Source organism: Cryptomeria japonica, chromosome 2 (genome assembly GCF_030272615.1).
Source record: "Cryptomeria japonica chromosome 2, Sugi_1.0, whole genome shotgun sequence".
NCBI lineage: Eukaryota > Viridiplantae > Streptophyta > Pinopsida > Cupressales > Cupressaceae > Cryptomeria > Cryptomeria japonica.
Window position 1 is genome coordinate 658337339 of NC_081406.1, and position 144179 is coordinate 658481517.

The following is a 144179-nucleotide window of genomic DNA, read 5'->3' on the forward strand; positions in this document are numbered from 1 at the left end:
AGAGAGAGAGAGAGAGAGAGAGAGAGAGAGAGAGAGAGAGAGAGAGAGAGAGAGAGAGAGAGAGAGAGAGAGAGAGAGAGAGAGAGAGAATCCTTGTCTAAGGATATCTACCTCCATAAAGAAAGGAGAGCCTTACCAAGAATACTCACCTTCCCAAAAGCAAGGAGAGTGGATTTATTATAAAGGATACACACTTTCAACTCCAGAAAGAGATCATCATAAAAGATATACAATTTCAAGCAAGGAAGAGGTCCTAATCAAGGATGCATACCTCCAAGTAAGGAGGAGATCCTCATAAAGGACATAAAATTCTATGCAAGGAAGGAAACTTCCCTATAAAAGATACACCTCCAACAAAGGGGAAATGGATCCTTATTAAGGATGCATGATTATAAATTACTCATGCCCCCCATCACATAGGCAAAATTAATTACACCATAAACTATTATGTCGCTACCCAAGTATGATTGCACATGAATTTGTACCACTGCGAAAAACACTAAAACCCCAAGAGATAAGTTCTTAATGTCACATAGTAAGGAGCAAAAGAATAGATAAAAATGTTATTCGATTACATGAGAGGCTGAATGGAGAAGGCAATCAATATCACGAGTTATATAAATTGTTCCACTGTTAAGGAGTTTTCTAACTTCTCTCTTCATGGCTCTACAATCAGCAGTAGTATGACCATACATGTGATGATATGCACAAAAAACATTGTGTGGTCACCTTGTCAAGATTCATAATCTTTTAGAGGTGGAAGATCAAGAAAGTGGTCTTTTAAAAGTATTAACAAGGTTTATTTTTCTCTAGATAAAGGAAAATGATTAAGCACTATCCCTATCTCATGTGAAGGAAAATGTTTTATATGTTAGGAGGTAATAAAGAGATGGGTGGAGGTAAAGCAGAATTAGGGAACCCTACACCCTCTCTATAATAATGAGGTGTGATATCTATCTAGACCTTGATTTATTGCTCCATGTGTCCAGGACCATGTCCATTATATCCTTGATTAGAGATTACTAAAATGATAAGATTACTTTAGGTATGAAGCCCTCTCATAGAATTTCACAAAAAAGGTGGTGATGTAATTCTCTTTTTGGAAGTCTCGCAAGTGTTAATGTAATAAAATGGCAATAATCAATGATAAACATGAATCCATACTTGAATGTAGAATGCTTGTAGTATGCTACTCAATATGCTGATAACTCAAATTTATTCATGCTTGATCACTTTAGAGAAGCTTAGACCTCTTAGACTTCATGAATGATAGAAGATGTTATTTGTATAGGGATCACAAGGTATTTTTAAATGTATGCAAACAACCAATGATCAAATGCAAATATTGAGACCAAATCATAAATGATGGACGCTGACACTTGCAAATATAAACATTTAGGCCCCTTTGAGAGGGACTAGGGCATTGAGCACCCTGGTCCACTCAAAAGAGAGTCAACAAAAGGCGAAACGATATGTTAGGGTCCAAATAATATGACCTAGTCTCGAAATTAATATATGATGATGAATAACACATGCACTTAACAATAAAGTTATAGGGTAGCATTAGGCATAAATAGACTTAAAATTATCAGGGGAAAGAACACTAAAGTAGATGCCAAAATAGAGTATGAAATTGTTAAGGGTATATGATTTAGAAGACTATAAAACACATACGAGTTTATTTTCATTTTCAATGATGTACTTTTTCCCCATTTTCACACTAAGGGGGGTGTTAGACATTAGTGTTCACATGGGTTTTAAGAATATTACATCATTTGTTAAGTTTGTTAGTATGTTTATTATTCTTAGTTAGAATATAATTAGTAGGTTAATATATGAGTGTTTTTAGGGATTTGAGTTGTTAGTATTTAAAACAACTCATATATATATGGAGTTGTTATAGAAACCCTCTTGTTATATAGAATACGCGATTTCTATAAGTTTGCATATTACTATTGAAGAAAGATATTAGTTTTTCAGGTATAGAATTTTAATTTTGCTCTACCCAAATTCTTAATAATCCCTTGCACTGTGCTAGAAAACAATCAAAAGGTCTCAGGATACTAATAATATGGATCTTTAAGGGAATCTATAAATTGATAGCCTATTTAGATGCATGAGCTTAGGAGGGCCTTGGTAATTGCTTCACCACACTAGTCTTGATGGATTGAGGATCTTGGGGATCTACTAGACATGAGAAATGGATCACTCTTTGATGTACAACTTTCACTCTACCCCTTCTCTATGTTGGAGTAAATAATTCATAAATTAATTATTCACTTAATTGCATTAATTCACTAAATAATTTATTATTTAGTTAATTAATTAATTATGAATAATTAATTAATATTTCTCTTCATGCATAATGCAAACTAGGAAAAACAAACTATGTTTAGATTTTCAAGAGTTTCATGCATTTAATTAGTTTATTATGTTTTTTGTGCAAACATGATTGATTCATGCGTTCTATTTTAATTCTCAGTCTATCTTGTAGACTCCACCATTTAGGGTTTCTATCTTTAGAGTTAGATTTCTTTATAAGGATATCATATCCTTCATTGTAATTAAGCAATTTCAAAGCCATGCATTCAATTATTGTTAATTGTCTTCAATTATTCTTTGCTATTCAATTCCCTCTTTATGTGTGACATGTATTCTTGCATAAGATAACTGGGCTTGTGAGATTCACATTTCACAAATTCTAACATGGTATCAAAGCTCCATATCTGAAGATTCTTGTTCACTTTTTTGGAGATTATTTACATTTACACAAAAAATGTTTACCTTGGCTTAATTTGGAGCTCACCATTAGTTCCAAAAGGCTCGAGAAAGTTAGGATCGCCTTTCGTTTCGTTGAAATATGATATACAGAGTCCATTTTGCAAGGGTTCGAAGTTCGAGGTTTTCTCTGTTCCAGAGAGTACCTGAAAATTTAGAGTGTTTTGAGCCAAAAGGACCTCACGGTTGGATTCAAAAGGCCCGTTCCATGAATTTTGATATGTAATTTGCCTATTTTCGATGAAAGGGGCATCTAGGGCATGATTTTTTATTGACAAATTTTTCGAGGCATGAAAATCCATACGGTCATACTGCCTGCACGCACATCAATACCTACGTTAGAATTTTTTTCAAAAAATCCGATAAATTTTTTTTAAAAAAATCATGCATAAATATTTTTTTTTAAATATTTTGGAGGGTGCAAATTTTTTTTTGAAGGAAAGTTTTTTTTTTTAATTTAAAAAAAAAACAAGTCAAATCTGCACAAAATAGTATGTACCAGACATGCATCAACAAGTACCTTTGTGATGTCATCATCTGCATCAGCAAATTTGGCGGACCCACTAAATTTGGATTTCTTATAAATTTAGTTGATTTTCTCTATTTTTAGCCCTTCAAAGTTCTAAAAAGCAGTGTGTGGTTTTTGCTTATAACTTTGTCATATGAAGTCAAAATTGAACAAACCATATATCATTGGAAATCTCTTTCCTCTCCCAATTCAGATATAGAGGTATATTTTTCTGATTTTTTCATTTCACAATAATTTTTGCCAGTTGAAGTAAGAAGTTGCAGTTTGCACCCTCGGGGGCATATCTTGTGCATCCGGACTCCATTTTTTGCAAACGAGATATTGTCGAAAAGGTGATTTAGAGGTCTATACAAATTTGAGGTCCATTTTTGTAGATAGATTTCCAGCCCACTGTCTCTTTCTTCCGAATTAATCAGTGACTTTTTGGCCCTATTCTGCCCTCGTATGATCCGAGCTCCATCCTTTTGGCACATATCTCTATTTTTTTGCATCATGGAGAATATGATTCAGATTCTCAGTACTTGTCATACTTCTCCCTTGTCAGCATTATGGGTGGGTTTCTACTATTGGTGCTAATGCTTCCTTGGTTTCGTGTTGGAGTGTTTTATGTATTTAGTACTTGTTCCTATGTACTAGGAGATGTAGGCCATTTACCCATGCATTGTCTGTGAGATGGAGCACTTATGTATTTGTTCCTATGTATAATGAGATGTGGCAACCATTTACCCATGCATTGTCAGTGAGATGGAATACTTACCATATCGACACTCTTCCATTCCTATTTCTGGAGGTTAGATTTTCAGCATCATAGCAGTCATTCTACGACAGCATTTGCAGCTTCTTCATGCTTCAATGTTTCTTCATACTTGTCTTTTGTTTCTCTTTTGGAGATGAGTTTTATTCCCATTCAAGGTTTTCTCCTTTACTTCATTTCTGAGAAACTTCCATGTTTGTTCATGGGTACCTCATGAGGCTCCAAGTCGGGATCCATCTTGCATTCATCTTTGCATGTTTATTTCCTATATCTTTGCCTCTCTCCTAGTTGTGCATTTAGGGGGGGTGTTGGAGTAAATAATTTATATATTAATTATTCACTTATTTGTATTAATTCACTAAATAATTTATTATTTAGTTAATTAATTAATTATGAATAATTAATTAATATTTATCTCCATGCATAATGCAAACTAGGAAAAGCAAACTATGTTTAGATTTTCGAGAGTTTCATGCATTTAATTAGTTTATTATGTTTTTTGTGCATACATGATTGATTCATGCATTCTATTTTAACTCTTACTCCACCATTTAGGGTTTCTATCTTTAGAGTTAGATTTCTTTATAAGGATATCATATCCTTCATTGTAATTAAACAATTTCAAAGCAATACATTCAACTATTGTTAATTATCTTCAATTATTCTTTGTTCTTCAATTATCTCTTTATGTGTGACGGGTATTCTTGCAGAAGATAACTGGGCTCGTGGGATTCACATTTCACAAATTCTAACACTCTATACCTCGCTAAAAAATATGGTTGAGATTGTCCTCGAGGGTGATGAAATCCCTAGAAAAAACCCCTAAAGGGAAAGGAATTTTAGTTTGTTTGTTTTTTTAATCTCCAAGATCACCTTGTAGCATGAGGAGAAAGAATACACACATAGACCCTTAGGATAACACAACAAAATAAAACTAAAAGAGTGTTTTTGATCTCCAAGATCGCTTTGCAGTGCAAGAAGAGAGCATACACACTTGAAAAGTCCTCAAACATGAAAACCTAGACCTTAGAATGTAAAATGTCTCTAATTTTAGTGAGTTGTTTTAGTTTTTAACATGCAGTGCTATAGAAAATGAATTAGTAGTTTCCAATGAGCATGGAAGCTATTAAAAACCATTAGTATTATAAAAAAATCTATTAAAAATTAGAAAATGATGCAAGAACACAACAACAACAACAAAAATGCCTATGAATTATTTAGGATTTTCTATGCGATTTTAAAAAAATCACTAAATCCTGACCTCACATGCAAAAGTTACATGTCTTAGAAGTTTATATAGAAAGGCTAAATTTGAATTATTATGACTTGAAATATATGAATAATGTGGAAAGTTGGTTAATGTCATTATGTAGTGCTCTAAGTCTACTTTCCAATGCCTACAAAATTTTAAAAAATCTAGCTAGTGAGGAAAAACGTCATGTGTTTTAGTGATACTGGTTTGTTATGCATTTGGAAAGGTAAAAGGGAGGTTCTTTAACCCCGAAGGGGCTAGAAATTGCCCCCCAAGTGACCAACTATCAAGCCTATTCTATGACAAAGTGCTTAAGTTGAGCAACGCCCTTGGTCTCCCATATGACCAAGGGCTAGTGACCTAAAAAAGATTAAATTTGAAATGAATTTAAAATTTATTAAAAAAAACAATGACATAAAAACACATAATTTTAAATAATTTTGAATGTTTTAGGGTACTTTTAAATATTTTTCAATGATTTTGATGCGTTTTATGGCAATTTTGACAATTTTAGGAAGTGGTATTAACAAATAGGCAACTTGCAACAATAGTTTGATAATTTCTAATACCAATAACAATAGTTTTTCATAAGAAGTAATACATCTTTCACCTTATACAAGGGGTTTTAATAAAAAAACTTTTATGGTTTTGAGGTTTTAAAGTAGGATTTATTAACATAGGTTTTGGGTGGATTCAATAGTTTAAAGAACATTTTGAAACTAAAAACCTATCATTGTTGACTTGGGAGATGGTAGTATAACATGTTTCAATGAATTTAATGTGTTTTTCTTAAAACAATAATGGGGTGTTAACAATAATGTGTGCAATTTTAAACTTATGATACACGATTTGGAATGAAGGGCTCATAGTTTTGAATGTTTTTATATTAAAAAGCAACAAAACAAGGGTGTTGTCCCAATAACAACAACCCAATGTGCATAAGTTAAATAGAGCATTAGTGGCAATTAATAACACAGTAACAAACTAAATAATATCAAAAACTAACTATCAACAGCATATACCAAAGCTAATATCTTTTGAATGTTTTAAAGCCTTTCTGATGTGATTGTAACCTTATCCCTTATGATTTTAGAACAAAACATGTAATATACGCCTAGAATGACGTTTGTTTACCTCACAAAGATTAAATTGTTCATGTCATTGACACCGTGGTTTCAAGATTCGAGGGAGAAAAGCAAGCCAAAATAAGTTGGAAAAAAAAGTGATTTTATCAAATAATATGTATTTTTCAAGAATCAAAAGGGCTTGTTGTTGAGATTTTGTTATTAATTTGTGAAGCATTATTTGAGAAAAATCAAAGGTGAAAGAATCTACTCCTGTTTTATTTCCTATTGGTTCTTTCAAATCATTGGTAGCTATATTGTTTATCAGTAATATAGAATTTGGGTTAGTATATTCTTTCAATGTGTTATTTCAAATAAATATTTTTATTTGATTCCTTAAGTATTCCTAACACTTAAAGGTTTGTGTTAGCAGGATACACATATTCTTTTATGATAGCAAATATTAAAAAGGTAGCTACAAGAATATATGATCATCTAAATGGATACCATTGGTTCAAAAACAACTTGACTATTGATCCATCAAATATTAAAAAGGTAGCTACAAGAATATATGATCATCTAAATGGATACCATTGGTTCAAAAACAACTTGACTATTGATCCATCATCTCGTGCACTCAACCATTTATGGGACTTCTTTGTCTTACAAGGGAGGTTTTTCAAAAATATCTTCAAACCAAAAACAAGAAAGAAAAGAAATAATAAAAATTAGAAAGATTGATTGTTATGCCCCTTTTTCTAACCTTTTAAACTTGAAGACAACAAATAATTAAATGTGTTATTATTAATATAGACCAAAAACTATTCATATATTAATGTAAATCAAGACTTAGACACAAAGTTTGCTCCCTCATCAATTTTACCTAAATTGACCTCTACGATTCCCCAAAAATGTATCAAAAACCTTACAACAACAACACACTGAAAAATACTTGCAAATAATGAATAATAGAGATAAGGTCGTCCCATTGGGTGTGCCAGAGATGTCATCATTAAATATAGATTAAAATAAAATATTTCAAATATAATGTCAAAAACCCTAGAATCTATATCAAACATGACCTTTGATTGAACAAGAAACCAAAACATAAAATAAAATAGTATCTACTCATATTTGATTCTTGTTGCCCGAAATAGAATATTTTCTAACAAATGGATGGAATGTGGTTACTCAAATGGACAACATAATTAGTTAGATGGGTAAGCGATAGATTGCAATTGCTTTGTCCACTACATAAGAAGAGCATATGACAACTGCTCATGCTTGTAAAGAATCCATTTGGCTTAAAAGTGTGTTCAAATATTGGAATAAAACAAGGTGCAGTGACAATTTATTGTGACAATCAAAGTGCAACCTACCTAGCTAAGAACCCGACATTTCATGCTCAGACCAAGCACATTGATGTTCAATATCATTTTGTTAGAGATATGATTGAAGATGGCAGGGTGCAGCTAGTTATGGTAGAGACTTTGGTGAATGTTGAAGATTCTTTAACTAAGGCTATAAGCACATAGAAGTTCAGGTGGTGTTCAGAGTCTATGGGCCTCATACCCCCTAGCAATTAATTTATGGTGTAGATACTCCCTTCGCTCTTGCAAGGTGTTCGAAAAGTGGGAGAATGTGTGGGAAAATAGTGTCTCAACCTTGCATTTACATAAGGTTACTATTTATAATAAGTTTTTGTTCGAGCACACATTGGTTCAAAGTTTTCCCCAAAACTTCAGATTGGCTAGATAAGCATGTCGGTAAATTTTTGTTGCAATATCATAACTAGATTTGAAGATATTAAAGTTCTCATTTTTGAAAGTTGTGATGAAAGTTTCAAATTTGATTTTGAGGGTTTTAGAGGATCTAAAAAAGCTTGAAAAATGCTCGTAACTGGCAAAGTTGATAGAGAACATTGCGAGATTTTTGACGCTTTAAATGGTTTGTCAATCATACACCAAATTCAAAAGTTATGATTTCCAGAAGTTTGGTCTCCTAAAATAGAAAATATAAAAGTGCATTAGACACATAAATGAGCTATAAAGAGAGCTACACGTGTTGATATGTGTGTTTTGACACATCATAGGGTATGTAAGATTGGAGATAAAATTAGTTCCACTTTATTGGGTTGTTTTAGTCCATGGTTTTGTAATACCATTTGATGGTTTCATGTGTTGTATCTCCTATATATGAGGTGCGTGAGATGGAGGTTGTGTCTAAGAGTCTTATAGCTATTAAGTTACCTCTGAATCTCTGGTTGGTGATACTCTTGTAAAAAACTTGCTTTGCAAATATATTGTAATCTGTTATTGATTTTTAAATAATATATTGGGTGGCTTTTGGAGTGTGGGGTTTTTCTCTTGAAAGGGTTTTCCCCATGTAAATCATTGTGTTGTGGTATGCATGCTATTTATACTTATTTCTATTAAGTTTATGTAACTGTTGTAACGATTTGTAAAATCTTTTGCATTAAGTTCCTCTCAAGGTTAGTGTAGTAAGTTGTTTCACTACTTAACTTCCTTGCAAATAGCATACCCATCTTAAAAAAAATCTAAGCAAAAAATATCAAGATATATTATTCTTAAGATACTTGTTTCACTTAAATTTGTAAAACACATCAAGAGATATCAGTGTTGAGGTGGTTTTTTATTAGATTTATGATTTAAGTGGATTGGGTGCACTGAGATTGATATCTCTCAATATTTTTTTATGCATTTTTTTCTAAGTATAAGTATGCTAGTATGTAATGTATTATTTTATTTATACTATGTAGTAAAATATATTAAATATATCAAAAAATTTATTCATTATTTGATTTAATATATCAAGTTTCTTTTCTTCTCACCGATAGTTTCGTATACCTTGACTAATCCTCAACCAATCCTTCCTTGTATACTTGAGAAAAAACCCAAATGACAGTTGTAGTATCAACACATTAAAATAAAATTAAAAAGATAAAAAAATGCATATACATTATAATATTATTGAATCAATGGGAAATATCTTAATTCAAAGTTGAATAAAATATCGTAATTTGTACTTTGGGAAGAACTATCAAGGTATAATAATTTTAAGATATTGCATATTTTTATAGTTATTTAAACAATTCCTCCTCAAATGTTTATTCTTTGATAGGATTTATAATTTTTTTGGGGTTGTTACATTGGAATAAAAAAACATATCCTTTACCTAGAATTGATTATCTTTTTAACTAGATGGAGGGTGTAATGTTATTTTTTGAGATAAACTTGTGATCAAGGTATTATTAGTTAAATCGGGACTTGTATAAGCAAATTTATGAAAAGACCACAATCATTAAAATATTACGACTGTTATTTCAGTTGTTTTAATTACATTTGGTTTTTTTAATATTTGTAAATTTAATTATGATGCCTTTAATTTTAATAAATTCAAAATAATTTAAAGAAAATATATTAATTGTTTGACATGTAAATGACTATCTAATTTATTAATATTTTTTATTTGCGATATATCTATTTACAAAATCATAATATAAGACTCCTTGCTAATATAATTATTAGAAGAACTAAACTTTTTTTATTGGTAGCAATATTGTAACTTTCAAATAAACAAAAAGAGTAAAAAACAAAAAAAAAATTCTTACATTAAGGGTGGGGTCCCATGGATGGGGGCTTCTTAAAAAAATAAATAGTAGGCACTATTGAATATTTTAAGAATATTGGATGGTCCCATTACTTGGAATTGTAGTTGAAGCTCAACAGTTTAAGTTTCAAACAACTTTGCTAGGGTTTTGTCCTTTGTATGAGTAAAGTGGTCTTTCTTTGTGGTCTTTTCTAAAGTCATTATGTATTTATTGCGGGATCATAAGCCTTCTTTTATATGACCTCGATTAGTTTGACCTATCAATTTCCATAGGTGTTGATGTTTGTTGGTTACAAACGATGGCTCCTCCAAGCAAGGGCAATACTCAAAGAAAAGCTTAAGATTCTTTTGTAATGCAATCATAGCCCACCATTTCAAAACCTTCATTGAAGAGGAAAGGTGTTTTGATGGCCTCAACAAAGGTTCTTTCTCATCCAAGTTTTTCTTGAATGCCTCGACCAATGTTGGTGCTTTCTTCCCAAGTAGGATTGCTAAATCACCCTCCCACTTTGCATCATTCTCATAGCCCACTTGAGTTCTTGGAGGATTGAGAGTTTTATTTTAGAGAAGTAGAGAAATGCCACATCCATCCTTCAATTGGGTTCTCTCTTAGTAGGATTCATATTCTCTATAGCATGTCATGTTATTTGGCCAAATGGTATTTTGTTTTCCATCAATCACAAAGTTGGTCATGGAGGGATCATCACTTTTATTGCACGATGTTGGAATTCTTATGTGGTGGATCATGGGTTTGATTTGACTCATCTTCTAGTCTAGATCCACATGAATTTTGATAGTCATTCTTTTGGAATCATTAATGTTTATGCTTCCCACGATGCTATAGAGAGATGTGTATGTGGCAATAAATTGCGAATTTAATGTCCCCTACCACTTGGTTTCTATGTATAAATTTCAATATGGTCAAGTTGGCATATGATAAAGATGAGACTTTACCTTTGCATTGGATAGCTAGTGAGCAGGAGGTGTGGTTTTATATGCATAATAAATTGGGAATTTATGAACCTAACTTGAGTCTTAGCCTATATGGCATACACGAAATAAATTTCAAGCTAGCTCTAATAGAGTCTTTAAGTGGCTTAATTGTGCCATAACATTAGTGCAATCATTCTTCTCTTTTGCCTCTTGCAATGTTTTATCAATCATGCCTCTTTTCAAGGTGACCTTGTCAGAGCACTTCCCCATTAAGTTTTCCATTGAATGGCAAGTAGGTTCGATACATCCTCCTAAGTCCCAATTTTATTTGAACACCTTGTTGCTAATTTATCGAACCATATTGGGCCACATCACTTGGAGGATTTGGAATCTATAATGTCTTCCTACTCAACCAAATAGTTGGATTTCTTGGTGGGTCGTGTTATCCAACACACCTCACATTTCTTTCAAATTTATAATCACCAGCTTGCAATCTTTAAATTGCACCAACACCTTGAATATTTGCCATGTTATTGAGGCACTTGCTAACACCTCATTCTCCCCTACTTCGCACTTGTTAGAGTTGTGGAACTTGGAGAACAAAAGCAAATCATTGACAATCATTTTATGAGAGGTGCTTAAATTAAAGCCAAATTGCACTAACTTAAAGTTGGTGATCGTGACTAAATATTTTTTTCAAGCTCGTTGAGCATGCCATACTTCCTAGTGCATAAAGAGAATCAAGGAAGGTCATCTGGCACTTAGGGATCTCCTAGACATCCTCTATGCCTTCATAAAAAATTATGAGAAGGTGTTCATTGCTCAAGATAACTCCTTAGAGTGACAAAGTTCCCTCTAGCATTGCCTCCAAGTTGTTCCTTATTGGCTCTTTAAATCTCAAAAAACCTTTTGCAAGAAATTTATTTCCTTGGAGGATCTCAAGGAGGTGGTTAGCTCTATGATAGACGATGAAGCTCTATATGTGAAGGGTTTCCTTGTAAATTCTGCAAGGCCCTTTGGAATTGTATAGGGAGTGACCTTCACAAGGTCTATCTTAATTATTTTCATTCTGGTTTCTTAAAAAATCTTATTAACAAAGGTAATATAAAATTCATACCTAAAATTGGTGATACTAAAGACATTTGCAACTGTCAATCAATCAATTTGCTTAATGTGTCTTACAAGATCATTGCCAAAGCTCTTGCCCTCAAAATATAGCATCTTCTTCCTTAGATTGTTCATTTTGAGCAAACATGCTTCATTAGATTCAGATTCATTTTGAACAATATTATTGTCATTTGGGAAGGCATGAGATGGGCTTGGTGCTCTTAATAGAAGGCCCTTTTCTTCAAAATTGATTTCACTAAAGCCCGTGATTGCATTGAATGACCCTTCATCCTTGTCATGCTCCAAGCTTAGGGCTTCATCCCAAGATTCATTCAAATGGTCAATATGCTTTAAATGCATATGCCTTTGCTTGCATCACTATTAATGGTCACTAGTTACATACCTTCGACCTTTTTTGCTCTATCAAATAGGGGTGTCCTCTTGCACCCTCTTTCCATGTTCTTACTACTAGAGGAGTTTGGGTATTCCATGGCCCATCCTATTTCTCATAGGCTCATTCAAGGTATTTCCTTGCATAAGTCATCAAACCAATTGGTCAATGGTCATTTTTTTGACAACTCTTTTCTCACTCTCATTGAATAGGAGAAAAATATCACTTGGAGGTGCTCAAGTGTTTGGATACTTTTTGCCTTGGATTGGGCTTGACCATTCAATGGCACAAAACTTAGTACTATTGGCAATCTACTCTCCTTGCACCACCTTGGCTTCACAACTTTGACTAGAAGTGGATTGATCACGGGGAAATATTCAGGTTTTTAGGCATTCCCTTGTCCTTTCAAGCTTTGTCAATGACTCTTTGAAATGCAGTTCTTGCGAGAATAGAAAAAATGCTTGCCTACTAGGTTACTAAGTCTCTTTCCTTGGCAAACAAATCTCAAGTTTTCTCTAAAATTTTCACGGCCACCCATGTGTATTATTGTTCATGTTGGGCTTCTTCTAAAGTTTCTTACTTGAAGCTTGAGAAGCTCCTTAGATAATTTCGTAGGGATTCCTCCGATGACCACAAGGGTTTTCATTGGGTTGCCTGAGAATTTTGTTGCCTGTCTTGGGAATTTGGCAGGTTAGGATTGCTTTCTACCCAATGCCAAGGACTACTCTTTGTGTCAAGTGGGTCATTAGAGCTCTTTTCAACAATGAAGCTTGGAAGATTCTTCTACGACATTGCATTTCTTTGAGCTTTTCAATCAATCAACCTACTTGGAAGGGGATTGGGTTTGAAGTATTTCTTCTCATGAAGGAAGATGTTCATATTGAAGGGCACTTTTGTCACCAAAAGTATCTAGTGTGCTTGGGAGGTAGTTAAGTTGTGGTTTTGATGGGTTGGCTCTAGTGTTAGGGATGCATTTTCCATCAACCAAAATAATCTTTGGTGGTCTCCACTTCTGTAGAATTGAGGTCTCTCTTTGGCCCCACTATCATGGGTTAAGGCCAAGGATTCCATAAACAAGGCATTCAAATCCCTCGAGATTTGTTTTCTAGAACTACTATGAGCCTCATGTCATGGGATGAGCTCAAGACCCAATCTCATCTCTCTTGACTAGACCAAGTGATGCAGAGGATGGAGGATTTAGTTGCAATCTTGTAAACTAGAATGGAATATGGACCCAAACCCCAACACTCCTATGGTGTTTCAAATGCTCAAAGTGCCTCAATAGGCTCAAAACTTGTCTTCACCTTAATCAGGTGTTTCCTCCACCTCCACATACATCAAATAACTTCAACTAACATGTCTCTAAGGTTTTCAAACCCTCAACTCATCAAACAAGGCATTCAAATCCCTCGAGATTTGTTTTCTAGAACTACTATGAGCCTCATGTCATGGGATGAGCTCAAGACCCAATCTCATCTCTCTTGAATAGACCAAGTGATGCAAAGGATGGAGGATTTAGTTGCAATCTTCTAAACTAGAATGGAATATGGACCCAAACCCCAACACTCCTATGGTGTTTCAAATGCTCAAAGTGCCTCAATAGGCTCAAAACTTGTCTTCACCTTAATCAGGTGTTTCCTCCACCTCCACATACATCAAATAAATTCAACTAACATGTCTCTAAGGTTTTCAAACCCTCAACTCATCAACTGATACAAAAACTCAGTTTTAGCCCTTCACTAGGCCTAGTCTCCTAGTAGCCTGCTGGACTGTTTTTGGCTCTTTTCACACACATTTCCCAAAACACCAACCAATGTTATGACTGATTTAGATACCCAATATCAACCTCTATCAACACCCAAAATATTTCCTATGGTTGTTTTGGAACAAATATTTCAAAAAACTGTTGTCCCTAGTCACCGTGAGGGCTAATTAGGTCACTTTTGTGAAGGAAGTACCCTCCAAACTCACTCTCAGGCTAAAAAATTATGTACAGTCTCTTTTTATGGTCTCAATCCAAGGATTTTCAAGGTTTTAAGTTCTGGTTGCACTCCTAGATACCCAAACTCCAAAAATCTCACTAAATCCACCTTACAACTAGGGCTTCTCAAAATCCCACCTCCAATCACTTCTGAGGCTCAACCAAAGTTCAAACACCTTCACAATGGTGTGTCTAGACCCTTAAATGCATAAAATACCCCCCTTGTTCAATCAGATTCTCTGCTGCTACACCTTAGCCTCCATTTTCACTCATTTTTAGTCACTTTTCATGCAACTTTCATGGTGTACACTTGCACTCTTCATTCCTTCCTATCAATCAAAGGTTATGAAATTATTGTACATGTTATTTGGCATCCACCCTATGAGAATCAGACCTTTACATTCATAGGATGGATCCATACATGCTTGGAAACTCACAAAATTAGTGAGAAATCACTGGTTTTCTTGGGACAGTCGGCAATAAAACAAAAATGATATCTTTTCAGAACTTCAAAACATGTTAGTCATGTAAAGAACAGTCTATGGAGTCCCTAAAACATAATAATGTCAGCCCCTTCACTTAGCAATGCAAGAAATACATGAAAACACAAGATTTTGACAGCAAATAAAGAGGTTTTTTAATTGATTTTTTGGAACAGTCCGTACAAATCCATACCAGCATCATCCAACCACACAAAAATGACATTAAAGACTTTATAAGTCCTTCCCCAACCAACTCCAACTGATCCCCAACTAATTAGAATGATTAAAATGCTTAAACAAGGCTTAATCTAATTTCCCTCCAAAACTGGAACTAACCGTTGGAATTCAAGTTTTTAAATTTAAACTTCATTTCTAATGCTTCAATCAACTAAAACCTATCAAATCAATGGGTTTAATCATGATATGATCATTTAAAGCATATTAGACCCTTATTCAACCTATCTAGACTCCTAGGCATCATTAACCCAATTACATAGCATTTTGGTCCTAGGGCCTTTATCAGGACCTTTAGGACTTTTACACATTACATATGATTTATTGCTTTCAAAAGCCATTATTGGCTCTAAAACTCTCCAATCAACTTGATTTGCTTCATAAAATCTTCCTGGTATCTTTATTGTCTTCTCAGTTTTGTAGGTTTGCCAGGGTGCTCCTGCACCACCAAGAGACATGATATTGTCATATGGACCATTCTTATCGAGATGTTGCAGTTGGGGTGCATCTACCAAACCTTGGTGGAAAGATTGGTGGCAGAGTCTTAATACAACTTTCGACAATTATAATTTATGTCCTGGATATTGTTGGCTCTCTCCTCACCTTTCTATAGTGCCCAGTTTGAAATTGAGATCTGACATTTATAGTCATTGGTCTCTGTTTGACAACACATGTTTGTTGATATTTGGTTGGCTTTTGTTGATCCTAACCTCACCCACTTTGCTTAATGTATTATTTTATAAGGCTTACTTGATCCTCCTTGCTCGTTTTGTGGGTAGGTGGAATCTTTCAAACATATGTTTGGTTCTATTGTAGAGACCAATAGCTTTGTAATTAGATTCATGACTTCATCTACTCTTTTAGGCCATAAATTTTCTTTTGGCACATGGTTATTTTGAGGGATTGGCCCCACATTCTCCACAAATATAACCAAATTTGGCATGTTTTTCAGGTGAAGTTTCTCTTCAATATGTGGAAACATAGAAATTTTACTATTTTCATTCACTGTACTATTGATAACAATATTTCACTTTACTATAAAGCTATCATTTGCTCAAATGTCTTGTTATAGATTTAGGTGCAAGTGAGCAAGGTTGTCTTGGAAGTGACTCACCTCTAGGGACTACTCGAGCATTAGGGGAATGATCCCTTCACTGTTGCTAGAGTCCCTTTGATTCTATCCTCCTCTTGTAGCCATTTTCCTACTCACGATTGACATAAAGAGAGAGCCACTCGACTCACTGTTCCCTGTCTCGTTAGTCCCAAGCTCCTCTTTGCCGCTCTAGCGTTCATAGAAGCTCGTCTCGTCTTGGTTAATGATTTTCTGTTATTATATTTTGTTTTGGACTGTGTCCATGTGACTCTCGAGGTGTGATCTTGCATCCACCCACCATTTTTTTGTGAATATTTGTATGAATCTTTTCTAATTAATATAATCTTGAAGCACTTATTCATCGAAAAACAAAGTTTAAGTTTCAATTGGTTGTCTTATGAATTTTATTATGAGAGTAAATAAATATAAAAAATAAAATAAAATCAACTATTAGATTTTCATAATCCATGATTGTGAAGTAAACAATTTCTGGATTTGATGGATTTGATTATATGCAAGACTTTTAATCATCAATGTTTTAGATCACATTCCGTGATCCATCATAGTATGAATGAAAATTCAAGAAAGATTGATGATAAATTTTTTAATATAATGAAACAATTTCTAGCCCCCGAGTAGGTGCACTGAAATCTTCAAATTAAAATAAAAATATTATTATTGGACTCTAATTAATTTTATTAGATATTTGTTTGTTTATTTGTTAACTTTTTTTTTAAATGACCTTCACCTCCCATGAAACCGCAGCCCCATATCAGGTGATTCACGTTTCCAAATCACCAAACTGTAAGGGATTTTTTTCATCCCATTACGTGCGCTACGGCTAAGTCATACGTTAAAAATTTGGAGAAGGCATGAGAAACCTACAACTTTGCTTGGAACATTCCGAATCTATCTCGATTAAGCTGGTGAATATGCTGAAGCTACTGAAACTTTGATTGATAGATTGGATTAGGTTTGAGTTCAAAGGAATGGCTCTTTCTGTTGTGTTTAGTTGCCACCACGGAGGAATAGGAGGCACCATCTCAAACTCAACATCCCAATCCCATTTCCACTGGAAATACACGACACCCAAACGTCAGAAAATCCAAGGGACACATTGCAGACACACACAACGGAAAAAATTTGTGCCCCAGACACATACAACATTGCTTTGCAGAGCTGAAGCAAATCCCAATCCGAAGGAAGATGTCAAGGACCTGCTTAAAACCCTCGTCATTCCCATTGCCACTTCATTCGCTGTGTTTTCATTAGCATTGGGTGCCAAGGCTTCAACATTTCCTAGGAGGCTCACCACGCCCATGTTTGCCAATGTCTCTTCTATGACAGGGACCAAAACTGTGCATAGTGCGGTCCCTTCTTCCGCCGAGGAAAACTCAAAACCAAAAGAAGACTCGGGGGTTGCTTCATTAGATGAAGCGAGCCCACTAAAGCAAAATGGAGAAAGAGAAGTAAAGCCGATACCAAAAGGTTACATGGGGGGTAAATCATTTGATGCAGAGAGGACAAAGAACAATGGAGAAACGCAAGTAAACACAAATCTAAAAGAAGACTTGGGTGCTAATTCATTTGATGCTGAAAACCCACTAAAGGCCAATGAAGAAATGCAACTAAACCTGATACCAAGGAAAGATTTGGGGGCTAATGCAATTCATGAAGAGGATTCACTAAAGGGCAATGAAGAAATGCAAGTAAATCAGTCGAATGAGGAAGAAGCACAAATAAATTCGGCTTCATCTCTAAGTGGTGAGAAGTGTGATTACTGGAAAAATCAAGCTGGTGAAGATGTAGTACAGGATGCCAGTTCCTCGTCAGGTCAGTATTTCCATCTTATCCTATTAGCTAATTATTTAGGGTTCAGGGTTTAAGTATGTCGTTTGTAATAGTAGTTTTTTTGTTTTCCTTTGTTGGATGCAAATATAAGTGAAATTTGAAATACTGCGTGGTTTCATTAAATCTATGGTTTTAGTGGCTATTCCTACAGCTTTGTGGAGTGAAATACAGCTTTCTGTACTGCAATCAATTCTGTTAACATAGGGGAATACATTCTGTTAGCATAGCTTACGAAGTATGTTGTCATCTCCACATGCTTTCCATAAAAAGAACTACACCCTTCCGCTATGATCTTTGCACGCTACACTGAAACCAGATGGCGCAGGACTGCCCTGCAAGCAGTCACTTTTATCAAAGCTGCGAGAGGGGAATTTCTGCAACAAAATTGAATGTCTTAGTTGGTGGTAACTGAACAATAATTTGATAGACCAAAGATAATGTGAAATTTAAGCTTCATTAAGTGTCTTGTCCGGGTCAGTTGAGTGAGCCACACATGTTTTTCTTATATTGCCAATAATCCATCTCCAAACTCAATACAACTATTCATCATTATTTTTTCTGAAAATTCAGCGATTTCTTTCCTGCCATATTTTCTACCCGATGACCACTGGACTGTAAGTTTAAACATGTTGCAGTACATGAGAGAAAGTCATTATTTGCTGTAGAGAAATTGTGTACGTAATAAAAAAATGATAAAAAATAATACTATTGAATGTCAAGTCGATGTGATGACATTTAGCCAAATTATTTATTTAATATTACTTAGATCTAAAATACCCACAACAGATATTCATGTAGTGTGCTCAGGTCTGAAATATCCACAACATACAGAATAAATTTGCACATATAAAACAGGCTGGAACAGAGTATTTCATTCAATGTTTCCTTCAAATACATTGCTATTTCAAATGATTACACACAAAGATTTGTTGACATATTTGCTGATTACAAAGATCATGCGATTACACATATCTTTTAAAAGTAACCAAAATGCTGAAATTCTTCAATATTGAAGTGTAGATACAACCTCCATATGCAGCTACCTTAGGAAATCAAAGGGTTTTCGTCATCCATTCTTTAGGAAATTATTGGGTTTTCATCCACTGATCTCTAGAACTCAAGGTTTTTGATCCATGCATTACTATTTGAATATAGTCTTTTATGTATCTCTTGTAACATACATTACTTTGCTTCTTCATTACTTCTCCTTATCGATTACTACTGTTACATTGTATTTTATTCTATACATATATATATTCCTAATGGGATGTGTCTCTTACAAAATGTATCTCTTCCTAGGGGTGACTTATCGGCCAGGAGCTCCACAACCCTCTTGTGGTGGTTTGCAGTAGGTTTTCCTGCTATGTGTCTGTATTTCGTTCCTTTCCCTGCTAACAGGTATGTCAGCAAGGAAATGTCTCAAAGTGGAGGTTAGGAATCAAGGATATTCAATACCATGGGGATCAAAGGTACCAATTCCTTCAGATCGAGTACAAGGAGGGAAACAAAATTCCAAAAGCTTATGAGATAGAAGGGAGTAGGGTTGTAGGGGACAAAGGCAAGGCATGTTAGCAAAAGAAAGTCTGAAGGTTTGAAAGACGGGAACAGGGAACAGGGAAATGAAGGGAAAGGGATGCTGACATAGGAAAGTTCAAAATCTTGATAGGTAAGACAAAGCAAGGTTCAGGGAATGGAAAATTGAGGGAAAGGGTGTTGAGATAAGAGAAGTCCTGAAAACCCACAAAAGACAAACAAGTGGGAAAGTGAGGAAGTAGAGAATGAAAGAAAGGTACGATAACATGAGATAGTCCGAACTCCTGCCCAAGGCAGAAAAGTGACACAAATTTTAACTTAAGTAAATTGAAAAGGGGACATTGTAAATAATGAATATCCTGGAAGAAACAAATTCATCGCTTGAAGATCCTTGAAGAAACAAATTTTAAATTTATCACAAATAAATGATGAAATGAAAATGCTATAGAAAGCAATGATATAGCAAGATGTTTGCAAGGCAAATAGCATAGAGTAAGGCGCCCAATAAGAAAAACCTAAGGTATGGCATGCTGATTGCAAGGCAAAGAGGTAGATGGTAAGTTATTCAATTGGCAATAGCAAAGGTATAGCAGGATGTTTGTAAGAAATACAGGCTATGCAATAGCAAATACCAAATATATAGCAGGATGAATACAAGGATGGTTGGAAGAGAGCAAGCTATGCAGGTTTATTAGAGTCTATTGCAAGTGGAACACCTTCCATACCACCTTTATAAATCTTACCAAACACTGTCAAAATAAACAATCAAGTATAAAAGGTAGTTCCAATAGAACTGATGAGCCCAAGAAATGTCTATTTTTTGGCACTGTTCCAAAACACCAAAAAGGATGCTTAATTTTTGTCAGAGATGGAATTATGTGATGATTTATTGTAATTATGATCCAACTTATGGATAAATTTTGAAATATTGTATATTTTGTGGGAATAAACAAAAATAGGGGAGCTTATAGCATTCTCAGGTTATAAGAGTGTTGTCGGATTGTTATATAGAAAGTACCATTGCTTCTGCAGCTCTAGTCTGCAATAATGTTACTCTGCATTATTCTACAACATTGCTACATAACATTTGTAGAGCTGCTACTTATGTGCATGCTGTAAAATTCATCACAATTAACAACTTGAAAAAGTGAACAAATAATGACTGCAATAGTAATAGTCTAACCAACTCCTAAATAATTTGGTTAGATTCTATAAATCAGATTAGTAGGAGTTGGCTGCCAACTAATTTTGTTAAATCCAAATGAGTTGAGATTGTTTGCCAACTAAATTGGTTTTGTTAGATTTTATAGTTAGAATATGTTGGAGTTCTTACAGATCAATTCGGTTTAACTTAAATCCTATCAAGGATACTCTTATCTTCTTATGGGTTGTCATGTAATGTGTTACAAGATGTTAGAATTAGTTTTTCCTTGGCCATTAGAGTCCTATTTGTTAGGTCCTAGAGCCATTAATTAATTATTTATTTTCTATCGAAGATTTCTACTCAAACATTTGTCCTTTTGTGTATGATTTTTTCCTATATTTAAGGAGGTTGTCTCTAGCGAGGTGCCCAGTATTATTGTTATTTTGTACTGATTGATTTAGATTAACCTACATTTCATGTTCTTTTAACCAAGTTTCCTTTAAGCGTAATTCTTTTGTTAGGTGCCACCAAGGAATATGGGAGTGTAACTCTCTTCTTAGATGTCACCATGGTCGAACACTTGAACTACTCACCAAAAGCAAAAACTCGCCAAGGCCCAAAAAAAAACTCGGCAACTTAAATAGTTGCTTAAATTTAATTAGGAATGGATTTTTTTTTCAAAATTCAATGAGGAGATGCATCCAATGAGTCAATAAATGAGTACACAAAATTAACAAGCTGAGTCTAGATATATTTGATTGATTTAAATGCAAATTGGGTACAAAATGGCACCCTCTTGTGTAATGCTGATGGCTGATAGACTGAAACAAAATGAAATAGCAAATTCTTTTAGTAAAACTAAAAGTAAATACTACATCAAAACACTTTACATCTTCCTCTTCCCAGCTCTAGTGAAAACCAGGGGAGAGATAGAACTAGAGGGTCTAGTCCTAGGAGTCTGATGTGGCTCTGCCACCTCACCAAAATGAGGTTGAGGGTAGCACCCCTCGCGGGGGTTTGAGGGTGAGAGAGTGAGGGGTAGAGAGATAGGTTTAGATCTTTGGGGATAGAGGACGGAGTGAGATAGAGAGTGGTAGAGAGAGGGGATAGAGGAAGAGTGATAGGGAGATAGATAGGTCTAAAATTCGGGGCAGATAAAGTTGTAATGTTCCCACTTTGAAATAGAATTTAAGAGTAAATAATAATAATAAAATTAAAATTAAAATATAAAAGAATATAATTAAATATAATTAAGTTTTAATTAAGTTAGTGAATGGTCAAAAGACATGAAATGAAAAGTTATGACTCCCTCGAACATGAGATATAAAAGGGAGAAGAGAACCTCATTTGAGGGGGATAATTTGGGAATTAGAAGTGCAGATCTGATTTAAATAAGAAGTGCAGATCTGATCTTGAAAGGTTGTGTCCCTTTCAAAGGGCAGATATAATGAAGAGTTGCACTCTTTCAAAGGATGCTAATGATGGAAAGGGTGTGTCTCTTGCCAAAAGGGCATACATGATGAAGAGGTGTGACCTCTCTCTCACATTGAGAGATGTAAAGGAAAGGAATAAAAAACATCCAGTGAGATCACCATCGATCAGATCAGATCAGAACTGTTATTTGTTGAAGTTTTATAGCTTCGAGAGAGATTTTTTCATGCTTCGTTCAAGCCTCAATTTCTTCATGCGAATCTTCACATGTCTCCAACCGTTGGCAAGCTTCATTTGCTTATGTGGAGTTATTTTGCGTTGGCAGCTGTTTCTTTTCCGTTGAGGAGTATGTCCATTGTCCTTCCCTCCTGTGTTGGTTGTGTAACCGATCTTCTTCTTCATGTGCGGTGTTTGCTTTTCTCGGGAAGTATTTTAGTCAGTTTGCGGGGTACACGAATAGGTTGATTCTTTTCGTGCTTATTCTATCATCCCGTGTGATGTTTGATCTTTTGTTGGAGATCATATTATGCTGCGATCTTGCATCATTTTCTGTCTTTTCTGTGGTATTTCTTGGAGTGCTGCGAATGTCTTAGATTGAAGACATGAAGTTATTCAGTGAGAACTTTTTGTTCTTTTGTATCTGCAGTCTTTGATACGAGGAGTTTCTCGTAATTTATATGCTATTTGTTTTGTAGTAGATTCAGTCACTCTTGAACAGTCTCAGATTATACTGTGGATTGTTATATGATAACAATCGTGTTTAGTTCTGAGCTTACATAATCTTTGTATCGAATTTGTGATCATAATAAAAGGTTCATTTTGGTGTGGCTGGGTTTTTCACCCTCAGGTGGAGGGTTTTCCCAGGATAATTTTTGTGTATTGTGTATTTGTGAGTTTTCTGAGTTTCAGATTTCTGAATCTTGTCTTTCTCCAGTTAAAACTTTTACATGGTATCAGAGCCAGGTTCCTTCTATATAGCCTAACCGCTTGAAGGTAGATCCTGTGCTTTTGAGGGAGTTCAGTCAACAGGTTGCAGATGTCCAATCAACTGCTTGTCAAAACTTATGCATGCGATTTGAGTCTTTCTAAATGAAAAGAGTTGCTACAATCTTTTGAAGACATTTCATTATTTGTTGAGCGGTTGCTTTAGAAGCTGAGTGTTCCTTCTATTTGTGTATTCCTTTTTCTTCAAGGATTTTGAAATCAGAACAGCTTCGGTGAAGGAATTGGTTTTTAGTGATTTTCCTTAAAGGTGTGCTCTGAGCGATCTTTGCATGTAAATATGATTGTCGTTGAACTGAAGATAGACAGTGAGTGATGACGAGGGCCAAAGGCCACTCAATCATCATCACTAGATGCTTTAGTATGGTTGAAAATTCCATTGCTGAGCGAGATTAGGAAAGAACACTGGTGGAAGACTAACTTATAGAGAGATAAGTATTTTCTTTGTGGTTGAATAATGTTCATGAATTTTTTCATGTTGTTATTAATTCATGCTATATCATTGGGATAGTGAATCATGTATGATTCTAGCATTAATATTTCTCTTCGAGATAGACTTGAATTATTAGTAATCTCTCTTAATGCTTTCAGGATGGACTGGGGAGCATAAGGATGATGAGAGATTGCATTCAAGGAAGGAAGACTTTGATGATGGTTGCCATGAGATTGAGTTGGTGACTGTAGACATTTTCTTGAAGAGGAGGAATTACCATTCAGAGGGAACTTGACACTTCAGCTTGAGAGGGAGCTTGACTTTCAGCTTGAGAGGGAGCCTGATTCTTTCAGCTTCAGAGGAAGCCACATCTTTTGGTTAATGAGTTTTTCTCTGTGAGGGAGAAGTTCGAGGTGCAATCCCTTGTTATTGAGTTCTTCTCTGTGAGGGAGAAGTTCGAGGTGCAATCCCTTGTTATTGAGTTCTTCTCTGTGAGGGAGAAGTTCGAGGTGCAATCCCTTGTTAATGAGTTCTTCTCTGAGAGAGAAGTTCGAGGTGAAATCCCTTGTTCCACCCTCTGGGAGTAGCTATGGTGGATCCACCCTTTGGGAGTAGCCATGGTGGAAGTCATGTGTGTGACTCCATGACTTTATTTTATGTTTTTTTGATTCACCCTCTAGGAGTAGCTGTGGTGAATATTGTTATGCTGAGATAACAATTTTATTTGAGAAAATCTATGATGAGATTTTTTGTTGACATCTCTTTGGTTGCAGTTAGGTGTACTTGTCATGTGATGACATATTTGAAGATCTCTCTCTTGCTAAGAGGGAGTGTTGAAGTTTAATAGCTTCGATAGAGATTTTTTCGTGCTTCGTTCAAGCCTCAATTTCTTCATGCGAATCTTCACATGTCTCCAGCCGTTGGCAAGCTTCGTTTGCTTATGTGGAGTTATTCTGCGTTGGCAGCCGTTTCTTTTCCGTTGTGGAGTTGTTGACGTGTATTTTATACACCATCATACACAGAATAAAATACCAATAGGCATCTTATCCTCTCTTGAGAAAAAGCCTCTAACTGCTGAAGATTCGCATAAAGGATCAGTTAGGAAGACTCCAAGGTTCTGGTTAGTAGGGTCTCTACGTGTGGACAAGCTTCCAGCGGTATGATGTGATTTGCTGTATCCTTCAAGGGGTCTTACGCTTCCGAAAGTTCAAGATTTTACTAAACTAAAGAAACTTTCAAAAAAAATAACAAAAGAGTAGGGTTTTCAAGGGGTATAATCTAGTCTAACCCTAAGAATGACTTCGTGTAGACATGACTTGGCAAGATTCAACCAACTTCAATTTTGCCATAAGATAACAACTCAATTGAAATTGATGCGATCTTCTAAGGTAACAAGATGATATTCAATACATCAAAGATCAAAGATACTACCACGAAGGTACATATCTAAGGTACAATAATGATTGAAGATTAAGGGATTCAAGGTATTCTCCAGTCGACCACGCAAGGCGTTCCCACAATCAGCAAGAAGCTAGTGGTTTGGATTACGAATCCTACCAAAGATCAAGTCTTACACTATGTCCTTCAAATTAACACACTACTTTGATTGAGCATGATTCAAGTAAATTTAACAACCATGAAGATAACCAAGAAAGTTGCAACAAAACACCATAACTTCAATATTTCATTGATTTCCAAGTCATCATATACAACAATTGCTTGAATTCCTCTCCTCAAACTCAATCTTGCTACAAAAGTAAAATTGCTTCTAACTATAATCTCTCTAATCTCTCAACTATCTCTATTCTCTATTACTTTAGTTACAAATGAAATGAAAAATGAGGGTATAAATAGCATCCTCAATTACAATGAATGCTCCAGATTGAAAGTAGATCAACGGTCAAGATCATGACACCTAAACCCTAATTAGGGTTTGTTACAAATGGCCTCCTTTTTACTGAACAATATTAAATACATAGCCAAATATTAAATTTGGCACAAAAACCTAGGAGACATAAACCAATGACAAATAAGATGCCATGTCATCTATAACAACCTCTCATCTAGAATCTTATTCCCTTTCCAATTCTCTTTTTTAGCATATGCAATGAATCTTGATACGATTCCTTCGATCTCTGCAATTGGAATCTCGGGAAGATTCTTCATACTTTCTTCCAAATGGATGACTTGATCGAATGCATCTAGAAGAGCTGCGTCCCATGAAGATTCAAGTTCCTTTGTTCTTTCAATCAGGAGCATGGTGGCAAACATCTGATCATATTGCTCATCTGTAACATTAGCGTCCTTGCAAAAGATGACCTGGATTCTATCCTCTAATTCCTGCATATCCACATCTGTCTCGACCTCGATCCTTCTGCCAAGAATGGTACGAAGTACTTCAAATACTCTGTCCTGGATCGGATTGATCACCTCCTCAACTTGGCTACATTTAGTACTGATGTCCTCGAAGAGAACACTCTTCATATGGAGTAAGGTTGACCACTGAAGCAAACTGTGAGGTCCTCCATCCATGATCTTTTCTTGCTCTAAGACCTTCCTTGATGTGTGTCTAATTACTTTCAAGATAGGAATGATAACATCTTTGGTATGAGCAAATGCGGCTACTGTTATCATCAAATTGTGGATTATCTCAAGAACCTGGATAGCTTGATGAATAATCTTCATCATCCTTGTTACAAATTCTATGGCCATTGTATGAGATCTATCCATCCAAGTACTTGTACGCTGGACCATATTCCTGAATCTTTCTGCCTCATTGATTGATTGAAGTGGAAGTGCCTGCACTAGTGATCTAGCTGGATCCTGACGTCCCAAAGGTTCATTGATGTGACTGAAATATGTCCTCCATGCACCTCTCTCTCTCTCAAGCTTTCTATTCTTCTCCATTTCTTCTCTAAGCTTGTCTTTCAATGCTTCAAATGAATCGGTGGCATCATCCAATGTCTACTCTGCTGTGGATGGTCCTAGCTCAAAAGTCTGTATATCATATTCCTCTGCTAGGATCTCACCTTCATATTTGTCTACTGCCGGTGTAGCTATCTGCAGTTTCCTGGATCCAGTCTCATCTCGAATCATCTTGGACATCTTGGTAGCCTTTCTCTTCTCTGTTACTTCGTGAGAACGTCCAACAAGGCTCTCTAAATTAATTGCATTGTCCTCGTCCTCTACTACGATCACCTTGGTTAATCTTTCCTTCAACCAATCTGGGATAGCCGATCTTGTCTCTTGAACTTGAATTTCCTTATGTACTATTTCTTCTTGTCTGGGAGGAGATGTTATTTCATTGTCTTCTTTATCTTCATCAAACTCATAATCTTGGAGAGATCCATCTGGTGACCCTTGCTGTGCCTGTCCTTCCTCTTGCCTGTCGTTCTGTACCATCGACTCCATGGATTCTTCCACTTGAAGTGTCCTTTTCTCCTGTTGAGAAGATGTGCCGGATGAACGATCTCGGTTGGCCTCTTGTTTCTTCTTGGAAGATTCTTTCTTTCCAGGTCTCTCTTTCCTCTTCGAACCTCTTGGATGGAGATTGCCCTCACTGGCACATCGAAGGTTACCTTCACCTGAATTTCTAGGATTAGGATTGCCTTCACTCACACTAGCTCCACCTTCGGTTGGTTTCTCTTCCAAAGTGAAATTCATAGCTATGCCTTGCTCTCTCAACTTCTGATGCTGTACGTCAACCCATCTGCAAGTACAAGACAAGACTGGAGCCATTAAAGCATCTAAATCCACGACCTCGGGCTCATTCCAATCTAACCTTATTGATTTGCTCTCTCGATCATAGGATGACTGGATATGTCTGCCACTGTCCTGAGCTTGGTCAGCCACTCTGTAAATCCTGCATTTCCTGATAAAATCCAAAGGCAATCTAGAATGCATTTTTCGTTTCACTTCAAGATCATCTAAGAGATTCATCATAAAATCTTCAATTTGGTACTCATGCCTAAATTTCCTTCCGACTGTCTCCTCTAAATGTCCATGTGGATCAAAGCTTTCTCTCAAAGCAAAGGTTGAAAAAGAATACAAGGCTAACTCCTTCTCTGCGTCATCCATAGCTAAAGCATTAGGACATACCTCAACTGAATTACCCAAAATGATAGGTACTGGAACTCCATTCTGATGTCTATGTCTGAATGCCTTCGCATATGCTGCCAACTGTCTTGTTACTTCAAGTAACACAATTCTGTCTGTCGGATATCTTGGCAACATGTATGGAGGTAAAGGACATCCATGCACTCTAATATAAGTGAACTTGGGAAACTGAATAAACCAAGCACCGTACCTCTTGATTAAATCCTGTGCATCTTGAGATAATCTGTTGTGAATCCCACCTTGCAACGTCCTTGTGATGTTCATCGTGAAAGTATCATTAACCAACTTATAGTTGCTCCCTGGTGGATGATGCAAGTAGGCATAGGAATCACAAGCTCTGACCTCGCCGGGTCCTCTTCCAATCACTCCTCTATGAGGTAGTCCTGCGTACTCAAAACTCCTGATCAAGGCATAGATGACGTATGAACTCATGTGGAAGGACTTGGTAGCCTTGAGTCTCCTCAACTGTACGTCTAAGCAATGGCTAATTATCCTAGCCCAATGTATCGTACCCTTTCCCTGAACAATCACCTGGATGAAGTAGAACATCCACTTCTCAAAGTAGAAGGCGTGAGGGGCTCCTGTAACTCGGTTGAGCATTGTAATCAAATCTCTGTACTCCTCCTGGAAATCAATCCTGTGCGGTGTGTTCGGGATCTTGCTCAGACGGGGACGACTCTTAAGTAACTAGTTCTTATTAATTATGCTTAGACAAGCATCTGGATCATCTTCGTACATTGACTTGGCTCCTTCTATGCTTTTATATATCATGTCCCTGTGTTCTGGAAGATGGAAAGCTTCACTTATAGCTTCCTCTGAAAGGTACGCCAAAGTGTTTCCCTCATTGGACACGATCGTTCTGGACTGTGGATCATAGTGACGAGCACACTCGATCATCAACTCATGGCACTGAACAGCTGGAGGAAAGCCGGCCGCCTTAATGATGCCACTCTCGATTATTCTCCGGGCGACAGGTGATGGCTTGCCAATGTAAGGGACCTCTCTAAACTTCTTCGTGCTGAAGTTGCCCAAGTTAGTATCTCCAATGTTGCTCCACTTCGACACGATCTTAATCTCCACTTCTTCGGTCTTCTGATCTTCTTTCATGTGAGCTGAACGACTGGTGGATGCTCCCGCCTTCGGGGTTGCCATACCTACACAACATTTCACAATGAGAAACTAGATCTTGCAATATATAACATAGATTAGAGAATATTTAGGAAACTCCATGATAAGTCTTAGAGTTATCATTTCCTAAAAAACGATTGAGCTAGGAATTCAAAATTCAAAATTCAAAATTTAAGCTATGACGATCAACGTTCAAAATCAAAACAATAAAGCAAAATCGCCATACCTCAATAGAGAGCTAACTCTAGAATGCAAAATGAATAAAATTCGCCTAGGCAAAATCGATATTAGATGGCCTTCTACGTGATCTTCCAAACTAGCAATTTCGCCACCTTTGGTATGTCCTTGACGTAGTCTCCAATATCTTCTTCAAGTTCGCACAATATGAAACTTTAGATTCGCACCACCTTGGATAATCTTGGCGCCACCTTGCTTGAAATGAAATTCGCACTTGAACACAATTTCGCACTTCTCCCTTTGTCTTCCAAATCGCATGTGAAATGGCAAAAAAAATGATAATGTGAAAATGAAGATTTTCACCCTCCTTTTATAGCGCTCACCTCATATTCTCCTTGAGGCCGACTTGTATAAAAATAAGGCAATTTAAATGATTTTTAATAAATAACAAGGCCGACTCTCATAAACCAAGCGCTCCCTTTGATTTTTTAAATTAATAAATAATTAATTAAATGCCTTTATTATTTAAATGAATAAATTTTGATTTTTTACAAGGCAAAATAATTAATTAATACCAAGCGCAATATTTAAATGCCATTTAATTGATTTTTCAAAAACCCTTCGAACTTAGCATTTAAAATAAATTAAAAAATGTTTATTTAGCGCCAAAAATTTTGAAGATGGGAAATACATACCTCATCGCCCTGGTCCCTGACTGAGGGACAGGAGCGATCCATCACTTTGTCTTGATTCTTGCAATTTTTACGTCCAAGGTCTCCATCTCCACGTTGAATTTGCTATTTTGTTGGGTCCTTCGAGCTTGAGTGTCTTGCTTGTGCGAATGAATACCCTTTAAATGTGACATCGCCCTGGTCCCTTGGAGAGGGACAGGAGCGATACTAGTGTTTCTCCCCTTGATCTTGCATCTTCGATCATCAATCTTCCTTGTATGGTGAATAATAACATCGTTTCTTCATTTTGTGCTTGTTCCACTTGATTTTTACAAGGCATTTTTGATGTTTAGAGGATCATCGCCCTTGTCCCTTGGAGAGGGACAGGAGCGATCCTTGTCTTCTAGCTTAAAATACTTCGTTCTTGATTTTAACTCCACGTTCATCACCTTTCAAAAGACGTCTCAAACCCTCTGCAACTTTGCTTTAACGTGATCTTCGAAGGATAACTAGTAACTTAGCAAATATCGCCCTGGTCCCTTGGAGAGGGACAGGAGCGATCCTTATGTCCTGGCTCAAATTGGCAAACTTTTGATCTTTGTTCTTCATTCATTGCTTTCCAAATGGTGTTCTTTACCTCGCCTATCCTTGCATTGTCTTGATTTTGAAGGAGCATGAGTGTTTTAATGAAAATCGCTTTGGTCCTTGTCCAAAGGACAGGAGCGATATAGCTTCCTTGGCTCAATTGATAACATTTTGACGTTCAAAACCCCTGTATATCATCTTCAAAAGACACCTTAGACCTTGTATGACCTTGCAAAACATTGACTTAACGTGATTTTTGCATGAATTGGCCAATCTAATCAATATCGCTCTGGTCCCTTCCTGAGGGACAGGAGCGAACTTCAACATTTTGAGCTTGTCCTTGTTTCGACCAACTTGCAATTACCTTCAACAGGTAAAATGAAGTCCTTTGATCCTTCTTAGTCGCTTGATGTGTGATAAACTTTCAAAATTTATGCCTTTATACAAATTTCGCTCTGGTCCCTTCCTGAGGGACAGGAGCGAACTGGGATATTTTAGTGCAAATCTTTCAATGTTGGCGACCTTTGATGCTTTATGCTTGATTGAAACACCTCGAAGCGTCCTTGCCACCTTGTTCTTTATCTTGGAGTGTCTTGAATTTGGAGGAACGACAATATAATCATCATATCGCCCTGGTCCCTTGGAGAGGGACAGGAGCGATATTGGTCCTGTAGGCTTCATTTCACTTTGTCATCTTCAAAAATTATCTTCAACTGATTCATAATGTTCCTTTTCACTCATCCATGCCTTGGGATTGATTGTAACTTAGCAAGAGATTTGTCTAAAACAAAAATCGCTCTGGTCCTTTGGAGAGGGACAGGAGCGAACTTAGGCATTTAAGTCCCTTGTTGACGTTTCATAATCTTCAATTTATCTTCAACGGGTTCAACTCACCTCCTTTCTTGCCTTCAAACATAAAACTGACTTGATCTTTGCCCAGAACGTACCTTATGAAGAATTTCGCTCTGGTCCCTTGGAGAGGGACGGGAGCTACAAAGAACTTCGCCCTGGTCCCTGACTGAGGGACAGGAGCGATTTTGGCATTTTGGGTCATTCTTCTTCATGACGGCACTTCAAGTTATATTCATTTGGCGAAACACATCTCCTTGGACCTCTTCAAATCGTCAAGTCATAAAAATCCTGCAAGTACAAGGCAAAATTTGATTTGTAGCTCCGGTCCTTCACTGAGGGACAGGAGCGATTTTGCTCCTACAGGCCAAAATGTTAAGATTTTACACATTTAATCACTTCACGAGGCAAAAACAAATCATTTCAAATGCCTAGGATCAAAAATCAAAAAGGTCAAAATTTGGTCAAAATTAGTCAATTGGACAAAAATTCACATTTCATCTTCAACACCTAGACAAATTTAAGCTCTGCACTCAAAATTTCCAATTGAAAATAGACCATTTTGGCGAATTCATTTCATTCAAAATTTGCATCCTACGAAAGGAGGCTCAAAAGCTCTCAAAACTGACTGGATTCTGGCCTGAAAAGACGGCAATTAAAACCCTAAGGCTTGACCCTAAATCCAGACAATTGACTGACTAACAAAACCCTAAAAAACGAAGCGAAAGGCGAGCGAAAAACGAGCAAAAAGAGGGGGTCCCCATTTTAAATGGGGCGATGTGTGAAATGGTCACAACAGGAGTATGTCCGTTGTCCTTCCCTCTTGTGTCGGTTGTGTAACCGATCTTCTTCTTCATGCGCGACGTTTGATTTTCTCGAGAAGTATTTTAGTCAGTTTGCGGGGTACGTGAATAGGTTGATTCTCTTCGTGCTTATTCTATCATCCCGTGTGATGTTCGATCTTTTGTTGGAGATCATATTATGCTGCGATCTTACATCATTTTCTGTCTTTTCTGTGGTGTTTCTTGGAGTGCTGCGAATGTCTTTAGATTGAAGACATGAAGTTATTCAGTGAGAACATTTTGTTCTTTTGTATCTGCAGTCTTTGATACGAGGAGTTTCTTGTAATTTATATGCTATTTGTTTTGCAGTAGATTCAGTCACTCTTGAACAGTCTCAGATTATACTGTAGATTGTTATATGATAACAATCGTGTTTAGTTCTGAGCTTACATAATCTTTGTATCAGATTTGTGATCATAATAAAAGGTTCATTTTGGTGTGGCTGGGTTTTTCACCCTCAGGTGGAGGGTTTTCCCAGGATAATTTTTGTGTATCGTGTATTTGCGAGTTTTCTGAGTTTCAGATTTCTGAATCTTGTCTTTCTCCAGTTAAAACTTCAACATTATTAAGTTACAGGCAGTAACATCCTTGTTCTTGGTGGTATGCATGGGGATGTGCTTAATATGTAAGCTTAATATATGAAGCCTGGTAATGTTCTTATGCAGAATTTAATAGTAATATTAATATAGACTGCACTTATGTATGACAGTGTCATACCCCTGATCGGAATTCCTTCTAGCAAGAAAATTATCTTACAAGTTCGTCCCTCTCCCTCTAGGGACAGTGATATTATGTTTAGTGGAAACAATTAATTAATTAATGCATTATTAATATTATTAGCAAGGAGGATCAGTTAGCACAAATTAAAGAAGCAAGTCATTAGTTATGGTTGGCAGCAATTAAACAAGAAGGGTTGTGTCTCCCAAAACAGTTGTGACCAAATGGAGAGGCATGTCTCCTCACCGCCTATGAAAGATACATAAAGCCATTTCAGGTACAACAACAAGGCATCAAAGGATAGAAGATGGAACAATCTTGGAAGGAGAGAACAGAATAAAGAGATCAAATCTGCAGCTACTGTTAAGTTAGTACGATATTCTGGTATGAGTTCCTGTGCACATACGTTTAGACTCTGCAACAATGTTATCTATTTCTGCATGTAAATACATATATATTTCTGCATATCCATTATACCTATGTTCTGCATATCTATACTGTATACTGTTGAGATTCTGAGATCCTTGATAGATAATACAATATGTTCATATCTGTTATGATAAATCTGAAATATGATATATTTTTGAGGGTTTATTCTAAGTATTACTGAAAATGATAAAAGGAGAGAAGTTACAGTTAGGAAAACAGTGTTGGGGTTATCTTGTAGGCACGCCACCTCATGGTTTAAGACCAGGGAGTCCCATGAGGCCAAGGGGGTAAAAAGATGCTGCCCTTGGGCCTATGAAGAATAAATTTCTTGAAGACCTTATTGTAACAACCCTCGTACCTTCTATCATGCTGAATGAATATGTAAACCATGGGCTATGGGACAGGTATGACAAGTGGAGGAAACCGGTGATAGGACGCCTCACTAGGTAGGCCACCTCATTGATGGCATGGGCCACATGAGGTCAAGGGGGTTAAGCCGCCCTTGAGCCTAGGATAGAGGATTTCTTGGGCACCACACTTGGTCATCCTATATTCCTATCCTATTCCTATTCTATGACTACGTTCTTTTAAAATGAATTCATGCTTTACTCAAAAAAGTTCTTAGGATCTATTATAATCATGCATTTTATGATTTTATATCATCCTAACCTGTTTGCAGGTCTTCATTCAGAATACCGGGTATCTCTAATCTCAATCTACTCTATTTAGGGCATTACATTGTTATATGGAATCATGGAAATCAGGGTTTAATGTTAATATTTATAAGTTCAATGATTATTAATATTAGTAGGACCTAAACCAAGATTACTTTGAAACATGTATTATATTTGATAATTTAAGTTAAAAATAAATTACCCCCTTAAGACTTAAGCTGAAATTGTTATTCTAGGGCTTGGATAAGGGAGATTCCAAAAGGGGACATTACAAAAGTGAGTGAGATAGAGAGAGCCAGAAAATGCTGATAGGAGCCTACTGATTACTGAAATTTGAATAAGTTTGAAAATTTAAAAGATTTTTTAAAAACTAGAATTTGCATTATAACTCCTAGAGATTTGAAACCACTCTCAAACATCTTGCCAATATATACATGAAATATTCTAATGAAGAGAATGAGATTGCCTTGAAAAAACAAATTTAGATAATTTTTCGATGTGTTTGGGCCTCTTTTTTTTATGTAGCCAAGTTTTTGCCAGAGATTCGCCGCGTTTTCGTGAGAAACTCGGGAAAAACTCGCCAGCAAGTTTTTTGTGCGAGTTAATGGCGTAAATACTCGTTGAGTACTTTGCGAGTATTCCATCTATGGGTGTCACTATATTCCTTGCATGGAATATTGGAGTACAACTCCTTTGTTTTGCACATGTGTTTGTACACCTCTTGTCATGGGGAATATGACAAATGGGTGCATGTTAATGATAGGTGGAGGAGTAGGATCATAGTTCCACGGAGTTTCTTGACGGGGGGACGGGTTTCAGGGACTGGGGGACTAAGGGCCTAAATTTGGGGACAGTGAGGGGACAATGGCAGAGCGGTGGTGGTGGGGTGGTGCTAAGGTAAAAATAGAGGTGAATTAAAATCTTCAAGGCAAAATTTGCAATATGACATCTCTGTGAGTGCCCCATGAAAGGGCTACTAGTTTTCACGAAGTTAAAGGTTGCAATAAGTATGTAATGGCATGTAGCATATAGCAAGCAACCTGGCAGCATCCTTGACAAAGGTGGTGTTAGTGGTGGTGCTGTGGGGGGATGTTTCCCCCTAGTCCCTAAGTATTGGAAACGTTCCCCTATAGGGGATTCGAGTTTTTTCAGGGGGGGGATGCATCCCCATGGAATACTGAGTAGGATAGATGGATATTGATGCTAGGTGAAAGTAGGATAGATGGATACTGATGCTAGGTGAAAGTGGGATAGATGGGCACATAGTACATACTAATGCAAGGTGGTGAATATAAGATTTGGACTTTACATAACTCTTCTTTTCATCTTTATAAAACATAGTTTTTCCATGTAATGTCTCTTTTTAGGTTTTTTTGGAAATTTGTAACTTTTTTGTATTTACTGATTGATAAGAAACTTGAAAATTAATCTTAAACTATGGAATTAAAACCCTACACTAATAATAATCAGAAATAGATTTTTTTTTTCGGAATTTAGTTTAAGACAACAACATGCAAATTGGTATTCTCTGGTTTTGTAAACTGAAAATGAAATTAAAAAATCCTAGCTTAGAATTTAATTCAAATCACTATTAATAAAACGAGCAGCAACTAATTGATAATTATTAGCAATCAAAATATGCTGGACAGCATAATTAATACCATAAATAATCAGATATGAATTAATTGAAAATAAATGTACTGCAGAATACACTTTAGCATTATCTTCATCTGGTACCAAATAATATTAAAATAAGTAGCCTTGCTATATGCTGAAATACTCTCTGCAGTTCTTAGTCGCACCTACCAGACATGCCCTTTTTTATGGCAACTCCAAATAATGTTAATGATATTTCAGAATTAATGAAATCCACATAAATTGCAGATCAACAAATTTATTAACTGAAATCAGCCTCGAATCAGTGGTATGGCAGTCTTAATAATGAAACGACTATATTATGATAAAGAAATAATCAGCATTAATTTGTAGGACTGTCAAAGGGTATGGCAGGCTTCTCCCAAATGGTGAGTTTACCATTCAAATGGTACGGCACTCATAAATAATAAGCTGATGATCTCCAAGGTAGGACTGTCTATTCCTTGGTATGTCGATTTCTTACTAATTGTTGCACCTTACTTATTATCATATAGTTTCTGGAAAAACATCAGACAACACCTCATATGAAGTATGTTAGTAAACATCTTAGCATCAAATTAAATTTATTATAATGTTATATCCAGGAAACAATAACATCAAAATTTAATAATAAATAATTGATAATAATAATCTTTCACACAGAATAATATTGAAAACCATAGAAACAGGACTCGGACTTGGCATGGGCCCGACAAGGGTGACCCGACTTGGGACTTGGCAAAAAAACTCAGCGCAGACTCAGTTGGATTCAGCAAAGTGAAAAAACCATGGAATTTAGAGATTTTTAGACTTAAAACTTGTTTCATGCACCCTTTATTAAATAAATCTTAAATGCACAATAACATCATCAAATAGAAGCTAATTTGATCACATACACAAGTATGGATCGATCACATAAGTATAAAAGCAAATTGTAGCTAAAGGAAATAGCAAACTTAGATATATAAATATTGTCAAATGTATACAAAACTCATGGAATATGGAATCCATGACATCAAATGTCCTAAACAAATATTAAAACAATAACTACAAGTCTATGGTTCAGAGGAGCTTGCATCCCTCCTACGAAGGCATCTAAGGTAGCTCCTTGATGATTCAACAACCATAGTCATTGCCTGTTACTCCATGCCACCCTCACCAACATTCGCTTTGTCTATGTCTACTCGTGCTCTATCCTCCTCCTTTGCCATGGCTAGAGCCTCAACCTCTCTATCTGTTTAATTGACCCAATCAAGGTCCTCGTCACTAAAGTTATGTGATCCACTCAGAGTTTGGATCGACCTCCTCTAGTGTGATTGAGGTGGAGTCATGGTCCAAAATTTGTCTTCGTCTAAGACAGAGGTTGTAATGAACAAAGTCTAGATCATTCAATCTCTCCATAGGCAGTCTATTGCGCCTCTTGGAGTGTATGTGCTCAAACATACTCCAATTGTGCTCACAACTGGAAGCACTGCATGGTTGGCTCAAAATGTGAAATGCTATCTGTTGTGCGAATCGCACACCCATCCCCGTCTTGGATAGGGACCCCCCAGTTTGTGCCTTTCTGTCTTTGCGGAAGAGGAAGGGGATATGAAGGGTCAAGTGCCGCTAAAACCAAATTCGGCCTCTAGGGCCATATTGCAAACTTAAAACTCCCCAATTCTTGCAAAATCGCCTAAATGTGAAGAAAGAGTTAAAGCTTGCAATGACGTTGAAATGCCGATTTTCGCCAAGGGATACAAAGGAGATAAAGAATGCAAAGTGCCAAGGTTGACAAACTCGCCCAAGTGCCAAAACTCGCACTTCTTAGTGAAAAGTTGGCAAAAATGCCCCAAATGGCCAAATTCGGACCTTTTAGCCAAAATGTTAAAAAGTGAAAGTTGGCAAAAGTGCCCAAAGGGCCGAATTTGGACCTTTAAGTGAAAATTTGAAAAGTGAAAAGTTGGCAAAAATGCCCCAAATGCCCAAATTCGGACCTTTTAGCCAAAATGTTAAAAAGGGAAAGTTGGCAAAAGTGCCCAAAGGGCCGAATTTGGACCTTTAAGTGAAAATGTCAAAGTTTTTAAAAACTTTTCGAACGCCCCTCTTACCCAAAATTGCCAGGAACAACTAAATTCGCGGAAGGAGTAAAAGTGTTAAAACTTGGGAAATTTTCAAATGACCCTCTAGGCGTTAAATTTTAATATTTGTTAAATTAAATTAATTAATTTTTCAAATTGATTTATTGAAATGAAATTGATCGTTCGCAGGTCGCAGGACGTCATTAGAGAATTAGGAGAAAGACCTGAAACGCAAATCGAAGAAGGATCGCAATCAAGGCCAGGCGTTGAAGATTGGAAAAGAAAAAAGATGTGGGAACGCACTGCTGGAGTGCGAGAGAAACCAAACGTTGGGAATTGTGCCGTTGAACAAAGATGAAGTCCACCACCGGGACCAAAGACCAAAGAACACTCTGAATGCTGCAAGTTTATGCCTTCTCGAGAAAAAGCACACAGCTGGATTTAATTCTAGGAATTCAATTTCTAAAAGGCTAAAATTGTTTTATTGTAAAATTGCTTGTAGGACCCACTCAGATATTTTGAAAGAAAGGGGAAACAAGTCAGTTGTGGGCAGTTATGTCCAACTACCGGATGGACTCAAATTGAAGCCAAATAGTGGCAGGTAGTTGAAATTGTGGTTGAATGGATGAGTGAGAATTTAATGGGCATGGGTTAGGGCTGCTAGTTTCTGGAAGGCAGATTAGGACCCTTGGATGAAGTTAATCCTAGCCTTTGGTTCGTATTGTAAAATCTATAAAAGGAAGAGGCCTTTCTTTTGTAAAGGGTTAGATAGTTAGAGATTTTTGTTGGATAGTTAGACTCTGGTGAGAGAGTTAGATTTTAGAGTTAGAATAGGTTAGATTTTAAGCAGTAGCATAGAGATGCTGCAAAAATTGTTGTAATAGGCAGCTGAAATCAATATATAAACATTGATTTGGTGTTTATTGTCTTGTTTTCATCCTGTTTGCATTGTTTCTTTCAGCATTTTAGATAGATCTTTCTATTTTGGGTGTGCAGGTATTTGATAGATTCAGGCTCATACCATTGAGGATATATTGATTGTGTATCCTTTTGTATGGTTAACCTGAGCCTTTAATTGTGCTTAGTTCAATTGCAGGTGTCCGTCTGAGTTGTGCCGGAATTGGGTGCTTAGCCGTACGTCTCCAGTCTGAAAATCTTCCAAGTCCCTTTGAAGATTGCACCATTCCTGCAAGGTTGTGAGCTATTCTAGCCAAGTAGGAATTGGTTATGTTGAATCTGTCTACCTGCATACCCGTGTTGTTAGTTTTAGATCTCCTAACCCTTTCCTTTTGCTCTTTATTACGTAATTCGAGAATCACAGCAGACCAGCTTGTTGCAAATCATAAGTCCCCTTGTGCTCCGAGCAAATCACATCGATCATTGAGTAATCCCGCAGTCAAGACCTGACAATCAAAACCTTGAGGTCGTACCCTTTGATCAAACAAAAAACAGCATTAGGGATTTCCTTATCTCAAGAGAGGATAGGATACTCAGCGAGTTTATTCTATTTTGTGTTGGCCGGATGAAGTCGCAAGTTCAACGACTTTAGACACGTCAACACTATCCTTTGAAGATTTGGTGTTTTAGGACCAAACATTCACCACCATTAATCTGAGGTGAGAAAAAGAAAAAAAAATCAGTCTCATTTCCAACTTTAAGACTTTAAGTTATAAAATTAAATTATGCCCTTAAAATATATTTTTACCTAGTTGCAATTTTGTCTGACATTAGAAAAGGCTTGTGTCTTGTGGATTATAGTGCTGTTATCACTAGGTGACATCTACTCTATCACTTAGTAGAGCCCATTAAGAACCTCCTCATCCGCCTTGAAATTTGGATGGAAATGGAATGCCAGATTGAGGTAATAAGCGGTTGGGTTGCATGGAGGGGCTTGTGAAGCTGCAAGTGCCATCTCCTATCAATGATCTCCCAAATGGGACGATACTTACTCTTATCTGCTGCATAGATGGATCTAATGACCTCCTTGGCCCTGTCCATGCCCTCATATATGTAGCCCATTGCGGGCTTCTCCCCATCAACAACTCGTAGGAGACCTACCAAGGGCTCAATGAATTGCAAATATCGTGAAACATTAACCGTTAACTTAAGATTGAATGAAAATAAGCAAATTAAAGAAAAATACGAATAAAAATTGAAACATAATGTAGAATTTATAAAAATTTTACCTTCACAATCTTTGCACAAGGGGCTCAAAAGTCTAGCTCATCAAATATGCAATTTGTAACATCAATCCTTGCAGTGGTCATAGCATAGGATGAGGAAGTCCACTCCTCACCAACTAACAAATGCCTCAAACCTACCTTTGACCAAATCAAGGATTGTAATGTGATGAAATTGGTGGCAAATCTAGTGATTCCAGGACAAGCCAACTCTTTTTGCCCTATGTATTGCCTCATTAGGCTAAGGACTCATGCATGATTGTAATAAATTTGCAAATATTTTTTCCCTTATCTACACATGTCCTAATCCATGGAAGCTTGCATATATCCTCCAATATGAGGTCAAGGCAATGGGCAGCATATGGAGACCAAAATACAGTTGGGTGTCTCTCCATCAACAGTCTACCTGCAACAACATAATTTGCTGCATTATTGGTCACCACTTGAACTACATTCTCCTCACCCACCTCAAGTATGACTTCCTTTATAGCCTCACATAGGAATATGGCATTTTTTGAATGTGTGGAAGCATCAATGGACTTGAGGAACATGGTGCCACTTGAAATTTGAAAATAAAGCAAAATCAATGATCATCAATAAATCATAAACTAAAAATATTAATCACTAAATCAAATTCAAATTATTCAATGCATTGAGGGAAGTAGAGTGATCAATCACTTAGGAAGAAACAAGAAAATTTAGGAGTGTTCTATTTCTCCTATTGGTCCAACCGTTGGTCATGATGGTGCAACCCTTCGTATTCCATATCTCACGCTGGTCCTCTAATGTGGCTTTTATATCAGCCACCGTTTTTGTCAAAATTGGGCTACTTAAGTTAGACTCAGAAGGGGCTTTTAACCTCACCCCACAAATAGTTATGGCATCAACCATGTTTAGCCAATAAGGAGACTTGTCATAAAAAAATTAAATAAGATAAGTATGTTCAATAAAAATTCATTAGACAAAACAAACTATAAATTTTAAAACGATCAAATAAAAAAGAATTACTTGGTTGCAAAGAATGGATTGGTGCAATAGTACCAAAATTGGCCAATTGCACGTCTAGTTGTACCATGTACCTCCTTGTTCCAACCCATGCTCTCAAGCAACAGTTGGACACCAAGAGTAGTGCGTGGCTCAAAATATGAATCAATCTTGATTTGCAAACTCTAGGACCAATGCTAATACTCCCACTACCATTGGTAGAAGCACTAGCAGAAGTAGTAGCACTAGCACTAGGACAATATGGAAGCATGGAAGAAGCCTCTCCAACACAACCAATGCTTGCCAACTCCTCCCTTTGCCTCTTCTTCATTCTTTTTGTGCTTCAAATGTTTCTAGTTGCACTTGGCACTCACGAGTAGCCTCAATAGGTGCTTCCTTGCATGGTTCAACATCATGGCCGCATATGTGGGCAAGATGGCATTTCAATCTTTTATGCCTCTATGAAAAATTATTTTGCAATATTTATATTTGGCCTCTCCGTTTTTTTGTTTGGAAAAACTTTCAGTATGTTTCCAAGCTGAATCCTTTTTATGTGGGATTGTTCTAGGACTAGACATTGTAAATAATATGATTTTCAAAAGCTCAAGGATGCTGCAATAAGACATAATTACAAAAAAAAAACATTTATGCATTGTCATTTATAAATTAATTCAAAAAAAATTGTACGTTTTCTTCCAAAAAATAAGGTAGGGTTTTCTCTTTCTCTGAAAGGAAATGAATAGAAATGTAATGTTTAGTTACAAAACTCAAAAAAACCAAAAAAATTATATCTTACCTCTTATAACAAACTTCAAATGAAATGCAAACCTCTTTCCAAACCTTTGTATGGAGCTCTTGATGCACCAAATGTGAGTATTACGCTGCTCCAATGCGATTTGTTGACAAATTTTTGGTCTTCCTCCTTATTGGTTGCCCTACAATGCACTCTTGTTTTTCCTCACAACTCACTCTTCTCCTCCTATTTTGTCAATACAATGAAATGAGCTCACTTTTAGGGTTGGGGAGGCAATATAAGTAAAAAAAAAGCAACTTAAAACACTTTATTTTGTGTTTTTTTATTACCATTTTCCCTGCTGCCCATTGGTCGAGTCCGGGCATTGGGACTCGCCGGGTTTGGGCCGAGTTCCCGAGTCTTGGGACTTGCCAGAACTCACCAGATTTCGCCCAAGACTTGGACAAGCCCGAGTCTAGATCCTTGGGACTTGCCCAAGGTCACTCGACTTGGTACTCACTGAGTCTTGGCGAGTTCTGGTGAGTCCCAGAACTTTGGTTTCATTTGGTTTCAAATCACTCAAGTGGCTTATCATCAAGATGGATTGATATGATAGGAAATGAACTAAAGCTTCTTTTATAGATAATTCTAATTAGGTAAATGATGGCATGAGGTGGCTCAGCAAAGAAATATATAGACTGCAATCAGCCATTTTAACTACAAAAATATGGTGTTATAATAACTAATTTACAATAAAGGATCAACTTATCAAGGTAATAGAAGTATTTTCGTTTTGTTTATAATGGGCCTCAAAGAAAGACTTGATCTGATACCATTGTCTCCATTGCTTACATTTGATGATCTCTGTTGCTTCACTTAGTTGTCTATTTAGATAATGATCATCAACCACAATTATGTTTGTGTCCCCAATTTTGCTGTTGTGTTTGGTTGCACAATAATGCTCTGCCAAATATTCCCTCAAATATTTTGATTCTTGCTCCAAACGTTCTTTGTATGATAATCTAAAATTCGTATGGTAAGGTTTTTTTAGAATACTAGCTTTCCAATCCAGTGGTGAGAGCTTGCATGTTGCAAGTGGCTCTCAGTGTGGACACGCTTCCCATACAACTAGTGTGGTGTTCTGTATAATGGGGAGATGGGAATATCGATTAACACAAGGTCCAGAGAACACTGTAAAGACATACATTATGAGGTGGAGTATGGAATGGATTTGGTGGAGCATAATTATGCAACCAAAGTCAACATCAGAATTGAAGACACTAAAGTCATTGTGGTTAATGATCATGATCTAATCATTTAACTATGGGAAACGGTGGATATCAGAAAATGTGAGTGAAACTGTTATAGAGAGGATGTTCTTGACTTAGTCTTCCTTGGGGGCCAATTATGAAGAAAATTAAAAATACTGTTACCTAGTTAATAAATTGATCCTGATTATATTAAATAGTTGTTACAAGTATTTTTTTTCTAATTGTAATGGCTAATTGCATTTTATATATTTATTTGGTGACTGCAATGGGGAAGGCCACTATAAAGCCAGCCGGGTGGAGGGGAATTGTATTTTTGTACATAATTTTATCTAGAAAATCAATATCTCACAATTAATCTAAGTACCAGCTTCATGCCAAAATTCTATAACATTTGCATCATGCTTACTTTGCTAGAATGACATAGTTGAATAATGAATGCTAATCATGACAGTAGGGTTGTCTTGTTTTACTGAAGGAATTGGTTTGGCAAATTTTGGGTATGATTTGGGGCCTGAAATTCACCTCTAGAGTGTTTTGGTTTGAAAAAGCAATATTGAAGACTGAAATTTGAATGGAACTACATGCATATTCGATTGGAAATGATATGCAAGATAAAAAGGGACATTAAAATTCTTCTATATGCAGGACATTTTTAGTTCTTTGTTTTGGATATGGCAAGTGAATATTGGATAGATGTTATTGTTGTGCTGATTGTGGTTTGGCTCATTGGGAAGGAAATCAGATTGGAGAAATGGCTGAACAGTTAAAGTTATCTGAGGATGAGGAGATAAAGAAGGCATATGAACAATGGAGGTCTAAACCATATGCTTTGACTGTACCTCTGAGAATAGCAGCTCTTCGTGGCTCAGTGCCCCCAGCTTGGCTTAAGGTAATTTCTTCGATTTAATATTCCTTGTTAAAATGATATACTGTTACCAAAAAAATATATGTCTTATTTTGTTATTAAAATATTAGATTCAATTAATGAAGTGCATAAACATAAAACCCAACCAGGTTGGAGGCTGTAAGACTGAATCTTAAATACTTAGTATATTTAAGTTTTTAATTCCTAAAAACTAGAGAACATTCATTTTTAAATCAAAAGGGCAGGGGGTATCTATTACCACAATTGCTAACATTGGCTGCATCTTACATGCAAACTGAAGAAGTGTCATTCTGTGGGGGTATCTCCATTCTATTGTTCAGGTCTCTTTTAAGCTTGATTGGAGTTTTCACAAGTTGTTGGAAGGGAAATGGTGATCTCCATCTTTAAGGCCTGTCCTTGCTAGAAGAAACACCATGCAACATCTTCAGATCCTGCAATTGTTTTTGTTCCTCATTTAACTGCACTTCTGATTCCTTTACCATCTACGTGAGGGCATTATGTGCTTTCCACAATTCATTAAGTTGATGCTCATCTAATGCATTTCCCTTGTAAGATTCTTAGTATGCATTTCATTTTTGCGTAGATATCCTTATACACATCCTGTGTTTCATGTCTACTTTTCACTGCCAACATGAATGCTGTCTATTACGTCTGCAGGATTGCTAGTGAAAAATAGAGCAAACTATTTGAAATAGATTAAGCCACTTTGAGGGGTCATCCTCCAGAAGTCTCTGACAAGATTTTCTTTTATAAAATTATGTCCTCCACAACTACTTACTACCTCCTATATATAAACCTCCTAATTATAACATAATGGACAGTTAAACATGTATCCCAATATAGCCCTATCAGGTCTATAATTAGTATACATAGGAACTATCACAGTAGTAAATTTAGTGAGTGGGTGAGGAGCTTTAGTTTGGAAGACGAGAGTCATCCTCCATTGCTCTCCTCCTTGCTCTTTCTTCTTGGGTCTTTGTTCCATTTGTATGATTGGTGTGATTTATGTCTAGTTTTTGGATTTTGTATTGGTTGTGAGAAGGCTTTGTTCTGTTTTTAGTTGATGTTTTATTTCTTTTTGTGTTGTCCTCTTTCTATTTAGTGTTTTTCCCTCTTGGGTCCTGGGTTAGTACGTCTCGCATAAAGTGTTGAGGTGGTTAGTGGCAGTGGTGTGGAGTTATGATATCTCTATAACCTCGCTTGTGGTTTCAGTATGTTAAGATGGAAGATTTTGATGAAGGCAGGAAAGATAAGCCACTGAGAGGAGGAGGTCAAACAAAATCCATCAAACAAGTATTGGTGAATGATTTTAGGGTTGATGTTGTGGCTGGAGAAGAATTTAGTCTGAGTAGGAGGTGACACTAAACCCTTCAAACAAGCATTAGTGAATGATTGTGGGTTTGGGGTTGTGGCTGGAGCAGAATTTGTCATCTTTGGCGACAATGTATGAACCCCACAAACATGAAAGGAAAGAATAGGTAAGCAATTTGAGTTTCCTCTAGTAAAGTTTTTTGATGATTGGATAGTAGTAGTGTAGGGAAAAAAATAGGTATTTATGTTTCATTTTTCATTTTGCAGGATGCTTAAAAAGGGTTTATTTTTCTTTTGCATAAAAAACAATAATATGCAAAAATGGGTGGTTTCAAGAAATTTCTGGAAAGTGGGATGTTCCATGTTTAGTGCCTAGGATCTAGTTCTTATACTTGGAGATGCCACTCTTCAATCCTCACCAAGATGAGTTAAGGCTTGTGATGTACCCCCACATATTTGCTTTCTTCTGCCTCATGTTTTGAAATCCTTGGGTGTTATCAAAATGGAGGAAACAAGGTCTTTTTTTCACATATGGATGCAAGGGTTTTGATGTTCTTGAAGCCTGTTGTTTGCTTTCTCAAAAGGATTTCTTTCCCCTTAACGATTATGTGGTCAATTGCAAGATAAAGGGTTTGGGGGGTTTAAATTTTTTTTTGCTTTGCGAAAATGATGGTCATATTAGAAATAACTGTTTAATTAAAAAAAAGACTCCAATATTCTCTGGTCTAAATTTTTTTTTTTGCGAGGGGGGGGGGGGGTGGGGGTGGGTGAATCATCCCAGTCAATCATCCCTGAGTCCTTGAAGAAGCTTGACTGAATCCTGGCTCTCAGATTCTCTACCTGCAAATGCTTCTCCCTTATACTCTCTTTCTTCCAGATCTCAGAAGCTACATGAAACACCTTGCTCAAGATCTCCCTGACACTCTCCTCTGTCTCGAAGCACTTAGTTTGGGATTTCTTCAAAACTTCAATCCGGGTGATCAAGGCATAATACCAGGTGTTGAAGTCATACCTATCTTCGGCCTGTATGACACCTGCATCCACTAGACTTCTCTTCGACAAGCCTTGGATAACCTTCAGATGCGGAAGTATCTCATCTTGAATTTCCTCCACGTCCTCCCAATTGGTAGCTAGATCCTGAATAAGGCTGACCAATGAAGAGGTCGACTCATGTGCTGACACTAAATTTTCTACTAGTATATCAGCACATGCTGAAGGGTCTGAAATCCACTCCTTGGCCTGTGTGAACATGCCTTTCATATCCTCATAATTCATCATCGATTCTTGTTGAAGAGGTTGTGGAGGGGTAACCGGGATCTCATGGTTAAGTGGCCTGGTAAGATGGAGAACATACTTTCTCCATTGTTGGTTTTCTTCTTCAACCTTCTTTCTCTTCTCTCTCTCCTGAGCTAAACTTGCCTTCAGGGCATTACAAGAGTCATCAAAATACTGGACCTCTTGGTCTTGGGTGGGCTTACCTAGCTTATAGTGGTGATCTTGTAATCATTTGCGCCGACATTGTCCCTAGTTTTTCCTTCTTTAGGCACCGCTATCTGGACTGCCCTGAATCCTGCACTGTCTCTATGAATCAAAGAAAACTTTTTGGCGGGCTTGGGTGTTTTAGCTATAGCTGGCTCATTTACCTTCTCCAGAAATGCTGCTGTGATTTCTTCATAACAGGCCTCCTTGGGGACCTTAGCCTTTATTCTTTCCCTTAGCCAATCAGGGATAGTTGATTGCTTTGTAGTAATCTGGTCAAATCCTTCATCTGTACCTCTTGGGTTTGCAACTATGCCATCCAAGAAGACTATGGGAGATGTAGGTGTTTCAATTTGGTCTCTATTCGAACTTTGGACAACTTCTTTCATTACTTCCTCAATCGAAGGAGAAGGCACTCCAACTTCATCATTAACCATGCATATGTCCATCTCCTGCTCCTCAACTGCATTCTGATTAGGCACGATAGAAGTGACACTCAGGATGGACTGGCCTTCGCTGGACTCCCTTCTTTCCCCTACAATCTTCTTTCCTGTGACCTTTACGGAGCTTCCAACTAACTCCTTCCTCTTCCGAGACCCAACACTTTCTGGATTTCGAGCATTACCTGCAGAGGTACAAGGATTGGAGGACAAAGAGTCATCCACTCCCATTAATTCATAGGTCAAGGCCACACCTTTGGATTTTAATTGCCTTGTCCTTTCAGATGTCCACCACCTAGAATACTCAACCACCGTCCTCATGAGGTTTGCTAGATCTGATTTCTCTCCCTCTGCCCAATCTATCAAAACTAGTGGTTCATTCTTCATCTTTTCAAAGCCCAACTGCTGAAGCTCAAGGCTATCCTCTACTTGGTCAGCAACTCTGAATACCTCTGTTGCTCTTACCATGCTCAAAGAAATCCTCGACCAAAATCTCTTCTTGATCTCGAAACTATCGGCTGCGTTAGTCTTCTAGATCAGCCCTGTGTTCAAATGTCTTTCCTTCGACCCTCTTTATTCTGTGGAATGGATCGAAATTCCTTCTTGCCTTGTACTGATAAAAGGGATACCAGGCCAGCTCCTTCTTAGCAGTCGCAGCAGCTTGTGACGATGGACATGTTTCTAGCCCATTACCAATTGTAAGAGAGGAAGTTCCTGCCTTCTTCTGTTTATCCCTTTGAATCGGCATATACCCCTCCAATTGCCTCACAACCTCGAGTAACACAACTCGTTTGGTAGGGTAAGTTGGAAGCTTATAGGGAGACCCAAAGAACCCCTGAATTCTAAGGTAAGTGAACTTTGGATATTGGATATACCAATACCTGAATTGACTGATGAAGTCCACCTTGCAACGTCCGCGTGATGTGCATGAGGAAGGTATCATTCCTTCTTTTAAAATGGAACTTTTCTTCCATGTGGAGCTGGGGATAGCAATCATAGACTGGAAAATGGTTCTCTTTGTTCCCTTCTTCTCCTTTGCAAGTGAGACCTCTGTATCTGTAAGTTCTGGCCAAGGAATAAAACAGGTATGAGCTCATTAAGAAGGTCCTATTCGCTTCTAGGTTCCTTAGCTGACTGTCCAGGTTGTCACTTATCATCCGGGCCCAGTCTATCATCTTTACTCCACTCATTAATACATCCAGGGCTCGAATGGAGCACCTTGAGGATTTTCCATTATCCTGTTCAGCAAAACTATCATGTCTCCAATGTCTTCCTTGAAGTATGCTCTCACTATGCTCTTCCTTTGAAGTTTGGAGGTGCCTTTTGTTGGCTTGTCCAGCCAGGAATGGTTGACGATGGCGTCATATTCCTCCAAGTGGTCCTGATACATGCTATCAACTTCATCCTTTGTCACATACACCGTGTTATGATACTTTGAGATCCTGAAGGCCTCTCTTATGACCTCATCATTGATGTTCGCCAGCACTCTTCCATCAGGTGCAACAATGTCCTTACTAGTGGGGTTGTAATGCCTAGCACATTCAACTACTAATTCGGTGCATTGCATGGTGGGGAGAAAACCAGCAGCATGCACGATGCCACTCTTCATCATCTTTCGTGCGGTTGTGGTAGGCACAAGGTAGTCCAGACCAAACATTTGCTTCTTAAATTCCCTCAGATTGATGTGTCCGAGGTTGGTGTCGCTAACATTCTTCCACTTCGAAGTCATCCTTGACTCTAGAGGAGCGTCTTTATCCACTTGAAATTTCATATTGCCTAGGATCTGCAAACAGACAATGAAACTTTAAGTTAGAAATTAATTCGTAAATCGAAAAAAATAGGGGATGCGAATGGCTAAGTGTTTGAAGATTTCATTCTTTTTTTTTCTTATACTTAGCCAAAATAATGGATTCTTGTATATAAATTCTTCAATCTCAAGGATGGTTGTGAGCACAATACCACACTACGTGCTATAACTCCAAAAGTCTCTTATACTTGGTCAAAAAAAATGATTTTCCTTCACTAGAAATTCAAATAGATCCACTAAAAATCATTTTCTATCACTCTGAAAATACTCAGAAAATACACAAATCTGCATCATAAATTCAATTTCACCTTCAAATAGATTGAAGTAAGGCTGGAAATTTTTTCAAAAACTCAAAGAATTAATAATTCTTCCTTATACCAGCTGACTTCACTCAAAAATCTGTGAATCCTTTGTCAAAAAGCTTGCCAAACTGCAAGCAAAAATTCTTTAGATGGACTCCAATCTGCAAACACTTTACTCCTCAAGAACTTCGAACTTCTTAGTGTAAAAATGAAGTTACAAATGAAGCATTTGTAAATGAAGTTGAATTCCCAATTAGAAACACGCAAAATCCTCCAACTCATGTTTCTAAATCTAACTCGTGTTTTGGGAAAGTGTTGTCATCTTCTTTAGTTCGAAAATCCTTCACTTGTGTAAGTTTCTTATTTGTTTTTAGTTGATTAATTCGAACTAGGGTCATAAAAGAATATCTTTGTTGATTTTATGGTAGTGCTTGTTAACCACAGGCAAACATCAGATCTATTGCCTTCCCAACCATAGACGATAAGCTCTTATCGTCACCCCCGAGCACACTACATGACCTTCATGTTATTGAATTCATATCTATTGATGCAATCGTGACCTTGCATAAATATGAATCAATACCTCCTAATAGACCTCAAGTCAGCCATATACTTTTGGCACCAAGGATAGGGTCAGACCTATATATTACAAGCTACATATGAGTCTCGCTTAGTTGCAAGTTACATTTAACTTAATCACAAGTTACACATGAGTGGTTCGCCCAAATAGGGCCTACCCCAAATTAGACTCATACAACTGAGATATCCAAATGCCAAGGCCGATAGACCACTTGGCATTTTGTGCACTAGGTCGGCCCTAGAAGGGATCCGACCTAGCTACACAACAACACTCCCTCTTAGCTAGGGAGGATTCCTTCTGAATATCCAAGTCACATAGTGACTACCACCATGGCTACTCCCATGAATAATACGTTCACCATAGCTACTCCCAGAGGGTGAACAAGCACATCATAGCACATCATGCAATTTCTTCCATGATACCCACCATACCTACTCGCAGAGGGTGTGCTCACCATGCCTACTCGCAGATGGTGGACGAGGGCTTTCACCTCAACATTCTCCCAGAGAAGGGTGCATTACCACCATGCCTATTCCCAGAGGGTGGCTCCACCATGCCTACTCGCAGAGGGTGGAACGAGGGCTCTAACCTCAGACTTCTCCCAGAGAAGAATGCATCTTCACCATGCCTACTTGCAAAGGGTGGATCCACCATACCTACTCGCAGAGGGTGGAATGAGGGCTTTAACCTCAGACTTCTCCCACAGAAGAATGCATCTCTGCCATGCCTACTCGCAGAGGGTGGAACGAGGGCTTTAACCTTAGACTTCTCCCACAGAAGAATGCATCGACAAGGGATTGCAACTTGAACTTCTCCCTCATAGAGTTAACCTCAAACTTCTCCCAGAGAAGAATGCATCAACAAGGGATTGCACCTCAAACTTCTCCCTCACAGAGAAGAACTCAGTAACAAGGGATTGCACCTCGATCTTCTCCCTCACAGAGAAGAACTCATTAACAAGGGATTTCACCTCAAATTTCTCCATCATAGAGAAAAATGCATTAACCAAATCTTCATGATGATGTGACACCCTCTGAAGTTGGAATGTTAGGCTTCCACTAAAACTGAAATGTCAAGCTCCCTCTGAAGCTAAAATGTCAAGCTCCCTCTAAAGCTGAAATGTCATGCTTCCTCTGAAGCTGAAATGTCAATCTCCCTTTGAAGCAGATATCAACCTTCTAATCTCTTCGTCCAAGGTTACTTTTGACGATACATCAGACTCCCTCTGAATGCTGATTCTTCCTCTGCGAAGAAATGCAAGCAATCTTCCTTGAATGCTCTCTGATTCATCCTGGAAGCATTTCAGAGAGAGATAATGATAGTCAGGGGAAATGTCAATACATGATTCACTATTCAATGATGTAGCATTATTCAAACATAAAGAGTACTTATCTTTTATATTTTTTCTCAGCAATGGAATTTCCATTCACTTGGATTGATCACACCGAAGCACCTAGTGATGATTTGATGGCTGCGTGGCCTTTGGCCCTTGCCATCAGTCATCATATGTCCACAATATCTGCTCCGAGCATAGCTTAAGCATCATTTGAAGAACTGCCATTAATACCATCCACAACAAAGTGATGGACCAACCACATAAATGTGACAGAAATCCACTTGTAGTAGGGTGTGCCAGAATGCTAAGCTGTAGTGCCCATCCTAGGACAAACTTCAAATGATCTTCAAGAGCGACATAAGTAAGAACTCGCATAACTGGACCTTCAGTTGCAATATCATCTGATGCCTATGGAGGCTTCAACGAAACGAATGCTTCATGTGACTCTTGAAGCTTCTAGGATGATGCGAGAGCTATTGCAAGGCGTTATTGCACGAAGGCCTTCTCCGCCATTCTTGATCGTTAGGTGCCTCCATTCGCTTTCGTCCCCATACGCACACATTTCACATTTGTGTACGACTTAATGTGATCATCACAAAACTCCCCACTATGCTGCTGCTCGATCTCAACCTTCCATTATACTGAGCAGTCGATAGCAAGCGTATTGACTCACGTCGCTTCGTTGAATCCTCAGAATGCTTGCTGCCACCTTGTCGATGTCTCTAGCCACGAGCGCTATGAAGCGAGCGAACTCTGTCACTTTCATTTGCTAGTAAAATGTTACGATCGCCGGAGAGAATCCTCCACAACATGTTCTCCTCCCCGAATGAAGAATTCAAATATAGAATGTTAAAACGGACAGAGATGTCCATAGTGACTCCACTTATTGTCAGCATTTCGATACCAGGCTTGGTGAATTTTAATGCCAAGGCATTGGACTGAATTTGTCATCGAGCACTAACGACAGATCTATGGCGATCGTTGGCACCTCAACGGTCATTACTCTCCGCAGAGCATATGCGATACTCACGACTGAGTTGAGAGGTTCGGTAATCGACTTTTGCCTGCACTTAGATTTCTCAGTCTGCAAATTACTTTGATTGAACTCCCTCAAAAGCATAGATCTACCTTCAAGCGGTTAGGCTCTATAGAAGGAACCCGCTCTGATACCATGTTGATTTTATGGTAGTGCTCGTTAACCACAGACAAAAATCAAATCTGTTGCCTTCCCAACCATAGACGATAAGCTCTTATCGTCACCCCCGAGCACACTTCATGACCTTCATGTTATTGAATTCATATCTATTGATGCAATCGTGACCTTGCATATATATGAATCGATACCTCCTAATAGACCTCAAGTCGGCCATATACTTTTGGCACCAAGGATAGGGTCAGACCTATATATTACAAGTTACATATGAGTCTCCCTTAGTTGCAAGTTACATTTAACTTAATCACAAGTTACACATAAGTGGTTCGCCCAAATAGGGCTTGCCCCAAATTAGACTCTCATACAACTGAGATATCCAAATGCCAAGGCCGACAGACCACTTGGCATTTTGTGCACTAGGTTGGCCCTAGAAGGGATCCGACCTAGCTAAACAACAACAATCTTCCAAAAGTTTCTAATTTGGGACTCAGTTTGAAAATTATAAATATCTCTTTTCCCATTTTAATTCTGAGTTTCTATTTTGATTTTCCAGTTCGTTGATCTTCAAAAATCTTAATTTCCAACTTTCTAATTTGATTAGGAGTTCAATTTCCTTGGAAGATTTGATGACATCACTCACATTTTATTGACTTTGTTTGACTTCCAAGAGTAGGGCGGAGTTTTGAGGCTTCAACTTCATGGTTGGGCGGAGTTTTCATCTTCTAAGATGATGCTTGTCTTTTATCTCACTCTTGGGCGGACTTTTATGACTCCACCATCTCCTTTGACATCACACTTGGGCGGACTTTTGGTCTACCTCCTCAAGGCATGGGGCGGACTTTTTGAATACCTCCAACATTACATCTTGGGCGGAGTTTAGGAAGGACACCAAGGAGGGTGGAGTTTTGAGCTCCCTCTTCTTGGCCTCTCTAACACATGGCGGACTTTGATGACTTCAACTTCATGGGGTGGAGTTTGGGAAGACCTCTACCAAGGCGGACTTTTAGACTAGCTCCTCAAAGCATGGGGTGGGCTTTGACATGGTTACCAAGGGCGGAGTTTGAAGGCATCTCCTTCAACATGTATGGCGAACTTTTGAAGTGACCCCAAGACATGGCGAAGCTTAGAGTATTCCCTAGGGCGGACTTTAGAAGGCATGACTACCAAGACGGAGTTTTAGGCATCTCCTTCAAAGCATGGGGTGGACTTTGATGGCCCCTCCATCTTGGGCGGAGTTTTATGAAGGCTCCCATATGGAGGGTGGACTTTGATGCCCCTTCCATCTTGGACGGACTTTGATGGCCTACCTCCTCAAGCATGGCGGACTTTGATGACTCCTTCAACATGGCTAACTTTGAGCCTTCCCCATGATAGGGCGGACTTTTGAATACCTGCCATAACACTCAACATCATCCATTAGCCAGACAGAGAAAAGTTTTATAAAAATTCAAAATTTCACAATTCAACCAAATTTAACCAGATTAATTTGAAATTTGAAATCCATACTCAGGTAGATCATCTGAAGCATTATGATCCCTAAAATGTAGTGAACTGGCTTTTTAGGTCAAAACTTGGAAATTTTGGATCCCAGTCGAAGTAAGTCAGTGGTATCAGTGCAAACCCTAGATTCCCATTCTGAAAAAGCAAAAAGCAGACATCCCTATAAAATAGGAAAAACTTTCTAAAAATAGCCATACCGGGGATCGAGCTAAAAATGCCAAAAACGAAACTTCCTAAAAAATAGGAAAAAAGCAAAAAAGCAGGCTTTCTAAAAATAAAAAGTTGTTCAAATTTGTCCAAATCAATTGTGATCTTCGTCCTTTGGCCTTTCTAGGCACTTTGGTGATGTTCATACTCTAGAATCACATGGTTTGCTAAAACTAACTTTCAATTCTTAGGACTTGAACTGCTCAAAATTGGGCAAGGCTTGGCAAAATTGAAGCGGAAGGCCACGAGATACTAACAAAAACCCTAGAAAGCAAAAAAAGAGAGGGTCCCCATTTGCTATGGGGTGATGTGTGAAAAAGGTCACAACACACATGAACACCAAGATTTATATGTGGAAAACCCAAACAGGGAATAACCAGAGTGGGAATTAACCCACAAGAATATATCCACTATATATAAAATGATTACAAAGATAGAGTTCATTGCTTTAGACTTGTACACCAAGGCTAACTGCTCATGGGACAAGATACAAAGAGGACTTGCAAAACCTGAAGCTAACTGCACTCAGGGCAAGATACAAAAAACAATCTGAAAAGAAGGATCTCCTGATCACGAAGCTGTCCTTGAACTCTGCATCAAGCAACCAACATCTACACACAATTCTGATCTCAATTACGAACACTCTGTCTCAACTCTTTGTCACAGTCACATCACAACTTACATATCATTCAAACACAACTCTTCTTCGTTGGTCACACTTCCTTTGATCTTCACCTCATCATCTACACTCTCTCTTATTCCAATTGCCACTGACTCAAACATTCAAATGCCTTATATACAAGATAGATCATCAAAGCATAAAACAAGTCGGCCTGAACCAAAAATATACTTTCCGAACCAAAAACACACATGCTGATCCACTCTAGGAGAAAGAGAGGACCAAAACACATCTTCCAAATATTAATTCACCGATCCACAATCACTGGAACCTAACCAATAGCATATCCAAACGCTACACAACCATATAAGCAATTACCGGTCAAAACGTACTCTCCAAAGCAAATAACTCAAATCCGGATCTCCACATGCTATGGTGAGACGCATAAAACATCAAACATGCTTCCACAAATCATATCCGAACCTAAGGATAGGTCAAGCATAGAATCTCACAACCAACAACGAACAATACCACAACACCCGGAGAACACAAAGATGTTTCCGAACCTCAGCTTCAATATATCCATTGTACTGAAACTATATCCAATGAAGATAACAATAATATTCAACACCAACAACAGATTCCTGACTCAAGCACTTCCGGAACAACCAACATAGCAATTGCACCAACAACACAACAAGATAACTTTGCACCACAGACGTTTCAGACCAAACCGGAACAACAAGTTTGACATCAATGACAACCACAACAACACATCAACTCATATTTCCAACAATCTCTCCCTTTGTCATTAATGGCAATACTTGATAACCAAAACTCAAAGAAGAATAATATTGCTCAATATCTCTGAAACTCTTCCAAACTAACAACTCTATCTCTCCCAATCAACAACTCAATCTCTTAACAATCAAACAACTCAATCTCTCCCCCTTTGCCATCAAGGACAAAGGTCACAACAACACTACATACCACTGCACACCATTGCTCCCTCAGAGAGCAGCCACAAATTGATCCAGGAAAAGAAATAGGCATGAAAGCTCCCCTTGGAAAGATGCATCCCCATAATGCACCTAGCTAGAAGGAGGGGCAATGACCCCAAACTTCTCCCGAAGAAACTCAAATGAATCCTTCGCCAATGCCTTAGTGAAAATATCTGCTACCTGCTCCTTTGTAGAAATTTATTACAACTGAACTTCCTTCTTAGCCACTTTCTCCCTTAAATAATGATATTTGATTGAAATATGCTTTGTTCTTGAATGCATAACAGGATTCTTCGAAATGTTTATTGCACTTGTATTGTCACACAAAATAGGAATTGCTTCATCATATATTACCTTGATATCTTGAAGAGCCTGTCTCATCCACATCACGTGAGTACAACAAAATGTCACCTTCATATACTCTGCTTTAGCAATAGATAAATTGAATCTTGTTTCTTATTGAACCAAGAAACCAATTTGTCACCTAAAAAGAATGCACCACCACTAGTACTCTTCTGGTCATCAATACTTTTGGCCCAATATGCATCAGTATGGGCTTTCAACATGAAATATCCTTTCTTGTACCAAAATCCAAAGTACACTGTTCCTTTCAGGTATCTGAAAATTCTTTTCATTGCTTGCTCATGTGTCACCTTCGGATTCGCCTGAAATCTCGCTACCAGACAGACAACCTGCATGATATTTTGTCTAGACGCAGTCAAATACAACAATCCTCTAATCATCGACTTGTACTTCTTTTGTTCAACTTTTGGAGACTCATCATCTTTGCTCAACTTGCACCCAATGGATAAAGGAGTAGTAACCAGTTTGCAATCATCAAAACCAAACTTCTTCAACATTTCCTTCACATACTTGCTCTAAGAAATAAAGATTCCATCTTCTGGTTGACTAACTTGCAACCCAAGAAAGAAAGATAATTTACCAATCATTGACATCTCAAATTCATTCTGCATCTCCTTAGCAAATTCTGTACATAGATCATCATTTCCTCCAAAAATAATATCATCAACATAAACTATAACAATCAACAATTTATCTCCATCAATCTTGAAATAAAGATTACTGTCTCCTGAACCTTTCCTGAAATTCTATTGAAGTAAATACTTGTCCAATTTTGCATACCAGGCTCTAGGTGCTTGTTTAAGTCCATACAAAGCTTTCTTTAGTCTGCACACCATATACCGATCCTTTGTTAATCTAAATCCATCCGATTGCTCAATGTAAACTTCTTCTAGATTTCCATTCAAAAATGTTGATTTGACATCCATCTGATAAACCTTAAAGTTCTTGTAAGCAGAAAATGCAAGAAATATACGTATGGCTTCCATCCTTGCTACAAGAGTAAAAGTTTCTTCAAAGTCTATACCTTCTACTTGAGAATATCTTTTACATACTAGTCTCGCTTTATTCCTTGTCACTTGTCCTTTCTCATTCAACTTATTTCTGAATACCCACTTAGTTCCAATTACATTCTTGTCCACCAGTCTAGGTACCAACTCCCAAGTCTTGTTCTTTTGAATCTGATTTAGTTCTTCCATTGCCTTTACCCAACTTTCATCTTTGCTTGCTTCCTCATAAGTCTTTAATTAGCTTGATCGTGAGCTTCTGCAATCTTCCTTGTCTGATCACCTTTTGCTTTATCTCCAATTGTTTGATTCTTTGAATGATGTTTCTGAACATACTTAGTAGGAACTTTCACTGAATCTTCGTCTTCCTTTTCTTCTTCTTCATTTTCATTCGGTTCCTTCTCTTTGCTTTCTTCTGACTCACTTGTCTTCTCTGGAACTGCAGGAACAATCTCAATCTTCTACACTAGACAACATTTATTCTCCTCTTTATCTTTAATGTAGCCAACAATTCCACCTCTTCTAATTCCTTCTACAACTCTTATACTAGTCTTCTCCTTTCTAATCACACATCCGGTACTGCTAAACAAACTTCATACCCTTTTCTTCACATTTGACTAACACTTAACAGACTGTCTCAATCCTTCAACATAATAAACATCAACAATCTTATGCTTACCATCAATTGAAATGCTTCCAATACCTCGAATAGTGTAATGTCCCCACTTTGAATAAGAATTTAATAGTAAATAATAATAATAAAATTCAAAATTCAAAAGAATAAAAATAAAAATAAAATAAAATAAAATAAAATAAAATAAAATAAAATAAAATATAAAAAATTTAGTTAAGTTAATGAATGGTCAAAGACTCAAAAGATACAGGACGAAAAGTTGTGACTGCCTCAAATGTGAGATATAAAAGGGTGAAGAGAACCTCATTTGGGATGGGGATGATTTGGGAATCGGAAGTGCAGATCTGATTTAAATAAGAAGTGCAGGTCTGACTGTGAAAGGTTGTGTCCCTTTCAAAGGGCAGAAATAATGAAGAATTGCACTCTTTCAAAGGGTGCTAATGGTGAAAGGGTATGTCTCTTGCCAAAGGGCATACATGATGAAGAGGTGTAACCTCTCCCTCTCATTGAGAGATATAAAGGAACAAAATCAGATGGATGAGTAATAGATATTGGACATATATACGGAAAGATAATTGTAATTATTGGAAGTAATTAATCACAGAAACACCCATCGCGGAAGTTCCCAGACCTCCGTAGAAGTGGTAAGTTGCATTTAGGCCATAAGGAAGGGTCACAGGTATGAGCCATGACACTGAATATTCACAGCATTAACAATAAGATATTAAAGTAATTAAATTCACAGTATTACTGTATGATTGCATGTTTACAGCATTATGATGATATCTTTAATCACATTTACAGTATCACTGTATGTTCACAGCATTAGAATAATAACTCTAGTCTGTAACATAAATTGAATATATGTATATATTGCTGTTTGCTTACAACTATGGAATAAATGTATAATACATTAGATGTATATTTCTGAGTACCAGTAAGAAATGTGAGGATAGTGTTTCAACTCTATCTCGGGGAGAGCACTGGAGAAGGTAACCAGTGGCAATGAGGGGCTGTCATGTGGTCAGAGACCCATGGAGTCAAGGAGCCAGTTACAATCTCCCTGCCAGTCTTCCCAAAACAGAGAAGATATTTGAGTGTTTGAAAGTATTAAGGTTTAGAGGGGAAGCATAGGGAGACTACCCATCTAGCAAGGGGGTTAAAAGCAACCAGCCCTTGGATTTGGTAGACCAACAGTCCCTTGCTCTCCCTTTTTGCCTATGATACTTTTTCTCTATCTGCATGTTAGTACTGATAGTTTAGGCCAACCTATAATATGTATATGCTTGTAGGTATTGTGTGTACATCCTTGTGATTGCAGGGTTATCCATAATCAAGCTATCAGTTGCAGGCTTAAGGTATGATCTGACTTATGTTATGAGTCTTCCCTTTATTGTAAATCATGCATAATAATCCATTAATGCTAGTCAATGATCAATACGGAATTATATTCTCAGATTTAATCAGAAATGTCTCCTTAAAATAGAATTGATAGATACTATAAACATATTAAATAGAATTATTACTGTTAATCTCTGATTGGGGACATTACAAATAGTTGCATCATTTTTTCTAGCAAACTTCATAGATCCTCCATCATATTTCTTCAAATTAATAAACTTGTCTTTGTCACTGGTCATATGATTTGAACATCCAGAGTCTATAATCCATGTATTCAGTTCTATCTTAGCATGCAACACAGTCTTAATAGTCTTCTCATTTTCCAGTTTCTCCAAAGCATTCTCCTTATCCTCAATTGCTAAAAACAAAGATTCGTCATTCGAGTCATCATCAACTTGATCTTCAGATGTATGTTCTTCAATAGAGCACAATCCCTTCTTCTTTTTTCTGTTGAAATTGCGTCTTCTAAAGTTTTTCTTCTTCTCATATTCATCTGATTTCTTATAATCTTCATTGTACTTGCAATTAGAAGCATAATGTCCAATTCACCACAAGAAAAGCATTTCAAAGGTAACTTACCTTTATATTCCCCAGTGCTTCGCTGCAATCTTCTCACAAAATTTGCTTCAACTTCATCTAGGTCTCCACTACTTTCCAGATCATCAAATCTTGAAATATTAAATGCTGCTTCTCTCTTTTCTCTTTTCTCTTCCTCCATTTCTAAAATCTCATAGGATACTAAGGTACCAATAAGCTGATCAATAGAATATTTGCTCAAATCATTACTCTCTGTATAGAACATCTCTGCAGCTTGTAGGATTTAGGCAAAGTCAACAAGATCTTATGCACAACATCATATTCCTCCAAATGTCCTTTGGCAGCTCTAATGCCATTAGCAAGATCAGTAACTCTGTGAATATAATTCTCAACTCCTTCATCTTCAAACATTCTTAGGTACTCATACTTCTGCTTCAAATTCATCAGCCTAGCTTGCTTTGTCTTTGCATCACCTTCATATGCCAAACACAACTTGTTCCACACAGCTTTAACTTCCTTCAATTTTTTTACTCTTCCAAACACTGAATCACTTATGCAGCTCAGAATTATAGCTCTAGCTTTTGCATTAGCTTCCTTCGATTTTATCTCATTCGGGGTCTTAGCACCACCCTGTGGCTCAGTATATCCAGTCTTAATGATCTCCCAAATTCCATTTTGCAATGTCTCCAAATGTGACTCCATGCTCTCCTAGTACAAAATTTTTGTACCATTAAAGATAGGAACTTTGTAATGAATGTCCTACACCATATCGGATCTGTCTCAAGCGGTTAAGCTTACTCAAGAGGAACTACACTTTGGTACCAATTGTTGAACCCAAGGCAGGTCTGAAAGGGGGGGTGAATTAGTCCAAACAAACAATTACAACAACACATAAACAATTAATGAACAACCCATATCCAACACATGAACACCAAGATTTATACGTGGAAAACCCAAATAGGGAAAAACCACGGTGGGAGTTAACCCACAAGAATATATCCACTATATATAAAATATTATAAAGATAGAGCTCACTGCTCCGAACTTGTACACCAAGGCTAACTGCTCATGGGACAAGATATAAAGAGGACTTGCGAAACCTGAAGCTAATTGCACTTAGGGCAAGATACAAAAAAACAATCTGAAAAGAAGGATCTCTTGATCATGAAGCTGTCCTTGAACTTTACATCAAGCGACCAACATCAACACACACAACTCTGATCTCAATTGCCAACACTCTGTCTCAACTCTCTGTCATAGTCACAACACAACTTACATATCATTCAAACACAACTCTTCTTCGCTGCTCACACTTCCTCTGATCTTCACCACATCATCTATACTCTCTCTCATTCCAATTGCCATTGACTCAAACATTCAAATGCCTTATATACAAGATATCTCATCAAAGCATAAAACAAGTTGGCTTGAAACAAAATATACTTTCCGAACCAAAAACACACACGCTGATCCATGTTCAGTTCAGTTCGCCACTTATAGACCTTGCCAAAGTTTGTTCAAAGTTGATTCCAGATCAAGTGTTGGCAATCCCCTTCAATAATCTGCTACTACAGGTCTGTTAAGAATATATATCGCTTCATATTCAAGGTATTGCATTTCATGATATTATGTTTGCTAGGAAAGATCGAAAACTTCATTAGCATTGTGACGCATGTGTTCTAACTTATAAATATTGAGAGATTTAAATCTGAGTTTCCTGCTACTAAACTTTCTATTTCCATTGGTTATGTTATCATTTCTATTGGCAAAGATTTCCAATAAAACAATCAGGGGTGTATGTTACACTATATAAAAATATGCTCTGATAATATAATGGAGGGGTAAACAACTAATAACAAGGTAGGCTGACAAGGCCTATAATTATTATACCGATGGACTATCATAATATTTATCTTTATGCAGGCTCTAGTTAGCCATTGCATGCTGCTACATTAGATGGGTTAAGGGCCTAACACATTCTTTCAAGTTCTGGTTGCAACTAGACCTTCAGATTCTTCCGTTACTTTCTTGAGCAGTCTACCTGCCCTTTTCTTGTTATCCTCCTGCTCTGAAATGTGCTTCCTTCTTATTTGGAGCTCTAGTTCCATTAACCACACAATCAAAAGTCTTCAAAACATCTAACTGACACTTTTTCTTAACATTTTGAGAGCGGGACTGCAGATGCTGCTGTTCCCACTCACTCGTTTGTTAGTTTTAAGGATGATCAAGTGAAGTGTTAACTTCATAGACTTGAGTTCTATATGGGCATCCCATATGATAGATGACAGCCATGGCTTCTAATCATTAAGATTGGTGGCTTTGGAGTATTCTCAGATCCCATTTTTGAATCTGCCTGTTGGATTGAGATTGGCATCTCCATTGCTAGAAGGTTTTCTAAGCTTTTTAATTTACTAGGGCCATGATTAAGTTGGGTTTCATTTATTGCAACTATTATTTGCATTTTACCGTTATGTCCTTTAAATTTCTAAGTTTGACTATTTCTTAGTCTTCTTTAATTGCTGCATGGATAACTGTCCTTCCTTTAGGTTTAAATCCACGGTCTTGGGTAACTGTCTGTCGAATTCCACTAGGGAATTGGACCTGTTTTTTTTCTTTTATATATGTCAGACAGTGTTCCACCAGCGTTGGGATGGGGGGACGTGTGGATGGGTTTTGGAGACAGGGGACAAAGGGCCTAAGTTTGGCGATGGCGGCGACGGGGTGGTGCTGATATACATATAGTACTTGAAAAACTAGTGGTGAAAAGATGTATAAGAATTACATTTCAAATGAAACTTTGGCAAATTGGTAAAATTATAAAATAGTAAAATTGCAAATACTAAATACTAAGATTTCTTGAATACTAAATAAAATTTGACAAATGAATTTGTCAAATTGGAGTTTTCTATTATATCAAAAATATCATAAAGATGATTACATCATTACAATGAGTAGCATTACAATTACTTGCATGATATCAAAATAAGTACAAATGTCAAAATGTCAAAATGTAGTGAATGGAGGTCTTTAATCATCCGCAAATTCCTCATCACTAGAACTACTGGACTCCTCATGGTCAAGATCCCCCAAACTAACACCAACCAACCGTGCATCTGAAGTGTTAGTGTCCTCATCAACCTGTGATGGCTCCTCTGGCTCTACATCCCATTGTGCTGATGGACTTTCTTTGTACACAAGTGTCTTGCGGTCAATGAGACACAAAACACTATGTACAGCCACAAGCTTCTTTGCTCTCTCAGAGGTAAGTCTGTTCCTCTTAAGAGAGTGGATGAAGCTATATGTAGATCAGTTCCTCTCAATGGCTGAAGAATTAGAAACCTGAGATAGCAAATGAATTGCTAGAGTGATAGTCAAAGATTTTTGACCATGGAAATTCCAACACAAAAGTGGGCCCTCCTGTGCCATAGTTGCTAATCCATCTTAGTCATGTCTGAATAACTCCTAAGAGTGGCAAATTTGGTCCACCTAGTGCGAATTGTGCCAACATTTCTAGCACCATACATCTTATCAATGCACCTAAAGAACCCTACCTTCACCTCATTATCTTGAATGGGTGTAACTCTACCAGGCCTAGCCTTGTACCACTTAGGATTAAGGCATAGGCAGCCATATGCAAGGGAGTGTTGAGCTTGTCCCATCTACGTTGAATGATTGGCTGAATTTTCTCATTGTAGAATGCTAAAGTGGGGTCCTTCATTCACACAACAACCCTCATGTGGTCAAGCATAGAATCGATGCACTCATACACCTCTCCAAGGGGAGGTGTATCCCCATCCCCATATTTGATGACCTGGAAAACTGGAGCAATGATGGAGATTGTATTTTGCATCACTCCAAAACACGTCACTCTTCTTTATCTCCTTCACCCTCCTCCCCTGCTCTGTCTTTGGCCTCAACCCACCTCTTCCACTTTGCTGTCATAACCATGAGTTGTAGTACCTCTTGCAACTCAATCAGTCTCTCCAAGAGAATGAAATAGGATGCATATCTGGTCTCAAGTGGTTTCAAGAACTCCTCCTTCGAGAAAGTCTTGAAGAGTGCATGTGAAGTGCGGTGGTTGCAGATAAACATCTGCACATCTCTCACATTGCTGACCACTCCTCTAATCTAGTGAATCTTCCTCATGTCCTTGAGTGCATTGTTCATGACATGCACACAACATGGAGTCCACCAAATATGACTATAGGCTGCCTCAATAAGCTTCCTTGTAGCTCTACACACGTGTTGCATCCTGTTGACTTGTTTTTTAGGATTACGCCGAACACAGAATAAAGTTTCCAACGGTCACTTCACTCTCTCTTGTTTAAAATCAGACCGTATGCTGAGATTGCAAAGAAAGATCAAACGGCTAATCTCAAGGTTCCTTTTGTGCGTGGACGTGACTTAGTTAGTTGATGGGTTTGCTGTTAACCCAAGGGGCCTTATGTATGTTCACAGAAGATTTTAACCAACTTGCAGGTTCAAGGACTTCTACGCGAATGATTTGCAATGAAAGCTCTATTTTTTGAATTATTTGAATTTTTGGGTTTGAAATATGTGGAAAACAAATGAGTGAAAGGTTTAGAAAACTAAGCTAAGACTAATCTAATCCTACAATCAAGGAGACGAGATTGCTTATGCAAAATCCAACTACGCTTCGCTTCGCCAACAGAGCACAACTACACAAAGGCGGTGCAATCTTCAGAGGGTGTGTTAAAGATTTTGAAATCACCAAAACCATCAAATCAAACAATCTCCACTAATAATTGAAGTTAAGCATACACATATAGCGGAGGCTCAGGCTAACTTTGCACAGTATGCAACAATTAGTTGCACACCAAAAGTATGAGCACGAACTTTGCAACAAGCAACCCTATCAAATCCAGTTCATCTACCAACATGAAAGCAAATCTAATCTATACGAAGAGAGTGAGACCATGCGAGCTTCAAAACAACACAAGAATACACCAACAATAGAACAATGTATTAAGTGTTTGCTTCAAAAGCTCTTAGCAACAATCTTTGATAACAATCTCTCTTCCCTTTTAGCGCCCTAACTCATCCTTGGGCAGAATTTTACACTAAGCAAGGAATTTGACTCTTTCACATTTTCCATGACATGGGCATTTTAGCGCCCTACTCTATCCTTGGGTGGAATTTTGCATGTGTCAAGGAATTCACAAATCTTTGACTTTCCATGAGCATGTGATTTTAGTGCCAGACTTCCTTCTAGGGCGCTATTTGCATGTGATCAAGGAATTCATCATTTTTCATGCTTTCCATGCTGACTTCATTTTAGCGCCCTTTCAGTCACTTGGGGGCATTTTCAATCTGGAGGAAGAATTTCATGATTTTCACCTTGAACATAACCAATTTTAAATATTACCAGACTTAGGATGCCATTCTAGGGATAAAGGTGGATTTCCAGACTTAGATGATTTTCAAGCTTTCCATTCTCGGACTGATTCCCACACACAGCCAAATTTTGATCACTCTGCCTACTCTTTGACTTTTCCAGATTTAGAAATGATCGCACATATCTGGTCTTCAGTGTCAACCTACAAGGACTTGTCACAAATAGACTTTCCAAAAATAGAATTTTTTTCAAAATGTCAGAGTTAGAGCCAAAATAGGACACAGGGTGACTTACTATAAATAGAAATTACTAAAAATAGTAAGTTTGATTTTTGGCAAAATGAAGACATTCCAGGAGGCAGTGAAATCCCTAAAAAATAGGAACTTTCTAAAAATAGAAAGTTGCTCAGAATTCGCACAAATTTCACGTGTCGGATCCTTAGAGGGTCCTGACTTCATTGCAACTTTCAGCTTTCGAAAACCTAAAAGGAAACCCCTAAAATCTAGGACTAAAGGCAAAAACCCTAAAACTGACAAAACGAGCCCTAGACTTAGCCAAATTTTCTCAAACAAGCTGCAAACTGACCCCCAAACATTTGGAAACCAAAACGACTGATGAGATTGCTGCGAAAAGACCCAAAAACCAAAACCAAAAGACCTAGAGGGCCTAAAAAGTAGGGGGTCCCCATTTGCAATGGGGCGATGTGTGAAAATGTCACAACACGTCTATCACTACTTCGACCACATTTGGTGGTCCAACCTCCTCAATCACCTCCCTCAGGACTTCTGACTGAAAATCATCATCTTTGTGATGCTCTGTACAATCAACTGCTTTTAGAAAGTATGGGTCCTCTGTACATGTAACCATGATGTTGATGAGTGGACAATGGCTATGTCCGTCCACCCATCCATAACTATGTTGCATCCAAAATCCACCCAACATGTCTTCATCTTCTCCATCAAAACATTGATCTTGGAATAGTTCTTATCCAAGATTGTGGTTTTCAATTTGGTCTCACCTGGTGGCACATATGATGGTCCTCCCCTCACCACCATCGATGTCATCTCCTTATGATAAGGAGATTGAGCTACATGACTGAGCTACGTGAAATGGGATGAAAGAAGAACTTGCCAATGGCATCATCTATCTCATCCTTTAGCTACACATTGAATAATTCAGCTATGGGGTTATTTGCAACTTGCGTTTCGCGGTCCTCTTACCCTCTCGTGATTGGGCCACAACACTGGAAGTGGACAAAGGTCTTGACATCACTCCTCTTGTTTGCACAATTTATGAGTAGAAGTATGTAACTGGCCCTATTGAAGGTGTGCCCTACTAGACAAAGTAGTAGGCATTGCAACTGCATTGTCATCAGGAATGCCCCAAAGTTTGTTGATCTCAATTCTATATTCAATGTTTTTAGGATCTTCCAAAAAATGACATGGGTCCACAATTTTTCTCTAATATGCTGCCATACTGTGCAAGACCACAAATGTTGCATTGCCACTTCGTTGTGCCACCATCTGTCCTCGATGTGACTGATATTTTTGATTCAAACTGTTTGAGAGGAGATCTAGGATCATAAGGACCCTTAGCATACTATGTTAATAATTCAGAAGGGCAGTTTGTACTAACTGCTGCACTTGCCATGGAACTAGATTGGGCTCCAGGATCAGCCCCATGGTCACCCCCCTCAGCCTCAACATCATATTCTGAATCATTTCCACTATGAGAATGAATTTCTATCTCATCCTCACTCATATCATGAGAGCTCATTGTGATGGTGACACTGCATTTCACAAAATCAAAATGAAAATAAATTCAATAAGCGCCTAGTTTCAGCCTAGTTTAACAAATTTCAAATTTGAAAACAAAATTTAAAATTTGATGTTGAATCTTGAGTGCAATCATTTTGCCCTCAAGATTCAACATCAAATCTGATTTTGAAAATGAAACAAAGAAATACACAACAAAAAAAATGGAAAATCAAAAAATGAAACAAACAAAAAACAAGAAATAACCTACCTTGTGCTTGAAAAATCTCTTCAAAATGCTTCAGAATCCTCCTCCTCCTCTTCTTGCTCCCTGTCACTCCTCTTACACTTGCACCCATTCAACCTTTTTGTTTTCACTCCTTCAATCACTCTTTTTTGAGTTTTCTCTCTTCACCTAGCTGGTAAAAAAAATCAGAAAAACAAATGTGACTAAAATCAGTGATTTTAGGGGGGTTTGTAATGCATAGGGGGCATGGATGGGGCCCACATCTAATTCGGGTTTGACCCTAACCTGAAAATTGCATTAAAAAATAAGAGATTTTAAATTTTTTTGCACTTTTTAAAGAGTGGCGAGGGAAACGCCCAGGCGTCTCCAAGACACTTGAGGGATGCTTGTGCGTCCCTGAGACGTCCCAGAGACACTTGGGCATTTCAGGCAGGACGACGGGATACACCCTGTCCCCATCCCAGAAATGCGGGGCTCGGGGGCAATGCATCTCTGTGGTTTACTGATGCCAGATCTAGTATTCAACTGGAATGGAAATTGATGGACTGTATAACATTCAATGCGGCCATGATTGAGAAATTTAAAAGAATTTATTGATAAAGTATTCGAACCCCTCATTGAGAGGCCTAAACGTCAGCTTCATGGTGAGAAGCTGTACTATAGCTCTTGCAATTAGTAAAAGAAACTTTTTTGTTTGTAATAGATCACACCTCCAGCTCCTTCCTGTCCTTTTTTGCCTTATGAGGTAACAGCGAAGCTGTGGAGATGGTAGCAAGAATTTTCATTTCTGTGACTCTGTTTTTGCAGATGACTTGTTAGTTATATTAAATGCCATGGTCTATCTGTTATCTAAACATCATTAAGTTTTAGACACACACAACACACACTTGATTCTGAACACAAACACAGACAGACAGAGATATGCAGACACAAATACACACACAGAGAGACACAGGCACAGACGCAGACAGACAGAGACACGCAGACACAGATACATAAAGAGAGAAAGAGACAGAGACAGAGATGTAGGCACATGGATACAGAGACACAGGCACACTCACTCACACACACATGTACATATATGTGCACAGAGACATGAATATACACATGCACAGGAACACACACACAGACACAAATGTTCATTTACATGCACATGTCATGCATACATACCCACACAATTACATGCACACATACTCACTTATATATAAAGACCTCAAGGGCTTATTGAGTATTCTGAATATATTGGTTATGGATTTGATAAAGAATTGGCTGGGTGGATGTTCTGGTTTGTAGCTTTCAAAGCACTTTCTACTATAGTTAGCTGGTCTGGCTGAAAATGGGCACGGTTTGTTCCTGAACCAAACTGATGTAGACCTTTATTTTTTCTTTTATATTAATATTGTGTGGAGACCATTAAAATGAAGTCGAGAAATGAAAGTCAAAAACATCTAAAAATAATTAGAAGCAAAAAGCTAATTAATGTATATCAAGTCTAACAATGGAATATCAAAACCTATGCATGTATTTTCACATTTTTTTTGTTTTGCATAGTTAATGTTCTTATGTTTTTAATTTTCTTGAGAAATATGTATAGTTTTAAATAGAATCTGAAGTATTTATGTTTTCCCGAACTGGATGTATCTTAATTACCAAGTTTTTGAAAGTTTCCTTCCTCCTGAATGAATCTAAATGTTTGAAGATTGTAACTATGATTTTTGTTAACTATAAGGGGCTCCAGTATATAATATTACTACATGTTTCTGTTGGTCCTTAGTTCTCAAAGCACCTTTGTAGTAAATGCAGTGGGCTCTAGCACAATATTATTTCAAGTGTGTTGTCCTTTTAACCTTTAAGCTTTTCGTCTTAAATCAAAGTTGCATATGGTTTTTGTTCTTCCAACTTCGAAAGAATGGGTTGAAAAAATGTTGTGCAAATCATAGGATCTCCTATGCAAGTAATAGAAATTCCTATGCAGATCACAGAAATTCTTACCATGAGTTCAAAACTGTAATGCCCCCTTGTTGGAATGCGTTCAATCTCCCATATATATATGATGGGAAGGTTGCTTTCTAGATATACATCTCTTCATAATGATACCTCCTCAAGCAAATTGCTTCCTCCAAAATAATTGATTAGTTTAATATGGCAATGGCTTTATTAACTAATGTTTGTCGAGTAATTGATGGCCATATCATGCTCTTTACTTGTAAGATGGTGTTGACTTGTTCTAATATCGATTTTAATATTGACCAGAAGCACCTCCCGCAATATATATAGATCTCCTTCCACATAATCATTTACGCACAGTGGTCAACATCACGTTAATACCAAATATGATAATTAGATCATGGGTAAGATACCAACCACGTCGGAGTGTCTCTTCAGTGTATTAATAAACATATCGGCTTCCTCATGAATGAATGATCAGATCAAGGCATCCAGAAGATATTTATGATCTTAAGTTGATTGTTATTGTCTTATGCAGTGGCTCATGATGCCTTTGTTTCTGATATTCGTATCATGATGGTCAATCTCCTCTGATGATCGATTCCATGTTCTTTCCGTCAGATGTGTGTGACTGTTGGTGAATCGTCCATCCTCCTATGCCCCCCAATTCGATGTGTTTGGACTTGCTCTTATACCTCCCAACTCGAAAGGATGGCATCCCTTGGACTTGATGAGTCACATCGCTTCTTGATCAAACCCTTCAAAACAACGATCAGTCTTTCCACTATAGTCGCAGTCGTTAGTAGATCTAATTATAGCTGCCTTCGTGCCTCTTCAGAACCGATATTGATTGGTTTAGCCTTCTTGTCTTAACCGACATTATTAACTGGTATTAGTAAGGTGGCTAGTTGTCTTGAAGACTCTTATCAACTACCTACCACTATCTTCCTTGCCATTGCTTGGCCTTATACAAATCGTTGTTTCTAATTCTTACTGCTATCAAGACATCTATCAATAGCTGTTAACACAATTGTTATTCCCCGCTATTTATCATTGTTGTTATGAGTTTCTTTCTGCTTCTATGCTATCATTCCCTTCTTTATGTCACCGTATGTTGCCCCTCACCAGATGGTCTATGTATTATTTCTCAATTCCCCCCCCACAGCACCATAGTTTCAATTTATTTTTATTTGAATATTTCAAGAATATAATTAGTAATAAATATTAATTAAATAATAATATCTAATAAATAAAGAAATTTCAAATAATCATTCATTAATAATTATTATATTCAATAATAATAATAAGTGTTTCGTTATGTTATATTTAATGATCAAGGAGGGGACATGATAGTCCGCCCTTCCCGAAATTGCTTGTCCTCAAGCAATTGATAATTTTTCTCAAACTGAGTAATCTCCTAATATAATAGAAGACACAAAGCATACATGAAGTATAAACACAATACATGTAAGGCCATGAGGCATGAAACCCTAAGTACATGTAATACGCATGAATACATAAGACATGATACATACAAATACACATAAGGTGTGAATCCAGTGTATATAAGGTAAGAAGCATCTACGTAAAGCTTGGAGTATACTCATGAATATACACAAGGCATGAAGCATATGTGTAATATAAGCAAATATAATTAAGGCATGCAACATACATGTGAAACGCATGCAGTACTTAAAGTATGGAGTATACACTTGAATTCATTTAAGTTAAGTAACGTGAAGTTCACACATGAATTCACTTAAGTCATAGAGCATACGAAGCATGAATTACATACATAAGCACACATATGAATCATATATGGAAATATATGTGAATCATCCACAAGAAGACACTTAAGGCATGAATCATTCATAAGGCATGCGGACATATAAATGCACGCAAGGCATGAAGTGTACATGTCAGGTATGAAGCAATACACTTAAATACATATTAGACATGTAATGCAAGACAAACATGAAGTATACACAAAGTGTGAAGTAGTACACATGTAAACATGAAGTAGTATGCATAAGGCATTGGAGCATAGAGGGAGCATTCATGTAAAGCACAATGTAATATACCAATACATCGAGGCATGAAGTATGCACGTAGGACATGTAAGGCCTGAAGCAATACACAGATATATGTAGGGTACTAAGCGTATATAAGGAAGGTACTCATGGAGTGAACATGCTAAATGTTGTCCTCATTTTTGTTTTCAAAAATGAAGGACCACTACGGTAAAATTTTTATGAAAAAATTGAAACTTTTACTCTATGGCATGCTTCCCGAGGCAGAATTTCAACTAATCCTTGGACTGGCTTGATCCTCAGTCCATTCTCGAACTACGTTTCGAATTTCGTCCAATTCTGGGTTCGTTTGCTATGCCTTTCCTTCAATTTCGGGTTTTAAAACCCAGACTGCAGGTGGAGAATTTTCTTCAAACTGCAAGTTTTAATGATATTCATTGTTATGGTCTTTGTAGGGGAATTTTTGATCAATTACATGTGCACTTTTATTTTAAATATGTCACTTGTAATTTATTTTAAGTTTCCCCTTTAATGTTTTTATCTTTTTATTGTTTTTTGGTCATTTTTAGTTAAAATAGGGATTTTTTGGCTCAACTGCAAGTAAACTTGCAGTTTGTTCAAAAAACCCCTACTTTAATGGTTTTTACATGTAATAGGGATTTTAAATCCCCATTACATATGTGCAAGTGTTTTAAACTTGTTGTAGGGATTTTATTTCCCTTTTACAAGTATTTTTAAACTTGCAGTTTGTCTTCTAAAACCCGATTTTGACATAAAAGTGCATTTTTGACAATTTTTAAACTTGTCATTTGTCTTTTAAAACCCGATTTTGGCTTGGTGATTGAAAAAGTGAAAAATTAAACTTGCAGTTTGTCTTTTAAAACCCGATTTTAGCTTGTAAGTTGAAAAAGTGAAAATAAAACTTGTTATTTTCTCCCCAAAACCTGATTTGCATGATTTTGGGTAATTCGAACTTCTTGTTTGTCTCCCAAAATCCGATTTGCATGAAAAATGGATTTGTTGAAGATGTCAAAGCGATTTTTTGGGAAGATTTGCTAGAGATGCAAGGCGTTTAGGATTCTATCCTATTCTCATGCATTTACAAACACATTTTTCGCCATTTAGAGTTTATTATTACTGGTTTTTGGAGCTAAATCAGCAAAAACGTGGTTCTTTCAATCCACATTTTGGGCGTTTTTTACTCCATAAACCTGCAATCTCCTAAAACGTTTTGTCTTCTTCTACCTAGGCGTGGAGGGTGAGAGGGTTTTCGCACCTTTTAATGATGCCCTCCAATATGCAACAAGTGCCACGTTTTTTTTTTTCAACGTGAGTCATTATGGCTGCGTTTTAGAAGTCTTGAATGCCACGCATCTTCAAGAACATGGATCGTTTTACCTTGAAGTACCAAGGCGTTGAGGTTTAAGAAGCATTCAAGAATTTTCCATGACATTTTGCTCTTGCTTGGTGCCATGTTTTTCCATATAAGACATTTTTGCAAAAAACGTGATAAGGGTTTGGTATTCCGGATTGCTCCTTTTCACCGGTTTAGCTTCTTCATTTCAAGAATTGATGCATTGTTGGAGAAGCATTTTGCATTTTTAAGAAAGGTATGTTCTTCCTTTCTTCTCTTCATTTTATTATTTTCTTATTTTCTTTATTTTTCGTTATTAGTTTCATTTTTGGCATGTGTTGTTCTTCCCCTAAAAATTGTTTTTTTTTTGTGTGAAAGAAATCTTCCCCTTGAAATGCAATTGTTGAATTGCATTGTTCTTCCCAAAATTCCCTCTTAAACTTGTATTCGGGATTTTTAATCTCGATTACAAGTTCGCTGGAAATTCTTGTTCTGCCCCTACGGTTAAGGAATTTAACCATTTTTGGTTAAAATTCCAAGCTTGAAAAGTGTGAAATACCCCTCCCTTGCAAATTCGGGTTTTAAAAACCGGATTACATGTTGAAAAGTTCTTCCCATTTTCATGAAAATGACTTTCCCGAATATTCCCATTTCTACTCATTCACATTCCCCATATCCGTACTTTCCATTTCCATCATTTCCCGCAAGTCAAAATCCCATTTTTCGTCCATTTCTCCATTTTCGAATTTACAAGTGCACTTGTATTCGGGTTTTAAAACCCCGATTGCATGTATGTCCTTTCCAACTTGTATACTTGCGAAAATTCTCCCAAGATCCGAAATTGGTCAAATTCAAGATTTTCCCATTTCTACATATCTCCCCTCTTCCTCTCACAAAACCGTGAAATTCAGAGATCAAAGTTTTACCCATTTGAAGAAGAAAGAATGATATTTGCAGCTGATTATGATGTTGCCTTAACTCTTTTAAGTCTTCATCACGGCATTCCAGGTTCACAATCAATGTCAGATTTGCCGGCATCGCCAACTCCAAAGAAAATGAAATACAAGTATGACAAATACTAGAATGAGGTTGCACCTTCCCAGGTTTCTTCTCCATTGGATCGCATCAGGGACACAGAAATAGGGCACGTTGATATGGCAGAATTCATTCACAGGGTAGAAGATCCACAGGATAACAACTTGCAGCGGCTGTTGGACAGCCATATCCATCATGCATCTTCTTTCCTAGTGGCTGCCCTAAAACCTGAGTTTGTTCTTGCATGCGCCCATCATTTTGACAAAGAGTCAAGAATCATCAAAAATGATGATGGTGAAGCTATAATTCGTCTTGATGCGGATACAATCGAGAAGGTCTTCAAGATACCTCCTGCAGCTGTTTATATGGAAATCAGCAAAGAAAGTGCAAAAGAGTATTATGTGAAAAGGGAAAAAGATTGCAAGCGACACATCAATAGGTGGATCCAAGAGCCACGTCCTTCCTTCTCAAGATGGGCAAAGTTGTACCGTTGTGATTTCAAGTGGGAGATAGGAGACACCATCACTCTTCTCAGCAGGATGATGGGCCTTGAGCACTCTAATGTCTTTGAGCCATGGATGTATCAATTCATCATGTTCATACGGTAGTCGCATCATATTTCATGGGGTGAAATCATCAGCGATGCTTTGTGCGAACAACTTGCAGCAGTTCCTACCACTATGACCTTCTTCATGAATTCTTACCTGGTATATTTAGCAGCGTCACTTAGACACTTTCCAGGTCTTTCTACCAAGGGTGATCGCTCGCTTATACCAGTTTGGGAATATTATGACCAGTTGCCATTGAAACCTAGCAGACTGCATTTCAGAAGAGTCCAAGATGCATTCTTTGGATATTTCATGTGTCAGTTTGACGTGGATCTCAGAAACAAAAGAGTATCAGATGAGGCATGGGCCAAGGTGTCTGAGTATGGGTGTTTATTCCTGCAATTTCCCACCTTCACCTATATGAGGATTGGATGCTATGATGGACAGCCATACATGTTTCCAAGATACCCAACCAATAAGATAATTCTTATGGAGTTGGGAAGACAGATCATGGCTGTTCATACTTTTCAGTCGGCTAGACACAAGGTTGGAATGGGGATCTCTAGCACAAACCCATTGAAAATTGGTCGATACTCCCTTGTCACATCTGTGAAGGCTAAGGCCATGGAGGTTGAATTGCAGGAAATCAAGCTTAAGAGGTTCAAACCTAGAGCTGATTTTGATTATAGAGGTATGAAGGAGAAGATCAAGAAATCCTTTGTGCCTGTTCATTGCATTGAGGACATCTGGGTAGATCTCCGCACGGAAGTCGAAGTTCTGAAGATGGATTACTGCAGGCTCACTGTTGAGCAAATTGTTGACTTGAACTTGACGGATATCCCACAAGGGATGATCGATGACGGGCATATACTTGATCCTGAATACATTTCACGAAGGGTTGAGGAAGCTCCACTTCCTTTGATCCAATGGTCACACAAGGAGTGCGTCTCCATCCTTGACAGATTTCAGCCTATCTTGGCCAACACTAACACATGGCTGAAAAGTAATGCTGTTAGACTTATCAAAATCAAGGTTGGTAAAGAAGATGATTCTACAGGGCCTCTTGGACGGAAGTCTGAGATTCAGATTGATAACAAGGAGGGCACTTCATCTTCAGGCACAAGGATCAAGTTACGAGTTAGTCGTGCAGTAGTGCTTCCTCCTGAGGAGACGACTACCCGTGGGAAGGAGAAATCACGGTTCCATGTTCGGGTGATCGATCTGGATAATCCAGAAGAGGGGCAGCAATCTGACGATGCGCCCAGGTCTCCAGTTTCAGACTCGCCTCATGAGGTCATTCCTCTAGTTTCCATTGAGACGCCTCTTTCTCCCCCTGATTTGCTCATAGATGAGTCTCCTCAGAATGCAGTTCCCATTTCAGCATACGAGCCTTCTCTTGATCAACAACGAGAAAGTGTGTTGAAAGTTCCTGAAGATAATCCCACTTGCATTCAGTTATCAGAAATCGATGCTTCCACTTCTGGTTTTGAAGAATTCATGAGGCAATCTTCATGTCCATTGTTAACTGAGCAAACCGTGGTCGCTATTCAAACAGATATTCCTCCCAGGGTGACCATGGTAATTCAAACAGAAACTGCTTCTCCTTTGCCTACAGTTGCTACTGGAAGTGAGTTGATGACTTTGCCTCCATGGCTTAGTTCTTTCACCCCGAAAAGAAAGAAGCAAGAGATCTCACCTGATGCCTTTGACTACCAGCAACTCAAATAGTCTAGATCCAAAGTTGCTAAGAAGGCGAAGACTATCTCTAGGGTAACTGTTGATAGCAACAAGATGAAAGTAGCTGAAATTGTGGAACCTATTGCAGATAAACCACTTGATGAAATGTCAGCTGCTGATTATAAGGTTACAAGGGTAGAATTGGGCAAGCAAACACATGAGGTCATTAAACATGATGCTCAGTTTTCTGTTGCTTCACTAGTGCAAAGGTGCGACGATCTTCTTGCAAAGAAAGACAAGCTAGAAGAAGAAAACCGACAGCTCATGGCAGCCATTCATAAAATCACAAAACCTGCTGCTGAAGGGAGTAACTTCATAGGTTCTTCTGGTTCCCAAGAATCGATTCGTGGAGTGGAAAGGGCTGCTCAGAAAGTACAAGCACTGGATTCCTGGGTTGATCAGCTTCATGATCAATGTGTACAAGTGGTAAAAGACATTTTTCAAATAATGTCTAAGTTGGAAACCATTGAGGAGAAACTGGATCAGACTTCTAACACTTTCAAAAAAATCTGGAAAGTGTTGAGAAAAGTCTGGCAATCTGGCGTACTATGCCCCAACAACAGTTGAGTATTTTGCAGGAGCACGCCATCATCTCTTCCAGGGTCATGTACTTGGAATTTGAGGAACTCATGGAAAACAAGACCCTTGTTCTTAAATCCCTCATTGAGGAGATCAGTGATGCAAGAAGATTCCGGGATGAAGTCAATCGAGGTATTGTCTCACATTGTGAAAGGGCCTCTTGCAATATAGTAAGTCAGGATGGAGAGCCAATTCTAGAAGAAGAGGTTCTTGCTGATTTACAGATGAGGATTCATAATGAATGGAGGAGCGAACAATTCTCAGCAGCTTCAATTCAAGCATTGATGAAACACCAAACCTTTTTGCATGAGATCCAGTCTATCCTGGATAAAGACAATTCCGCGCTCCTCCGTTGTCACGACACTATTGTGAAGACTATGGTTGTTGCTAAGAACACCCATGAACCGAATCCCGAGGAACTACAAGTGAGCATCCGAAAATTTCAAAGATTCGTGTCTTCACAAAATGCAACTTAAGTGTTTTTCAATACTTAGTTGAATTTTCCCTCTTTTGTAATTTTTAGTTGTAATTTTGTTTTGACAAGTTACATGTAAAAGTATTTTTGTAAAATGCAAGTTACACATTACTTGCACTTTTGTAATTACATGTAAGGCAACTACAAGTTGTGTCCAATTAGGACTGTAGTTGGAATAAGTCTTAGTTAGTTAGAGTAACTCTTAGTTAATTAATGAAGTCTCAGTTATTTATTGAATGAGTCTTGGTGGTTGAGAGAATCTCTCAAGTTAGTTAGGATCCTCCCACCTTTTTCTCAAGGCTCCTCTTCTATAAATACTTGAGAGGTCCATTGTAAATATATCTTTTGGAAAGCAAACAAAAACTCTGCCAAATTTACAGCAAGAAGTCTTTGAGCTTATGTATGTGAATTGAAGGTTTTGAAGAATAAGAAAGAAGAATTACTCAAGTTTTGAGTCTTTGAGCTACATGTTTGAGTTTGAATCTTTTTATTTCTTCTATGCAAAGTGTTTCTAAAGTAGCTTAGTCCAATCTGATTTGAAGTTTTTGAGCTGCAAGTAGAGAAGATTAATTAAAATAGGAAAAATCTCTAGAAGGAGTAGCAAGTCTTTGAGCTTGCGTCTATTCTTGAGGAAAAATTACTGTTTGATAAGAAATAGCAGCAAGTCTTTGAGCTTGCATTAGTTCTTGTCTTTGTGTTAAAAGAATAGATTATTCCAGTCTTTGAGCTGTTATCTTTTATTCGTTGTAAAATTTAGTATAGCAAAGGGTAGATAGGACTTCTAATAGTCAAGTCTTTGAGCTTGATATTGCTGTCCCGTCCCGAAGGAAGTGACGGAAGTCTTTGCGCTTTCAGGAAACTTCATTTCCTTTCTCTCATTTCACTTGAAAGTAGTTACTGCTGTTCATTTTCAATCGCTATCCTTTTCTGTGAAGAGAAAAGGATATTGTCTTTCTTGAAGAAAGAAGGAAGACTGCTGTGCCACCCTGTTTTTATTTCAGTCTTAGTTAGATAGGGGGAGCCTTCCCTTAATTAGGAGAGTTTTTACTCGTGTGCTGTGGTTGAAACCACAATTTTGTATATTTCCCCCAAGTGTACAAAATTTTCAACCAACACTAAAGACACATCATTTATGAGGCACACATAAAGACACAAGGCTTACATGCTGAAAGCATATCAGGCATGAAGTAATCACACAAATACACGTAGTATATAAGCAAAGAGTACATGAAGCATAGATTAGGAAGGTGCAAGATGTAATTATGCCGAAAAAGCAAGCATGAAGCAATACACTTAAATACATATTAGACATGTAATGCAAGACAAACATGAAGTATACACAAAGTGTGAAGTAGTACACATGTAAACATGAAGTAGTATAAATAAGGCATTGAAGCATAGAGGGAGCATTCATGTAAAGCACAATGTAATACACCAATACATCGAGGCATGAAGTATGCACATTGGACATGTAAGGCCTGAAGCAATACACAGATATATGTAGGTACAAAGCTTGTATAAGGAAGGTACTCATGGAGTGAACTGTTGAAATTCGGGCTGTGCTTGTTCACCGCAGGCAACCATCAAATTGTTACCTTCCCAACCATAGACGATAAGGTCTTATCATCGCCCCCAAGCACAAGTTCGCTTATTGCAAATTGCATGTATTCATTGTATGTGAAAGACTACAAGACAATTGAATATATATGAGGTAAGGCTACTACCTAAAAGACATCAAGTCGGCCTTACTGATTTGACACCAAGAATAGGATCAGTCCTATTTAATTACAAGTTACTTATTTAGGGCCAGACCAATACCTTTATATTAAACATATAAGTTGCGCATTTTATGGAGAATTGCTAAGCCCGGAAGGCCAATTAGCAATTCCAAGACTAGGTCAGCCCTCGCTAGGGATCCGACCTAGCTACATGTCAACATGAACATGCTAAAGACACATCAGTTATGAGGCACACATAAAGACACAAGGCATACATGCTGAAAGCATATCAGACATGAAGTAATCACACAAATACACGTAGTATATAAGGAAAGAGTACATGAAGCATACATTAGGAAGGTGCAAGATGTAATTATGCCGAAAACATGGCAGCATTAAACAGCCTCATAATCATTAAGACATACATGTACTTGATGGAGAAATCAGGTTGGAGATACATCAGGCATATAGTAAACACATAGATATCTGCAAACCATGAGTATACACTTGAGATAAGTATACATAAGGCACATGAATACACTTAAAGCATGAAGTATACACTTAAGGCAATAAGTACACACGTAAAACATAAAGTATACACATAGGACATAGAGGATACATGAATATACTTAAGGCAAGAAGCATTCTCATGAACACACATGAAGTATACCTTAGACATGTAAGGAAATGAGCAAAGCATTAGGCATATACGTAAGCATCCATACACATGTAGAATATGAAACATATACATTGCAAGGCTTGAAAAATAAATTGATTGAATGATTCAATAATCGGATAATCTATTCAACAATATACAAACATATATAAAGAGATTACAAGGACGACGTTCTAAATTAAGAACAAGTCGTTTATAGTGAACTACTAAAAAGCTAAACGCTAAATAAAGCTCAAAAGCTAATTAACTAAAAGAAAAAGCTAAATGCTAAATAAAGCTTAAAAGCTAATTAACTAAAAAGCTAAATGACCATTAAACAAGGAACTAAATATAGGTGGCTAAAATATAATTAAATATTCTAATAAGGCTTGAATATACATATGGCCTGAGTCATACACATGAAAACACTTACGACATAATCATGAATACGCATAAGGTGTGAAACACCCATAAAGCATATAGGACATGGAGCATACATACAAATATATGACCATTCATTCAAGGCATACATATATATTTTTAAAGCATATGAAACAAATGCTCATTGAATAGCTGCAAGTCATGAATTATAAATGCACGCAAGGCATGAAGTACATATGTCAGACATAAGGAAATGAATACACATCAAACACGTACCTTAATAAAATGACCTTAAAGTATCCTAGTTATGATGTTTCAGATCTCAGTGTAGGGATTAAGAGAAAGTACCTCAATTTCTGCTATAGTCAATCCTGCAAAATAGAGTCAGAAAATACTACAATTTACACTAAGGAATGATTATATAAGCAACTATAAAATAGACTCCTGTAGCAATATTTTAAACAGAAACATAAATTATGTTAATGGATAAAATAATCATGTAGGGTGTCTTGTTCAACAGTTCCCCCTACTCAATATTATCATGTAGGGTGCCTTAAATAACAGTTCCCCCTACTAATGTAGTCTTGTAGGGTGCCTTAACAGCGGTTCTCCCTAAACAAGCCATTTTATGAGGGTGCCTTAACACCGGTTCTCCCTAAACAAGCCATTTTATGAGGGTGCCTTAACAACGGTTCTCCCTCAGCCTGTGAGGGTGCATAACAACGGTTCTCCCTCTACAGACCATGTTCAGCAGTGTCAAAGATCAGACACATAAGCGCAGATTAATCAAACCGACAGGAGGGAGTTATCAATATTGAATCATGAATACAATGTATTAACATTACAAGTATATAGATATTATCGCCCAAAGAATATCATATATTGCATCTATATTCGACTATATGCAAGTCATAGAATTTCTTACAGATTCAATCGCTAGCTGAGTGTGTCCGTGGCAGGGTGCAGCTCCTCTAATTATTTTCCCCCGGGTGTGTAGGAACATGCTCTGATACCACTTTTAATGCCCTCTTGTTGGAATGCGTTCAATCTCCCATATATATATGACGGGAAGGTTGCTTTTTAGATATACATCTCTTCATAATGATACCTCAAGCAAATTGCTTCCTCCAAAATAATTGATTAGTTTAATATGGCAATGGCTTTATTAACTGATGTTTGTCGAGTAATCGATGGCCATATCATGCTCCTTACTCGTAAAATGGTGTTGACTTGTTCTAATATCGATTTTAATATTGACTAGAAGCACCTCCCGCAATATATATAGATCTCCTTCCACATAATCATTTACGCATAGTGGTCAACCTCACGTTAACACCAAATATGATAATTAGATCATGGGTAAGATATCAACCATGTCGGAGTGTCTCTTCAGTGTATTAATAAACATATCGGCTACCTCATGAATGAATGATCAGATCAAGGCATCTGGAAGATATTTATGATCTTAAGTTGATTGTTATTGTCTTATGCAGAGGCTCATGATGCCTTTGTTTCTGATATTCATATCATGATGGCCAATCTCCTTTGATGATCGATTCCATGTTCTTTCCGTCAGATGTGTGTGACTGTTGGTGAATTGTCCATCCTCTGCTATGCCCCCCAATTCGATGTGTTTGGACTTGCTCTTATACCTCCCAACTCGAAAGGACGACATCCCTTGGACTTGATGAGTCACATTGCTTCTTGATCAAACCCTTAAAAACAGCGATCAGTCTTTCCACTATAGTCGCAGTTGTTAGTAGATCTAATAATAGCTGCCTTCGTGCCTCTTCATAACCAATATCGATTAGTTCATCCTTCTTGTCTTAACTGACATTATTAACTGGTATTAGTAAGGTGGCTAGTTGGCTTGAAGACTCTTATCGACTACCTAACACTATATTCCTTGCCATTGCTTAGCCTTATACAAATCGTTGTTTACTAATTCTTACTGCTATCAAGACATATATCAATAGCTGTTAACACAATTGTTATTCCCAGCTATTTATCGTTGTTGTTATGAGTTTCTTTTTGCTTCCATGCTATCATTCCCTTCTTTATGTCACCGTATGTTGCCCCTCACCAGATGGTCTATGTATTATTTCTCAATTCTTCCCCCACAACACCATAGTTACAATTTATTTTTATTTGAATATTTCAAGAATATTATTAGTAATAAATATTAATTAAATAATATTATCTAATAAATAAATAAATTTCAAATAATCATTCGTTAATAATTATTATGTTCAATAATAATAATAAGTGTTTCGTTATGTTATATATAATGATCAAGGAGGGGACATGACAAAAACTCAGCAATCATGTAAAGCAGCTTCTATGAGCAGGTCACTAAAATGTATTATTGATGACATCGTAACATGAAATTGTTCCATAGAAGGCGAAAGAATCCAGCCCATAAGGGGGACTGTGGGGAGAGAGAGAGAGGGAGAGGGAGAGAGAACATCCGTTAAAAGTACAAAAAGGTGTTCTGGGAAACATATGTTTTCTAAATATTGTTTCAGAAAGCACACAGATGTGCCTAAGGGTTGTGTAAATCAGTGAAGCAATAGTCGTGAAAAAATCGTGACTGATCGTGATTAATCGGCAATCGTGAGTGGTGCCGATTTTTTCCCCCCAAAAATTGTGGAAAAATCTGTCAACGCTTTTCCACGATTTTTAGCAGTTGAATCGCGATTAAATCGCACGGTTAATCGTCCAAAAACACGCCAAAAAGTCAACACTCAAAAAACTATGGCGAAAACCCTAAATCTGCAAAATCCGGAAAGAAAAAGCTGCGAATACATTGTAGATCAGGTCGTGCGAGGGTTATAACTCATTTTCGTGGTCGAGAGGTATGAGGGTCGCTGCTTAGTAGAAATTTCAATGTTGTCTGAGCTGCGTGCCAACACAATTCTGCGATGGTCATGGCAGGAAAAAGTAGGGTTTGTGGGCATCCACGTTTTCTGCTATTCAAAAATCCTATAAAGTATGAAATTAATATTTAACACAATATAATTTTATTGTTTTACTTTGCACGATATTCAATACTATAATTTTATAATACATGTATTATTTTAGTTTACTATATACGCTGCCTAATTTGCACCATATTTAATAAAATATAATTTTATTTTGTTGTTTTTCTTTTTTTTAAATATTAACATTCAATAATTTAAAATTTTAATATTTTAGAATATTTAATTTAAAATTTTAATTATTAATATTAATAAATTTAAATATTTAAAATAAATTAAACAAAATTAATATTATTTATTTTAATAAATTTTTCTTTAATATTATTTATTTTAATAAATTTTTGGATATATTATTTATATGTTTTAAAAATCAAATTTATCGAAAAAATTAATTATTTGAATGGAAAAATTTTATCAGATGAAAATTTATTTATTTATTTAATAATTTATTTATAAATAAATATTTATTTAGGAAAATTATTTAAAATATATTTTTAAATGCAAAAAATAAAAATTCTATTTAATTTTATATTATGTTATTAAACCCTACAATCTAATTTAAAGCTATACAGTCTTGAACAAAATTAGAATATAAACTGATGTAAATTTAATTTTTTAATAAAAATTAAAATATATAAACATTTAAAATACTTAAATGTTATTTCTTATAAATATGTAATTAAATTAATTTTTTAAGTCTAAATTAATAAAATAAATAAATAAAGTAACTAAATATAAAAAATTATATATGTATAATCAATTACTACATATTGTTGACGATTTAATAATTAATACTTATTGAAAACTCAAAACCAGGCCCAATATTTTATATTTTGTAGTTTAAATGAATAAAGTAAATACGTAAAGCCACCAACCTACTAACTTCAGTCTCTATAGTTTCCAATCAAATTTTAATTTTAAAAAAAAAGACACATTGAATAATAATCTAAAATTAGGACTTTGGCAAACATTAGTACAACCGAAAAAATTGTTTGTGCAACACAAGCTCCAATTTGTTGAACGAGCTAGGACAAGCTCTCACCCAAGAGCTTCGTTATCATGGCCTCCTACCTCTGGCATGTCATTAGCTACAATTGATTTTTGGCACTTTGTACTTAGCCTATAGGTTGACTTTGTACAAAATCACAAACTATATTGGAATTGACATTTTGACAATTGTCACAATCTAGTTATTATTTTTGTTGTTGTATGTTTTGTGCAATATAATCGGCAATATGAATATAAACAACGAAACTCTATTTTCTACAATTTATGGGTTGAACTCTCTGTATTTTATCTGCTCTCAATATCTCTATGCTATGGAAATGCCCTTAAATATAAAAAAAAGTAGTTTTTGATTGTTTTTCTTCAAATTTTTACATTTTTTTTAAATCCGATTTTTTCCCGATTCTTTCAAAAAATCTTATACTTTTGGTTTGCCGATTAATTCCCCAAACGATTAATGCTTCTTTGGTGTAAATATTGGAAGTTCAGTTTGCTGTTATTGCAGTATGCTTTTAATTTGTCTGCTATATCTTCTATGGCTAAATGAAACTTTAATATTGAATATTTATCTGTTTTCTTGGAGCTCAGATAAACTATATTATGATATGAAATGCCCTATGAGTTTGTGTGTGATTTTTAAATTGATGTATCATGACTGTCATTTCTTGTTTCACAGTCAATTGTTGAAAATAATTGCAGATAATATTTCAATGATAATATTTTATTACTGCTTTCTGTGATGAATTATGAGTTTGTCAGCTTAAGGCTTTTGTAAAAAGGCAATTCTTTATTCTTGTGATTTAAGTCATTGTTGGATTCTTCTTTTCAACATATGCTAAGACTTCCAAGATTTTTGTCCTACATTCTGTTTTTCTATTTAAAGCAATTGATATTGACTTCTTAATGATCCTTTTGTCTTTCTGGTACCTCATAGACTGTTGCTCAATTCTCCATATTGTCTACTTCAAGGAGAAAATGAATGCTCTCTCTGTTGTTGAGGAAATGATTCCAAAGTCTTCTGTTGTTACAAATATGTCATTGATATTAGGTATTTAAATTTTAAACTGTTATGTATTTTCAAACCTTGTGTCTGGGAATCTGTTTACTGGATATTAGTGTTATGTTATAGAATTTCAAAGTGTCATATAAAATCAAGATTACAGAGGTCACCGTCATACAATTTAATGTACATTATTGCCTGATGACTGGTAATTGCAGGACTTTGTACAAGCTCAAGGTAGAAGATTGAAGTTACAAGTTGAGTTCCGAGGAAGCCTTAGTGGAATCATTTCTGAACTTGCTTCAGATTTCAGAAAAGGTCATTTGACACCTCGGTCTATCTTTGCAGCTGATCTTGTAACAGTTGGGGACTCCTGGCTAGAGATGGCCATTTGTGACAGAGTGATTGAACCAATAAAGAATGCTGATCAACAAGATTGGTTCATTCGTCTAGGTGATAGATGGAAGGTATCTCTTTGAGTCTTTATATCGTCATTTCAAATAGAATGAATACTCTGGAGAAATTAAATGGAATATAGTTCTTCCCTTAAAAGTTAGGAGCATTTTTTAAAGGCAAACTCAATTATATCTATAATCTGTTTTTTAGAAAGCTTTAGTTTCAAATTTCAAAGAAGAAAAAATCTCAATACACTGTTGCAGATAAAAAAACTTGTGACCTGTAATCGATATGCTATCTTACAGATATTATCTATGACATTTATTGCATCTGAATTAATTTAAGGGAATACCATGAAAATTATTTGCCTCTTTAGAATGATAAAGATCAACAGACTATAATTTACAACTTTCACAATACAACTGCTCTGGCCACGTGAATCACTAACATAAGCCATTGCATATACCATAAGGGGGCTCTTAGATTAAGGACTTCGTTTCTAAGATAGTGGAAATATGGCATCTATCTCCATTAATGAGGTTTAGACCCTGCTGCTACCATATAAATTGTCATCCACACAAATTCTTGACTAAATTACTTGTTGCACCCTTTCTATTATCATTTTTTTATTATAGATGCAACATTGTAGAATAATTACAGTGAAGGGGTCAAATTTTATAATCTGACCATCCCTAAGAGTACTTTCTATCCTCTTTTCATTTTTATTCATTTTTTGTATTAATTCCATCATCATTACTATGTTTTTCTTTCCTTTTACTTGCAACTTGTGTTCTCTTTGTAATCTCTACCTTTTTTGACTTGTTTTCACCCTATCCGCTGATCTTTTCATCATTTGCAGTAGTATTTTTTTATTTTACTATTATGATTACGATCATTATCATTATTATTACTATGTTAATTTATTATTATTTTTGCCCTCTTCTGCTTTCATCACTTCCCCCTTTATCAAGAATTTTCTTATATCTAAATTTTGTTATGTTGTTTCCGCTCCCCTTATTATCTCATGTTTTTTATTGAGCAATGTCAGCAATCCACCATCTTGTTTCTTCATCAGGATGATAGATCATGGAATGTGATCCGAAATATTGATTGCAAACTAAACTCACACAGATTTCTCCAGAAGTGTCTCACCGAGGATTGCCTTGAGTTATATTTGGTCATGATGGTTTATGGTTTGTTTTCTTGAAGAAAACATTAAGGTTTGGGAGATGCTATTGACAATTTTGCATGGATGGCATGGTGTTGGCCTTTCGCTTCACATTTTGTTTCTTTTGCAGCAAATGCACATTGAATTTTCCATCAGTTATTGCTGTTTTGTCCAGTATTTTGATTTCTTTGGATGACCAATTTTCAGTAATTTGCCTCATATATTTTGGTATGTTGTTGTGCCCTTGCAAGATATTGAGCATGTCAAATAATTTTTTTTCTACTTTTGGTATTTGATAGGAGTTAAATAGGATTCAAGGCATCCTTTGTGATTAGATTTCGGTTTCTATTCGATGCCCTAAGTGTTTTATTTTTGAGCATCAAAAAATGATACGTATCATATTTATGGATCACAAGAAATTTTAATTATTTTTTAAGATTATATCCATAAAAGGTATTCTTTTTTATATTGTCAAATATACATTCTTAAAATGAAAATGCAATAAGAGGAGCTAAACAGATTGACTAGCATGAATTATTGATTATCTTGGATGGATCAAATATTTTTTAATCTAGACAGTTTGCCATGATAGTAATAGTAAAAGATTTATTCTCCAAAATGACTTGTAATCTTTAAGTGATTTTGTGCTTCAACATAATTGCTTAGAACAAGTGTTTTGATAGATGTTCTATGGATAAGATTAAATTTATATGCAAATCCCTACCTTTATTCCATACCTTGAACTGTAGTTACCAATAGTTGGAGGTGTGTGTGGCATGGGGTCAAATTTTTAACATGTTTGGAACTTCCTTTCTTTGCATTCGTTATTGGTCAACCATCTTGGAATTTTTGTGTCTTCACTTAAAATTTAATAAGTTCTTGTTGGTAAATGCTAGTGACATTTCAATGAATTTATTAGTATATTGATCTGTGGTGCTTTCACGTATACTAATGATAACTTACTTTTATAGAGTTTGAAAGATTTTATGGCTGAGTGGAGCCATAAATTTTACCCTAATCTTTTATCATTGGAGGCTTAGATGGAGCCTTCTTTCAGGCATGGATGTAGCTTAGGGCTGTTTCATTTGCTAGGTTTGAAACCACTCTTGTGGTCAGGTATCTCTTTTACTAAAATATTGCATGTTCACTCCACTTGAACTTTTAATGTATCTGGATCCATCTGGGTACTCTATGCTAGATTTAGTGGCTTGACATTATTAGAAGGGAACAACTAATTTGTGATTAGTGCTCATCACTGAAAACCCTACATAAGCTGATTGGGATTTCAACTGCCAATCACATAAGCTTTATTGGATTTCTGTAATGGTGCGATTACGACATTCTACAACGCCGTTCTGTTGAGGGGTGTATTGGTGTGGTTAATTGACGTTTTATGCCATGTGTATCACAGAAAGTGGAGAAAGTAGTAGAACAAACTCCCCCCCATTATCAGACCTAAGAGTAATAATAGAACAACCAGACTCTTTTTCTACCAAGGCCTTAAATTTTTGAAATACAGGAAACACATCTGATTTCTGTCTAAGAAAGTACACCCACATCTTACGATTGTAATCATCAACAAAAAGTAAGAAATACCTGCACCCAGTAACAAAAGTGGTATTCATTGGACCACATACATCAGCGTGGACCAATTGTAGTACCTTAGATGCTCGCCATGAGTCACCATCCTTGAATGGTGTCCTGTGCTGCTTCCCAGCGTGACAAGATTCACAAACTCGCTGATTCTGAGTTTGAATTTCAGGTAGGCCATGTACTAAGTCTTCCCGAACAAGCTGAGAAAGATAGTGAATGTTCAGGTGACCATATCGTTGATGCCATAGACGGGTGATAGAGGAGGATTTTGCTGCAAGTCTGTAAAGACCATGATCGTCAATTCCAACAACAATTGTAGTGCGTGTCGCATGATCAATAATAGAACACTTATGTGCACTGAAGATGACATCAAGCTAAGGAGAATGCCACATAATCTAACTCACAGAGAGAAGGTTCAGTTCCATGCCAGGAACGTAGTACATATTGAGGAATATGAGATTCCTCCCACCAGACTGTATCTGAACGTTGCCCTTGCTAACAACTGTATACTCCTCACCTCCTCCAAAAATAACTAAATTAGTATAGGGAGTGAATTTTATAAACCAATCACGCCTATGAGTGAAATGCCGAGAAGCACTAGAATCATTGTACCAAGCAGAAGATTTCACATGGTTTGCAGGTCTTTTAGCCATGAAGGCATAAAAGGCAAACTCTTTCTGCTCTGTGAGCTCAGCGACATTGGCCTTAGGCTGAGACCCTCCCTGCTTTCATTGTTCAGAAGCTATCCGATTGCGACAATCCTTAATCAGATGGCCATATTTGTGACAATAATTGCATTGAACCTTTTTCTTTTTCAAGCCTTCCTGTGACTGACTAAAGCCCTTCTGCTAAGAGGACTGAGATGACTGAGATTTGCCTTTATCTTTGTGAAAGGATTTGGCTGCAAAGGCTTGCTCAGAGGAGGATGAAGTGGCACTGCTACCAAACTGTTGTTTCTAGCGATCCTGTTGCAGAAGTTTGGTGCATAACTTTGGAAATTTCAGATCAACATTCGTAGACGTAATATTGAGAGTCTCTATGAAGTGTTCATAGGATTTTGGTAGGCTTTTCAGGGTTATGACTACCATATCCTCTTCCTCCATTTTCCGACCAATAGCTTTGAGCTGATCTCGAATGTCCTTTACCTTTGTGAGATGCTCCTGTAAGGACATGCGTTCATCCATCATGATGGAGAACAACTGGTTCTTTAGAAAGAACGCTCGACTTTTGTCGGATGTCTCATGCAACTCCTTTAGACGCTTCCAAATTTCTGAGGCTGACTTGCCGGAAGGAATCTGAGGTAACTGGTCATCTGTGACAGAGAGCTTGAGAAGCATAACAGCCTCTCGATTCCGGTCATCAAACTTGTCTAGATCTGATCCGACTGTGGTAGGATGAGATTTTGTTCCCAAGACAAGATCAAGGCGACAATATTCAAAATAGTCAGCATGCGCTGCTTTCAGGTGTTATAATTCTTGCCATTAAATCACTGATTGCCTTCCAACATCAAGTTGGTCAATGACGCCATCTTGCACGTTTCCCAATGCACGGAAAACAAAAATCAGAGAAGAGGCAATAGCACGGAATACAAAGCACAAATCCCAATGCAGAAAACAGAGGCAGATACAGGTACAGACTTCAAAAAAATTATGAAGTACGGCTGACACAGATTTCAACAAAAAATTTCGACTGACACAGAAAAATCCGAAGAAAACCCAAAAAGAATTTGAAATTAGAATTGAAATCCACTGGCACGAAATTTGAGGCACGGAAAACGATGCATCCACAAAATTCTGAAAACAACCTAGTTGAGCTCTCGAAAAACCCACCAAGAATCTGCAATCAGAAAAAACATTCGACTTGATCTGAAGGGTAAAAACCCTAATAAAATATGCAGATTTCCGTCCAAAAATGGCAGAAAAAAAATTTGTAGGTGGAAAAAACGCATCACGCGCAGAGGATTAATGGCATCGCGGGACAAAGGTCTGGTTAAAAAGAAATCCACCATAGAAAACGCGAAGAACAGTAGAAAAAATCGCTTGGAAGAAAACCCTTTAGAAAAAAAAAAATTGAATTTCGAATTCTGAAAAAATCGCAGGGCCTAGATTTGTTTTTTCACTGATGAAAAATTTCATTCGAAAATTTTTAGAAAAAACAAATTTTTTCTTTCTACTCTGATACCATAATACAGATGCAAAAGCATATGGATTTCAAAGAATCGATGTCGTTCAATTAATCAAGGAGACAAAGCTCCTTTAAATAGAGTTACAAAGACGATGTTTCTAAAAGAAACAATCGTTAACTAGAGGCGAAATTAGAAACAACTTAAATGACCATTAATAACACAGAGAAAGATATTATTCTAATAGCTATTAGTCTTCATCCAACATAGTTTGTTGCTCGTTTATATAGAAGACCCTTAATCCTTACCTTAATTGCTGTATAATAGTTTTGAATATGTGCTTGAATGGGTATTGCATGAAAATGCATTGTAAAAGTTGGAGGCGGTTATATTAGAAAACATTTGAATACATGGTGAAATGCTAATGAGAAATTTGCTAAAAGCCTTAATTCAATGGGATTTTTGTATGTGTGAGAGCATTAACAAAGTTTAGATAATTTTGGATAAACTAACTTAAGAAGATTTGCTTAGTTTAATTGAAATCACTACTGTTATATGCTTCATGGAATCCTTAGAACTAGAGGATTTTGCTGTCTTGTCGAACTTCAATCATACACGCGTTTGTCTTCACTGTTGTCAGGGAATTTCTACTCTATGCATATATAGGAAATATTGTTTTTCTGCTAGATTCAAAGCATTTTGATTTTGTACATGCTAACTATGCTCCCATGCAGCTTGATCTATTATGCTGTATCATGAAAGGATATTAATCTCTTGTCAATTCGTCTCAAATAAGCTCAATTCCTCACATTACCTCCATAGTGAAAAGCTAAGAGTCACAAAAATTTACAAGTTGGATTCTTATGTGAGACCTTTCCTCTTACAAAGATACTTTTCAGCTCCTTGTTCAGATATATTAAAGTTTAGAGCAATGTACTTCTTAGATTTGAAGATGTAGATAGCAGTTCCTATGATGATAATTAGCTGCATATGTTGTCCTACGCTTTAAGTCAACGCGCATAAGAATTGCAACTCAAAGGAAATACATGTTAACTTCTTACTAATATCTTCTGCAGGCTTATTTACGCAGGAATCATGATGGTCAAATAGATCCCAAGGGAGAAATCTGGGGAGCTCCATATCGCTGGGGCTGCATGGTAGTGGCATACAGAAAAGATAAATTTGTGAAACACAATATACCTCCAATTAAGGTGAGTGGTTTAATCTAGCATTTTGAATGCAAAATGCCATATAGCAGCATAGCAGTACTCAGTATTTATTCAATTTTAAACTTTTGATCTCTTTGTTTCTTACTTTGTTAGTGTTAGCATTATCATCTAAAATAGCATTGATACAAATAGTATTTTTCTCACTTGCAAAACTCAATGGGTGTTTACAATTTACATCTCTTGAGCTTATGCAGATGCATAGGTTGACTGTAGAACTCTATTAGCAAAATACTGCTTTCGTTTACCAGAGTATACTGTGAAGCAAAATTAGAAGCTAGTAACTGATACTGAATTTCCATATATACTATCCAAGATATCTTGTCCCTTTAACTCTTTAAGGTTTGGTGTTATTCTCATATAAGGAGTCTTGTAGGACTGGGACGATCTGTGGAGGCCAGAGCTTGAGGGTAAAATTTCAATGGTGGATGCTCCCAGGGAGGTAGTTGGTGCAGTCTTAAAATTTCTGGGGAAATCCTATAATTCAAGTTTTGAATCTGATATTCGTGATGAGAGACAGGTAGTGAGGGCAACATTCAATATTTTACAAAAACAGGTGAAGGGTTTTTTCCTTTTGTGCTGTTAGTCCTGGTTGGAAAACATGTCAAAAGAAATGTGTCAAATTAATTTTAGGAAAAAATAGTATTAATTTTGTAACTACATTAGCTCAGAAAGTTGATACTCAATTTCTTATTGTTTTCTTTCATTTCGATATTTCATGCTTGATCACATTTAAACTTAACAAATTTTTTGACTTGAATCATGCAGGTTCGGTTATTTGATAGTGCACATTATCTGAGAGCTTTTGGAACTGGGGATGTTTGGGTTGCAGTAGGATGGAGTAGTGATGTGCTTCCAGCAGCTAAACGCATATCAAATGCTGTTGTGGTTGTCCCAAAGTCTGGTACCAGCTTATGGGCAGATATTTGGGTACTTAACTGTTACTTATCCTTATGCAACATACGCACATAGAGGCACATCTTACATGCCTTCATTTTCACCCATACACACATATACACATGCATGCACACAAGCAAACACACACACAAAAGAACACATATGCACACACACATGTAGAAGCGTGGATAAACACAAGCACTTATGTTCTCACCACATGCACTAATGTATGCACAAACACATGCAAGAAAAACAGCTGCATGTACCCTCTTGAACATACTTTCATTTGTAAAAGGTATGTTGGTGCTGCCTGTGATGCATATATCAGATCTTTGGCATTGATGTATTACTCCATTCAATTTGAACACATGAGAAATAAAAAAGGATCATTCAGTTTCTGGCTTGTGTCTTAGCATTTGTCATTGCTAAACTTAGTGCAAGAAGGTACTTCATATGGGCAGTTACAACTATGGCTCTTAATAAGCTCTGCATATGCTACAGACCTCTTCAAACCTTTTTGGCAAGGTTGTCTAATGAATTCCATGATAACCTACAAGGTTTTGGATGTCAAGGATAACCTGCAGGTTATTTATACTCATAGTTGAAAAACTCAGGCTCGGCAGGCCCAAATTTTTTAAAAACTATGGACTTGGCAAAACCTTGGCAAATTTATCATACATTTGAAAATACATAATTTTTAAAAAATATTCTTCAAAAACACATATTACTGATTTTCATTATATATAAATCAAAATTAGAGTATAATACATGTCATAGACCAAAAAACGAGTTACAACAGCTAAATACATATGAACTTCAAGTTTCAATATCAATAAAAAATATAAATTATAAATTTTATCTATGACTAAAGCTCAAAAAAGTCTGTTGCCATTGTGTGGGTGTTGTAGAAGTGGATGGCATGGCTGCAATATTCTCAATAGGTGCCTCATCCATTGTTATAGGATCAAGCTGTGTATGCAAGGGACCTGCACCTAATGGCTCACCAACATCACCTTTTACTTCTTTAGATGCCGTCACATTCACTTCCCATTCAGCTGCCTCCTCCACATTAGCTAACTCATCAGCAGTTAAGAATGGTTCCATGTTAACATCTTTAAGCTCAACAATCCCATTTGAATATGGATCAATGTTATCAAGGTCAAGTGCTTCATGTGTATCCTGCCCTTGTACCTTCTTTTCATGCAATTGAAGGCTGTACCACACATAGACAAGATAATTCAAGCATTTTTGAGCTAATCTATTGCACTTCTTTGTGTGAATGGCGTAAAATCACTCTAGTTCACTCACAATTAGAAGAACTCCAAGGCTGAGATAAAATCCAGATGGCAAGCTTTTGAAGATTAGGTGTTGTGGCACCACAATCTTCTGGCTACAAATTTGCAAGAATAACATTTTTCATTTATGAATTTGTAAGGGTTTTAGTAAACTTAAAAATTAAAGCAAATAGTAAACTAAGATTAAACATGTATGTTTTCTTTTACTTGGCTGCAGAATTGCTCTTCTATGAATGCAAAAATTTGAAGAAAATAATGCTCCCTTGGTTTTCTTATAACTCTGTATGTCATCAAGTATGAGGTCTTCAAGTTTCTCATCATCAACTAATTTCTCAATGCATGTGTTGAGGCCAAGGATAACCTTTGCATTTGCTTTGAAAGAAGGGGAAGAAAAAAACTTGGGGTTCAAATAGTGGACAACAACATGAATATGTTGGTGGAGTTGTTGGATCCACCTTTGATCAACAATGAGCCATATGGGTTTGTATTTGGTCTTATTCAACCCATACAAATGCTAAATCACCTCTTTGGCTTTATCCACGGTCTTGTATAGATACTGCACTGTGTTTTGTTTTTTATCCACCAATTGTAGAACCCTAACCAACAGTTTTGAGACCTTAATATCAAAATTTTACAAAATCAGCAAATTGTGACGTTAGGGAAAAAAAAAAAGAAATTGGAGTTTGAAAATTTACATTGATGATCTCCTCCACGACTTTGACAAATCTATTATGAAAAATGGTCTTTACAATTGTTTTATCTTCAACCTTCTTGTAATAAGGACTTTCTAATTAGCTTTTGCTCACAACATTCACTTAAGATTGGGTGTTGTAGCTAACATAATCTAGAAGGTGAGGAAATTAGTGACAAAGTGTGACTCTTGATTGCATGAGATCCTTGCCATCATTGTGCTCTTTCATAAGATTTAGGTTCCATGTGTGGGTGTACATGTGTTTCGTAATATTGCTTGCATCTTCAACCACATTCTTCACCCAACTTAGTTTCCTTATGTCCTCAAGTAGTAGGTCAAGACAATGGGTAGCGCAAGAGCTCCAAAACAAATTTGAGTGCCTCGCCTCTAGAAGTCTTCTTACTGCCACATATGTAGTTGCACTGTCGGTCACTATTTGAATGACATTTTCCACTCCCACTTCCATCATTACCTCGTCCAGCATGTTGCACAAGGTCTCTACATTTTTTTATTTTCTTGGAGGCATCAATGGATTTTAAAGAGACTTGCTGCCTCCTTGAAGTCACTAAAAAGTTGACAAGTTTCCTATTCTTGCCATCCATACACCCATAAGATAAAATGGTGCAATCTTTCTTTTCCCAAATTTTCTCATCTTTATACTAGTAAGAATGTGTTTTGGACCACATCTTGCAATAATGACCCACTGAACTAACAAGAACTTGGAGCCTTGAACCTCTTACCTGCTAAGATCAATGCATTGACTAACTGCACCCACTAAGGACTTGCAGCAAAATCTTAAATAAAGTTTGATTTCTACTTTGAAGGAATGGGAGTTTCTCACCAACAAATTGCATATCCATTCAACTAATAAACTTGAAATTATTTACCCAATGAATCAAATAACAGTTTGTATGATTGAGTAGACCACCTCAAAACAAAATACATATGTTTTGATCAGAAAATCAGATTTGACTCACTAATCTTGTATTAGGGTTATTCTCACGACAAAATCACATATCTGTTCAATAGCTGTTGCTGATCTGTTATTAGGGCTTTCCCTGTTTCAGCTATAGCTACAAACCTGGGCACAAAAAATAGGTTGTCCTTGACTCCTACAAAATGTTGTCACACTGTTATCTGCCCTTGCCAACATAGAGTGATGATTCAGGTCTGAAAAGGGGTGGTGTCCTGACTATTGCATTTGTGTGGCATCCTAATGATGCTGTTTCCCTTGCAGTTGTTCAAACCCTAGGTCTGCACTCTTCAGATCTGCCTATAATACACCTGTTGAAGACCTGGCAGCACTGTTTATAGGTGCTGATAATGATCTCTTGGGGCAATCATGTGCAGATTGGATAATTTAGTAGGTTGTTGGTCACTGTCAGCTGGTTCCACTCTTCTTGTTTTCAGATCTGGGGTGTTTGGCCTACAAAACCACTGTTGAAATCTGCCCAAAACTTTGCTATAAACCCTTAGAACTGCCCAACTGGGTGAAGTAGATGTCTGGCAGCCTACAGTGCCTTAAAAATCCTTCACAAGCTCCCAGTATGGTGATCAGCTTTTGTAATGGCCCTCAAAGTGGTGGCCATTTGTAGATTAGTATTTACCAAGGTTAAATTGCTGAAGGTAGGGTTTGAAGAGAACTTTAAATGAAAAAAATGATCAGAAAAGGCTAGGGTTTGCGTCCCAACCATAGCTGAACTACTCGCCACTCGACAAAACTCGCCAAGGCCTGAAAAAAAAACTCGGGAAAAACTTGGCAACTTAAAAAATTGCTTAAATTTAATTAGAAATGCATTTTTTTTGCAAAATTCAATGAGAAGATGCATCCCATGAGTCAATAAATGAGAACTCAAAAGAAACAAGCTGAGTCTAGATATATTTAAACGCAAAGTGAGTACAAATCGCATCTTCGTGAGGAATGCTGATGGCTGGAAGCAAAATAGTAAATAGTTTTTGTAGAACTAAAAGTAAATAAATCAATACAATTACATCTTCCTCTTCCCAACTCTAGTAAAAACTAAGGGAGAGGTAGAACTAGAGGGTCTAGTCCTAGATGTCTGTTGTGGGTGTGATTGTACCTCCTCGCTTGGTATGACTGGCTCAAGCTGTGGCTCATCCTCCATCCTAGATGTAGCTCTGCCTCTAGCTGCACCTGGCACTGGCAATGACTCCTCATCCTCTTCAATGTCATCTAGTGTGAAACCAAATCCACCCCCCTCATCCTCCGTAGCCTACCTCTCCAAATCATTGATGTCATCCTCTATAAACAATGGAGGCTACTCCTGTGATATCCAGTCACTGTAAGGATCTATATCATCCAAGTCGATTGGACCAGCCGGTGCTTCCTTATGCGCAATCGAAGATTATATTGCACAAAGACAAGTTCATTGAGGTGTTTTTGAGCTAACTTGCTCCTCTTCTTCGTGTCGATGGCCTCAAACAGGCTCCAATTGTGCTCACAACTGGATGAACTACAAGGTTAACATAAGATTTTGAGGGCAATTTTTTTGAGATTTGGGGTATTTCCACCTCGACTTTGCCACCAAGCATCGACAAATTAAAATTAGGTTGAGGGTAGCACCCCTCGCCGAGGTTTGAGGATGAGAAAGAGAGGGGTAGAGAGATAGGTCTAGATCTTGGGGGAGAGAAGAGAGAGTGAGATGGAGAGTGGTAGAGAGAGGGATAGAGGAAGAGTGATAGGGAGATAGATAGGTCTAAAATTTGGGGCAGATAAAGTGAGTGAGATAGAGAGAGTGAGAGAATGTTGATAGGAGCATACTGATTACTGAAATTTGACTAAGTCTGAAAAATTAAAAGATCTTCTAAAACCTACAATTTGCATTATAACTCCTAGAGATCTGAAACCACTCTCAAACATCCTGCCAATATATACATGAAATATAACTTAAAGTATAATTCTTATACTTAAATGTTATATTTCATGTATATATTTTGATGAAGAGAATGAAATTGACCTGAAAAAACAAAAATAGATAATTTTTTGACATGTTTGGGCCTCTTTTTTTAGTGTTGTCGAGTTTTTATAGAAACTCGCTGAGTTTTTGTGAAAAACTCGCTGAGTTTTTGTGAAAAACTCGCTGAGTTTTCGGCGAGTAAAAGTCGTAAAAACTCGCCTTGAAGAAAAACTCGTGAGTTTTTAACTACTCGCTGAGTAGTCCAACTATGGTCCCAACCTTGCAAAGCTACTGAGGTTTTTGTCTCAGCACACTCACTCAGGATTTCTCCCAAATTCTCACCAAATTGTCCATCCCTTTTTAGAAAACAAATATAATCGCTAGGGCCTAGAATAGGCCGACATGCACATTGAACTTAGTTTTTTTTCATTTTATTTTATTTATTTAAATATAGGTTGGCCCAAAACTGAGCCCTAAATTTAAATTTCAAATATTTTATTTTATTATTATTTTTTAAAAATATAGATTAAATTGGTGTTAAAAAACATATTTTTCTTTCTGCTGGCCAACCAATTAGAGATTTTAGAAATGGAATGTTCAATCTGGGTATGAATTGACTAGCATACTGAGAAACAATCTAAGATTCTTGCAGATCTGTTCTTTTTCTCAAGTTACTCTAAAGCTACTCTTGGAGTAACGTTTGAATAATCTGGCTAGTTGTCTAGTTCAAGATTTAGATAATACAATCAGGTGTGTCTGACCAAAATTGTAGTTCAAATTTGTAGGGTGGAGCATACATTTACCCATTTCATCTATAGTTTAACTTTTCTTCTCAACTAACCATTTCGATGAGATGTTTACAAAAAATATGCACTCACCTTTGATGCTAGCTTTGCATTCAAAAGTTCTAGAAGGCATTGGTCTTTAATTTTGTTCCATTACTGGTTTGAAGTATTCCAATTGATGTTTTATTTTTCAACAAAAAGCTTTAAAATCATGGAACTTCTCAAGCTCGTGCTTTAGACTTAAGGAAATAAACTCAAATGGATCTTGAAAACTCATTAAGAAAAGAGAGCATAAATTTTTAACAGGAAAAGAGAACATAAGAGATGCTTTATCCATCAGTCCCAATAGGTCACTATTCACAAGGTGAAAAGGTGCTTGTGCCCTTTAGTCATTTCCAATATTGAAGTTCTCCTTTTAGCATACGCAACAACAGAATCTTTGCATTCACAATACTTAGAAGAAATAGCGGCAAACCATGGACCTTGCCCAAATTGACTATCTACTGGATACTTTTATAATTAAGATGATCACATCTCTTATGCCATAATTTTCTGCCCTCATTAAGATGAGAAGCATAAGCACCGGAACTAGAAGGGAAAGAAAACTTGTCAGATTTGTGTGAATTGATATCAGGGCCCATAGAACAAGAAGCTACAATTGCAATTTGTTTTCTTAATATTGTTGGCCAAACATTTGTTATGACAAGATTTATCTCTTCCCTATTTGAGTTATGTGGTGCACTGAAATCAAATTCACAGCAAGAGTAGCCATATGATAAAAAAAATGATTATTGTCTACGTGATATTAGTTAGTTGCAGTCACGTCTAATGCATTTGAATTGCAATAGAGTGCACATCTAAAGAATGTATTAAGCATATTAAGTGGTCGTGAAATGATAATCCAGAAAATTTGAATGAACATCATAAACCCTAGAGAATAAATGACTTTAAATATTAAAACTGAATTACCTACTGTTAAAGCTATCCTTTAAGAAGTCTGTCCACTGGACTGCAAAGTACAAGTGTGTCTGCAAACATTGAATCAAAATAAACAACATAGACCAAACATTTTTGATTCTAGCCAGAAACACAAAGGCCATGTTATTGGAGACTGACGAAAGTGCCATGAGTTTTTGTCCAAGGTACTCATTGATGATGCTATGCTTGGTAGCCTTCGGAGTGCTAGACAAGTAATGGAGTTGCACCTTGAAGTCAATTGTTGTTGAGGGAGGATGTCGAGGCCTCTTTTGGGAGTTTTGGGTCCATTTTCCTTTTCCAAGGTCATATTCATCAATAAGTTTGGACAACTGCCTTTTGTTTTATGGGCTTTTTCAGTTTTTCTCTAAAAGTGCAGGCCTCATCACCTTCAAGCTGTCATAAACTCATCTCTTCAGCATGCTCTTCTCTCACAAGCTTAATATTGCAGTGCTTGAGCATGTTGTAGGTCCTCCTGATCTCAAATATATCTATCACCATGTCTTGTAACCTTTCATTAGCGTCTGCATAATGGCAAAAACATGAACATGGGGATGATGGCAAGGGATGGTGAGGTGGAAGATCTGCAATGCTGCATTCTTCATTGGTTGACATGTCTGTGTATGGCCTCTGAGAAGTTTAAACATTAGACAAAACCTTGTACAGACAGAATCTTAGTGGGCCTGAAAGGCTAGCCAGATTCAGTACAAGTCATGAGTCAGTTTTCTCATCTAGGTGCATTGTTATTACCCACACTAAATTTTTCTGCACGATTTTGTTAGCAAGCTTTTAAAATAATGATTCTGGTTTATGTGGTGGATGCACTAGAATCAAGAATTTACTCTCTTTGTGGCACCTTGAATAGTTAGACGGATAAAAGTACCAGAGTAGGCATTAGCTGATTACCCTTGCAAGAAATCTTGTTTTGATTGTTGAGGTCATTCCTCTTTGTGAACAGTGTTCTTATCATGACCAGGTTTTCCACAGTAGTTGCAATCACTCTTAATGACTTATTAGAGTCCGACAGATTAGAATCATAAGGTAGGGAATTCCTTTTTGGTAATCCCACTGACCTCTGTTGGGAGTGCTTGCTTTGGTTACATGTGCATGAGAACTAGAACCAAGCTTATTCAGATGGATTATTGTTAATAAGCTATGTTACCGGGTTCTTCTAAACCCCCCTTTGTACCTGTGTAAATACTTTTCTGGTTCTGATCCTTTACTGGTTCCCCACTGGGATCTCCTAGGATCCCTCCTGGGCACCCCGAGTTACTTGTGGGTCCTGTTGATGTGTTTTTTATGACACCTCAAACTCAGAATAAAATACTAAGTATCTTATCCTCTCTTGAACAAGGTAACCTTATATGCTAAATAATGTGATCAAGGCTATCCCAACGTTTCTTTTAGTCAGGTCTTGACATTGCAATGGATATACTCAGTTGTAATGATGTGATAATCAATTTTCTAACTTTGCTTAATTCTTCTGAAACTATCTCAATGTCGATCACATTTCACTTTACATTTGAGAATCCTCCTTGTTGAACATTTCTTGATCTTGTTATTCCTTCATTTGTTCGCCGTCTTCATGATATGAATCTTAATGTGTTCGATCTTCTTGTTGTAGTTGTAAAGTCATTCATGTTGTAATGTATTTCATCCCCATAGAGCAATCCTTTGCTCAAACTCTTCCTAGGTGGGATTTCACCCAGCTCATGTATTACTTGGCAGATTTCTAACTTGTTATGTAATACATGGCGGAGATATGAGGTAGCTGCGTATTACATGGTGAGATTTGCACCTATGCATGCATTCAAAGACAAGAATGCAAGGAAATCTTGGAGCTTGTGGCAGAGATATGATGTGTCCATGTAATGCAAAAGGGAAATTCACCTTTCCTTGCATTGTTGTCTTGCATTGATCATCTTCATTCCTCTTATGTCTTGAGTTCTTTGTAGTCTTGATGAAGTGTGGATCTTGATGTTGTCTTGAAAGGTTTTTCATCCTTTGGAATTCATGTGAAATCTTCTTCATGTTTGAGCTAGTCCTCTTCTTCACCTTTTGAAACTCGTTGCTTCCACTTTCTTGAACTTGAACACCTTGTCTTCTCCATATGGTTGAGTCCTCATTCCATGCTCCAAGCACTTCCTTGCACAAAACCTGAAAAAACCAAACAAATTTTACATTAAATACCATGGAACAAGTGAAATTACATTGTTATCTCACTAAGCAAGCATCCTTAAAACCCTCTAAGTCTGGAAATAACCATTAGAACCTTTGGAAATGCACCACCGAGTGTTAGAAAATTGCTCCCCTAGGTCTTTTCTCACTCCTTGACAACATTTTGCATCTTGACAAGTGTATTGACAATTGACATTTTTACCCTTCAATCCTAAGTCTTGACACTTAATCATGATTTCAGACTTGAAACAAGACCTCCTGACCTGATCCCACCTATTTGACTCGAAACTTATATTTGACTCGAAACTTACCCTATCTCCGACTGACAGGAATCATCCTTCTCACAAGCAAAGGACTAAAACTATGAAACTATTGCCAAGCTTGACAACTACCTAAAACACTAAGCTAGGAAAGCAAAAGAGGGGGTCCCCATTTGCAATGGGGCGATGTGTGAAAATGTCACAACAGGTCCTTCTATGAAGTTCCCATAGGGAACCCGAGGTTCCTAGGAGGGACCCTGGGCTGAACCTAATCGAACCTGCTCAATGGCTGCCCCAAAAAGATAAGAAAAAAGTTATTTTTTAAAAACAATTTAATAAACAAAAACTGCCCGCATACACAATTTTGCTCTTAGTGATAAAATTGTGAAAATGTCACGTGTCATGAAGGTTCATCACATAAGAAACTTGAATAAAATGAGGTGTTGATGAGGAATTGGGATCTAACTCATGAGTGTGTTGACTTGGACATTATTCTTGCACATCTTGCTAGAAAATATCTTTAGATGAGGCAGCTTGTATAGTACATGGCTAGCGAAAGTGGTATTGTAACTCATTGTGGTTCTTGTGAAATTGAGCCAAATGTTAGACTTTGATGCTTTTGATGAAGAGCAATATGAAGATTATTAAATATGGATTGAAGTTTCCATTGTGTATTGATATTTGACAAATCATTGAATAATGAATTTATGAGTATTTTCATTTTTTCAAATTAAGAGGTATTCAAATATTTTTTTTAATTGGCAATTATGAGTATCATTGTTTTATATTTATCTAATTTTAAATTCTTTAATACATATATGCATACACAACACATGTGTGCACGTGTGCATACAAATGTGTACAGACACATACACAGAGACAGACAGACACATTGACACAAACACACAGACGCACACACACATGCGTGCACGTGCACACATACACATGCACACAAGCACACGCACACGCACATGTGCACATACACATTCACACACACATTTGGACACACACACACACACACTTGGACATGGACACACACATATTCCCATACCTGTACCCAAGGAAATTCCAATACCCACAACCATACTGGAACTGGTAACTTAGTTAATAAGACTTGACATAGTTTTGAGTAAAGCTTTATTGAACTGCAATTTCAATTCCTTAAATTTTCATGGTTTTCTTTAATCTGGTCAAAATCAGTGGGTTATATTTTACTTATGACACAATTGATTTGGATAATGCAGTGTGATTGGCCTGAGTAAAAACTTTGTTTATGCTTCTAAGCTTCTATGAAGCCTTCCTCATCATGAATGTTATTTTAAAAGTTAAATTCTTTCGTCATAGCAAAAATCACTTAGGCTCTCATTCAACCTTCTTGATAATGTCGAAGAGGCTTTTGCAACAAGATAGAACATCTGTTTATTGCTTCCAAAAAAGTCAAGGCCCTTAAATGTGGAAGTGGGTGTGAGCCTACTCTTGACGGAAACAAAAAAATGTATTAATTGGTAGAATGACCAGAAATGAAAGCTACACCATAAAGCTCCCAAGGTAAAATTTGGTGGGTGAACTTAGAACAATTCAAAAGTGGTAATGAATCAAGCTTAGTATTAGCAGACAACTCAAAACTAATTAGAAATGCAAAATATACCTCAGTGCAAAATTTCAACTCAACCTAGAAAAGTCTAGTCTTGAGAACAGATGACAAGTTCCTCCTAAAACAATCTACAAATGCCTGATTAGAACCTGAAGAAGAAAAATTTGATGTATAGGCTGATGTTTGTTCTTTGGTAAAACTTTAGCTGAATGGAGAAGTTGATTCTGGCACAAAGTGGCCCGAAAAGGTCACACGGCAGCTGAACCTGAAATGTGTGTAGAACTACGAATTGATTTACATTTTATAAAATTCTTAAAATTCAGTGTCAAAAGGAGAGTAGCTATCTAATGACAAGCCCCAATTGCAGCTTCAAGCATGTAGTAAATTATATTTCTAAAGGAAAACTCCCTTTTCAGATAAGCTCACTCCAAGCTTAGAAGCCATAAATTCATGGCACTGATTGCAAGTAAGAAAAATGAAAGATAACTGAGATGGATGTGACACTAGTTACAATTAAGCACAAGTCATAAAAAAAGTGGAGATGGATACCACTAGTATCCATATAGCCAGATAATAATGCGCAAGTCCATGTTCCCCACAGTGAGGGCAACTGCTCAAAATATGAAGTGGTACGTAAGGTATGCACAAGTACATGTGCAGGAATCAATAAATATGTATTGTTACAAGTTGAATATTCCCCACATGGAGAGATGCTTATGCATGGACACCCACATGGACACGTACAAGCATACAAAGATGCAGAACATTTCCCATATGGGAAAAACACAAGATGATTTCTCCAGCAAAAATAAGATATAGGGAGCTACATGTTGGCTGCTAATGCACTACCTTTGTAAATATTATCACAAACAGTTTTCTTCTTTAAGTACATTTAGACTATAGGCCATTGATTTGTCTGATATTTACATATGCAAATTGCCAAAATATTTCGTATGTGTTGTATCCCAGTAAAATTACCTATGTTCCTTGTCTTGATTCCTGGAAGGTTAAAGAATCCTTCAAATCTTTTTTCTGTGGGGTTTAACTTATTGATAACCCTCATCACAGTAGAATGCTTTGCAGCTCTAGCATGATTTTGAATCATTGTTCTTGACATGGCCTTCTTGTGTTTCTTTTTGACAGGCAATACCAGCAACCTCTAGTATTGCTACCGATAAAGTTGGAGGACGTATACGGGGTCCATCGCCAATTATCAATCAGTGGTTTGATTTCTGCCTTCGGCCTGCAAGGGCTACGCCCTTTCAACAGAATGTCTTTCCTGGGTCTTCTCCATTGTTTTTAATCGACAAATCTGTTGATGTAAAAAATGAAGATGACCTTTTACCAAAAGGACCCACAAATGCGATGCAAACTGCAGTTGTAGAGAAAGGTGAATCAGAGTTTGATACAAATCTTGTTGCAGGCATGCCACCTGCCGACATTCTCCAGAAGTGTGAATTTTTAGAGCCCCTATCAGCAAAAGCAAAGTTGGATTATGAGTGGTTGTTGACTCAGAGACGAGAGGAGGAAGGACAAGGCTTGGCAAGTTCTTTTTGGCAGTACTTGAAAGGAATGCGAGGAAATTTTAAAAGTGCACCTCCACGCAACATTTGATGAGAATAAAGATTTGTAACTGTGTCAAAGACAGTCAATGGCCAGCATGTATATAAGGAGTTTACATATTTTTCTTTTTGATGGAGTTTTAAGGAGATCAAGTTTCTGAATTTGTTGTCATATTATCCAGCTCCATTCTGAATTTACATGGCCTAATCTGATTTTGTAAGAACAATTGAGCAGCTAGGCTTTTGGAAAATTACTCTCTTCTGATAGGTCTAGAAAGATTCATATAGTTTTTCTTTTCAAAAGAGCATTTCTTCTATTTGGTTGCCTTCTTTCCTCATTTGCGTGGGTGTATTTCATCTGAAGTTATTCTATATAATTTTGATTCCATATATAACTGATTGTGGAATTATTATAGGCTTCTACGAATGGAATATGTTTGAGTGAATGTAAATATTTATTTTTTAGAGCAGCAATCTGTGGGAAAAAAAACTGTGCATTACATTTTTTCAACTTTTCAGAGTACACTGTGATCCATCATAATTGCTGATTATTATCTCATTATCCTGATGATGGATCATGGAGTGTGATGCAAAACACTGATGGAAAAAGGAATGTTCACAGTTTTCCCCAAAAGCTCACTGTTCTATCTCATGGACTGCGAGAACCTCACGTTCATCAGTCATTTTTTGATTTTTCAATTGTTAGTCTGTAAATTTATTACTGACTTGAAGGAATTATGAAATAAGATGTTGGCTGTGTTTTAAATACTAAATTAACTCTTTTTTGGAATTATTTCCCTGACATATTCTTTGAATAACCCTTCTGTTCTCAAGGTGCTAGTTTTCTCGAATAGCAAAACAACCAAGGAAAGAAAATCAAGATTATTTTACTCCAAAACTAATTTCATTGAGAAATGAACGTAGAGATAGTGGTACTTGTCATTGTTACTGGGAGATGTGTTCCCTTCTCTTTATGTGAGTTCCATCCCCATAGTGTTTCTAGTGATCAGGGATGGCAAGGAAAGGTTCCTTGGCAATCCCTTGCCTTAAATAATTTGGGTTGCATCCCTGAAACAGGTTTTTACTGTGCCGTGTCCCTAGAATGGCCTAGAACTACTGAGACATCCTTTGATTGTCACAGGGATGACTTGATGTCCCCACATCTTTTTTTGTTCTATTTAATAAACAATCATAGTAGCATAAATTGCAATTTCTCGCAGCTTGGTCTGCTTATTGAATTTAACTTGGTAATGGACAATATAATTGTGATTACAATCACTAAATTATGACTTTTTGCAATTAACTCGTCAAAAATTACATATTCCCAATTTGTGGCAATATGTCTGCAAAATGCCAAAAAGTCATGATTTCTTGCCTGCTGCCTGATTTTTTATTTGAAAACCCGAACCATAACCCTTATTTTTCTCCAGTCTTTTAAAAACCCTGAACTTAACCCCAACTGTAACCCTTTTTTTCCATTTCTTGGAAACCCTAAACCTCACTCTATACCTCTTTTATATCAATCTTTATCTTTTGGTTTGCCTATTTATTCCCAATAATGATTATTACTACCATGAGTTACAAATTCATGAAGCACACCATAACAGCTTTCAGATCAATTTTATAGAATCAGATATTAGACAAGACATCTGCAAATGGCTTTATTTGTTCTCTTTAAAGAACATCCATGACATACACCACCTTAAGAATGTATGGCAAAATGAAAAATGGGAAACACAAGAGATCTCTTAATGGTCAATAAGATATGAACATACAAATTCAGCCATGAAAGGTACATCAGTTGGAAAAACTGCCCAAACATAACATGTGCAACCACCAATCATAATTTAAAAATGGAGGTGTTAAAATTTCCTTAAAATCTAGTTTTAGTATTGAGATTATGGTGACGTATGTCTTATTTGTGTTTGTTTATTAAGGCCATAATAAAATGTCTTAATTCTTGCCTACAATAATAATCACCGATACTTAATCAATCCAATTCCATCATTATTATCTTGTGGGGTATATCTTGTTGTAGTTTATTGCTCTGCTATACTTCAATCAAAACACATCTGGACATTGTATCATGAATTTGCTGCATTATGTGAATTTCTGAACTTGAATCTTTATGTCATGCACAGCTAGACTTGTGTTTGTGTGTATGTGTGCCATGAAAATGATGTTCACTAAAAGAGCTCAAATAACTGGACTCTGTAAGGTGTCAAATCATTCTAGAGAGCTTGGAGTGCCACCGGTTCACACAGCAGTTATTTGATCTTTTTTTAAGGGAATTTCCATAAAAAGGCCTCTCAAGCCGCTGCCCCTGTTCCCCAATGTCTTTAGCCTTATTGACCTTTCCATCATCACTTTCAACATAATTTTTTCAGATGATCTGCTTTTTAAGGATTTCATCTGCATGATTCTCCGCTATAGCCATAGGGGAATCAGATGTGACACAACCACCTGTCATATAATTTGAACTTGTCAGACCTATTCTGACATTTCTCGGATAGCACAGAGGTAATTGGTGTTTCTTGTACAACATTTTCTGCTATCTGTCACTGGAACCTGTTTAGTGCATCGATTTTGGCAGGCTTAGTTCAATGCATCAAGTGGCATTTTATGTTAAGGATTTTACAATCCTAATGTTGTTCTAAGAATCATTCTCTTTCAGAAGCATCACTTATGAGGAGGCAGTTAAACAATAATTGTTTTCTTCATATGTCACTGTCCATTTTCTACAGAATTTTTCTCAAGTTCGCGTATGACATATTTATTGAATTGAATTATGCGATAAAGTTCTTGAATTCTCACTCGTTGATTTTTCAGTTGCTCTTTTGCATCTCTTGCAGCTATTACTGGGCCTCTCTAGTTCTTACCAGAACAGGACGAGTGTTTTTGTCATCATTTTCATCATTTGATAATCGGAGATTTCATTTACTCACTATGATTTAGATCTGATTGGTTGTTCAAGCTTGATGACTAGAAAAGATGTTTCTAGTCCCATCCTAGCAAGTATTGTCATGAGAAGGATCCTAGCCATCTATGGATGATATGCACTTTCTGCATATAAATCAAACTTTCTTGAAGATGAATGCCCACTCCGCTACTTTTCATGGTTTTAATAACCTTACATTAAAAATTACTAAACATATTTCCCGATATTATTACAAAGTTTGTTTTGGATCATTTCGTTTGTAACTTAACGGGATATAAATGCTGGTAGTAAGATAGAAAACAAAGTAGTACATTAATCAGGCCAAATTCAGTTGTGGCCAGATTCTCTTAGTTGTGATTCTTCTCTTTACATAAATCTTGAACCACCAACAGAACTTGAAATCATCGTCTATGAAATTAAGTTTACAATCTTCCAAAGTCCCTGCAAGGCCAATTTTGGAAGAAATTGCAGGACTATAATGGGTTGCGCAAAAATGGGAAAGCACGTGAGTTTGGATTGTCTTGTGATCAATGGGCCGAGTATAGTCACTTCAATTTTCATTACTGAGAATGAACCCAAAATTTTGAAATAAATTTGTTAATGGATTTCACTGTCAATATTACCACTGAAAATAGCCCCTTCTCGAGGAATTAAGGCCCCTGCATGGATAAGACAATCAACATATCCGTCAGCTTTCCACTAGCAATATAAGAAGCTTATATTTCCCTTGGGCGTTAGTCTTCTTTCTTCTTAAAAATAAGAAAGGATTTTTGCTTTGCATGTTTTCCTTGATGATTCTACCCTTTTGTCATTGTGTTGTTTGGTTTAGAAATTTTTTTTTTCCACAGCATTTGTCTCCCCAATTCAAACATATTTTTAATCTCAACACACTATGATTATAACTGCATTTGCTACTATTAAGAGCAATAATATTAAAGAAGACTAGAATTAAATGTATATCATAAAGTTTTTAAACTATCGTTTCAATTCTTTTGATGTATATTTACAATCAGGTGACTGTGACACAGGTTGTCATTTGTATCAAACATTCCTTGGGAAGATACTTCTTGGTGGAATCGGCTATCACGTTGATGTTAGGTCATGGACCTAGGATGTATTCATGGAACCTTATGGTAGAAATTCACTCTTTTTTATGATAAAATCTTACTCTAGTTTCTTTTCCAATTCAAATAACTTAATTACCATAAAACAAGAAGATTGGTTGCTTTGAATTTCATTTTTATTAGTGTTGGTTAACAGATTTGACTCCATGAAGATATTATTATTTGATTCAATTATGTCAGATTTGAAGACAAAATTGTAACAAACAGTTGCGTAAGTTATTAATTTACTTCCCTCTGAATTTTGATTATGGTACAACTCCCATGTATGATGAAATTTTGATTTTTGAATGTTTAAAAGAGGAGTATACTTTAATCAGAAAGTGGTAAAGGAAAACAAACATTTGTTCATAACTACGATACAAATCAGATGAAAGGAAAGGCAAATTTGAAAAAATCAATTTTGATGCACATGCTAATTAGAGTAAAGATTTCTAGAAAATAATGTCATTAACATCTCAATGCAAAGACTAAAATACCAATGAATGAATAAACAACTTTACATTTTAAAACTTACTAATCCTAGAAGCATATGAATGCCACTCAGATGAATATTACTTTTACAACGGAAAATACATATTCAAAATATCCATTTAATCTCATAGACTTAAAATAAATATCTGTGCTACACATTCCATTTCATATGCACAAAGACAAATGAATTCTTTTATGAATCATTAAAATTTTATTAATCATTTTTCTAATCGTGTTTCACTCTTGCACTAAAATGCAATGGTGCAATGGGGATCAAAATTTTTGACCCTTCAATAGTCTTTTCATTACATATTTATAAAGTCTCAAATGTAATTGCCCAATAGTCTTTAAAATTGATTCTTTAAAAGAATCATTAAAATAAAGTTTTAATACCTATGACTTTTTTATAAAAATATCAAAATTTTAAAATGACAAAGATGACTAAGGCTAAGGTGGCTACTATTATGGGCCCACGTTGATCCCATCAATTTGAACTTCTTGTTATGTTGCTACTCATGCCTTATAGTTTTTCAAACCGTGAATCATTGTTGAGATCTTTGCATGCTGAGAAATAAACATGTTTTGAGTCCTAAGCCTCCACAAAGTTTTATTTTTGAACAACATCCATTCTAGCAATAAAATTGTTAGGATGCCCATTATACCAAGACAGAGCGAAATCAATTCTCACCATCCTCTTCAAAGTTTATTTGTTGAAAGCCTTTGCATTTGAGAAAGCATAGATCACCTTTTGAATTTTTTCTTTCAACTCCTCCACAATAGCATCTCCTGAATTATCATTCCTATTAAGCTGACAACCGATGTATATGAATTCTTTGGTGATATCTACTAGCATCTTGTTGCAATCTCTTAGTACATTCTTTGTTCCTTGATTATTTGGTTAAGGAAGGAATCCTTCCATTTGATACTCTCTCTCCACATGACACATCTAGTGTCATTCACATCTTGAAGAATACTCTTAGCTATAGGCTTATCCATATCCATGTCTACAATTTCTTTGAGTTGCTAATCTGTTTGCAACCACGTTGTCTCATCTTGCTTGGTATTGGCTATTTTTGTGTTCACACCATTTCTTACAAATTTTCAATAAAAAGGGGCCCTTTGGCCTTCAAATCCTTAATCTATTCTTGAGTGGTCCTCCCAAAGTAGCTATCCTTTTGTACTTTGCCCACCATCTCCTTTCCAGCTTCAAAATTGGGATCAAAAGAGGCCTCTAATGAATTGATAGGCTGTGTTGATGGGTCAACAATTTATCTCAAGCAACTTGTAAGCAACTCTATTGCCCTCTTCAATTCATCTTTATCTTGCTTGTCTCTTTCTATACTCATCAACTCAGTGGTAGTCACGTGAAAATTATGGACATCTCCATCTCTTCTTGGAGGTCTTAGATCCACTTTAGTCAAATTAAAGTCAACTGTAGTAGCCTAACTAGGATCCTTTTGTACTGAGGGGTGTGCAATCTCCACAAACATGTTTTCATTATCACCTTCAACTAGCCTAGAGACGGTCTTAAGCTTTTTAAGCTTAGGGGACTTTTGAAGTAGCTATTCACTATGTTGTCCTCTGACAAGATAAGTGGTACAATTTTTCTCTTGTTAGTCAATGTAATCTCCAACCAAGATGGAGAAGAAGTTCCCAAAGCTTGGCATGCCCCTTTCAAGAGGGAAGTCTTTGTTACATTTGCAAATTAAAAGGAAAAGGAGTCTTATCTTTTTGAGGAGTTTGTTCAGACACATTCTTGGGAAGAATCTTGCAAAGAGATGGAGGTATATACTTCCCTTACCTTTATCTCTTATTCTTGTTCATTTTCCTTCTCTTTCTCCTTATGCTTCTCAGTCTCCATTTCTTTTTCTTTCTTCAATTTGCTATGTATGCTCATCTGCCCCTATGATCTTTTGGTGGACCATCCCACAAGTCTTCTTAGAAGTCTTTCTTTTCTTAGGAGGCTCATCTCCACCTCCACTTTCTCTAGGTGCAACAGTCTATTGTGTAGGGGTAGGTACTATAGATGAAAAAGTTCCCACTTGAATGAGATTGGTTTAGCTTCCAACCTTTTGTCCTCCTTTGGTGTCAACCTTAGGGGCTTATGATTTCTTCTTAGCCAACCAAATCCCAATTCTTTTTGATACAACAACAGTCTTGGATTTGATGCATTTATGCTCTTTGAGATTCCAATCAATTGGGACTATTGGTTGCATCTAAATGTAAGAAATATAGACGAGGTTGATTAAATCAAATTCATCATCTTCAACTCCTTCAATGGCCCACCCCATTTTAAATGTTACAATCTTTTTTAGAGACATCCTCATCCAACTTCTCTTTCTCACGTAATCATTTGAGTAATGTTCTCATTAATCCTCCAAATGTGGGAGATGGTGAAACACAGGACCAAGTTGTAAATTGTTCAAGTCACAAAATCTTTGCTAGTAAAGGGGAATCTCATGTCTTAAGTGGAAGTAGCACGCATTTGATAAGATCCCTCCCAATGTTGAGGTCACTTGACTAAGACTTACATGAGTAATATCCAAGCCCAATAGGGAATTGCAAACTTGCTTTCTTCCTCTCCACACATCTCTTATTTACTTCAAAGAATTGTCTGCATATTTCAATCAGAATGAATTTATCTTCTGCATACTTGGGCAACTTGTGCTCGACAACCCATCAAAACCTCCTACTTTGATGTAGGTGAACCTTTGAAACTGAATGAAATGGCTTCCAAGTTGTTTACTAGTTGAATGACCTCAGGAGAAATCATTTGGCCCAAATGCCCTTGTAGCTCTCGAACTAGTCTCATGGTGAATACATCATTCGCCCTATTGTACTGATGATAGCTCTTCTCCAATTGAAGGTTAGGGCAGTAGTTGACAATTTGAATATGGTCATCAAATTCCTCAACATATTTGAGTCAGACCATGGGCTTGTGCAGGCCAATGTATAAAATAGATAAGATGACATATAGAAAAATCTATTAATAGAAAAATTTAAAATCATATGATGGAGCATGTCACTAATCAGACTAGCTCAATCCAAATATTGTTGCCTAGCACATATAATTTGTACAAATAAAAACATCCATTCTTCAAAATCATGGGCATTCATGTTTCCCTTAAAAATATGCAACAATATTATGATATTTGCAATTTCTCCTTTGAAATGAGACTTGTACAAGCTTGTAAGTAGCTGATATTTTCCTTTCATAGGAACTACAAACCACTCTTTGGTAATTACATTCTTATACTGCCCTTTCTTTTCACTAAAATGCCCATGTGATGCGGTGAAGTCAAAGTTAGCATATTATGCTCTCAAGCAACATGAAACACTTGCTTATTGTAGCTCTATCAAGAGTTATGAGCAAATTCTCATCACTAATTTTGATCTCTTTGGTGTTTAGGTTGTATTGGTTAATGCATTCCAATACCAAATCAATGCATTGCATGGAATTGAGAAAGCAACTGCTTCAAGGAGACCACTCTCTGCCAATCTCTGGGTGATTGGGTGTTTGTTTGGGCTATTTACTCTGTCGCAAAAATCTCCAAGATTGATGTGCTCTAGCCTCATATCTCCTATTTTGGGAAATGTACTATCTAACCTATACAAATGCTCATAGCCTAGATGCTTATACTTTATTTTTTCTGTTCTTTAGCTCAAAACCACTACCTTCCAATTCTGGGAAAAATCTAGTAGAGTGATGCCTAGATTTCTTCAAAGACGCTTGAAATGAGTGGCATAAACTATTACCAGGGAACTAAGAAAGTGCACTTACCGATTGAGATACTTCTAAGACAATTTGATGGAGAAATTTGTCTTTGGCTTGCCCAAAAATTTTCTACTTCAATTTTACCCTTAGCACTTTCCAAACTCATGATATCCATTTGCAAATGCTTTTGGAGTGACCAAATTAGATTGTTTCCCCCTTAAAATACCTTAGTACATCAAGGACAGAGGTGTTAAATGTTTTGATTAGATAAGCACGAGAAGGTCCCAGACTTAATACATGTCAGCCATCAAGACAAAATGAGTGAATCTCACAAGACACGAGATTGAAAAAAAGAAGAACATAGAGAGAGCTTTTGACCAGAGTTGGAAATCGGTGTGAGACAAGGGTCATACCCCTGTACAATAGAATTCTCTTTCACCACTCCTAAAAGAATAAGGGGAGAAGGAGAAGGACTTTTCCTCCTACGAACTATTGTCCAAACAATGATGTCATCTAGCACCCTGTTATAAAGAGAATCAAGAGGTGATCCCCCATCTAGATGATCAACAATAATAGGAGGATGGGTTCAATATTTTAAAGCATATCATTGAGCACTAGACAAGACTATAACTATGGGGGAGCAACATGTGCAACTAGAGATAGACTAGGAACAAAAGGAGTCATGGAAGGAACATCAAGGCCCAATAGGGTCACACCCAGATTATGAAGCTTAGTAGAATCCTACTTAGAGTCCATCTCAAAGAGAACCTCAATGATTAAGTAATCTTCCTAAGCATCCTTCCACCAAGTAGAAGCACCTTTTGATGCAATAAAGAGAAATCTAAAGCCAGGTGATTGGTAGCAAAGGAATGTCTAATATGAAAGGGGAGGCCCTCATAATCCATTGGTTACTTTTAGGGCTTATCCTAGATAATCAAAACCACATTCTTCTAAAGAAGTTTGGAGATGTCGATGTCAAATAGAATGCAAGAAAAGGTGGAGTGACCCATTTAGGAAGTGGAATCATCAACCTTCAAGAAACAACCAATTGAGTTGTTAATGCCCTCATAATTGGTTTCCTCCTAAAACATAACGGGAAGATTAGGTAGTCTGATCCAAATTGAACACAAAAAGAGTGGTTCAGTGAGGGGATTCAAAGAGGGAGTCCAAGGTTTGATGGAAAGTGAGTGCTCTCCCTAAGCCCAAGGTTGTCTCAACACTATATTTTGGTCATCAAAGAAAGAAAAAGCAACTATGAAAAAATCTTGAGCACAAAGAAAGAGTTTGATATTACCAATCACCAAAGATTTCCAAGAAGTCTAGACCTAGTTCTGCAGGTTAGGAAGAGTAGGCCATAGGGTGCAGAACTGACACATCGAACCACGTCTCTAGTAGAAATCCTCATTATCTATAATGTTCTTGTCACAAATAATGACCAAAGAGGATTTAGCACAAGAAAGAGGCCAAAATACACATTGGGGGCAAGTAGGACCAAACCTAGCAGCATGGGCATAACTTTAGGTCTTAGCAGTAGATGCGAAAAGAGGGTATGGGTGAGTCGTAGGATCAAGTTTTACAACATCCACATTCTACCCTAACTCACAATAGACAACATCCATAGACACAAGGCTATAAGTGGGAGCCTGCTCTCTAGGAAGGGCTAGTGCAACACTTGGTGCAACAAAACCAAACACATTCACTGAGTGAGCCATAAAAGGGGTATCACTAGGGGGAACAAGACTAGCCCCTACAAGTGAGGAATCTTAGACTTAGAACACGAAGCAAGTGAGAAGGGCATCTTTGAATTCTCTTGCATTATTGATAACAAAGGTGTTACATGTTATTAAGGATAGAAATAAACAAATATTTTATAAAATGATAAGATAATCTAGAGTGAGAGAGTTGGATAGAATATAAATCACCATCTATACCCAAACCTAAGAAAAATATATAATCATGTAAAGATAAAACCCAAAAAATGAAAATACATGATAGATCAAAACACTATCAAATTAAAAAAATAGTGATTTAAACCATAAAGACAAGAAAAGGTTATGCAAGATTGATTAGGATAACCAAAAATATAAATGAAAGTAAACCTTTCCTTATGTATAGTCTAGGTTAATTGAATGGAATGCATAGACATAAACACAAGTAATTTAGATAAGTTAATTATTTAGATGGTTGTGATTAATATTTTGATAATTTACAATGGCTATGAAATCTGGGAAACAAATGAAACAATACTACTTAGCTCTATAATTGAAGGTGGAAGGGTCCAATTGCATGCTTTAAAATTAGTGATGCCTTGGGATTTTAAACAACCGATGATAATTAATTATTCACAATGAGAATCAAAATATTCCATTGAATAGATACACAATGATTCTTAGGTTAGAGACAAGCCATAATAACAAATTTCTCTTATGCCTACAAATTTGTATTATGGAATTTACAAAGTTATGTTCCTTAATTTGTTTGATGTACCTCCATGTCTTCTATGGATGTTGATATTAAAGGACTAACACTATTTATGTTTTTTTTATGAATATATCTTATTTGACTATGCATTCATATATAGAAAATAGTACAATATTCACAAAAAAAGTGGAGTGGTAAAATGACACACCCACACGAGTCTCAAAATAAGGGCTAATCCCTAAGAACATTAAAATAAAATAAAAAGCCAATCCCGAAGAAAATTTAAGAAACTAAAGCCACACCAAGTAAAGGAGGATCATTATCATTCAATTTCCCCACACATTCCTGGGGACAAAGTCATCAATAGGCTCCCAACCTGTGAGAGCATTATCTTTAACATTTTCTTCTACTGGTAGATAGTTGCAAACTAGAGAGATAGCAAGTGGCATGATTAAACTTGTTGGTGTCTAGCCAACCAGTGTCCTACTACGAAGATGACATATGTGATATTAGAGATAATCATGCATGAGCACCAAAGTCCCAAGGGTTTTGAGGAGGAAGACCATGAGAATTGTGATCTCCATAGATATCCTATTTGAAAGAGAAACTATAACAATGTTGATTCAAATGAGGAGAAGTGGGGTCAGGTGAACCCAGGTAAGAGTCTTGGGAGAGTTTCCCTTCTGGTCCAAGAGCTACTATAAATAAGCCACTTGAAGTGCAACTTTTTTTATCTTGCACTTGTATCTGCATGAACACATTAGAAAAAATAATCGCTTTAGAATATAAATAAAAGCTTGCTTGAAGAAGTGTTATGGAATAAAGTCGCATTTTTGTCTTTTCAATTGCTAAAAGAATCTCCACATTGAAAATGTGTCATATTCAAGCGAACTTGTGAGGGAGGCAAGGTCATTCTCCAAGTAAAACTATGTTTCATAAAAAGGAATTATGTTTGGAAGGCTTGAAAAAGTCACGAGTCCAGTTCCAAGCTTGTTGAACCCTTGGATAAAAACAGAAAAAAGTTTCAAGGATTTAATTTGCCCACAAAAAGTGCAATTAGGAGGAGGAATGTCAATATGAATTAACTTGGTTCCTATAGGGAAGCCTTGGTCTATGAGACACCAAGACAAATGGTACAACTTAGGCTCTAGAATTGCGTCCCATATTTCCTGATTCTTTTTCTTCCATAACCTACAGGAAGATTGTAATTGCTAGTGGGAATTAAGCTAGTATATCATAGGCAAGTAAGCAGAAAGCCAAGAGTAAGCCTTACTTGCACTACAATTTTGTTGAAAAGGAGTATCAAGATACCATTTCCAATATTTTCACCATGGTTTTGACACATTGAACTCTTAGTTTGTGATAGTTTGAGGGAGGGATAGAATCAAGAATCAATTGATTATTTGCCTGATAATGATTAGAGAGCTTGAATTTCACCTTGAAATCCCACCATGAGATGAAATTATTAGTGGTAGGATGCATAAGATATGGAAGATGCTTAATGTCATTTTTAAACAAGCACAACGCCTTACTCAAGGGAGAAAGAGCCAAAGGCCTCCCTTGTGTGCTAAAAAGAAGGAACCACCAAAGAGAGTATTGGTTGATGGCCATCAGACTTTTAAAGTAATCTACATACCAAATTAGCCAAGTTTTGAGAGCCTCCTAGGATGTCAAAATTCTTTTGATGACAAAGGTGCCATGGATTTGAACAAGTAACTTCATGGTGATGATCATTCTAAAGTTAAATTTGTATCAGGCCGAATAGTCATGAGGAAAGCCAAAGGAAATGTAATGGTGAAACAAATTTTTCTAGGCCTCATTTTCATTGAGCACTTTGATAATCCACTTTACACATAGAGACAAACCTTTCTAGTAAATTGAAAGCAAATCCAGACTGCTAGACTCATGTGATAAATAGAAAAAAATCATTGCCACATGCTAGAAGCCATGATGGTCTTCACTACAAACTGTTGGCAATTGATACTCATCTTGGCTTATGGTGTTGTCATTCATGGCAACACACATCATTTTGGGTTGGATACTTATCCAGTATCCTCTAGTATTCAAGGTTTAACATCTGACATTCAGGGAAACCGACAAGCAAGGGAAAATGGCTAACTAGGAACCGGTATTTGGAGGGCGACATAGAAGATTGATCCGACAAAGGTTTTAGCGGCAACGGTCACAAAGATTAATGTTTATATTTTTATCTAGGCTGACATGTATTTATCTTTTTTAATGTGATTGTAAGCCGACATAAGGCATTCATGTTTATGTATATAAAGGGTATATAAGTCAGTTCGGCTAAGTCATTTTGAGATATAGATGTGATAGGTTATGTGATATTATGTGAGCGAGATATTGGTCGACAAAATGCGAATGTAATGATCTATTGTTGGTCTTGGTTATTTGTGGAAAGGATTGGAAAGCGAACAAAGTTATCGGTAAGGAAGGAGACAGTGATAACTGATGCACTGCTAAATGGACAAGGTTAGCAAATGACAAACAACACAAGACACAAGAAAATCGTTAGTGTTAGTCAATCAAAAACTAATCTAAACAGGCATATCAAAAGAGATACTAAAATCATGCTAATATATCTAACAAATGAAACAAAGATAATAAGGCATCTCCAAATGCCTCTTAGCATGCTCTTAGCTCCTTCTCCCTTGTTCCTCTCCTCTCCAAGTTCCAAAATAGTGTAGCTCTCAACAACTTTTTGCACTATGGATGCTTATGGAGGATTGAGATTTTAGTATTGTGCTCCAAATGTAAAATGAAAAGCTAAAATACTAGATGCTATTAAAATGATTGATTTTAACCAAAAATAACAAGATTTTAGTTTGCTATGCTAAATGCTCTCTAAAATGCCTATAGGTTAAATGCATACAAGTTTTCAAGATCTGGATTATGAAGAAATGGGCTCTATTTATAGGGAAAATGGAGCAATGGATGGTTGAGATTGAGCAATCTCAACAAGGGTCAGGATTGAATGATTTCAAATCCATGTGAGGGCTTTCAACCCAATCCTAGGATGACAAGTGTCAATGTGAGATAGGTTGAGAGGAGAGGGAATAAGCATTAAATGTTTGATATGACCTTGGGAGTTAAAGTCAAGGTTAGTTGAATGAATAAACTCTTTATTCAAAGAATAAAGCTTTTATCCAATGGATAAACTCTTGTGCAAATGTAAAAAGGGATAAATATGGTCAAAACAATAAATCTTTGGGGAGACAAGTTTGAAATAACCATAAATGGTTATGTAAGAGCCATAAATGGTCATGTAAGAGCCATTAGTGGTCTTGGAAGACTTTGGGGGTTAATTTGTTGAATGCACAAAGCATTAAATGCTTTTCAAAGACTTTTGAAGTCTTTGAGAAGTGACTTCATTTTTCTTAGGAATGTGACAATAATTAGGGGATGGATTAGGCTAATTAGGAAGGGTTTAGAAGAATCTAGAAGGGGATTTAGGAATGCAATTGGATTTGGTGGGTGAGGGAAAATAGGATTTTATTAAGATAAAAATTCTTTTATTTCAATAAATGTGCGCAAGTTGCATTTGTAGGAAAATGCAAGTGGGGGGGGGGGGGGGGGGATAATGATTTAAATAAATGTTTTTACTTAATTTATTTAAAAGAGGAAAAGGGGATTTAATTAAATAAATAGATTTTATTCATTTAATTGATTGGAATTTGGTTTAATGAATTATTTAAAATAAATTGAATAATTTATTTAATTAATAGGAGAATGTTTGGAGATGAATTAATTAAATATTTATTTAATTAACTGATGGCTAGTGGATTTTTAATCAAATAAATAGCGAATATTTATTTAATTAAGCTGGACAGATTTGTGTGACTACAATAACTGATACGGTCTGTACTTAAACCGAAACTCATCCAGCATATCTGATGCACACTTAGAGTTTAGAATTTTGTTTGTAATTCAATACTTTATAGCTGTAGTCAGTGAGGCTTCTTTGTGATGAGCAGGGCGCTCTAGGCAGTGTGCCTTCCTGCATGTGCAGGCCCCATTCTTATGTAATATTTATTCAAGTGGCTAGTGGATAGATATTGTGGGTCACAAATCCCATCGTGGTTTTTCCACATATAAATCAATGGTGTTATGGTGTTGATCTTTGTGGTTGCTTTGTTCTTCATTATATTTTGTTTATATGCATACCGACTGTTAATAGGTAAAGTATCTAAAGGAATTAAATTTTACTTAACCAGAACATTGATTCACCCCCCCTCTCAGTGTTCTTGGATTCCAACAATTGGTATTAGAGCCTAGTGCCTCAGAATAAGTCTAACAGCTTGAGGAAGATCCTGTATCCAGAATCCTTGGAGATGAGTTTGGCGAAAGAGCTTGAAGTAGCACTTTAAGACTATGACTCTGAAAGATTGAAGAACTTGAAGATGAAAGATGAGATGAATTCTACAAAATAATTTATCCTTACCCTATAGGAGAGGTTATCATCTGCTCAAGCTAAAAGCAAGGAACTCTTACAAAATCAGGATGATGAAGAAAAGAATGTCCTTAAGGAACCATGTCAGAAGTTGAGTTAGGAGAATAATGTCATGAAGAATGAGATGCAAGCTATAATAATGAGGATGTCGAAGGAGATTGAAGATCAGAAGAAGAATGAAGAAAATATTTCCATATCTCTGAAAGACATATTTGAGGAATGCATTAGGTTGGCACATGAGAATGATGTGTTGAGAATTGAATTGGTGCAATCGTAGAACAATGAACAAGAGTTGGAAATAATGCTGACAATCCTAAGAAGTGATCTGAATGTTGCAAATGAATGCAAATAAAAGTTCAGGGCTAGTTCTGCAAAGCTTGATGAATTATTGAAGGATTAAAGAGACTTTGGAGACACTAGAGGTCTTGGATTTGAGCAAGGAGAAAGCTCTGGTATTGCATGTCAGGAGAATCCACCAAACAATCGGAATCAGAAATCACCGGTAAGACAACCCAATGCACATAAATTTAATGGTAGATGTTTTGTTTGCAATAAGTTCGGTCATAGAGAAAGTTAATGTAGAAATAGAGCAAATTAGAATAATAATTCAATTCCCGATCAATGTTCAAATTGTAAAAAGTATGGTCATAGGACAACAGATTGTAGAATGAATGTGATATGTCATGCATGTGGAAAGTTTGGGCATAAGTCTAATCAATGTAGGTCAAGAAACGATCAAGGTTACAACAAGGCAATTTAGAAAAAACAATGTTACTTGTTATGCATGCAACAAAATAGGGCATATTGCTAAATTTTGCAGAAGCAAGAACCCACCGACAAGAAATTATGAGAAGGGAAAACAAAAGGTTGATGATATCCAGAAAGAGCATGAGAAGAAGTGGATCAAAAATTCTGAGGATCAATCGACTGAAGCAAATACCTCAGTTACTCAATCAACAAAGCAAAATATTCCCGCACTGGTAGGAAACTCATCTGATAACTAAGGCATTAGCCTTAGGGGGAGGCAATTGATGACAAACCTTGCATTCCCCCCGATAGTGGTCTGAAAGCTTGTTTCAGACTTTGGAGAAGTCTGTCTGGAGATTCACCCGTGCAGATTTGATGGATCCAGGATCCGGTATGATATACCGGCATGCATTTATGTCAATGAGGAATTAGAGTTCCGCAGGTTAAAAGGCTAAAGTGATTCATTTTTCCATTACCAAGCACTCAGTGTGAGTTTAAGGCGACCTAAGGTGATTAAGAGGATTTTCAAGCAAATTCCAGTACATTCAAAGCAGATTTTCAAAGGTTTTCACTAGCGAAGTCTGTGAGATATTTTCACGGTTTTTAAGCTATCTTTTCAAATCACAATGGCTTCTGGATCTGCTCCTGCTCTGATAGATGTGCCAACCCCTGTTGTGGTTGACATTAAGGATCGTCCACACCCAGTTTTCAAGAAGTATCCCTAAATTGCAAAGGTTGATGATTCGGTAGGTGTGCTTTCAAGGGTTCTCGACAACGTACTCTATGTCGAGGATGTCAGGGAAAATATTCATTGCACCTTGGAGGAACTAGGAACTTCAGAGATTAAGACCATGTATATGATAACATTATTGGACAAGAATGGCATGATCAAACTGAAATTCGAAAATATGAAGGATTAGGGTTTCACTAATATTTTGGAGATGCCTGAGTTTGAAGATGAAATAATCCGGTATGTGTTGAGCCGTGTCCATGTCGAATTCATATGGCTAGACCAGCCTTACAAGGTCACTAAGGAGGCTATTCGTGCAATCAACGGTTTGCTCCAGGATGGACAAACACCGAGAAAGAAGAAAATTTTGAACAATGAAGTCAATAAGTTAACTGGTGCCACTTTCAACAATTAGTCAATGAGGATAAGCACTATCAGGGACAAGGTCGTTTAATTTGCCAGTATGATCATTAGATATAAGGTAACTCAATCTAATCGGTTGAACTCTGTCTCTAGTTCTTGTATCTACTGTGCACATAAGATGGTTAAGGAGAATGAGAAATATGATCTATGTCAATGAATGTGTGATGAGTTAATTTTGAACCTAGGGAAGATTAAGGGAGAAAAGAAAGGTGTATTCCAGTATGTTAATCTTGTTGTTTGTTTGATGCTTTTCCTTCTTAATGAGACCCCAAGATCCGGTAAAAGGCAATGTGCCTTTGACATTTCGGTAGGAAAGAAAATCAAGGATGCCTTAAGAAGAATAAGTCAGGAAAGAGACAACATCTTGTGGGGTTATTTTAAGGCTTTTCAGAAGACAATGAAACAAAGGGAAAGAGTGCCTAAGCACATTGTTGATAAGTACTCTACTGAGATCTTCCTTATGGTTAAGAAAGATGAAAATTTAATGGAAGTAGTGCATCCTAGAAAGGTATGGATAACTGAGATGGGCTATGAAGTTGATGTAGAGATCTTGGATCTATATGCCAAGATGCTTATAGATGCCTCGATAGATGAGTTAGAGAAGACTTTTGGGACAACTAAATAGAAGGAATTGGAGGTACAAATTGGATTCAGTAAGGAGAAGAGGGAAGGTCAAATAAAGAAGGTAGGACAAGTTGTTGAGAAGATGTCTACTTAGATCAAACAAATTATTGGACTAGCAAAGTCATCTCCTCCGACAACAGTTCGGGCCTCACTGGTAGAAGCAAATGACAAAGGTGTGATGAAAAGGAAGAAACCAGAAACCTTTATTGCACCTGTTGCTTCTGGATCTGAGATTGAAGATGAACTTCCTAAGATACCCAAGATTTACATGAGAATTCAGAGGAAGAAGCCTGAGGAAGGAAAACAACAAAAAACCAAGGTCAGCCCTCCGATAGCTCACAAGCAATCGTTGAAGGAGAGGAAGCCTACATAAAAGAGGAAACCAGTAAAAGAGACAACTCCCACTCCCGGTAAGAAGAAGAAATCCGAATTGGATTTGGCTCTTGAATCTGGTAAAAGTGTTAAAGTTATTCCTCTTTTATCTGTAGATGAATTGGTAGAACAAATTACTAAGGATGAAATTTTGACTAATTTACAATACTACTATGAGAATATGGACAATGTTGAGCAAAAGGAAATTGAGGAAGCAGTTTTGTTATACTTAGATATATATAAGAAGGCCTTACTTGAGATAGAGAAGCAAATTCCAACAGAGTTGTATAATAAACTAGATGCTAGGAGATTATCTGCACTTGAGGAAGATAAACATATAAAGATTTAGGAATTGTTGATTGTTTGTGGTGCCATAACTGGAGAAGGGTAAAATTACAAAGTTGTGTCACACTTTTATAAAGGAAATGGTCAATGCTGATTCAAATTTTTAAATTAAATCAATAGAAAGTGAAATATATGTTTTGAATTTTGAAATGATGTAAACTAATAAAATTTATATTCTTATGTCTATTTTATGTTTGTAATTTTAATAAAAAATTAAAATATTATTTGAATATAGTTTTTTATAAAGTAAATACTATAATTTAGTTGTTGAAAAAATGTTGAAATTGAAGTTACAGAAGCCACCACACTTTATTTAGTAAATTTTACATTTTTTTCTTGATTTTTTCTTTTTATATTTATAACTTGAAACTTTAGTGCATGGATATATTTTTAACTATTTTTTATAAATATATATTTTTCAATAAATTTGAAAAGTTGCGTGTGCTGAAATATAACTCTTTCCAATTCCCACCACCTTTTTTCTTAATTATTTATCCAAATTAGAAAAGAATTATATCATCTTGACATAGATTCTTTTCTCTACTGCATCATATTTTTTTCAATTTTAAAAAAATAAATTTTAGTATTTTTCCTTGACAAGATAATCAACCTTGTATTTTAGTGTTGATGACTTGGTTTGAATAAAAAATAAATAAAAAATATAAAAAATAACTAAAATATTAAAAGATATATTTTTTGGAAAATTCACTTATAGATCTATAAAAGGGTTTTTTTACATTTCAATTTTTTTTTTTTTTTAATAGAAGTAGGAGTTGTTGAAATATCGAGTTTTATTTATTTTTGTAATTAGACCAAAAGTAGTATAAAATATACATTAAGTAGACACTTCCAATTGGAAAAGTTGTGGACCATATATAACTTAGCTATAATGAATCTATATAGATCATAAGTTTGACTAAAATTAATTTTTAGTTAGAATTACTTAAATTCACTTGTGCTGATAAGTTAGCCTAAAACGTGACATAGTTTTGTGCTTTTACCTAGAAGAGATGCAATAGTGTCTTGGATTTGCAAATAAAATAATTTTCCGGAGTAAGCATAGGCATATCACCTTAATGGTAGGAAGAGTGAATGAAATAGTTAAGGAGACACATGAGGCATGGGTACAATTCTTTGTTGATAATCCAAGATTCTTTACATCACCGGAAGTTCATCCTAAGTCTGACGTTCCAGACATCTTGGTCAATGCTAGAGGGAAAGGTATATTAGGTGAAGATCCATCGGTTTTGGATAAATAAACAACTGAGGATATTCCTCCAGTAGTCACAGATGTACAGGATATAGAGGAAAATAAACTGGTAGACAATATTGAGGACAATTCTCCTTTGGTTATTGATGTAATGGCAAGAGATATATTTGCACCAAGTAGCAAAGCCACCGGTGCTAAGGAGAAGGTAGAGGAGAAGAAGAAAGGACAAGAACAAACTGAAGTCAGGGTACTGACACCCTCACCGGTTGTTGGTCCCTCATTGTCGACACTTGACACATCTGGTCAAGTAGATTTTAGGCATTTTGGAGAGAAGAACATAGATCAGTTGAGCAGTTTTGAGTTAATGTTTGTTGCATCTCAAAAGTTAATGAAGGAAGGATCTAAGGACAAACAGGTGATTGAGCAAGTCATTCCAGTTTCTGTAGTAGCTTGCACCGGAACACGAGGTTAATTAGGAAGCTCGTCCCTCTGGTAAGCTTAAAGGTTTGACTAAGCACATTGCAAAAGAGTACAAAACTCTTCAACACGTGTCAAACTGACAGTTGGTGGAAAGATACAATGCAGCTAGGAAGGTCACTTATGATAATATGATCACATCATGTGAGATTTTGCCAAGATCAAGAGCTCAATGAAAAGTACAAAATAGAGAGACAAAATATAGAACAAGAATAAACTGTATTCTCATCAATAGATAAATGATCAATAGATCAATAGTTACATACAATGAATATGAGTTTGCATATATAGGCAAGGCTGTATGGATATGTGAGCACACAAACATGACATGTGACTCAATAAGAAACAAGGGTAGGGAGGAAATAGGTGTGGTAAGTAGGAGAAGCAATAAAATATTCTGGCATGAAGTGGATCACCCACTGAAGGTGGAATTATCACTCCACAATAAGTGGATATGATAGAGTAGTAACAAATTCACAACATAAAAGGTGGAAATTCTCCTACACACACTATCCCAATGTGGCACAAACACCCAAGTGTCTCATACCCAAACTACTATGAAATGCATTATCCTTAGTAAACTTAAGTAAGGTGTAATAATATCCAACATGGATAATTAATTACACCAACACATCAGACAAAGCTAAGCTAACAGAAGAAATAACAAGGATTGATGAAGGACTTCACCAATGTAGTTGTATATACTGGTCTTGCATTAACACAACAAAACTAACAACAGACCTGGACAATAAAATTAAGGAGGATAAGGACAAGATAGAACAACTTGCAGTCAGTTTTGATGGTACTGAGTCATTGACCAGCAATGTTGATGGTCAAATTTTGCTTTTAGAGTCAGAAATTTAATCTTTGGAGAGGGACAAGGAAAAGTTAATCCGGCGAGCTAGAGAATTGAGAGGATTAGTAAGCCCCCGACTTAATACTTTGTTACTTGATAAGAGGGAAAGTATGGAACATATGAATATGCCCACACCGACAACATTAACAGAAGAAGAATTGCATGCTTACATTTTGAATGGGTTTGTATCAATTTTGGGAACTTTAAAATCTGGTTGGGACACTTATTTGGTATTTTTGAAGGGTGCTTACCCAGATATATTCAAGTACATCTAGATCCAATAAACACAATTTTGATTCTTTCATTTATTTGCCCCGACTTTGGCATTGTTGTCAGAGGGGGAGAGGTTGGATGTGAAAAATGTTAAGGGACATAATAAGTAATGTATAGCTCAAGGGGATCAACTTTCTGAGATCAATTTTGGGAAGTTTGTGGACAAGAATTGGAACAACACTTCATTGATCTATTTTTCACATAAGTGTTGCCATCAATGCCAAAGGGGGAGATTGTTGAAAATTGACACTCATTCGGGCTTATGGTGTTGTCATTGATGGCAACACATCATTTTGGGTTGGATACTTATCCGGTATCCTTCGTTATTCAAGGGTTAACATCTGACATTCAAGGAAACCTGCGAGCAAGGGAAACCGACTAACTAGGAACCTATATTTGGAGGCTAACATAGAAGATTGATTCGGCAACTTGGTTTTAGCGGAAATGGTCACGAAGATTAATGTTTATATTTTTGTCTAGGCCAACATGTATTTATCTTTTGTAATATGATTGTAAGCCGACATAAGGCATTCATGTTTATGTATGTAAAGGGTATATAAGTTAGTCCGACTAGGTCATTTTGAGATATAGATGTGATAGGTTATGTGATATAATGCGAGCGAGATATTGATCGACATAATGTGAATGTAATGATCTGTTGTCGGTCTTGGTTATTTGTGGAAATGATTGGAAAGCGAACAAGGTTATCGATAAGGAAGGAGATAGTGATAACTGGTACAGTCTGTACTTAAACTGGAACTCATCTTGCATATCTTATGCACACTCAGAGTTCAAAATTTTGTTTGTAATTCAATACTTTATATCTGTAGTCAGTGAGGCTTCTTTGTGATGAGCAGCGCGCTCTAGGCAGTGTGTCTTCCTGCATGTGTAGGCCCCCTTCTTATGTAATATTTATTCAACTGGCCAATGGATAGATATTGTGGGTCACAAATCCCATTGTTCTTTTTCCTCTTTGATGTTTTCTACGTATAAATCTGTGGTGTTATGGTGTTGATCTATGTGGTTGCTTTGTTCTTCATTATATTTTGTTTATATGCATACCGACTGTTAATAGGTAAAGTATCTAAAGGAATTAAATTTTACTTAACCGGTAGAACACTGATTCACCCCCCCCCCCTCTCAGTGTTTGTGGATTCCAACACAAACTTAGAGATAGTCTCTAATGATTTTTTCCACTTTCAAATAAGATTTTTAGAAGGCACCCAACACGAGTGGTCGCCACAATTTTGGAAAAGACCTGGAATTTTATAAGCAAAGGAAGGGGCTTGGCTATCGAATATTGGAGCTTTTTCTTTGTCCTTGTCAAAATAACTAGCTAGAGATAAACAAGATTGTCATGAAAGGAAAATAAAATGCCCAAGAATCTAAATATCTTGATGGTCAACCCACTTCTATTTATATGAAGCCAACCTTGCAATTTTGGAAGAAAATATTACCTGTAACAAAGGGTCTTATGCCACTAGAAACTGGAATTGAATGCTTCGCAACAAGTATCCAAGAATAGGAGGGTCTGGTTGATATTCTCCTCATATTCTCGAAGGGTGAGGAAGGAATCATTGACAAAATGACCATTGACCGCCTGTTGAGTCATGTGAGGTAGATAAATCCTCTTATATGAAACTATGATACAACTTGTGCAAGAATATAGCCAAAACCTTTCACAACCAAAACATAAAGAGCTAAAGCAAGTGGACATCCTTGATGAATGGACCAAAAAATTCTAAAAGAGAAAGATTGTTGACCTGCAATGAAGATGCAAATTTAGGCTCAACAAAGAGCATCCACACAAATTGAAGGAATCATGACCCAAGTGCAAGGGCTTGAAGTGTGACAAGAATGAAAGGCCATTCAATATGGTCATAGGGTTTAGCAAAGTTTGTTTTGACCAAAAATGATGGTTGGTGAGATTTATGAGACCATTCCATTCCTTCCCAAATAGGTATAATATTGTCCAATATATCCTTGGACTTAATGAAGCCTATTGTTTAGGTTTAACAATAAGTGGCAACATGAAGCATAATTTGAGGGAAAACACTTTGGTAATGATTTTATAAGAAAGATTCAATAATGTGATGGGGTGCCAATTATTGATATCCTTTGACTCTCCAATTTTAGGTATGAATTTAATATTTCCTTTGTTAATCAAATTTCCCAAGGATTTTTTGCGAAGAGCTTCTAGGTAGACCATATGAAGGTATTTGCCTATAGTTTCCTAGAATGTCTTGTATAATTCACAAGGGAAGCCATCCAAACCAGGGGATTTATCATTAACGATGGAAAATGTCACTTCCTTGAGAATCCTCTTGAGAAAGGAGTAGATCACAAAAGGTGTGTTGAGAGTGTTGTAAAGGTGGTAAGGTACTCTGTTGATGGATTTTTGCAAGACAGACTGCCTTGCAAGGCTATTATTCTAAGAAACAAAGACTTTTTCATAATGATAAACAAAATCTTATAAAATATCAAGTGATTCCAAGAGGACTTGATTATCTTCATGGATTGCCTTGATAGTGTGGTGGGTACGATAGGCCTACAAATATTGGAAATTTTTCTTAGAGGATTTTTCTCCAATTTTGAGCCAATGCAATTTGGTCACGATTTGAGTGTTACAAACAACATATGCATCCACAATCTACTTTCGCTGACATAGTCGAGCAAGTCAAAATTAGTGGGATGGACCAAACAATTGAGCTCTCAAGGTAGCGAGAACCTAATGAAGCTCTTGGGTGGTAGTCTCAGAAGAGAAATGACAAAAGTAGGTCAGATGATGCCTAAAAATTAGAAGAAACCTAGTAGTACAAGTTATGACATCATCCCACCACTATATCCAACCAGTATCATGAACCTAGAAATGGATCAAGGTTCTATACATGCTAGATATGAGTAGATGTGTCCTTGTGATTGAGAAGAGTTGAGTTGAGTAAGAATTGTTCGAAACGATGAAAAATATCATACACAATCTAATCCAGAAATACTCTAGATTAATATCTCATGGATTGTGGAAACTTGATGTCTACTAAGAATTGTCCCTTCGTTGATTTGGGAGTTGCAACTTTCCATTCAATGCAAAATTGTATGGGGAAGTGTTCTAACAAGACAACATCCACCAATGACTCACTTGGTAAAGAATAACATTTGACAAAATAAAAAAGGATTACGTGCATGATCAAGACTTTTTAAGGCTCTATTAGGATCAACCCGCAAGTTGGTCTACATGTACCAATGTGATTGATCTAGAGGACTATTGGAGTTAGCGTAAAAGAGAACCAATTTATTGTGCATATAGAACCATGCCTCCCTTTCACTTGTTGTCCATCACATAGCTTAAGTAGCACATTTTTCATGTGGCGATTCAATCATACTAGAACCCCCACACAAAATCCAAGTGGTGGCTACCATTGAATCGACTATTCAACACTAGAAGAAAGATATTCCAATCACATCATTAGAGGCATAATAATTAAATACTCCAAAACAATTATTGTACAAGTGGGAAAGTGTGTAGGTGACTTAGTTAGTAGGGTTACATCCATGATCAACCATAAAATGATGCCATGTAGATGAGAGAAAGGTGACAACTTCACCACAACCAACTTCATGGTTTGAACATAGAACAAAAATAGTCAGCCATATGACATGGACACAATGAGAGAAAAAAACCAAACACTTTGATCTCTTAAAGAGAAAAAATGTCTAAATCTAAAAACTAAGAATGCAAATCATGAATAAAATATTTTTGGGGGAGGTCTGTAAGACCTCTCACATTCCAAAAAATACAGTTCATTGAAAATTAAGGGGTATTTACTTGCTATCCAACCCATTGAGAGAGAAATAACTATTTTGAACAAGCATGTCTTGAATTGCATAGCTACCAATTTAGACATTTATCTGGCATGAGTATCTATGTCAAGGGCCATATTCACCATCATCCAACCATCCCGATGAGCTACATGATTCCTCTAACCCACCAAAGGTGGTGAGGAATGACAAGCATGGCCAGATTGGGGTTAGGAAGCAACCACACCAAGATATGTTTTTGCAACTATTATTGTCAACCTAGGAGGGCTAATAGATTTTGAAACTAGGAAGCTTGAAGCTCCTTGCCCATAGGCCTTAAAATGCAATTTGGGCTCATTGGTATTCTTGGCCATGTGGTTTACCAATGTAGACTAGCCAACCTCATCCTTGGAAGGGGATGGCAAGCTTGTAGAGGCATGTGGAGATGGTTTAGGGCACTTGATAGCCAACGACAAATCCCCAGTCTTGTGTTTAGATGCTTGACATTGATAACAATTATTTGGGAGGTTATGATCCTTTTAGAGTAGAAAGACTCTCCAATTTGAATATCCATGGTTTTCTTGAGGTTTTTTGAGAGGTCAACCTTGACACACCTGATGATTAGGGTTGAAATTTCTTATGCTCAACACAAACTACTATACACATTGAGGTTGCTATGTGGGATAGGAAATGTTGAAAAGTCATAAGTAAGCCAAGGAATTCAACCAAAATTGAGACACAAAGGGACTTTCCAGCCATGATAGAAAATTCATGAGTCCAGGGTTTGAAAACAAGCAACGAAGAATAAACAAGCCAAGGGCCTCAAGTGAGAACAAATTGGATAGGATTGACATCAACAAAATATATAAAAGAAAAAAATCCTTGGAAAGGTTTTGCATGTCAACTAGTCGAATTCCATGTGGGGTCCAAGATTTGGACACCTAGTCATGTAGCACACTTTCAATCCACGAGAGAAATTTTTTCAATCCATTTACAAGCTTCAAATTTTGGAAGTGAAATGGCAATATTTGGAGGTGGTTCAAAAGACATACCTCATGAAATACCTTCAAGACAAATTTCCAAGGTTGTTTGAGTGAGGGAGTCATGGGATGTCACTGCCAAGCTTTCAACTCCACTAGTAGCAATTGGGGAGGAATGAAATGTTAAGGCAATATTAAAGGGAAGAGAAAAGGCCCTCAGGGTTGATTGATACAACGGGCCCACAATAAATGCACAAAAAAGCTAGAAGGTTCCTACAAATGGTTGTAGTATGATATACTGAAAAAGACAAAGAAACCTCATTTAAATTGTTTTTGATAGGTATAATGGAACATGTTCTCTTTGGTCAACATGTGAAAAATGTATATGACTAATCAAAATAACATTGTTTAGTGATACACATGATCATAAGATGTTTGTGTAAATCTAGATTCCTTCTATTGCACCAAATTCAAATATTATAATATTAATGATTAGAATAAATAATTAGTAATTTTCTTATTCATCACTTCGTGCATAAGAAAAAACAAATTTGAAATATTATGTTCAATTTAGATTTTGTAATTAATAACAATTTGTAGAACTTCTATATTCATTAAACATTTATGTTACATTCACACTACAATTTAATTTTTAAGTTTTATAAATCATAATTTAAATAATCAAACTTATATTTGATAACTTGAATTGTGATAACATTTTTTTTTAATATATATTTTTTATTATAGAAAACATTTAATTATTACCTCGACAGAGTATTACACTCACAAAATGAATTTAAGAACCTCCATCAATAGAAACTCGGTGTGATTTAAATTTAGCCAGTCTAATTTTTATATATAAATAATTTATCTATTTTAAATTAAATCTTTGATTTTTAAATTGTAAATATTTTATCAATATTAAAAAATTATGTTATGTTAAATAAGCATAAGAATTAAATGAATAAATACATCTTTCCAAAAAATAAAAATTTCTTTAAAACATTAAATAATAATTGTCACAAAATCCTTTCTTAAAATCAATGTAATTAAAACAAGCTTCTAAATTCATATTTAATTTTTTTTTAATCATTTTTTTATAATAAATATTATAAAATGGCATATATTAATATTATAAATTATAATATTTTTTCTGATATATGCAAATTATAATATTATATTATTTAAGTGGAATAATGAAAAATTAAATTATTATATTATATTATTAATTTTTAACATTTTTTCTTTTTCCTTTTTTCAAACTTAAAATAAGATAAAATATCTTCATAATTGTCATCAATTGAATTAAATAATTCATGGTTATCTCCTTATCACTTTGAAATGACAAATTTTTATTGCAAATCTAGTCTATTGAAATCAATCATCGATAAAATCAAAGTGCATGATTTTGAGGTTTGCATCTAGATGAGGATCAAATTTCTCAAATAATGTTGTTTTCTCTTTGGTGAGAGCATATGTATGTGGAATTGAGTTTGGACGCAAGTGGAGAAAAGGGCACAACATTGGACCACTTTTGCACTTGTCTCGGATTCAAAGATGTCCATCAATTGCATGAACTTTCTTCTCATCTTATCAATGTAGTTTTGTCAAATGAAAATGCCAAGGGAGGTCCTCTTTTGTCATATGTGAATGGAGTAAGGTGTGAATTAGTGGAGGACCTTGAAGCTCAAATATAGAGATGCGAAGAATCGATATACTATATGTAATTAGTTGTTAGATTTTAACAATTAAATATATGCTTTTCTTTCATCCCAATGTAATGCAAAACTTCTTCAGTGTAGAATAATTAAGTTTAGTTTTTTTTTAAATTTAATATATTAAAAATTCAATATTTAAAAATATTTGATTTAGATTTTCAATTATTAATATATGTTTGAATTAATTATTGATATGTTTTTTTTACATTTATAATATTAAACAACTTGTAATTAAATTTATTTATAAAATTAAATATTAAAAAATTACAAATATTTATTTTTCAATTTTTTGAATAAATTTTAATTTTATCCAACTTTATTTAATTTAATTTTTCGATGACGGAAAATTGATATATTTAACATATCCTTATATTTATGCCTTTATATATATATATATATATAGTCGAATCAAAGTACATTTCTACTTCACTTAGTGAGAATCACCATCCCTAAGAGAAGCACATGATAGGATGATGAACCCCCGTCACTCATCCACACCAAAATGCATCTATATCTTTGAAATGATGAAAATAAAGGATATATTTTTTTCTCTAGTAAGCAAATTTTGGAAATGCATCATGGTCCAACAATAGCCACAAAGGGTGACTAATGCAAGAAAAGCCGGATATCCCTTGAGTAACATTTGAGGAGAAATATGGTACTTGCTATACCTATAAAAGCAGAGCCAAACAGGGAAACCAAAACAACATCCATAAATGAACTTTGGAGCAGAAAAGTGCACTATAAAAGCCAAAATCAGAAATTGGAAAAGAGAATTGAACAAGTAATTGTCGAAAATGACTCGGGGAAAGCAGAAGATTGAAGCACAGAAGCGAAATGCTGAGAAAAACCAGAAGCCTAAGGGATCTCAGATGGAGGCCAGAGCTGCCGCCCTCAAATTCACCTGCCCCATCTGCAAGGTATAATCCTCCTCTTTCGCTTCAGAAACTTTTGTTTTTGTTTTCGTTTTCTTTAAATTGTGCTTTCGGGATTGAAATAGTGTTATATATCAGTTTTTTGAGGTGGGTTCTTTTTCGGATGGTAGTTTCACTGTGTTCTGGATGATGGGTATTAGTTATTTATTTTCTACTGGTATTGGGTTGTGTTTTTATTTATTTATAATGATTATAATTGTATTGCAGATCAGTTTCTGATTTTGGCTCACTGTTAAACGTGTTTTTAGTTTGTGAGTTTCTGTGTTGATCTAGTGGGTACTGGTTTTATTTTCCTATCAATGATTAGGAGAATAATTCTTATTTAGGTTGGCCAAGATATACTCTTTGGCTATGATGGTTTTTATATGGGTTAATCATCCCCCTGATTGGCAACGATATCCAGCATTCGGACACTACACTGATAAATACTCAGAGGAATATGATTGTTTCTTCATTTTCAAAATTTCTGTTAAGAAACATGTATGACATCAAAACAGAGAAATTTGATTTGTTTTGACTTGAGGCATGGATGGGCAAAGATCAGGTCAATCCTGTACCTAAAATTCTTGTTTATTAAATATAAAATTAAGACGTTTAAGAAATCTTTCTAGTTTGCTTTCTTGAAACAGAACAAAATATGCTAGAATTTTTTTTTTTTTTAAAAGCGTCAGTTCTGGCTAAGGTTATGGAATAGAAACACCTTATTTGTGGTGTGACCGTGTGAGCTAACTTTTGTATCAAATATTTGAAATGGGTCATAGTTTATATGCCAGGTTTTTTATGCCATAATTTCACCATGTAGTCCTTTGAGGCTGTGGTCTGCCTTAATGGAGTGAAGAGAATTCCAACCTCATCATATTCTTAGGACGTTTCGTTACGTCCCTGTCGACAACAGAAGCAGAGATGTTTGGGGCGAGTTAAGGGATGGGGTTATTGTATTGTAGTGTGGGGTAAGGCTATGTCATATTCATAATTGAAAGTACACCATGTTTGTATGATAACAATTTCACCATGGTCTGCCTCATAGAAGTGAGGGGGGATTTGAACAATATCGGGAAGAGTATACCCCATTAGTCATTACCATTACACTTCATCCTGTTCGACAACAGAAACCATGGCATTGAGAGCAAAGAATTTTTTTTCCTTTCCATAATTTGGAAAGCAAAACAGAAGTGAAGATATAAAAAAGAGAAATTTGAGTCCTTTCTTCTTGTCTGGAAGTAACATGATATGAAAAACAGAGAAAAACAACTATTACATGTGATGCATTTCTTTACTTACATCCTTTATTTAACCAGAATTACAGGGTGCCGATTAAATTGGGCATGCAGGGAGAAATCAAAGGGATGGATTTAGTTTTAAGAAAAAATTGTATTTAGGCGAATCTTTCCAGTTTAAAGGGGTATGAGATCTATTTGCCAGGATTTGAGGAAAACTTAAGATTCACCTTTAATATTAGTAAGATTTGGTTGGATTTCCTGAACTCTGGTAAATCTCATTGAAAAATTTGTGAAAAATTAGTCAACTGGGAAAAGGAGCCCCTAATGTTTTCTCTAGTGGATTTTGCGTCAGCCTGGAGCCACTATGCTTATGGCTAAATAATATTATATGCATTTCAATTTTTAATTATTAATCTTGGGTTTCTGAATTTAATTAATAAGAAGAGGAATGCAAGATGCCTTATTGTTTCATTAATATGTGTATTAGAAACTTTTCTTATACAGTGATTCTACTCCAGTGAGCAATGCTTGATGATCTGATCTGGTATCTATGTTTCTAAACTAGCTTCAACCCGACGTTGATGCAATCGGTTGAGAAGATATGAAGGTCTTTGATCTTTTGGGTGAACTAAGCACATCAGTAGATCGGCTACTGAATCCATCACCGAAAGAAAATGTCACCTGCATATGTGGCTTAGTTGCCTATCTGCATCATTTCCAATCGGATTTTGTACTATTTGTAACATTCACATCAATACAAATATTAGAGGTTGCGGCCCTTCATGAATGACTCGTGCTTCCCGTAATGGAATTTGGTGCCCTTCTTGTACTATATTTTTAGTGATTGATTCTATCCTAGAATTCCTCGCATTTATAGGTTTTCCAGTTCATTGTGCTATGATGATGAGTATGGAAACCTTATTATATCTCTTTATTTACTTTAAAATGTCTACCAAAGTATTTTCATGGAACAAATCTTCTAGGGATTGCGTGTGTCTCTTTTTTTTGATAAAATGACAAGCATTTCCCTTCATGGTATATTCAAATATTTCTGAAATAAACAAAGTTTCTTTGTCTCAGGCTTTGTGTGGCTACAAGGGCAATAGATATACAGACAAATGGCTTTCATATCAAGATAAGTGTGTGGGTTATACTGGGCAAAAATAATTCTTTTTTCTGTTGGTCTATTCTGAAGTTGCTTGCATGGGAAAGTATAGTCATTCATTTGTTACAGAATTATGTTAATGATGATCCATTAGTAGATCTAGAGGAAATCTATTAATTTTGTGGTGAATTAAGGTAACACCTTGCATGTACTTTCTGCTATATCTACTTGTTGCATATATGTTGTTTTCTTGGTTTACTGGCAAAATGCCATTTGTCAACTACCCACATAAGAGGGCATGTACCTTCCTTCAGGGTCATAATAGGCTCAAATGGACCTCTGAGAGTGATCTCATTTGAGTGATTTGAGCCTTTGGTCCAAGCAATCAATAGATTAAAGTTTTGGTGATCCATTACTTCCAGTGACAGCTAGATATACAGATCTCTCCTGTAGTAGGATGCTTACAACAAATTTTCTAATGTTTGTTAGTTGTTTCCACTGATTGATTTTTGATGAATATGGTTGATGATGTGCAGGTCCAACTTGCTAATCAAAATCAGATTGGAGATCATTACTCGTCTAAGCACCCAAAAGAGAAGCCGCCTCAGACATCTGAATAAGTTTGAAATCACTGTCAGTTTAAAGAATATATACAGAATATGTGATGGTGTTTGCTGCATTGCTTTCCGTGAACACGTTTATTGCTTCTATTACTGAAGTAAGATGAAATTGGTTGTGAACTGTGAGAATGCATCCGATCAATATTTTCCATCGCTATAAGAGAGTTCATCTATCACCATTGTTGATGATAATTTGAATATTATAGTCACTCTTGGTTTTCTTGTTTGCTAGTTTTTTTGTTTAGATACTTTGAATTGTACTTTTTGCCAGGACTGCCGCCACTTTTGGTTTGTCTTATTCTTGTTTCATTAATGATTTATATAGGCTATGAAAAACTAAAGAGTTTCTTCTTTGTTACTCTTGCACATTGAGACTTATTCCTTGCCAGAAAGTTGAAGACACAAGCGTTAATGCCTCTCAAATGTTCTCGTCGAATGACTTTTGTGCAGCATGGTTTTATTTGTTTGTGTGCATTTTTTTTAGCCATTTTCTCACTCAAGAAGAAGAATAAATCAACTGCCCAACGGGGCTTGCTGTTCTGTGGGATTGCTTCAAGTAATGAAGCTCATCTTCTAATGATAATTTTGCCTCTCTGAAACTATCTTATTAAGTAGGGTGTCCATGTTTCATCTGTTTGTGTAAAGTTGTCTACTTCCCTTGGAAGGCTGAATTTCTTATAACTGCATTCCGAGGATAACTCTTTTCAAAACAACAAACAATAGATCTCCTTTCATGTCAGTCAAACACATTTTTACTCATCCCCTTTGGCAGGGATATAAAGCTATGTTAGCAATTTTTTGTATTCCCTTTTTCCTATGCATACTTTGTTATAACACATAGAAGGTTGACTAAATAGGGAGGGCTGATGCTGATAACAATGAAGCCTGACGGGAAAGGGCATTTTTCTAGAGCAATGAAGTTTTTAAGGGTTACATTCAGTAAATAACTTTATAATAAGCGGCAAATGTTTATCTCCCCTTAACATTTTGAATTTGTAAAATGAAACTTAATATTTGGTAAAATATTGAAGTAAAAAATGTTACTGTAAATTACAAATTTTCGAAGTACAGAGCAATACATTTCAGAGAAATTTCTAAGTTTGCAAGTTACTAATCTTTTCAATTCTACTATAATATTAAAGATGTATTAAATAGTTCAAAACTCTGCCTGTTTTTCTTCCAAGGTAACAATCTTGTTTAAGTATTGCTGTCATATAGTTGCTGGTTTTATTCTTCTGAATTAGTTTAGTTTGTCTTAGGTTGACATTTTTGAATTACTTCCATTGCATCAGGCAGATTGAATTTTATCACAACCTTGAATCAAATGGTTGGAATTGATTCAAGGTTGTGATAAAATTCAATCTGCCTGATGTTTTGAATATTTCGGTTGCTTGGCTGCGTGCTGTCAAGATTGTCTCGGTTCTCCTTGTAAGAAAAATGCCACAGCCATACTAGTTTCTATGTTCGTTGCTTTGTGGCATGACAATCTTTCTGTGTGGTGTCATAAATTTAGTTGGGTTTTGGCCTTCCAAGTTGAGGCTTTTCTTGGGTCGATCTTGTACGAAGCTAGTAATTGAGAAAAACTAATATTTACAGATCTATTTCATTTGTAAAAAAATTATTACTTTGTATTGGGCCAAAATATGGATGGAACTAATGTCAATTCGTATGAAATTGTCTGTAATCTTGGTAAGTTCAATGTATGAGGCGTGTTGCATAATCATAACCAAGTTGCTTTTTGTGTCATTGGTGTTGTCGCATGCACTCAAGATTGCCCTTGCTGAATTGTGACAGAGACCTTCTTTGATGAAATATCAGCTGCCTTCTATAGAATGCATTGTGGTTAATGGAAGGGAAGCTTCTTAAAATATTTCAGTAATTGTTGTTGAAAAAATTTAGAAGCTTTTTAAATCAATCGATCCCATTTATTTTGTATTATTGAGTAATCTTAAAATTTTAAGCTCTGAAATTAATGGAAGTGGGTGGTGCTATTAGTTTTTTAACAAAATAGTTTATGTTAAAATTTTAAATAATTCAGCTAAACTTTTTGAGGAAGCTAGCGATTGAACAAGAACTTTTTCCTGAAAAAATTATTCCTAAATTTATTGATGAGAATCAAAATTTAGTTGGAAAATCTCTTAAGCTATTAAGGAAAATGTATTGCCCCGTCTTAAATGTATCCCATGAAATCTGAAAATTGAAAAGTAGAGGCTCCTATTTTTTTGAAAAGGAAATTATGTTGTAGCAAAACTAATTTTTTTATGAGATCCTTTATTCCATGAAAATAGTTCTTGAAGCCTCTCCATGAGACCACCCCCTTATAGGGCATTCATAATTACACCTAATATTACACATTTTGGGATATTAATGGACACAAGCTTTAATCATTGTACAACAACAAACAAATGTAGATAATGATTGATTGAGTTTAGCTTTACTCATGATAGTTTTGTGGCTAGCATAACTTGTAAAATATGTTATCAATGATTTCATGTAATTTGTCAAAAAATACATAAGAGTCATTTTTTTATTGAACTAATATAGTGACATTCATTTTGTTGGGTGTGTACGTACTCTTAGAAATGTTGTGTAGAGTAAAAAACATGACAATGTCTATATAGTGCCTAGGATGCACCTTTGACCATGTTTATTACTAAATTTAAAATAAATAATTTTTAATTAATTAATAAACATGTTCAAAGGTGCATCCTAGGTGTTGCATGGACAATGGTAAAAAAATATCACATAGTGTTACTTGTTGGATCATATCAATCTTGGTACGAGTATTTTGAAGTTGAATTGATAAACATTCAGTTCTAGTTGGTTGAGAGGATTAATTGTGCAAAGTGAATTTGTAAGTGTAGCTAAATTAGAATAGGGAATAAAATGAAGTATAAGTTTGTAGTGATAAAACTGAAGAACAAATTGATATTTCCTTCAAAGGAAAAAAAGGAAGGATAAATTAGTAGTTAAATAATTGGGTAGTGATGAATGAACATACGAGACAGTTAATATGTTTTTTTTTTTCATGTACACATTTTATTTAGAATGAGTGTGATCTAAAAGAGTACGCTGATGAATGACGCATTATAACTTCAAGCTTGCTTGAGACATATCTTCGTTTAGGAGCATTGCAACTCATGAAGGTGTAATCATTGATTGACTTTGACTATATTTTAGATCTAGTTCAATTAGGTATTGTATATGTGTATTATTTAATAGAAATCAATATTTTATCTTATTATGCTATATTTTTGTATTATTATTTTATTGAATTAATCTTATTAAATGCACAATTCAATGCAAATCATGTTTATGTAGTTACTGTAGCGTCCTAAAATTGCGACACTTGCAATTTCGACTGCATTTGGGTCTTCACGATGGCGACGCAACACTGAACCTGAATGGAGACCCCGAAACTTGTTCATGACATCAAAAACTGCATTTTTCAACACCCTAGCCTGATCCTCCTTGCACCCTGCTGTCCCTGGAGGTGGGACCATGGCACCCAGCGCCCTGGTCCTTCAGGACTAGGGCGCCCAGCGCCCTGGTCCCTGGCCCTATTTTGGGCCCGGTCTCTTTTGGGGCTTCGGGTCTTTAAGTTTGCAAATTGGAAAATATTGTTTCCTGGTCGGCCCAAGGTCGGAAAAATCAGTCTATCAGCCCTAATTGACAAGTATATAAACTACATTTCCTCTCCCATTTTGAAGAGGAAGGACATGTGTGTACAAGAGGCGAAAGCGCTAGGCAAACATTCAAACATTCAAGCATTCAAGCATTCAAGCATTCCTTCAAGCAATTGATCATTCTAAGTCTCCATTCAAGGCTAAGTGTTGCATTCAAGACAAGGATTCAACCATTGAAGAGGAGATCACATACAACATACAACATACAACAACATTTACACCTTCGCATGTAAGAATACAAACATTCTTACAACAAGCTATCAGTACTTGTTTACATTACAAACATTTACATTTACAGCATTCTCATTTCTTGGTTAATTCCAAAACCGGGGTTTGACCTAAAGGCAAACCCCTAATCCCTAACCCCCCAATCGTCCTCTCTTTTCGCGGATTTTTCGGAGGACCGTGTGCACGCCGGGCGCCATCGTCCCGTCAACTTTCGCCCGAATTTGCAGAACAACATCATCTCAACATTTTACTGCTAATTCCAGGTCTGCAACTTCATCCCGTATCCCTATCTCTGTTTACAAGCGAATCTTTCTTACTTTACATACATTCCTAGTTCAATCTTCTATCTACATTCTTTACAAAAGAGGGTATCCTTGATGTCTCAACCCTTGAAACTCATTTAGAATCCAATCTTGCATTGTGTGGGATTGGATCTTGTGGGTTTCAACCCCTCTTTTGAATGTAAAGTCCCTCCTAAGTGAAAACCGTCAATCCTAGTGACCCCCTTTCTCCTTGGAGTGGGGGAGAACACCTAGGGTTCGATTTTCCGCTTTACAGTTACGAGGGATGAAGGTAATGAATAAATAATGATTTATTATTTGTATTATTGTGTGTGAAAAAACAAATTGAAAGCCTCTATCATAGATGGAGAAGGCATTGTCTTATAGGATTAATGGTTGTTATTAAAATATGATTTAAAAGGGTACACATGAAGAAATTCTGATGTGTGGTAGTTTGAGGACTTTGACACACATGGGAAAATTCTTTTTTATTCTTTGTTGTGGCATCAAATGTTCAATTTATCAAATATGAGGATATATTATTGAATAAAAAATTGAGAAATTTTCACGACTCCGATCATAAAATGATACTCGATACCATAAAGAGTAGAATGGATCCACATGGCTCATTTGATTGAATTGGTGGAATAACCTAAAGATTGTGCATAGTTTGCAAGTATGTTATATACTTAATTTATTTAAGTATTTTATCTACTTAGTCTAAAACTAAATAGATCATGTTATGTATTTATTAATTTTTTAAATATAATTATGTTATGTGCTTCTTAATCTAAAACTTTGATTTGAAAATATCGTTTACTTCTTAGAATGTAGGTTAGTAGTGTTGAACAAGCTTCCACTTTCTTGTGGTCGATGTTGTTAGTAGAGAAATTTATACTCTTGAAATGAAGAGAAGCTTTTAATTTGAGTGATTAAATAGATTCCCAATCTTGTTACATCTTCTAGTTGATCTTATGAACTTGGTTTGATCATAGTTGGTTAGGTTAGACTATAGAGTGGCGAAGGTTTGAATTTCCTTGCATTATGAAAACTTCTTTGTGGTTGTGTGTACTCTTGGTCATTCGTAGAGAGCTATATATTGTTATGTAAAGCCATGGTTTTAAAACGAAGAACTATTCTAATGTTTGAGATTGATTGTTGTTTGATTCATATCTTCATGGGGTAAGTCCTACTTGCTTTGAACTTATATAATTATGCTTACCTAGATGGATACATTCATGATCATATGGTTATTGAAGAATTTGATTATAGGGATTAAAGTAAGATATTAAATTACATTTATATATTTTTTTATTAATGCGAACCTTCTCAAGATTTAACCTCATTATTTTGGGTAGGTCTAACACTCTAAATAGGTTTCTAGAAATTAGTCTAACAATTTCCTTTAATAGTAGTTTATTATACAAGACTCTTAGCATATTAATTTGACATGAGAAAATTCTAATATCACGACATATTAACTTAAATAGTTTGTAGTTTGAACACTAACCACATCTAGGTCTTCCTTTTAATGACAAATTTCAACTCAAGAATAACTTTATAATGTCGATACATGAGAGTTATTCAAAAGAACCAATAAACATAAAAATCCTTGAGACTAGGCTATAGGTAGCATTGCTTCACTTTAAGTTGTGCTTTGTAATCTCTTACAAACACAAACTTATTATTAATTGGTATTTAATTTGGTTCTTGAGGAAATCATAAGTTAATTGTTTAAGACATTAAGAAACTTCCAACGAAGAATTTAAAAGACATTGATATAGGTAAAATACTCGTATTACTAATGATATTTTCTTACTTTCACAAACTTAATACTAAGATACAAGCTTGAGATACATTAAAAATGAGTCTTATGAGCATCAAATTTTCTATTTTGCACTAACATAGATAATTTCATACATATTAGTTATATATAATTTATTCAATATTAGAATTATTACATTGAGTGTCGTAAATTGTAACCATTACAATTTACACTACATGTTTGTGCTCCTACTTTAGCGTGTCCTATCTTCGTTGCCCCCTTTAGGCCTGTTTTAGTCATCTTCTCCAACTCTAATGTCATGAACACCACTAAGTGGGCCCCATCTTGGAGGTCTCTTCCCTTATTTTCTAATTGGCAAGTCCTGTTTCTTGATGGACCTGGGCATGGAGCGCCATGGTCCTAGACCAAGGTGCCCAAAACACCCTGGTCCCCCTAAAATAAGCCCTAATTTGAAATGGGGCAGACTCTTTCCCTCCTCGACGGATTTTGGTCCCCATGGCTACACTTGACCGTTGGAGGTCGAAATAATTGATAATTGATCTAGGGAACCCTATATAAAGGCATTCTATCAATTTATTTTGGCATTCGCTATCCATACCTAGCATTTGTGCATTCAAGCAATCATCATCAAGCATTTTCAGATATTCAAGGCAACATTTCATCCTTCAAGCATTATGGAGCAAATTTACATCAATCTTCATGCAAACATGTGTGTTTGATTAATATTTTCATGTTCATTTGTTTGTCATGCCATTACATTCAACATTTGTGATTACATTCATATAGCATAGCATCGTCAATCCTTCCATAAATAATTACAAATTTGAGGTATATCTCCTAGCATTTACTTTAGTATTTACATTATTCAATTCAAGGCTAATTCCTAAACTAGGGTTTGACCTAAGGAAAACCCCTTTCGACAACACTTATTTCTTTCTATGTGAGGGGAACATGCTCAAGAGTTGTACTCAAGAATTCTGACAGGGTTGATGATAACGAATAGGTTCAACTTTCGACGGAGCAAAAGTCGAAGGACCAGGACGAATCTATACTACTTGGTCCCGAGAAATTAGCTCGAACTTCTAGGAACAAGTGTTGAATCTCTTCTTTTGCCCAAATCTCAGTTTGTGGCTCCGTGGGACATCCAATCTTCAATTATCCCTTGTTTTCCCCTAGTTTCACAATTCACATCCAATCTTCAACTAGAAAGAGGGAACAAACAAATAAACAGAAAATCTAATAATAATTTCAACCCTTTTCTCATTTGGATTGTGGCTAGATCTATTGGATTCACCCCTCTTTCAATGTAATGGCCCCTAAGGTAAAATTAAGTGTTTTACTATCCTAATTGGTTAAACCCTAGTTTTACACCATTACATTTTGGTGAACTCGACTCTCATGCTTTCAACACTTTTGATTTACATCATCAGATTTGATTCATACGCACTTAATTGATCCATATTTACAATAATGTTTTAAACATATATCTGATGCACTGATAGTTACATTCATTTGGGTAGCTAGTTCACCAAGCTGTTACATTTTGGTGAATCCAACTTCTTTCATGCTTATTTCTGATTTATGGTCTCAAATCTATTTTTTTAGAATTTAAACAATAAATTTTACACTCATAAATCATATTTGCAATTACATTACATAAATTTAGTGGTTAATTTCATAAAAACCTTGATTTATTATTCTAAAATTGACTTGTGGGTTACGTAATTTTTAACTAGTGTTTTCAAATTTGATTTGCAGGTATTTTCATAATGGAATTTACTAAATCTGATTGGTTTGCCATTTCACATATGATTACATTGTTTCTCAGTTACATGTATCAAAACCATGTGTTGGATAATGGTTTCTTTCATTTTACATTACTTCTTTTCATCCATAGTACTCTTGCATATTGCATCTTTAGACTTTCAAAGATATTTCCTACTTGCAAATCATCTCTCAAAGCTTTTATCCATATTGTATGTGTTTTATGATGATATTTTTAAGAAAATGCATTACATATGTAGATCACATAAAAGCTTTCGTAGACAATTATAATCCTAAAGATGACATTGAAAAGACTAACACTTGTACCTCTCCTAGGGTATCTAATGTGAATGAGGAAAGAGTCAATAATCCTATCAATGATCACTCTAATGGAGAGCAAGTATTGAAGAGAAACATGACACCATTTTCTTCTCATGTGCATACTCTAGTGCAAGGGGGGCAAGATCAAAATGTTGGTGTATTAATCTCTCTAGATCTTCCTTATTCTCCTAGAGCTTATCTTAATCAACATATTTGTAGGGAAGATGATGTTATGCATTTTATTCATTACCTATCTCCTCACATAGCATTAAGTAAAGATGAATCTTTAGATGATAAGGACCCTCCTTCCCAACCTATCAAAGTGAACATGAATGATGATAAAAAGGAGAAATTCCCTACAAAGGATATCCCTTCATCTACTCATCCCTTTGATCCCTCCATGTACCCTTTAACTACAAATTTTAAAGAAATTTATGATAATGGTCCTTCTTCTTCTTCACAAATGAAACATTCTTATATGAGTGGTTATAATATAATTTCAAAACAAGGCTATAGTAGATAGGGACTTGAAAAATATGAACAAGGAATCAAATTCCCTATAAACCCTCCTTCACAAGTTAGTACAAAAGCTCTATGATATCCTCATCATTCACCTATGGATTATCTCCTTAAAGTTCAATTTTTTAAGGAGTATCTTGCAAAACAAATTCTATTGTCCATCTATAGGTTAAAGGAGTATCTTACAAAAGGTCTAGGACATCCTCATCATTAACCTATGGATGATCTCCTTAAAGTTAAAAGGTTAAAGGAAGATCTTGCAAAACATAAGTTACTTTATCGTCCATCTAAAGGTGCTTCTTCTTCAAATAATCCTTTATGCACATACCATCAAA

At 36.3% G+C, this 144179-nt stretch overlaps 1 protein-coding gene across 2 annotated transcripts; it reads left to right on the forward strand.

The window, feature by feature from the left end:
* Positions 1–17008: 17008 nt before the first annotated feature.
* Positions 17009–104017, forward strand: LOC131034065 (uncharacterized). Of its 2 annotated transcripts, none has more exons than XM_057965416.2 (7): positions 17009–18061; positions 43408–43562; positions 84251–84499; positions 90388–90522; positions 90914–91093; positions 91306–91467; positions 103274–104017. In XM_057965416.2, exons 1-7 carry the CDS (start codon positions 17218–17220, stop codon positions 103742–103744), a joined length of 2196 nt encoding a protein of 731 aa, XP_057821399.2. In that variant the 5' UTR covers positions 17009–17217; the 3' UTR covers positions 103745–104017. The 2 variants fall into 2 exon arrangements, with proteins under 2 accessions (XP_057821399.2, XP_057821400.2); XM_057965417.2 differs by having other exon boundaries at positions 17903–18061; positions 43416–43562.
* The last annotated feature ends 40162 nt before the right edge of the window (positions 104018–144179 follow it).

What these genes read in the sequence shown, in the direction of transcription:
- LOC131034065 (XM_057965416.2), top strand. Translation starts at nt 17,218, where the DNA reads ATGGCTCTTTCTGTTGTGTTTAGTTGCCACCACGGAGGAATAGGAGGC. An exon ending in GGATGCCAGTTCCTCGTCAG is followed by an intron (nt 18,062 to 43,407) that starts GTCAGTATTTCC and finishes CTCATTGGGAAG; the next exon opens with GAAATCAGATTGGAGAAATG. An exon ending in GCTTATGGGCAGATATTTGG is followed by an intron (nt 91,468 to 103,273) that starts GTACTTAACTGT and finishes TCTTTTTGACAG; the next exon opens with GCAATACCAGCAACCTCTAG.